Source organism: Chenopodium quinoa, unplaced genomic scaffold, assembly GCF_001683475.1.
Source record: "Chenopodium quinoa cultivar QQ74 unplaced genomic scaffold, ASM168347v1, whole genome shotgun sequence".
Lineage (NCBI taxonomy): Eukaryota > Viridiplantae > Streptophyta > Magnoliopsida > Caryophyllales > Amaranthaceae > Chenopodium > Chenopodium quinoa.
Genome location: NW_018743850.1, coordinates 7,193,845 through 7,306,097, shown reverse-complemented (window position 1 = coordinate 7,306,097; position 112,253 = coordinate 7,193,845). Strand labels below are relative to the sequence as shown.

Sequence of the window (112,253 nt, the reverse complement as noted above, 5' to 3'; positions counted from 1 at the left end):
AGACCTCACGGCCATCATGGATATCCTAAGTCCCTATACGCCTACAACAGGCGGCAGGCGGTATATACTGGTTGCAATTGACTACTTCACCAAATGGGTAGAGGCAGAAGCAGTTAAGGGTATCAAGACCAAGGACGTCATCTCCTTCATATGGAGGAATGTCATCACCTCAATTTGGAGTGCCCATGTCTATGGTTTTTGATAATGGCCCCCAATTTGAGACGTCTGTTCTAAAAAATTGGCTGTGAGACCAGGGCATCTCACACTACTTTGCATCAGTCGGCCGTCCGCAAGCAAACGGCCAGGTGGAAGCTTTCAATAAAATCATCTCAGACGATATCAAAAAGAAGATTGAACGAGCAGGAGAACTATGGGCAGACGAACTACCACATGTTCTCTGGGCCATTAGGACGAATGAGAAAGGGGCGACTGGAGAGACCCCATTCCTCCTAACTTATGGGGCAGAAGCTGTTCTACCAATTCAACACTACGAGCCGACTCTTCGTATAATGCTTTATGACGAAGAAGCAAATTGGGAGGCCATGCTCCTAACATTGGATTCACTCCCAGAACGAAGGGGCAATGCAACCTTGCGCCATGAAATCTACCGCCTGAGAATGACAAGGGCATATAATAAAAGGGTACACAGGCGTCCACTCAAAGTGGGGGACTTTGTACTACGAAAGATGGAAGCAGTCGGTAGGGCTAATGAGTTAGGCAAATTAACTCCCAACTGGGAAGGACCCTACCGAGTCTATGAAGAGGTTCGGGACGGCACCTACCACCTGGAAACACCAGACGGCCAGCCCTTACCTCGAACCTGGAATGTAGATAATTTAAAGAAGTACTATTTTTTAATAATGTAAATAGCCAAGAGCTACTGATAAAACTTGTTGTTTTGCTTCATTTATATTGTAAATAGAGGGGCATGCCTCCTGTAACATTAGCAGACGGCTACTCTCTATCTTTCTTTAATATGTACTGAATACAGAGGGGCATGGACAAACCATCGGCTACTCTCCATTTTCTTTACTTTGTACTGTTTCAAAGGGGCATGCCGCCTGTAACTTTACATTCGGCTACTCTCCTATACTTCTTCACCATGAACTAAACAAGGCCTATGGCCGGATGGTCAGGCGCCTAGCCAACTGATCCTCTCTTTTAAACTAATACGACCTGTCCCAACATCATAGCAGGCGTCCGGCGACATCCCTCTGGATGAGATTCGTCGCAGAGAGCAGCTCTCTTTTGGGTGGAATAATGCTCTATAAACTAAGTACACGGCACCTAAACGATTGTCCCCAAGGACAAACCACGTAGCCGTTTTGAGACAAGGATAACTCTAAACACTAACCAAACAAGTGTTAGCAGTTGACATCCGAGTTGGATAACCGCCTGTATCACTTGGGATAAGTACAGGAGGTACTTCTTGAGTTAATAGCCAACAAAAATTGGCGAATCAAGGGGATCAGCCGGCCTCTTCCGCCTGGTACCTCTACTACTCAAGCAAGAGGTAACGATTGGGTAATCTCAAAGATTACTCATAGTCACTCCCACATACTTGGTGTGGATCCAAAAAGCAACAATGAGTCCGCCTGGCTAATGGCAAGCAAGGACTCTATTTCTACTTAAACGAACAGGCGGCCCGACTACAAGCGCCTTGTTCCTTCTAACTTGAAAAGTTAAGCAGACCTAACGTGTTTCCTAAAATGTGTTGGGAAACCGACTAGATACATGGCCGACTGGTCGCCAATCTAGAGCCAAGACAACAAGTCGTCCAAGGGCATAGGGAGTCGGTACTTGATAAACTTTGCTTGCAAAAATTCCTAAGAAAAATTTTAAGCAAAATTCTAAAAAACGTACAAAACCGAAACAGTCGGTATAGCATTCAAGCACATGTCAAGGACCCTCTATACTTGGCAAAAATAAAGCATAAACAAGATTCTGTGATCAAAGGCGACCAAATCGCCGCCCAAATTAGTATTAACAGTCGGCCATAAAGACCGGCAAAATATTCATAAACCCCGACCCCCTGGCCGGGTAAAGTGGATACAAGAACAAACAGCACGCAGGCTGGAGAAAAGTTTGAAAAATAAAAGCTTTAAACATTGGGAGGAGCTTGAGTCTCAACTTCCGGCTGATTGAGTGCATCCCCTTTTGTTGACTCGTCTTCAAGGGCAAGAGTTTTAGGCACATCCTCCTGAATTGGTTGTAAGGCCACCACCTCTTCTTCCTCCTCGGAGCTCGAGCCGGCCCCTTCCTCTTTCTTCTCGTCCTCATCAGCCGCCTGCTGCATGATTCTTCGGTTGTACTCTTCAGTACAAGAGTTGAATTTCTTGTCCCATGCAGCATAGCTAGCTTTTGGGAAGAGGGACGACTAAGTCATCTTCATGATATTGGCCGAGTCCTCCATCATGGCCTGGGCTAGAGCCAACTTCTCGGTCTCGGCCTTCGCATTAAGATCGTTGGTGATGGCCGCCTCCTGCTTCTCCAGGCGCTCCTTGAGTGTTTTCAGAGACGTCTGCAGACCTTCAGCCTTATGGGCGATGTTTTTAAGTGGCCGCAGCTCGTCTTTGAGGCTCTTGACCGCCTGTTCCAGCTCTTGGTTCTTTTTGTTGGCCGCCTCCAACTTGTCTTTAATCTCCAAAGTGGCCTGAGCCTGATAATAAAGAATATCAGTTGTCAAAATTTCATTTTGGGCAATTTGAAACATTGCCTTGTCAAAGTCAGAGGCGGCCATGGCTTTGGCAGCTTTTACCTCTTTATTTTTGGCGCTGATCGGCCTACGGAGGTCGTGTACACGGATCATGGTCTGAAAAAGGAGCACCATACGTCAAAATTTGCAAAAACAGGCGGCAGGCAAAGTCAATCAACATTTTACCAAAAAAAAAAAATAAAAATAATTCTAAGTATACCTCGGAGAGGAGACCCATGATGCCGTCTAGGTAAAGGGTGACGACTCCCTTGACCGCATTCCCTCTCCTCTAGAGGAATGGACTTAACCATAGACTTGGCCATTTGAACCAAGTCCAATTCTTAAGGGTCGCCTGCATTCAGAAAAGAAAGCATCAGAGCATGAGGAAAGTATTAAAGAAAAGTTAAAGGTAAGTCTAGTAGAGTCGGATTGTACCTCTTGGAGGCCGACTGTCCCTTGGGACTTGTACTTCTTGGGGGTTTGCAGATGCTTCTCATCAGCCTGTTTCCTAGAAGAGCCAGGCATACTCCCAGTGGCCAGTTTGCGCGCTTTCGCGGCCGGCTGCTGGGAGGAAGAGGGTTTGGTACTGGCAAAGAAAAGCTTTCAAAGGAAAAATCTTGAAGGTTTGGAACTTACTATGGGCGTCTCCTTGGCAGGAGAGTCAACAGAGGTCCGCCTCTGGCTCATGATCGAGGCTCGCAGCAAAACAGCCGCCTTCTTGGAAGCAGAAATTTGGTTCATAGCTTCGGCTAAAAGAAAACACCACAAAGAGTGAGAAAAATGCAAAAATAAATCAAGTAATACATGTAGAGGCACGAGAGGCCGGCTACCTCTGGAGGTCCGACTGCTAAGGCCACAATCGGCCAAAAAGTACTCATCATACAGCCACTGAAATCTGGGAACACAGTTTAAAGGCACCTGCTCCCGTACCCCAGTAGTAGAGTTTACCCTTATCTCTACTTTGAAGAGTCCGTGGTTAAGGATCTCCTCCTTGGCCCGCCGAGGAACAGGCGGCATACTACATCCGCCTGCAAGAAGAAGCGGATCCCTGTTCCACCTATTATACCGCTTGTTTAGGAGTTTATCAGGGCTGGAGACTAGGAGGAAAGTGTTTCTCCAATCATTCCACTTGTTTTCCTTTCCCCTAGTCATCAGATAACCTTTGTGGCTCATTATCTGGTACCTGCCGGTACCGCTTGCCTTGGGGGTTCGGCTTAAATAATTCATATGGGCGAACGCCTCAAAATTCGGCTCCACCCCATGCATTTCACATCCGGCCACATAGCCAAGGATGTTAAACCAGGAATTAGGGGCTAACTGTCATAGCCCCACCTCGTACCCATCGAGGATTTGTTGAACGGTCGGATGCAAGGGAAATCGAAGGCCAGCCTTAATGGCCGCCTCGTAGCATCCAAAACGGGAGTCCCCGTAGCTAGACCCCTCGGGCCAGACGACTGCATCTTTAGCATCCGGCACGAATAATTGAAAATTCGGCCCCATCACATGGTCCGACAAAAAAGTCTCTATTCGTTCTTTCATGGTCTTGATTCGGCCCTTTGGGACGTGCCAGTAATAGGGGTGTTTAACTCCCTATGGGAGGAAGATGGTTTTGACCAATCGACCCCTTTTTCGACTGAATGAGTTAGTCTTGCCTCATTAAGGCGAGAATGCCTTTCTTCTGAGCTAAGGGAGAGGCGGCTTGAAGAGCTGGCTTCGGACTCACTATCAGAGGAGTCCGACTCCCCTCTCCCTGAGGGGGCCGACCCCTCTTCTTCAAAAGGAGCCGACTGTTGACCAGCTAAGTCAATTGTAAAATGGGAAGGGTCCACCTTGGTCCCCTCCTCAGAGCTCTCGGCAGCAGAGCCACCTCGGGTCCCGACAGTATCAGGCATCTGGTCCGATAGCTCACTAACTTGAACCCGGAATGAAGATCCATCAGAGTTTTCAATCCTCTTTGTTCTTTTGGTACTTGCCATACTGTCCTACATAGATACAAAGACAGTTGGATTTCGGGACTTGCGCAAAGTTTGAAGTTCCGCTGGGCAGTCAGCACCTCTAGTCCTAGACTCAGCCGTCCCCGGTGACTGGCTGATTGCTAACCTAGGCCGTGCCGAATGCTTTTGAGGCCTCATTTTCAAAAAGAAAGAAAAAATGCAAAAGCAAATCAGAAAAGGATAAAGGAACAGACGGTTACCTGAAACTTAAGTTCTGAAAGAAAGCTTGATCGAACAAGCGTCTAATAAAAGCAGGCGGTTGGTAAAATCAATCGTCCAGAAAATCAGAGCTCAAGTTCAGGGGTCCGAGATTTCTCTTGCAAAAGTTTGCAAAATGTGAACAAAAGACTTGGTCAACATACCCATATATAGGGTAAAATGAGAATACAAAGGGTCACTTTCAAATTCAAAAAATAAGCAGGAAAAAACGTTCGGCCAATCGCAGGATGACACCTGTAGCAGGCCGTCGCCTGTTACAGGCCGACACCTGTCACAGGTGACATGTGCCCAGTCACGTGCCACCTGTGAGGGGCAAATGATTAGGGGGTATTTCCCCGCCCAATCAGTGTACGCCATGTGGACCAATCAGGTCCTGCCAAGTGTCCTCCATTTGGACCACTCAGGGCCTGCCACGTGGCAGGTGGCCATTTGTCCACCATGGACCAGTCAAGCCATGCCATGTGGCCTATTGATAGCTAGCTTGGAAAGAGAAGCCCAGTCAGATCTAGGGTTTACCAAAAACCCTAGAATTAGGCACGCTTCCCAATGCTATAAATACATTAATTAATCCTCATTAAAGGGAATTCAACAATTAATTACTCTCACCTAGAGAAGCCAAAACACATTGATCACTCCTCACCTTGAGGGACCAGATCTCCTACTTTTACTTTTCCGCACTTGACCGTCGGAGGCGGAGCTTCCACCACAAGGAGTCTCCATTGTTTTGCAGGTACAGGCACAAGGATACCAGTCCCGCAATTGTAACTCTCCCGTAGGACATAAAAAAACCCCGAAATAGGTGTCTTAGATGACTTTCCCTAATATATCCCTAAAATGTTATATCTGGTACGTTTAATTGTTAGTGGATACCTTCTCAAGATCTTTTTATTATTCTTTGTAGGTTTTCCCTATAGCTTCAAACCCCAAAAAAGATTTCACTTAGCTTATCATAAATTGATATTATTTGTTAGTGCTTCTCTTAATTCTTTTGGGATTAACCCTTACTTGCCCTTTCTAGTTTCTACCCATTAGTAAGACTAAGTTAGGTTTTTATCTTTGATAAGCTCAACGACATTTCATGGTAGCATTTCCACTCACAATGGTTGCATGGTTTTTTTTTTTCCATAATTTCTCTATTACTTGCAAAAGATAGTGCATTAATAAAACAGTTTCATCTCATGCAAATTATTTTCATTTTTCTCCATCTTGTTTGTTGCGGCATTGCCACCAACACTATCTCATCAATATCGGGTGAAGCAGAGGACATAGGAGATGGAGGGATGGTTAGTCCCTCCATCTCTCCAACCTCCCCCCCCCCCCCCTCATCAAGTAGTTGATCATCCCCCCATTCCTGTGATAGGGTGGAAGACCCCCCGTATCTTACCATATAAAAAAAATATTGGGTAGGTGATGGTAATGTGATATTATTCATATATATATATATACGTAATTGAAAGTTCAAAAACTGCATATTTAATTCTTCTTGCTGTGAAATTTTATTTCTTATTCTTATTACTTTTAATTCGTAGTATTTTTAAAATAGTTAGAATCAGTTAATAGTACAAATGTACAATTGGTCCTTCACAACCTCTTAAATAGACCTAGTTCATACTAATTTATTGTGGACGACTAACATTAAAGACACACTGATTGTTTTGTTAACTATATTAAAATAAAGGTTATTATGTTGAAATATAAGTCATTTTGGTATTATAAAGGCTATAAGATTTTTTTTTTATTTTTTTATACGTAGTGTATAAAACTTTTTATATAATAGTCAATATGAATAATAAAAGTCACTATGTTCAACATAACGTCGTATTTCAGGTTCACAATAATATTAAAGGCCACACGCGTATTAATAATGGTTACTATGCTAAAAATATAGTTACGATGTTAAAATTAGGGGTCACTATTTTCAATATAATGTCAGTTGCGTACGTATAAGCCTTAGGTCCACAATAATATTGTCCATGCAAGATTTTATTTATTTTACGTATAAGATTTTATTTTGTTCCTTATCCTTAAATTCCCCAACTCATTTATTTACTTTATTGTCTTAATTGAGTCTTAGTAAGTATTTTAAAACTTTATTGTTAGTTACAAACACATTCTTCGTAGAATCAACCCCAACCTCTATACTAGTTACGTAGTTACAAATTAGTCTTTTTAGGGTAGTTATTATTAATTTGTGTGTGTTTCAAGACTTTCAACACTGCATTAAGTGGCCTAATTTAGGCGTAATTATATTGATTCACTACACAATACGTGCATACAACAACGTGTCGATTCTAATCCATGTATGTATCACGCTATGCAATCTTTATTATTCCAATGGTTTTACAAATTAAGTAACTTTATTTGACTTGGAATTACATTATGCAATAACTATTAATGAAGAGGCATTTGACTATTGTTATTTTGGTTTCCCACTTGCCTGTAATCTCATACTTGTATACGGTTTTTCCAAATTTACCGACAATCTTGAGAATACTTTCCTAATTAATGTAAATGAGATTTGATATCTTAAAACCCAAATATGTTGGCATCATTTGACATCTAGACTATTTCAAACAAGGTCTTCATCAACCAGGTCATACTAAAAATCAATGCTAGAGTTTCCGTATGCTACTTTTTAGCTTCTCCATCATGTCCAATTTTTCGATTTACTTATTCCTTGTTTTCTTTTATCCAAATATTTGTTTAACTTACTTTCTCCATTTCTTTATAGTTAATATATTCTGACTTTGAGGATTATTCACATATAAGTTACTCTGACTTTCTTTTTGTAATTTGATAAATAATAGTCATGTAATTCAATTCGTCTCATTGTCTATTCTCCAAACATTAAACTTTCATAATTGAAGAAATTTATATTTGAATGAAAATCATGCATTATCAAATGTCTTAATGAAACGGAGAAACTGTATTTGAAATTATTCACATAAGTAACATTATTATTATTATTTTTTTCAATTGGATGGAGTATTACATACATTTGCTATATATACAGTATTGTAGGGACTTGAACGATCCACACTCCCTTGCAATCCCTTATCTAGTGTGGATCTACTGTTCTAAACTTCCTATGTTTTTGTTTGTTTCGGAAACTAAAATAGCTTTTGATAAGGCCGCTCAAAAGTTAGATTGCTTAAGACCTTCCTATGTTTTTGGTTTTGACTCGGTTGGTACTAGTGGAGGTCTTTTAGTTTTAAGTTGGTCAAATGATGTAGTTGATTGTTTGTACTCTTCTAAGAACTTCATCTTTTGTAAAATTTCTAAGATGAATGGAAACACTAAGTATGTACTTTTCTTTTATGGTGAGCCTCTTGTGGAGAATCGAAGAGTAATATGGGAACTCCTTCAACTATTTTTGGATGATTACAAAAATGTGCTTGTGATTGGCGACTTCAACCAAATTGAGAGTGGGAATGATAAAATTGGAGGGTCGAATTTTATTAGAGGGAGTGATGCTTTCCTTGATTGGAGATTGAGTAGCGATGTCACTGAAGTTCCGTTCTCAGGGCCGCGGTTTACTTGGAGTAATAAAAGAATGGGTCAAGAGCTTATTCTCGAAAGGCTTGACCAAGCCTACATTACAGGAGAATGGTTCAATCACACTCCAGATGGGAGAGTGGTTCATGAGCCGATCATAGCTTCTGATCATGCGGCGATCACTTATTAATCCAATCCTCCTTCTAAAAGATCTAATAGGCCGTACCAACTTGAAAATTGGTGCCTCGATTTCCCCGAGGTTAAAACAATCGTCAAGGATGGTTGGAAGTTAGAAGTGCAAGGATCTTGTATGTTTCAGTTGGAAAAGAAGTTAGGCAATCTGAGAGCTTCGCTTCAAAGCTGGTGTTTAAAAAACAAAAAGATTTGGGGGATTAACTGGAGGGGTGTCTCTTCGAATTTGTGTACGGTGGGTGATAACATTAACTCCCTCCAGGAAGGGGAGTACTACATCAACCAAATAAATTCCCGAATCCCAGAGTGCAAGCTTAGTTTCGAGTACTGGAAGCAGAGAATGAAATCAAATTAGATCAAATTTGGTGATTGCCCACCCAATTAATGTATAGAATGGCGTAACAGAAACAACAATTCAAGGACATCCTATCTTTACGGACTGATGAAGAGATCTGGGTTGAAGGACAAGATAAGGTTGAGGAGGTGGTGGTGAAGTCGGTAATGACCATCTTTAATCCAACAATAGGGGAACCCATGAGGAAGATATTGATCTACTGCTTCGACAATTGCATATTCAACCCATGAGCAGGGAGGATAGAGAATGGCTTGATAGACCTTTTTCTACTCAGGAAATTAGGAAGGCTATGTTTGATATGAATGGCTCGAAATCTCCGGGACCGGATGGGTTTACTACGGATTTTTTCCATCTCTTTTGGAAGGAAGTAGGACAACTTGTTGTTGACAGTGTCCAACAGTTTCTGAGGACTGGTAATATGCTTAAAGAATGGAACCAATCGCTGCTTGTCCTTATCCCGAAAGTAAAGGTTCCAGAAATTGCTAATCACTTCAAACCGATTAGTCTCTGCAACACAGTCTACAAATGTATCTCTAAATGTCTAGTCAACCGTTTGAAATTGATGCTCCCAGAATTATCTCCGACTACCAGCACGCCTTTGTTCAAGGTAGATATATGGAAGATAATATCCTTATGAGCCACGAGCTCATGCACCTCATAAACTCTAAAAGAAGATCGAATCTGGCAGCAGTTAAGATAGACATGTCTAAAGCTTACGACAGGGTAAGCTAGATTTTCCTAACAAAGGTTCTTCACTTGCACGGGTTTTCCAACCATTGGATTAGGATGATTTCTCAATGTGTCTCTACGGTGAGTTACAGAACAGTCATCAACAGGCACACCTCGAATCCTTTTTCTCCTAAGTGTGGGTTAAGACAAGGGGACCCCCTGTCTCCTTACCTGTTTCTCTTCTGTATGGATATCTTATCTAGAATGCTATCACTGGCGGAAGACATAAACCAGATAAAGGGTCTGAAGGTTTCGAGGAGATCACCACCTATCTCCCACTTGTTCTTTGCTGATGATGTTATGCTCTTCTTCAAGGCTACCGAGGATTCTTGTTTGTGTGTGAATGATATTCTTCAGAGATTTGGCAATGCTTTGGGACAGAGGCTAAACCTGCAAAATTCTTTTGTTAAGTTCTCTCCTAGTACTACAGAAGGGGTTAGGTGCTCTTTTATCCATGTCTGAGACGACTAATGTGGGGATGCACTTAGGGGCACCGATCGATATCCAAGGTAAGAAAAGACTATCCTTTCAATACCTTGTTGACAGGGTGAAGGAAAAAATTGTGTCTTGGGCATCGTTGCACTTATCCCAAGCAGCAAAATTAATCCTCATCAACACAGTCCTGATTAGTATTTCAGCTCATGTCATGAAATGTTTTAAGCTTCCCCAGAGTGTCGCGAACAAAATTGATTCGTTAATCACCAATTCTGGTGGACGAACAATAGCACTAATGGTATGCATTGGGTTCGGCGTGAGGTTATCCAACTTCCAAAGAGTATGGGAGGTCTAGGCATTTGAAACATCTCGAAACTTAATGAGGCTTTGCTTTTCAAACAAGCCTCCCGAGTACAACTCAATCCACAGCTTCTTATTTCTAGAATTCATTCTAGTTTTCGTAGTAAGACGGGTAACCTCTCTATGGGGAGGTCAGGGCTACAAAAAGTGGTTTTTTCTTTCAAAGAGGGCTTTGCTTGGAAAGTTGGAAATGGGGAAATTATAAAGGCCATTAGCATGCCTTGGGTGATAGGTAAAACCCCTATTGCAAACTTGAACCAAACTCTTGGGGCTTCTATGAGATGGAGGGTAAGCGACTTCATAAATAGGGAAAATGTCTCTTGGGATCCTAGCAAGGTTAGACAGTGTTTTGATTGGAATAGCTCCAAAGCCATTCTAGCTATGGAGCTTCCGTCAGAATCAAAGGATGATTATCTATACTGGAAGCATCATCAGTCAGGGAGGTATAGTGTTAAAACCGGGTATTACTTTCTTTGTAAGGATCAGGTGATCGACACCTTCCCTTTTTCCACAAAAGATGAAGATTTTGCTAAGCTTATCTGGAGCTTGAATGTCTTGCCAAAATGGAAGATCTTTCTTTGGAACCTCCTTCATAAAGGTTTAGCGGTAAAGGTTAACCTTACTAACACATGAATAGCAATCAATGCAATGTGTGATTTTTGTGATTTGGATGTGGAAGATAGCCAACATCTGTTCCGATTTTGTTCTCTGGCAAAAGCAGTCCGGGATAGCAACCCTATGACCTTTTGCCATGATATTACTGGATTCTCTTCTCTTCGGAGTTGGATCCAACACTTTATCCCGCTCTTCTATAGCGAGGATGGTAAGCATAGTGCCCGTATCACCAGGTTTATTGCAATTATGTGGGGTCTATGGATTGCAAGAAATACAAGAGTATTTAAGGGGCTGAGGTTACAACAGCGACGACTATAGAACTGGTTAATATAGCTCTCAAGGAACACGAGGTGTTCTCTAAAAGGATCAGGGTTCTGGATCAAAATGCGACTGACGGGTTTTCAGACCCCATTCTACCGCCGGGTTTTAATTATGTCCATTTAGGAGTACAGAAAACTAGTTTTGCTAACTTCATTGTGCAGGTTGATGGCTCCTGGGATAAGTCCTCCACTAGGGCGGGTATTGGCTGGGCTATCACAGGGCTGACCAATCTTACGTCTTTGATGGTGGAGGCAGATATGGCACGGCTTCCTCGGCTTTACAATGTGAGACATGGGCAAGTCTAGAAGCGATAAAATGGGCAATTAATCAAGGGAAAGAGGAAGTTCTCATTCTTTTTGACTCTGCCTTACTGCTAGAAAACTTAAGAGGTACACGAGGAAATGATATCTCGATTGCGTGGATGATTGAAGAAATTAGGATTGTTGCAGTCAGTTTGAGGATATGCTCTATTAGTAAGGTAAAACGGGAACAGGTGCAACGGGCTAATGATATTGCAAAAAAGTGCCGTTGTACCCTCTCTAATTTAGTGATTTAGTGGTATCGTCTTGTAATTTGCAAAAAAAAAAAAAAAAAAAAAAAAAAAATTCTTCAACTATATATAAACAACAATAATTACATCATCGAGTTTTAGAAAAAACCTCTAGCAATTTAATTTTCACATTGTTGATGGCAAAGTGCTTAAATTTTATTGTGTTAGATATCAATCAGACTTCACAATAAGTCAAAAAGGTAAGTAGTTCTACTTTTACAGCACTTGCACTTTACAGGTACGTTAGAGTTGCAAAACACTTTCTTGCTTGTTATAACCCCATAAATAAAACAAAAGGACAAACTTTGTTTAAGCGTCTTAATGTTGGTAATCAATCAACGTTCCAAATGATTTCCCTATTTCCTTATTTCATCGCATTTACCAGGACATTTCCTTAATCCACATGTAACAAAGTGTACCGATAAGGGCCTAATCAAATTGCTTTTAAACATTTAATTACAAAGCTAGTAGGCTCCGCAAGCAAATTCTGTTTTGATAGGTAAGATTTATCGAGTACTCCGAATGATTTAGTAGACCCGATTCAATGACTTATCATGGGTTAAGAGTGAGAGAAAAGAATAAGGAAAAATAACATACTAATCCGTAATAAGAATCATAATTAACTAATAGAATAAAACTTGTAAACTCATAGTCAAGAGGTAAAAAAAAAAAAAAAAAAAAACTAATTGTCTATACGAAATAAAATAAATTGACCCCAACCCTTAAGCGACTTGAAAGACTTATCTATTAGAAACGCATTCCATATATAGATCTTATGATAGTATTTACTTATTTAGGTAAATAATACGAAGTATATTTAAGTGATATTCTAAGATAGAATTATGTTATCTATTGATATTAAAACAATATCTTATTAATTAGGAAAGTTCAAGGTGTTAGAATATCTTGTTTTCTAGGCCTAGTAGGATTACGTTGTTGTTATTGTATAAATATCCATAATAAGGAGAAGCCAGACTATTTAACACTCTTTTAACTTAAACTCATCACATACTTTATTTCCTTATATATAGTTATATATTACAACATATATATGATGATCGAAAAGAGCACATTATTTGATTAAAAAAAACATATCATACAAATTGTGAGAGTAAATTTTCTACAATGGAAGAAGCTGTTGCCGGAGGAGAACAACATAAGCATCTAAACAAATTTGCTTGTGCTGCTGCTATCCTTGCCTCTACAATTTCTATCATATTTGGCTATGGTAACTCCTCCACCACTTTCGCGATTTTGAATTTTAAGCATATTAATTACGTACTCGTAAATGTAACTTATTATTTTTCATATTTAATTTTCATTGAATATCTAAATATACATATTTCATTACTTACTTGCCTTTAAAAATTGTGCATGATAAGTGTAAAAGTCAAAATGATGCATGTATTGATCAAGATTAAAAGAAAATATTTTAATTGCATTGAATAAACTTAATTTAAACCAATTAACATGTTCTCTTTTGATTTTTTTTTTCCTCAGATACTGGAGTTATGAGTGGAGCAATGATTTTCATCAAAGAAGACCTCAAAATCAATGACACCCAAATAGAAGTACTAGCAGGGATACTTAACTTGTGTGCATTGGTTGGCTCTCTAATAGCCGGGAGGACTTCCGACTACATCGGTCGACGCTACACAATCGTCGTAGCATCCACCCTCTTCTTGTTAGGCTCCATCTTGATGGGTTATGGCATGAACTTCGCGGTCTTAATGACCGGGAGGTGCATTGCTGGATTCGGCGTAGGCTTTGCCCTTATGATCGCGCCAATATATACAGCCGAGATTTCTTCAGCTACACATAGAGGAAAACTATCATCATTACCCGAGTTTTGCATTAGTCTTGGTATTTTATTAGGATATGTCTCAAATTACATGTTTGGAAAACTAACGTTGAAGTTAGGTTGGAGGCTAATGCTCGGCGTGGCAGCCATACCGTCTCTTGGTTTGATCTTTGGGGTCCTTAAAATGCCCGAGTCTCCACGGTGGCTCGTCATGAAAGGCCGCACAGAGGACGCTAAAAGAGTCCTTAAGTTGGTGTCTAACTCGAAACACGAGGCCGAGATTAGGCTTGAAGATATAATAACAACCGTAGAGTCTTCAAAAATGCTAGATAAAAAGTCCCAAACCGAGTTTTCCTTATGGAAGGAGCTCCTCTTTAAGCCCACCTTAGCGGTTCGTTGGACTTTATTTGCTGCCATAGGCATCCATTTCTTCGAACACGCAACCGGCATAGAAGCTGTCATACTATATAGCCCTAGGATCTTTAAGGCGGTCGGCATCACTAGCAAGAACAAGCTCTTGCTAGCAAATGTTGGCCTAGGGGTGGTCAAGACACTTTTCATTTTAGTAGCCACTTTTTTATTAGACAAAGTTGGTCGACGTCCATTGCTATTGACAAGCACAGCTGGGGTAATACTCGCCCTTATAGCACTTGGGGTCGGGCTAACTTTCACCAGCTGTTATCCTCATGGTAACACCACATCAGCAATGTTGCCTATACAGGAAAAATTTTGTAGGCTACCTATTGTTGCAAACTCAAAAAACCATGCATCATGGGCTTTAGCACTATCTATATGTGCCACATACATTTATATGGCCTTCTTCTCAATTGGGATATCTCCCATCACTTGGGTTTATACATCTGAGATATTTCCGCTTAAGTTTCGAGCCGTCGGCGCAGGACTTGCTGTGGCTGTGAATAGGTTTATGAATGCTGCTGTATCAATGAGTTTCATATCAATGTATAAGGCTATTACAATTGGTGGGACTTTCTTCTTGTTTGGTGGGCTTGCGATGATGGCTTGGTTATTTTTCTACTTCTTTTTGCCTGAGACAAAAGGAAAATCTTTGGAAGAAATTGAGATGATGTTTAGCAAGAAAACTCAAGCAATAAATGAGGATCATTTTGTGAACAAAAAGTAATGGATCATAGGAATTAGGAATAAAATAGGAGGGAAATGTAATTTGTAATTTGTTGAATGTTAGAAGATTATTTTAAATGATAAATTGATTAAATTTTCAAAATTTGATTATTGATAGATAATTTGTACCAGTATCTTTTTTTCAAGTTTCAAATCAATTCAGTTATCACCAGGAGAATCCAAGAAGTTTAAATTTGTAGTCTTCATTTGCTGCTCTCTTTCATTTTTAACCTAAATGTATCGAAACAGCAGAAGGCATTCATTGCTCTAATGCAAATTTGATGCTGCTGCACAACTAGGCGGCGTGGTTACAGCAGGGGCACATACTCTGTTTATTGGCATTCCTTTTTAATCACTTAAACAAAAATACTCCAAGATCACAAAGGTACAAAATTGAACAAAAGTGCGAGATTTGATAGAACCATTTCATTTCTATTACTCGTATAATAAGAGGGTCTTACACCCAGCTCAAGAGCTCAGTATGAAAATATACAATATAAACTAGTTTGGCAAATTCGACATATATTACAGTCTTTCCTGCTTCCAGGCAATAGAAAATTGAAGCCTGAATTACCACAAGTACAACACCTAACTACTACGTAATTATACATCAATTTCAGACTGAGGATCTACTTTTCTTGATTCGATTCCTCAGACATATGCAGATGCAAATGAGAGCAAGGTCTTTCAGGCTCCCCTCTCGTCCATAAAACCTTGAGAGTGCCTCTTTTTTTCCCCAGCATCAATAATGTTCCTGGCATTCACACATGTCATTTTTTATTAAACGAGCTCCTAGATGCATCAATGAAGATGGTTTATGTGTAGAGTACATGTACTGTAATGACAATCTCTTTACAATTACAAGGATAATACGGCATGAATTTGATCTGCCATACATATATATCGGTGAGAGCATCACACACTAGGCTTATGTTAGGTTATAGCATCAGGTAAACTCACAGTTGACTAAAATGGAGTTTTGGACCATGTATGGAGTATAAATCAAGAATGTGAAATTGTTTGAAGCATTAATTGCAATCCCGAATTGCGTGAAGTGTTTTAGGAAGTAGAAAGCCCTTGAAGGTGCATCAGAAAACATACCTAAAGTAAAAGGGACAATGTAAAGCAAAGCAGGTTGGCCATGTCCGTCCATTAAGTTTAGAGCGACATAAGTAATGAGAAGACCTGCCAATAACATTCAAAAATTTGAATAAGATAGTCAGCAACTCGGGGAGCTTCCAGATGCAAAATTGTCACATAAACAATGCGGAGCTGAACTTATGCACCCTGCTTCAACTACCACAAAATAGGAAGATGAAAGAATAATTAGGAACAACTTTGTTTACCTAATCCGTAGGCGATCATAGTCCACAAGAAGTACCCAGCTCGAAGATTCTTCTTTGCCAACCAATCATACCTGTCGAACATACATGAACATAAAACATCATTTTTACAATAGCAACACCTTGTTATCTACATATTGCAAGAGAACTTAGGGGAGGGAATGGGTAGAGGCATATCAAGAGCTTAAAAATATCGCAATATTATTCCTACCTGAGAGAAAACGCTATTAGTAACCCTGGCAAAAGGATGTCACCAAAACCAATGATGCTATAGCCACCCCATGGGTCAAACATGCGTGGAATCTTAAGCAACATAGGAATACCATCCTCCCCACTTTTATCACCACGGGCTACCTAAAAAAGAAAGGAATTCATTGTTACAAACGAACATAGCATTACAATTAATCAATTAGCAAAGTGAGTGGTAGATATGGCTAACTTACTACAATCATAACACTCTCATGGAATAACTTCTTTGAGATAAAGACCCAAAATATGTCATACAAGAAGGCACAAGAGAGAAGAACTGTTCCCACCTGATTCACATAGCAAAAAGTAAGATATATACAATCATGAATCTCACCAGAGAATATCAATAACACTAACAAACCAATTGATCATAATAATCAAAGCACTCCAAGTGTGAAAATCAGACAACTACCAAAGGTAAAGTGCAACTAGCATTCAAGCAAAGTGCTATCAGATTATAACAAAACTGATAACTAACGGCTTATGATTCCAAGCAAAAATAGCCTATACGGCTATTCCTTAGACTGCAAAGTGAGGAAGAAAACAAAGAATTTCAGGCATTTGTAATTACCACTGAAATCTTATAGAGCCAAATAAAGGTGAACATATTCATCAAATGATTTTGCAGTATCTTTCGCATACATTTCAAAACAACTAAGCAGATTTCCAAATCATTTCTTTCTTTTATAAAATATTTGAAAGGTTTTGTAGGGGAGAGGGGAAGTGGGGAGGGGATGGATTCATTACCTTGAGATTTGGAATCCGAACAATTTGAATAACAGTAATTATCAAAGCAATTCCCTGAGTCATCATAAAAGGATACGCATGTGATTATTAGTAATATATAATTACAAATGGCAGAAGAATGTAGCACATTTATATACAGTACAATATATATTTGATAATATTTTATCCTTACAAGCACATCTTGACCAATCCAGGCAAAATGAAGATCTCGATAAACTCCCCAAAGGACTGCAAATGTGATGCAGAATGGTGAAACAGCTAAAGTAAGGTATGAAACAGCTCCAAGAAGAGGTACTTTCACATATGAGCGTGCGAACAAATTAAACCACCTGCAACTTAGAAGTGTTAATGCAGTTTAAGTGGTAAGACGGGACTCAAATTATATGAGTCTGAGATATTATATCTTTTTTAACAAGTCACTACAAATCGGTAATTATAATATAAGTAGAGCATCAAAGTATAACAGATAGGTATATATCAGCAAGATTACCACAAGCTTTAGAGTATAGATATAATGATCTACAGCAGATGCAATAAACGGTTCTCAACATTGTTAAATTCGTGGATATCAGAAATTAGTTAAACATTTGATGATAATTGTCACTAAACCCTCCCACGTCCTAAGTAAATTCAGCAAGGAAAGGTGGTTACTGTTTACATAAACTGTCAAAGAGTTCCTACACTCAGAAAATTTGGTGACATTCAGTTATTATCTCTCTTGAAGGATTAGAAGCAAATAGGGCATAGATACCTTGAAAGTAAAGCAACCAAGCATGTTTGTAACCCCTGCAAAACATAAACGAAGAAAATAAGGCTACAATAAATTAAGAACTAAGGTTAAAGTATGAATTATAAGACAATCACTAGAAAATTAATAATCCTTTCATCTTTCATTCACATATAGACTAATCCAACAACATTTTATACGATAACAGTTTACACATGGTCAAGTTAGTATGTTAACAGCATAAATATTTAACAACTGCAATTTCAAGGAAACAGAGGAAGTAATTAGATTACTGTTCTTCCCAGAAAATTGGGATGTTTTTATTTTTTAGAACAAATATAGAGTTCTTTACTATCCCACTCTCATGAAGTCATGAGAAAACCAAAATGGAAGTAACTGGCAAGAGAAGCAGCTGAATCTACTTCAGCATGTTCTTATTTCCTTCTATTACTCGATTCAGAGACAACCTTGTTTAAAACAAATCTAAGTTTGAGCACAGAGATGGCTGGTTTGCTTCTAAGTTTTTTGAAAACAAACTTCAGAAACTATCTTTTAACAGATCTACTGCTAAAACAGTAGCACTAGAGCCAAAAGCTTTAAAAGGTAGTTCGTTTCTATTGGGTATAATAGGAGGAACATATTTCATATAACATTCATCCAGAGGAAAGCAGAAGATGCTGATAAAAAAGATAAGAAAAGAATTGATCTAACCTCTGCACCGCCAATGCAAAAAAGCACCACCAAAAGCTCAATGAGCCAAGATGACATCAATTTGTAAAGGACAACAAGAAAGCTTGAAGCTACAACAACAAACAATAGGGCCGATTTTGTGCTGATGTTCACCACACCACCATAGCTCACATTTGAGAGTTCTTCTGAAGCATCCTGTGGAGAATAAATCACAACAAACAGTCAACAACCAATCAAATCAAAAGGAGGTTCCTTAAGACTGATAGATCTATAATAATTGCCTACCCAAACTACTCATGCACAAGAAAACAACAATACATAATGTAATGGGAGAACAAACTATAAAAGAGACTTACTTCCAATAGCTTTTCATGCTCAGCAACCGCTTCTCTGGCGCTCCAAGCTGACCAATATGATGCACATAGAACGGTGCCAACTGCCATAAGCCATAAAAAAACTTCGGCAATGTCCACCACTGGTCTTCGAGGAGAGTATAGCTGCACAGATACTGAACAAAGGAGACAACTTTAAAAAAACAAGCTGTAGATTGATCAGACTGTGTCTTTTATTTAAGTAAACACTGCAATGCACAGATAAACTTGATGCAGGAGAGCAATTTTGGATTGAGAAAGTTAACCTGAAGAACTATTTGACAACATCTTTTCCAACGTTATACCAGCATCTTGAGGGAGCATAACCGTAGGGATATGAATATCAAGATCAGTCTCATCCGGTTCACAGACCATCTTGTAAAGCTCTACAAGAAATAAAATTGCTCATCAACTAACTTGATAATTGGAACTATAAAATTTCATATTTTGTTTATACTTATCAAGGTGTATGTACATGTACATACATGCGTGGCTGTATGTGTGAACATATGCAAATATGTATATAGAAATTTCAAGGTGAATTATAACAACAGTTAGTCTTGCACATATTACAGTGAAACTAAGTCTGCAAAGTCAAGTGAAAATATTATAATTTTCTTAAGCCTCTCTTGAAATACAGAAGATTAACTGGAAGTGGCTTGAATAACGTAAATGGTGGTGTTCTGAACCTGTCCAAGATGCATGGTGTCATACTTTCATGGCTTTCAAAACTAGTGTCCTTTTGGGGCATGTATTGCACTATATACATCAATATTACTTCCTTTATTTTATTAATGAGAAGTAACTAAACTCATACTACAATGAGACACGTAGTACAGCTAATGACTTCTAGGCTGATACTAAGATTGTCATAACATAAATAAGCAACTTAAATTCTGCAATGTACAGATCTTCTTTCCTTTCTTAGTCCAATTCTCTTGCTTTGAATAACAATTAATACAACGTCTCCTGCTTATTTTCAAATTCATGCCTAACTCTGCCAGTGGGTTTCCCACTGCCAGTCCCATACATCTCAAAAGAATATAGCAGAAAGTTTGATGAATATAGCAGAAAGAGTACATTTTGCCAATTATATGAGCCATCCCATCATCTACACTTTTCAAACATGTACTGCTACCTATCATTAAGATTCTACAACATAATTTCAATTGACAGAGCGCCTTGAAGCTCCTCAATTTTCGGTATGTCATGCAGATTAAAACAAGTATATAACAGGTAGAAATCTATCTATTGCTAGGTCTTAGTTGCTAAAGAATCTCCTTAATTCAATGTGGTGACACTGTGACACTATGAAGCAGAAACACTTCAGCCAAAATTCTTTCCCTAATACTTTGAGAGGGTGCCACCACAAAGTACTCCATAAGTCCCAACAATGTTGTAAGTCACAACTTCCAAAACTCGCAAACAATGTGAGACAGAGGGCATTGTAAATTGTTCATGAATTTGCTTGCTATCTGGAATTATATATGCAAGTAGCCAAGTAACCAGAAACACCCATACTCCACATATCTACCTTTAATAGTAGATTAAACAAACAATTGTACTGGCAATCAGCAAATTAAACATGAATGAGACTAAGATGAACTCTTAACACCTCCAGGCATGAATTGATGCTTTATCTGGATCCACATCAGCAAATTACTAACTGCAAATAAATACCATGGAGTTTCATCTATGATTGCCCCTCAGTGAGCTTGCTGGTGTATTATTAGAGGGTCTTCAACAGCTTTTAAGATTTATTTATGACACCCAAGGAAAGTGCAAATCATTAAATAAATCTTAAAAGCCTGTAATCGTTTACCATTCAAATTTTACACAACTAATGCAACAAAGACAAAAGCCTTCAAGTAATTACCATTTGCATCATTTATAATGAGAACTGCTGAAGCACCAGCAGCTTCTGCAACATTTGCTTTGGTTGTGAATCTGCAGTGGCCTCGATGTACCATAATGATATCTCCGGCAAGCTAACACAGAGTTCATCACATGAGCTAAAAAAGAAGAGCATAATCACCAAGTTTGACATAGATAGAGTATAGATGGCAACCTTGTTTCTTGGCTGACTGCAACAATCTTTAGGGTCTGAAAGAGTAAGGCGAGAGTGGTTCGCATTCTTCTCTTTTGAGACAATCCTAGTACCAAATCTCGCACCAACACCAACGAATTCTACATCTTCTTTTTCCCCAATCCATGTTTGCACTTTCACCTAACCAAGGAGAGAACACCACAAATGAAAAAAAAAAAAAAAAAAAAAAACAAGCCACTAGCTTAAGAGTTATAACTTACTCCTAGTATAATTATCATTCTTGTTATAGCCCCAAGGAGGTATATATACAATGATCAAGAATCAAATTTGGGTTGTTAACTAACTTGGTTAAAGTCTTAGGAGTGACCCCCGACAGTCTGACACCCAAGACCTTGATCAAGTCTCGTCTACATCACTGCCCTTTGCAGCTCCCCCCTAACGGAAAAATAATTGCATTCCTCCCAAGTTTAAAATGATAAAACATATAGTTTAAAACAATAAACCTGGGAAAAGAGCCTAAAATGCAACAATAATAATATATTAAAGAAACTAATAAGCTTTTATCATAACAAAGCAAATATAGAAAAAATTGTTCTACCACTTCTTCACTTCAAAGTCATACATACAATAATCTTATCACCATATTAAACTATTATTAATACCTATTTCTAATGAAAAGTAATTACATAATCAAAAAATAGAATTTCGTAAAATTAAAGACACCCAGAAGAAAAATCAACAAAAATAGAAAGTGGGTAGAAATTTAAATTGCAAAATTCAAACTCACCAGGATGAAATCATTCTCACACCCAGGTTTTTGTGGAGCTTTATCATCATGGTGAATTATATCCCCAGCTCTAACACTTATTACAAGAACACAAAGAGAGATAAACAAGCTCAATCTTTGCAGATCCATCACTAGAGAATTCTATGATTTCTTCTGCATCAGAAATTGAGGAATTTCTAAGCTTTTCAGGGGTGAAAGAAGAGAGAAGAAATATTCAGTTGTGACCTTTCTGACTACTGCCTAAGGTTGGACTTGAAATGGCAAGTTGGCAACTGAAGCAAAAGCAAAGATATCCTCTTTCTTTTTTTTTTTAATCGGGAATTGAAATCTCTAAGTTCTGATAATGGGGAAAATAGAGCATAAATTGAAATCTCTAAAACCGGACCGGACCGAAAACCGAAAAATTGAATTTCAAGAATCAAAGATCGGATCAATTAAGTTAGGACCGAACTTGGATTGGACCGAAAAAAATCGGTCCAAAACCCGGACCGAACCGGTTTGGACCGATTTTAGAATTTTTATAAAAAAAATTCCTAAATTTTAAATAATTTATGGAAAATTCAAAAAAAAAAAAAAAAACAATATTTTAACGTCTTTTCTTGTATCTTTAGTACAAAAAGGCTCATATGATAAAGTTTTTCAAACTTGTTAAGGATAATTTTAATCATTATTAAAGGTTTTATGTATAATTTTAAGCAGAAAACCGGTCCGGTTCAAGAGCGATTTCTATAGGGTTTTGGACTGGACCGGACCAAAAACAAAAAAGTTCTCGACCCAGAGACCGGACCGATTAATTTGGTCCGAACCGACCCCGGATCGGACCGGTCCTGTCCTTTTTTTTTTGTCCGGGCCAATTTTTGAACATCCCTAGACACATGTACAATATGAAATAAATGATGTCAGCTGTTGTTATTTTAATATTAGTTATAGCTTTTGGTTTTTGTCATATCAAATTTGTGACAGTGATTTCCCCAATTTTAAGCTAAAAAGATGCTCACAGTCAAAATTACTATGTTCTGTTATTCTGTTAAGGCTTTAAGTAGGTAAATAATTGTAAATTAAATTAGTATATAGCTTATATGGCATGGGATGTTTAAGTTTTTTTTTTTTTTTTTTTTCTTCTAAAAACTATACAATATTATAAAAACATTATGGGAAACAACAGACAAGATATGCTAGTTACAGAGCATCATGTTACCCGTATTTAACTTGTAAGCATTAAATTATAAGGTGTGTCAAATTGATAATTGGCAGGACCTCATTCTCAAACAGAAAAGGAAGGGGACAGAACTTTATATTCTATAAACACCGTATTTATATAAGAAATAGGATAAGTTAGTAACAATAAAGACATAAATACAAGATTTTGCAATTGGTGGAATAAAACCTTTTCTTATTTTTATTTTTTTTTAGTGAAAGTCATAAAATACAATAATGTTTATATGATTCGATTTGATGTCTTGATTACCGCCCAAAACTTAACCAACTAATCTAATTTAAACTGTTGTATGTTTTATCATTGTTCTCTACAAATCTCCTTGAATTAAGGCTATAGGAGCATGTAATTATATTATGAATCAAGTATTTCCAAAGAAAATAATTATTAATGCGAAATAAAAGCGAGCCTTGGTGCAACTCAAGTTACTCAAGGTTCCCTCATTGCACCTTGTAAAGTTGTAACTGAAACATAAAGATTAAATGTTTCCACACGGATTGTCACGTGGTGTTACCGTTTTTTAATTTTTCTACTTGTAATAAAATAAAATACAGTACACTTTATTGAATATCTCCCTTCAAACCAAACACTGTCCACTGGTATGCATTTCTACTGCTGACTTATTCCCTTAATTATTTTATGGAAGACTTATTGATTGGTTACATTATCCTGGTTGAATGCTCCCCTTCTAATATCTGGACACTGTAATGCCATGACTCCGCTTTGCTGAAAGTTAAATCTCAGAGGCTGATTCAGAACACCATATTTTTCCATATAAGCATGATTTCCATTAGAAAATAAAGAAGGCTCCCCAAACATTCCTGACATCCTATTGCTCTGACTGAGATATTGTTGCCCAAATTGGTTAGGGACATTTGGCAATCCGATACCACAATTCGACCCTTGAGGAGCAAGTGGAAAAGGAAACCCGTTTCCATTCCCGTTACCCATAGTTGGGCATGAGTTCTGTCCAAAATCGCTCACGTTCCTCAGACCACCTTGAGCGAAGATTCCATCTTTCTGCTGGGCTCTTGGATCAAAATTCAGACATTGAGAGCTCAAATTGACTCCGGGATTCAGCACATTTCTATTCACAGCATCTCTATCATTCCCATCTTCTAAGGGAATTCTCTCACAGTTTGTAACTTGATTTTGAGGCAGAACAGAAGGCAATGCCACACAAATATCAGCAGCAGCTGTAATAGTCTGCTCAACAGCTTCGGTGCCATCAGTTTTTCGCTTCTTGGTAGATGACCTTGAAGTCTTTCCCTTTTGTTTCTGAGCAGGTTTAGCTTCAGTTTTTTCAACAGGTTTAGCTTCAGTCTTTTCAACAGATTTAGCTTCAGTCTTTTCAACAGATTTAGCATCAACGATAACATTTTCTCCCTCCTTTGATAGCACCACAACTTCCTCATTGGTTTTATTTTGAGTACTTGTTCCTGGTCTTTTCCTACCCTTGTTCGGATTATTTCTCGGAGTTTTGCTTCTCTTCGTGTTTTGTTTTTGGCCTTTCTTTGGCCCACTAGGCTTAGAGGAAATGACATCATCTTTGGAGGATGATGTTAATTCGTTGCTCATCCATGCAAGCAAGTCCACTCTAGCGGTTTTTATTTCTTCAACCAATGATTCCATATACCCGCTCAAATTGATCAACGTAGCATCTGAAGGCTCGTAGTTTAAGGTAGTTCTCTTAGTTTTCTTTGATCTAGCCTTTCTCTCACATGTCTTGCCAGGCTGGTTCAGCTTTCTGTTAGGTTCTTCAAAATTCAATTGATTTTCATTTTCTCCACTTGGAATCGATGTAGGGTTATGCATGGTTTGCTGGGCATTTTCCTCAGAAAATTGACTAGTGACCAGCTTATGCTTCGTAGGCTCACTAGAAGAACTGGGTCTCGAGTGATCATCATCACTTGAATCAAAATCATTTTCAGTCCTTCTGAAATTCCACCTGTGCTGCAATTGCTGATCCTGATCACTCATTCTATATTAAAATTTCCTGGTCCACCTCACCTCAATAGGAGGCCTGATCAGCAAAGATTTCTGGTTAGTAACTGGGTTATTCTGTCTTATGAATTCTTCTAACTTGAGTCAAGTGACTTGACACAACATTACAACAATACATGGAGATTCAACATATATTTACATATGTAAAAACTTAACAGAAAAGAAAAGGTTTTTGATGGAAAGTACTAAATTCTAAAACTGAAAACATTTCCCTTGTTATCACTACATGGCTACACCCAACAGATGGGAGAACAGAGTAAAGAATCATGAATTTATATTTACCAAACATCTGTGACTATATGTTACACATTCAAATCATATCATATTTAACTTTCATAGACTCAGTATTTTAACCTACAGAGCCATAATTGACAAAGATACCTCAAAAGTAGTACAGAAGCTTCAAATCCGCCAAAAACTCGTGGGCTGGAGAGCTTATTCTGACCTAGGGTACATCTGTTGCAAACAACCAAAAATGAATCATGACCTATGTCAATGGTGATTGTGCATCTTAATACACTTAAACACATAAATGATTGTTAGAAAACCTGAGTCTGATAACATACATCGCCGAGAGGAAAGATGATACAGAAACACAATAAAATATTGTGGTGATGTATATTGCTTAACTTACCAGTACAGTTGATGAAAAAATCCAATGCAAGACATTCCTCACCAGTAACTGGACAAATCTGTCTTTCTTCCTGCATTTTATCTTATTCTTCATGTAGCCTCCACACATTAAGGAAAGACAGGATTACAGCCATTTATGGTTACTGGAAATTATTACTATTTAGATATTGCTTATTTGAACTTTAGGAGGCTTGTAGTTCACAGCTTTAAAATTAATAAATGGAAGAAAATAAATGAGCTGTTGAATTTTGAAACAAAAGAAGAAACAATAACAATAAGGAATCAAAATAAATGCTTGATTATAACAATAAGGAAACAAAATAAATGCTAGATTACAAAAAGACTAATTGTGTTTACAATAAACACAGCTCATTCATATTTTTTATCCGGACATTTATTATATGATAATGAAGAAAATATCAAGTTTTCATTCATAATCTTCATGATTAACTCTGATCATAAAGATTTGAATCTGATACTAACTTGAACCAGATGATAAAAACGGGTGGACAGGTTGACACTTAAATGCACTAACTTTATGAAAGTATATATCCTGCAACTTATAGATCAGAAAATCAAAACAGTCATGAGTCAGCTGTCACCACAAAATTAAAATTCGGTCATTTTTGCCAATAGATGATTAGTTTCTGTCTATGAACTCACTGGCCTGACTGATAATGTGATTGATCAAGTTTCTTTATTTGATCTTATCGCATCAGCTATCATATCTCATATTAACTGCAGGAGATACTATTATAGTAAATTAGTAGCAAAGGAAAAGGCAAATGTCAAATTTGGAGCAACTATATCAGGCAATTGAACACATACTTTCACTTTGAGACATTTGGGATTACAGCAAATAACTAACAGCAAAGGAAGGCAAAAATTACAATCTGTGCTTTGTACAAACTACAGACACCTATATAGTCATCCAGTTTCAAAATTGGTATTTCCATATCACTGCCTAAGTACTAGAGGGCAAAATGCCTTACAGTTACTGTTGGGCAGAGTGCATTACAGTAATCTCAGGTATACACAAATCCTGCGGCCTGCATATGGATGAAAGTGAAAATAAGGACAAAGGTATAAAATGAGGATAATTGCAAATAAGGGAAACTGTTGAGTTAAATATCATGTGATCTCCAAGACTCCAACATCATACAGGCACTGCATACTAGTTCCATTTAGTTACAATACACGACTACATTTACCCCTATTTTTACTATGAATAAACTGGGCTCATGTAAAAGGCTAGTGTTTTTATTTTCATCTTTTGCTTTTATTTCCATGCATGCCAAAAAAAATACTCAGTAGTCTGTTGACTCTGTTCTTAATAAATAAACACTTCGTAACTGTGCATGGACTCAAAAGTCTTTTAACATTAAGACACAAGAGTCTGTGCACAATCCATGGCTTATTACTCCTTCGATTGTAGTGCCCTCTACAATCCATATCCACTGCCCTCAATTCTCCAAAAGAGAAACTAATTTAGTTAGATTAAGTGACCTAAAAGAGTATGGACCACTAATCGCAAAAAAAACTAATGTCATTTGCTCCTGACCTTCGAAGTTCTCATTCCCTACCAGCAATTCTGATCCCATTCCAATCATAAAAGGAAAGGAGTAAAGGTCTGATAGCTATCCCCTCAGATAAGGATTTTTCTCCACATCACCAATATCAGAGATGTAAATTTTCAATTGAGGGCAAGCCATGGATATATAAGACAATAGAGTTAATATAATACAGAAAAGAAGCTTCCAGCCACCTTATAGTTGATCAAATATAATGGATCAAAAGATGACCTAGGACATAATTGATGGGGGGAGCTGGAAATTCAACTATATGATGTATAGAGAAGATACCCTATGTAGATCCACACAAGGGTTTGATTAGCTCCAAAAAGATCTGATAGTGATGAGGAAATAAATCATTGACGATATTAGCCCAATTGATCCAAGGGTAGCTCTCTTCCAAGCACCATCAACAAACCCAAAAGGAATTCTGATTTTTCTCTACCGGATTTTGTATCACACTAGTAAACTAATGGCTCTCAGGTAACCTGCAATAGATGGATAGAGAGTCAGTTCATTGTCTTCGGCGTACTACGTGCCATTGTTAAGACAGTAAATTTTTATATTACTAGTGTGTATGGGAAAGAATATAGACGACAATGAAAACCATACCGCCATGGAAATTCACTTGTGTCTATTCCAGCTTGATGAAGCTCATCAACGTACTGTAGTGCTTCCCTGCACTCCTCCCTATCATCGAAGAATTCCTTTTTGTCACCTTCAATTTGATATGCTTCATGGCCCTTACCAGCAACTACCTGCAACAGCACAACCAATTACTTGAGAAATAACAGAAAAACTAAAAAAAAGATCATGCCTACAAAGGAAAATCCGACCACAAAAACCTCCTGGTATCCAACTATATTGGACAATCCCGTCTTTGTTTAAGAGCACATATGAACAATACATCTTAAAACGTGGCAACGGAATGAGCATATTTATACCGAGAAGCCATCTCAATTCTCAACAACTTAGACACAATGTTACTATGACAACCTAGATCAGAGATAAACTTTCAGGTGCGAAGAAAGAAAAAATCATAGATTCCTGAACTTACCACCATATCACCTTCCTCCCCCATCGCAACTGCACAACGTACGGCTACACGCCTAATATCATGCAGGAAGAGCCTGTGACCATTTGGTAGAGGAGGATAATAATCATTCTCCCCATATTTCAAGTAATCTTGCATTGTCCATCCAACTCCAACCAACATGTCGTCCAATATATCCACTAAACAAAGGAAAACGTGTGCACATTAATGTTAGATGCATCACCATATAACACAATGCTCTCCACACAATCAGTCAGTACAGTTATCTACACAACTGTCCTGTATGCATTCCAGAAGCAGCATTTAGTGAGTTACCCCCTCCCCATCTTCAACTGAACTAGTAAGATTCCATCCAACAGGACTGAGAATTATAGCATGTTTCATCTAGCTATTTTGTTAGGAAAAGATGTACTTAGTGTAATACTTCGTATAATCTCTTTATCAAGTTAAATAATTAGGTCTACTAAATACTCACATGGATCTTCGCTTCCTGGATTGTCTGATGTCAGCATAGTCACATCACTTTTATCAGTTGCTATCTTAGTCAGCAAGGGTCTCTTTCCCCTCTCTTTCTCACCACAAGAGCCAATAACTGCTCATACACGAATAGAAGCGAATCAGAAGATGAAAAAATAGTTCACATTTAAAAACTTAATGTAAAATAAATGAGCATATACATATATAATAATATAAACATCCATCTGAAATATCTTGATATGCATGTATCACAAGTGAAATTGAGGCTATTGAGCCGCGGACACTGGTAAATACTAAGATCCCCTTAGGTTAATATGTTCTTGTAGAGAACTCTGTTGATCAATGGTTCCTTATCTCCATTTCAGGGATATGGGAGAGTGAGACTACAAATATAGGAGCAAAAAGATGCCTGAGATAAATGATTTACGCTTCTTCATCACCTTTGCCATAATGGCACGGAGCATGCCATTAATGTTAGCTTATCAAGCAACAAGGTGACATCCTTAGTGTGATTTGATATATAATTGGAGTAACGGAAAGAAAAGAACCTTACCAGTAATTATCCTCCTTGGTTTGAGCTCCCTAACCGAATCCAGAAGTCTAGACAAGGCAGGTGGAGTACAGGCATGATCCACAATCACCCCAAACGCCTGTTCTTCATCTATCACCTCACATCTCCCAGGAACCGCGTCAACTTCTTCAATACCCCTCACAATGTCTTCCAACAGGGCCCCAACTGCAATCCCTACAGTAACTGCTGCAAGGATACTATAAATGTTATGCCTCCCAAGCAATCCTGATGATATCTCCAAAATACCCTGAGGAGTATTAACCAAAACAGTGGTCTCAAACAGAGAGAGTTCAAATTTCAAAGGATGAACGTCTGCATCCTTATTATCAATTGCGAAAGTTAAAACAGGGACATTTGGGTTCCCTTGTGCAATATAGAACGATGCATTTGGGTCATCTACATTGACAATCTTCCTGTGTCTGTCTGGATCAACCATCCTAGAAAATAATTTAGCCTGAGCAAGCCTATATTCTTCTTCCGTCCCTTGAAAATCCGAATGTTCCCTTGACAAATTAGTGAAAACCGCAATATCAAAATCAACCTCCTCACAACGACCACGAGCCAGCTCATTAAATGAGGCCTCCATCACAACTGCTTCAGTCCCATTGTGAAGCATCTTAGCCATCAACTTCTGCACCAAAATAGCATCTGGGTTTGCTTCTGGGGACTCCAACTTGTTATCACCATGTACATAATACGCAACCGAGCTCATCATCCCAGTTCTCAATCCCATGGCTTCATACATTGTCTTTATCAAAAAAGCAGTCGCGGTTTTCTCATGAGTACCCGTAATCCCTATCACCGACATATGCTTAGTCGGGCACCTAAAAAACGCTGCAGCTAATGCAGGAAGAGCAGCATCAGTATCCTCCACAATCACCAATGCCTTACAACCAAAACTCTCCTCAATATCAATCTCCTTGCTAGCAACAACAGCAACAGCACCCCTTTTATCAGCCTCACTCAAACACAAATGCCCATCAACTTCAGTAACACTCCCAACACAACACACATACAAATCCCCAGCATTAACCAACCTCGAATCGTGCTCGATCCCTGTAATTTCAACCTCTAGATTTCCATAAACAGAAATAGGCACTACTTTACACTCATCTAAAAGTTCAGCTAATGTCATTTTAAACCTAGGTTCCACAATATTAACCTTACCATTATCACTAAAACCATCAAAATCAATATCAAATGAAGAATCAAACAAACTAGAACCATTCTTACCCAATTCACTTACCTCAACATCACCATCAACATCATCTTCATCAGTAAACTCTCCCTCCTTTTCGCCTTCGTCGACAACCCTTAATCCTTGCAATTCATCAATCTCCTCCAAATCAACAACCTCTTCTTCCTCCAATTCATCATCAACAACCACTTCTTCAACTTCTTTCTTCTTAGGTGGATTAGGCTCCAACAGCCCTTTCTTCACAAACTCCTTCCTCTTCTGGGCAATTGCCTTATCGATTTCGCCAAACAAATCATCCCCAGAACCACTGTTTCCAGCAGAATACTCCTCATTCTCAGGAGCATCTTCAACATCTTTAATGGCGTCGAGAAAAACAGAACGATTCTTCTCGAAATCCTCCTCCTCTAACTTCCGAGCTCGGGCAGCTTGGCGCTGAATTTGACTGAATTTGGAGACACCATGAGCAGTATCTTCGGGTGCTTCAGGTGGGTCATCGGAAGCCGGGTCCGGGTATGAATTTCCGGGTCCGGGTCCGGCGGCGGAGATGGGTTTACGGCGGAGGAGAGAGATTGAAGGGCGGAGGAAAAGGGGTTTTGAGAAATGCGGAGAAGAAGAAGAAGAAGAAGAAGAAATGGTGGGTGAAGAGAGAGAAAGAGGAGACAGAGTGGAAGGAGGAGTGAGAAAAGCTTGAAGAAACATTGGAGGGAAACCCAGAAATTTCAGTGGAAGATAAGGTAAAAGTACAAATTAAAACATTGATTTTTCAGAGAGTTGCTTCTAAATTCTAAAACCCAAAACCCTTAATTTTACTCAAAAATGGCAAAATTCTAAGATTTTGATTGAAATTTTTTCTGGGTTTTGCTAAATTTGAGTTGAGTGTGTGAGATTATTTTGGATTGAAAGGAAGTAGTAGTGGACAGAGGATTGAGGTGAGAGTTGGTTATGGCAGTAGAGCTGCTGAGGAGTGAGTTGCTGAGGTGATAACTGAAATGAAGCAGAGAGAAAGGTTGAGGTGATTATGGCGGTAAGTGGTAGTTTGGTAAGTTAGACATTAGAGGTAAACTACCATATAATATGGTCGTTTTTTTACTCCATAGTTATTTTCTTTTACAAAGAGAGTCGTGAATGAGTTTAAGGATAAATGATAAAGTAGTTGATCAAGTTTTGAGTGTCCCCACTCTATAGTACTAAATTAGTTGGTCGCATTCTTAAAATGTTTGTTTAGTTGATTATAGGTAGATATGTATCTAATTATGATTCACTGTAATTAAGATATAAGATTACTCAATTATGAAGTTATAGATTAGAGTAGTAATCAAATACATTTGATTTTGTTCAACTAAATTTGAGTACTCATTACGTCCCTTAATGAATGTCTTATTTCATGGGTAAGTCTCGTTTTAAAGCTATAAATTTGAGAAAATAATATCCTATATTAACAAAGTTTATTTATATTAGGGTATAAATGTCATTTACACAAACTATTAAGGGATAGTGTTGTAAATTCCCCAACATTAAATCTTCAACCTTCTACTACAATGGAGGTGACTGTGAGTATCCACCGGTACACCCACCACCACACCCACAACCCTTTATCAAGATTCCGGTCGAACCACCTAAAAGGATGCGATTGTACCTTCTTCAAACATGTTCTGAGCAATTTCATCAACAATCGAACCCACCACGAAGCTCTTCAAGCTCAATTTTTGTCAAATCGAAAATCAACAAAGCTCCATTGTTATAGTCCAAGTACCGTGGGAATATACCTACCATTTTGGGTTAACCATTCCCTTAATTTATGTATTAATTGTTAGGGTTTTCTTTAAATTTGGAGGCGAAGCCGCCGTCTTGCCGATATTCATGGAAGAAGAGGATCGTTGGTGGCATTCATGGAGGTGTGTTGATGGTGTTTACATTATTCATGTAAGTGTGGTGTTGGTGGTGTACTGGTTTGCTACTGTGTTGCCGTTGCGCTGAGAGGAAGAAGATGAAATTATAAAAAATAAAAAAATCTTTTTATTGTTGATATTAATATAAGTTGTTAATATAGGATAATAATCGGGTCTAGCTCTTAAAAATTCATTTTCTTTCCATGCTTTTTTTTTATTATTTATCTTCAATTAATCAAATGAGGCTGCCCCAAATGATCTGTTAGATCAACAGAGCATGTCAATCAAATGGCGGAATCGTAATTATGAAGAACAGTGTACAATCGCCAACTCATATTTATGCCATTTCACATGCTCTGTCAGACTGTCACCCACATTCCCACAAGTACTACTCCTATCATTTCAATTTGATCTTTTAACATTTGTTTTGCCATTAACGTTGAGTTAGTAATTGCGGGGAAGGTAGTTGGGAGTAACATTGGGGTATTGGTTTGTACTTCATACTATTTTTGTTAAACTTTGAATAACTCCACTTTATAACTAACTAAAATAGTACAAAGTACAAACCAGTACTCCGCAATTACTCCCAACAACCTTTCCTGGCCCGCAATTACTAACTCAACGTTAATAACATAGCAAACATCAAGTTATGCCGTAAATCTATGTGGCAACATTTAACACGTCATTTCGCAGCTATTACATCAATATTCTAGATTTAATTATTAGAAAGACGATAATACCCTTATGATTGACAAATTTCATTGATCTAATAGATCAACTTGTATTTGCTCTTAATCAAATTCCTCTATTATATAACTTAAATTTATTCGATCAAAATCATTTTTTATTCACCTTTACTTAACCAAATCCTTTTTATTAATTATTTTTTACTCTCACATCTAACTAAAAGTAGAGGTGTTTAAAAATCAGTCCAGATCAAAAAAAACCAATTTGAATTATACATTATAAAAAGAACACAATATGGTCTATAATTTCTAATACGAGCTTTTAAAATCAATCTTGAATCAAACTAATGTTTCGTTTTAAATTACGCATAACAAACCTTTTAAAATTCTGATTCTAATCTTTAGTATTCAACCAATTTTATCAAATCAGTTGAGGTCTAAGTCTAATACTAACATAGCCAATTCAATCTTCAAATTACCTTTTAATTTTTATACTCATAATGTCTAGTCCGGTTTTAGACCGATAAATAGCCCTTTTATGAGAATCCAAAAATTGATTATCATGAATCATGGTAAAAGTATACTATTAATAATCAAAAGTTCCCAACTTCTTTGCATTTGATTATTTGTAAGTAAACTTTATCCATATTGACCATATATCCCATTATCTCCATCCCCATGGCCGGCAAAGCTACCTACTGCCGGCCATATGAAGCCGGAGCAAAAACAAAACTTCTCATGACTCATGCATTCATAACCATGATTACCCTCATTTATATGCATTTAACTTATAATAAGCCCACCAATTTCAGCCATTTTAATACATTTCTACATGATAAACAAAATCGTTTCAGTCGTGGGTTGCGCACCAACTGTTTGACAAAATGGCAAGCTGAAATTTTGCCCATGAAAAATTTCTACAAATAAGGGGAGCCTTTCACTGGTTGACTATCCCCCATCCACCACCCACATTTCAATCTAAATGGTGGGATTTTTTTTCTTTTTTTTCTCTCTTTTTTTGCTCCAAATTCATACCCAGTTTGTTTCTTCTTATGACATGAAAATGATCATGTCCCAAATTTGAATAAGTATTTTGAGAATTTTAATGTGCACCCCAATTCCTGATTTTCTTATTTTAGCAAGTTTTTTTTTATTACTGGTTCAAAATCTAGCCTTTTGATCAACATACATGCACATTGGTGAAACAGGAGTTTCTTTTCTTTGTCATTGATTTTTTTTTTTTTTTTTTTTTTTTTGTTCTCTTGGGTGGTCTGAATGAGGAAATTGTGTCCGAATTTGGATAAGGAAGATGCTCTCGAGACAATCCTCGAGGTGCCTATACCGGAGGAAATGTTTAACAGCATGGGAAACAATGTTGCATTGCGTTGTCAAAATATGCAGCAATGGATGAAGGCTCAGACCTCGGATAAATGGTCATCGCCTGTGATTTTAGGCCGGATTAATGAACTAAGGTTCATTCTTTATCATATTGGTGCCCCCCTTATTCCTCTTCAGGTTCATATTGACAAGATTAGTCGCCCCGTTAGAGATAATTCCATTGTGAGTTTATCCACCTTCAATCCCCTTTCGAATGCTAATACATTTTTCTGACTTTGCAGTGTTATATCTCTTATGTCAGTATGTCTTCTGGCCTAATACTATTGATATCTTAAGCTTGTTAGCTAAACTTTGATATATAAGCAAGCAGACTCTTGTCTAATACTTAGTTTGATGCATCTTATGTTATAAGTGGCTTAAAAAGAGTTTTTACAATTGCCAATTAGGCTCCGTTTGGTAGGGTGTAAAACATTTTCAATGTAAAATAGTTTTTCATGAAAACCATTTTACAATGAAAATCTCAATTTCAAAAAAGTTTTCCGTTGTTTGGTTGAATGGAAAATGATTTTCCATTTTAAGCATTTTCCATTGTTTAGTTGAACTTAAAATTCAATTGTGAGGGAAAATGTTTTCCCTCCACTTGTGATGGAAAATGTTTTCCTTCTAAATTGGGGGGAAAATGTTTTCAATAAGGTGGAAAATGATTTTCCACCCCAAGTTTTACATTTTAATGTTTTACACCAAACCAAACAATGTAAAATGGGAAAACACTTTTCAGTGAAAATGTTTTACGCCCTACCAAACGGAGCCTTAAACACAAACCCCAAAATAACGGGGGAAAAAAGTTAGAAATTTTTATATATATAGCATTCACGTTGACAAAATGATATCAATGCTTCTTATACTATAATTGGAAAAATGTGCAGGTCCAATAGTATGACTTTTTGATTTCAATGCTTCATGTTCATTAAACACAATCTGTTGCGATTGTGTTTACAATAACTTTTTGCTTTTTTGCCTTCTTTCATTTTGGCAACTCCACTTAACTACCTTTTCAAAATTTTAGCTTTGGCTGTATATATGTTTTTACCAGCTGAAGTAGGATGTATAAGTGAAAACTCCTAGAAACTTAATTGTTTGGCTAGAATTTGGATGAACTTATAGGAGATTGTGGAATATGTGGATACAAAGATTTAGAAACAATTGGTGCTTTGTGTGGAAGATTAGGAAACCATAGTTGCTAGTTGTTAGATTATACAATGACTTCTACCCAACCAAAGACATTGACTAGCTACCATATTTAAAAGGCAATCCTGTGGGGTGACTGTAGCTCTGTACATGGAGATTTGAACTCCGTATGCGGAATTATTAACAGGCCTTTCAGTGTGTATCATGTTAGCAAGCTTTCCTCTTAATTTAGGGGGATTTGTGATTATACCTTATACTTTTGTGATGTGCAGTTTGATCTTCCTAAGTTGACTAGAGTTTTACAGACTTGGATATTGACTAAAATTTTCTTGGAAGCCTAAAGAGATGTGTTGAATCTTCTGCATTTGCTTCAATGAGGCTGTGTTTCATTTTCTTCATTTCTCTGAGGACTTAGCACTGTTTTAAATGAACAGAAATGACAGATTACCAGGTGACAAATTAGTGGGCTGATTTATAGATCTTTTAGTCTTAAGTTTGAAGTAACCTTGAGATAATGGTGCTCATAAATTCTTATTTGTCAGAAATTATGTTTTACTCGATATGTGCTTGAAGTCTTGAACTTGCTTAACCGGTCATACACTTTGGCCTTTGCCCAGGCCGCGGTTTGATATTGCACTCATTTGATCCCTGCTAGCTTGATCACCAACTTGTATGACTCATTTATGCTCTTTTCGGTTACATTTCCTTTTGATTTAGGATTACTGATTTTTGAGACATATAATGGGGAATGAAGAATATTTGGTTACGTACTGCCCCTGAAAACTCATTGTGATGTTTAATAATTCACTGGTTTGCTTTTTTGGTGTTACTTAGCATTTCTTTGTTTCTCTAAGTGTCTTTTCCTAAGAAATTTTTTCTATCCGGCTGTTCTGATAATTAAATTTGCTGTTTGCCTGGTTGGTCATTCTTGCTCCCATATGATTCCAAGGACTCTTTCTTCACTTTTCTATATTTCTATCTCCCTTTTTGTTGGGTTCCCATGTGATTGGGTTTATGATTTCAATTGCAGCAAACATCAACTGCAAAGTATATCTTACAGCAGTATATTGCAGCAACAGGAGGGCAAACAGCCATAAGCTCCATACAGAGCATGTGTGTTATAGGACATGCTAGGATTGGCGCTACTGTGTTTCATCTAGGTGATCAAACTGTGAAGGGAAAAAACACTGATGAAGCCGGGGGATTTGTATTGTGGCAAAAGAATCCAGACCTGTGGTGTTTAGAATTTGTGGTGTCTGGCTGCAAAGTCTTCTCCGGAAGCAATGGTAAGGTTTCATGGAGGCAATCATCAAATCAACCTTCTGTCACAACTGGTTCTCCCAGACCCTTGCGTCGGTTTCTACAGGTAATTTAGTTTATTTATTCCTGAGTCCTGAGTGAAAAATAGTGTGTGTATATTACGATAGTTCTAGAGTGCTCCATTACTGAAAAAGAGCTAGTCCCTCATGTATGTGCATTTCATATTCGTAGAAGAGCTTATGAGGATATGATAACACAAAATCAACTACACTGAATTAGACATACTCAACTCAAGCTGAATCTGGCATGTAAACGTCGTGGTATATTTATGTTTACAAACTTGGGCTTACTATAATTTTCTACCATGGACCTAGTTCATTTTTTAGTTTTTGTTGTTCTATGTAGAACCCCCTTCATGATCAGAAGTCTAGCTATTTTGTGCTATGTATCTTGGACAGCAGAAACATAACTAATATCGGTTGTGAACCACATAAATCTGTATCATTCTTGATTATTTGTTCTTGAATTCCTGCATCTGTTAACCTTATACTTGTAAGGTGTGGATTGGAGTTCTTCATATAGCATTGACTATGTACCTAGTTTCCTTCACATTTCAACATAAGGTCACTTCCCTAATCGATCCTTGATTTTTTTTTCAGGGCTTGGACCCAAGGGCTACAGCCAATTTGTTCATAGATGCAGTATGTATCGGGGAGAAGGTCATCAACCACGAGGATTGCTTCATCCTCAAGCTTGAGACAAGCCAGAAAACACTGGATGCACAAAGTGATCCAAAGTATGAGATCATCCACCACACCTTATGGGGTTACTTCAGCCAAAGATCTGGTCTCCTCCTCCAGTTTGAGGACTCAAGGATGTTGCGTTTGAAGAACAATGTTGACAACGATGATGGAGATGGAGTGTTTTGGGAGACAAGTGCAGAGTCATTCATTGAAGACTATAGGTATGTTGATGGGATTAATATAGCCCACAGTGGAAAAACCTCTGTTAGAGTGTTTAGGTATGGTGAGCAGTCAGCTAATCACCAAAGAGAGATTGAAGAAACATGGAAAATCGATGAAGTTGGTTTTAACATTTGGGGTTTGGATACTGACTTCTTTACACCACCAAAAGAGGAAGTAGAGACTTTAGAATATTGATCGTTGATTAAATGTTTTTTTTCTTTTTTTCTTTTTCATTTGGAGGGAAGGTTCATAGAGAACTATATACGTAATGATATAGACAAAATTCGATCTCAAGGTTAGGAATATTGCCATTGCCAACTAAGTTAGTTAACATTCACTGGTTTTGTACTTGATGAGAGACTGTGTATAATTTTGGTCTCCAAAGTTGTATATATTTGCATGTTTGATTAAATTCTCAATTTTGACTACAACTTTGGTTCTATATGGAAGATTCATATTTCATATTAAGACTTTTAAGGTATAAGAAAATTTTAATTGTTCTTGTTCATCCATTTGCCTACTTAAGTTATTAATCTCTGTATTTGATGATGATGATGATGAATTGAGTCGCGTTATAACTCTATGTCAAATAGACTTCACCTCTGATCGAGATCAAGCCAAGTCAAATTAAAGTAGTCAAATTTTAAATAAATTTTTGTTAAAGTTTGGATTTTGTTTCAATCAATGATAGTCAATAGAGTTTTGTGTTTAGTGTTAGTTGAAAAATTATAATATTGACTAAATTAACTACGTTTCTAAACATTAATACTCCCGAGCTCTCACTATTGTCACCCTAATGGCATTGGATAGGCCACATAGTATTGGATCGTGTCTTGCCACTTAATGAAAAAACACAAAGGGCACAAACTATACGTCATGAGTCACTCACGACTTGTGCTGTGGGGCAACCTCTTGACTCGAGGCCACAGTGCTGTGTTGTGGGTTGTGCCGATGCCATCTTTAAAGTTTATAAACAAAGTTACAGGTTTAGGGGTTATCTAGAACATGGAGATTTCTTGAGTGAAAGTTCCACATGGTGTACTGTATTCTGTATATGAGTAGTGCTTGAATAATACCGGAGTATATTAGTATCTTTTCTCAGAAAAGATATATATTAATATCTAAACTTTAGCAGATAATCTTAAATATGGACAAGAAAAACATAGATTTTCTATTTCATTTATACTTAACTGATCATACATACATTCATAAATATATACAGTTAGCCAAAACATTGGTCTCCTGGTAAGGGCCCAGGAATAGAACCATTCTGCGCAAACTGTAATCCGAACACAAGAAGAATGGCTAGCAAGCTCAAGTATGACAAGCCTTCAACAGCACCCAGCAAACCGAAAGGCCCGTTGGGAAGACCCGAACCTGTCTTTGTCTTAGTGTACAAAGACCAGCCGATTATTCCCAACACAACCAAGTAGCTAACCCCCTCCAAAGCCCCTATTGATCCACCAGGACCAGGAGGAAGCCCACAGCCTGTTGTCTTAAGGGTGTAGAGTGACCATCCGATCACCGGAGACGAAATCAATCCTCCGGCTATAGCTAGTTTCTCGACTATCCCACCGTCTTCAGTCTCATTGCTGGTACCCTTCGCCATGGCTACCACCTTGATCATCGTCAAACATTGTGAAGGATTCCTTGTGTACACGCTGTTGTGAGCTTTAAGTGGCCTGATGACTGTGGTGAATGACGGAGATAGCAACATAGTATGCAGTTAGCAGGAAAAACTCAAGAAAGAGGGAAAGGAAAAGAAGAGAGAGGAACTATGACTTCGTAACATAAACACTTTTATTCAATTTTACTAAACCACAAATTTTGGTTCGTTGCTAAAACCTTATCCTATATGCACATGACCACATGAAAGTATTATTGATTCCCTGCCAACAAATAGGAGTATTTATTACATTAATCACAGTATAACAAGACTTGTAATTAGCCCAAAAGATGGCCCAATTGAGTACAATTATAAAGTCCACACACGAGCCCAGCCCAAAGAATATACCAGACTTTCTTCATGTGGTAGAGGCACACATGAATGACATGATTACTGTGATTAATTATATGATGATATAATACCTGTAAAATAAGTGGGGCAAAAGTTAAAAACACTCCAAGATTGCCACTTAAACAGGGAATATAAAACACATAATTAAAAGAGCAAGGGTATGATCGAAGAGAGAGAATGTGAAAAGACGGAAATGCCCATAGAGAGAGTGAACATTAACAACAAAGGGAGAAAGAAAGCATCTTAAAAGAAGGAAGCCTTTTTATATCTCCAATTGAAAATTTGCTTCAACAAGCAATAAGGCGGGTAGTAACAAAGACTGTTGGAGTTCCTACTATAATTTCCCCCTTTTTTAACTTGAATATTTATATATACTGAAGATTTTGGGGGGAAAACACAAGGACAATGAACCCTTATCATTTAACTGTCATTCAAATAACCCAAACTAACGGCTATTTTCATAGAAGAGGGGAGCCAAAACCATAACTAACCACTTTTTGAACAAGATTTTATAAAAAAAAAAAAAAAAAAAGAAAGAAAAGAAAAGAAACCCATCATATCTGGGATAGTTTTCCCTCCTAAATACTCTGTCCAAGGAAAACAGTCTAAAACCTCGTAAAACTGAACTGCTGCCTACCAATGAGATATACACTTTGAGGTTCTCCATCTCTGTTCACTAGACACACACCATGAAAGAACCTACCAGCAAAATCTTCTTCACTGACGCTTCTTTGAGGATCGCCTCTCTGCATCATCAGAATCTTCTTCATCATCGTTGTCGACAACAGCATCATCATCTCTCTTCCTTTTTGATTCAGAAGAAGATGGCGCCATCACCTGCCCTTCCCCTAGATCATCCTCATCATCTTCAACTTCCTCACCATCCACGGCATCTTCAACTTCCTCACCATCCACAGCATCTTCTACCTCATTTACAGCTTCCATGTCACTATCTTCTGCAACCTCTGTTGACTGTCTAACCCGCTGTACCAAGTAGCCCTCTTCACCATCTTCTTCCTGCCATTGAAAGCAACACAGTTCATGAGCAAACTCAAGCAAAAAATTACCCAAGATTCAGCATGAACATTAGATTTATAAATACTTAATAGGACGATATCATCACAGATAAAATGTATTTCCTGGAAAACACATTAGAAATCTCCAGCAAAAAATCAAATGCAAACCAGCACCCGCACACAGCATACAAGTTAAATGACAAAGCAGCCCAGAAAAGGCCTTGACGACTAATACAAGAGGTAATCACAGATCATGAAACATATACTGAGAAGTGAAGAGGCATCGTACAGGCGCACACCAAATCAAAACAACTAGACAGAAGTGAATTTTCTTTCCAAAAAAAGAAAAAATTAACACACTTTTTAAAAGAAAAGGCACTCCCAAAAACCACCTTAGAACATTCAAGTAGAGTTTCAAAAAGCAGTAAATTCACCAACTCTTTATTCCCTGCTAAGACCCTTAAAGTCATAAACCCAAAAATAAAAGGAAAAAAATAGACACACAGAAGAAAAAAGATCAAAAGATGCAATGAAGAACTAAAACTAACCCAAGCATAAAAGGATCACCCCAAGCAACCTTTGATATCAAACCATTTATCAGTCCCCAATTTTAGATCGTTCAAACAACACTCAAGAATACAAACAAGATTAGAGCTCTCAAGAAATATGAAACATCAACAACGAATAACTCAACACCGCACCAGATGATTATAGAGCCAGTTAAACGAAAGACAGAAAAACCAACAGAAATCACATCTCTCAAAAAACATCCAACTTAGACTTCCAATAATTTTTGAAGTTAACATCCTTTCTCAAGTTCAAAGCTGCATGTAGCACAACGTATTATACAAGAAAAGGTTAAATTTTTTAATCACCAATAGGTAAATTGGTATAACCAACAGAAATCTCCCTAGTCATACTATAGCCATTTTTCTTTCTTTTCTTCCTCGGATTAACTAGCAAAATATAACACACACATAACTAACAGAAAGTAAAACACACAGAGGCCTGAAGCCACATGAACAACTACAGCTTCTACAAAATTTTGGAAACGATCGCAAGCACTATAAACAGAGGTTAGCATCACCACAACTACAGATTACAGCATGCATCACCCCCTTAACGGAAAAAATAGCAACCTTAGCTAACATACAGACAACAAAGACTCAGCTACACATCTCACTAAGTACCTAAAACGCGCACTGCATATATCAGAGGAAATCGAGCAAATAATAAGCAAAAAACAGCATACACAGGCACTTAAACCAAAGGTCAGTGAGTTATACCTCATCCTCACCCTCGTCATCATCCGATTCTCCCTCATCTTCAACATCAAGCTCCTCCTCTCCAGTCTCCCCATTATCATCTTCATCATCCTCATCCTCCCCTTGTTCATGTCCATCAATCTCTCCATCAGTACTAGTCAATCTACTAACACTCTCTGGCTCCGCAGCCTCAACCTCATCATTATCAACCTCCTCAACCTCATCCTCCTCCTCCTCATCATCATCATCATCATCCTCGTCAAACTCCTCATCCCCATCATCATCATCATCACTATCTACAATATCATGAACCTCAACCACATCCTCCTCTTCCTCCCCATCATCCTCATCAATCTCCTCAACATCCTCCTCCTCCTCGCCGTCATCCTCCTCATCCTCATCCTCCCCATCCACCTCCCCAGCCGCCTCTACTCTAAACCCGTTCTCCCTCCCATTATGCAACCCCCCACCATTCTCCCTCCTCCTCGAAAACCTCCATCTCCGCCTCCTCCTCATCGGCATCACTCTCCTCATCCTCATCCACATCAACAATCCCATCCCCGGCACCGCCCCCACTATGCCCATTCGTCATCCTATAACCCCTCTCCTCCCCATCTCCATCCCCAATCAACCTCCCCACTCCCGGATCATCCTCCTCCTCCTGCTCCTCCTCCTCATCATCCTCCTCCTCCTCGTCATCGCTTTCGAGCCTCTCATTCTCCTCAGCATCCATCTTATCCAAATACTTCAACGACTTAATCAACCCAAACACCCTCGCCCTATAATCCTTAATCCTAGTAACAGGACACTCATACAAATCAAGCGAAACAAGCTTCAACCCAGCTAATGGCGCAAGATCCTCAATATACTGAATCCTATTATTCGACAAATCAAGGTCTCTCAACGAATCAAGACCCGCTTCAACAAGATACTCTAAACCCGAAGAAATCCTATTATCTGAAAGTATAAGTTTCTGCAAACTACCCAACCTAGGAAACTGCTCAAGCGATGATACTCCAATACTAGCAAGCGAAAGATGCTGAAGATTCTGGAACTTCTCCAATTACTGATGGTGCTGGTAAACGCCCGTGCAAAACACTTAACGGCTCCGTCTAGGGTTAAGCTTTTCGTTGCACCGTAATCCGTTTGCCCGTCTAACGCCGTTACCACCGCCCTCTCCCAGATCTCGTCCATCCAACAACTATCAACTATTTTTCCAATTTTTTATAAATTATCTCTCATAAAAATAAAATTAGGGATTTTAAATATGAAAACTCCAATTTTTTCAAAGAAACGTTTTTTTTTTAATTTTATTTTTGCAATTAGGAAGTTGAAAACCCTAATTCTGGGTACAGTGTGATTCGTTTAAAAACCCTAAATTTCAGGTTTTTTAGCAGAGGGAAGAAAGAAGATGATGTTCTATGAAATTAATTTTTTTCTCTCTCTAAAAAATGGTGAGTTTTTGTTTTGTATGAAAAGTTTCTCTCTCTAGAACTCTCTCTCTAGGAGATAAACCCCAACGGGAGGGAGATGGAGGAATGTGGCGGGCCGGGTTAGGGTTTGGGTAGAGGGTATTGTGGCCGTTGGATTGAGGAGGAGTGGATCGGTGACATGGAGGAATGAGTGGTGACGATTGAGAGTGGGTGTGTTTGTTTCTTGATTAAGAAGGAGTTTGATTGGTATACGCGTCTTTGTGCGGTGTAAATGGTTGGAAATTGGTGAAATATCGGGGTGGTTTGGGAATTGACCTTGTTGTTTGTTGGAATTACGGGAATGCCACTCTTTTTTTCTCATAAATTCACCGCCAAAGTGTTGAATTGTCCCACCACTGTTGGCTTCTTGGCTTTTTGAATAAAAAGAAGTCAAGTCCACTATTAGGCATTAGCAATTTAGCAAATGTGCAATACTATAGAGGTTGAAAAAACACATACTTTTCTGGTTTTTTTTTTTATATTAGTAGCAAAAATTTTCTTTTCACATTTGCTGATGAATGTTTTTAATCGTTAATATCTTTAATTATCACTATGTAAATGTATAAATATTTGGTATTAAAATTATATAAATCGAGACGAATATAATAAGATTTCACATGACTATATTTTTATTTAAGTACAAACCATTAAAGCTAGTCAAAGAGAAACACATGAATAATGTAAAAGTTGAAACTATTGCAATTATAAAAAAAACGGAGGAAGTACATATGATTAATGGAATGCTAAACGTCGTCCTCGAATCTCTAACTAACGCCCGCAATATAACCTAAAATGACGTACGTAGCCTTGTTATAAAAATATTATGAAATAGTTATTTTTACATAAACTTAACACTTTTACCCTACATATAATTTTTTACCGTTCTCCCTAGTGCTCACACCGGCCACCAACAATCACGTTGAACCACCAACCACTGTAATTTTCAAAATCAAACAAATAATTTAAATTTTGCAAAACCTAATTCGTTGGATCCCATGGAAGACAACGAAAGGCCGGAAACACCACCCACGTTGGTTGCCGGAGGCTCGTCGGACTGTACGGAATCGGTACGATTATTTAATTTTTTTTTTTTTCGAAATTCCGAATATATAATTTTCAGTTTATGAAATTTCCAGGCAAACGCCCAAAAAAATCGAATAACCTAGGTTGAAACGCCTAGTTTTTTTCGAACACCCTAGGATATTCCGAAAAAAACTAGGCGTTTTCTTTTTTTTTGAATTTCCGAATATTTAATTTTCTGTTTAGGAAATTTCAAGGCAAACGCCCAGAAATTTCGAAAAACCTAGGCTGAAACGCCTAGTTTTTTTGGAATATCCTAGGGTGTTCGAAAAAACTAGGCGTTTCAGCCTAGGTTTTTCGAAAATTTTGGGCGTTTGCCTGGAAATTTCGAATTTTTTATTAATTTTGAAGTATTATTATAATTAATTGTTATTATAATTAGTTGTGTATTGTTAGAAGTATTATTATTAGTTGTTATTATTATTAGTTGTGTTTTTGTTGTTTGTCAACTTTTATTAATTTTGTTTTTATTGTTATTATTATTATTATAGGATTCTGAGTCCGAGGATGGTGATGGTGTGGATTATAGCATACATTTTTTGACAGACACTGTGTTTCCGAGTTTTGAGGATGCCGTTCTGTGGGCACAAAATGTTTGTCGCCCGCTCGGATTTATGTTAGTGAAGGCTTCTTACAAGACCGATCGGAGTGGTCGGTCGTATCGATATGTGAGTTGTGATCGTGGAAAAAAGAGCATGATAAGAGACATGATGAACACGATACGCAAAGACACGAAAAGCAAGGCAAACAGTTGTCCCTTCAGACTCAAGGTTGAGTATGTCAGAGTAGTAAGTGGTTGGAAGCTCAATTGCTTGAACGACACTCACAATCATTCTTTGGTTGTGTATCCTGAGGGACATCGACAAATCAGCGGTCTTAGTCTTGCTGCTAAGCAGGTAGTTCGTGACATGACTCAGGCACAGGTTCCACCTCGGCATATCATGATAACTCTTGTAGAAAAGTTTCCCGGAGACCATCCAAACATCAGGCATGTCTACAACTGCAGAAGTAATATCAGAATGGAGCGATTCGAGGGAAGAGAGGTGGTTCACCAGGTGCTTCATTTGGCCAGACAGAGAAAATACCTTACTTGGGTTATGACTGATTCCAACAATGTGTTGCAATATGCTTTCATGGCACACCCGATCATGACAAATTTGTTGCGCACATACCCGTACGTGATAGGTATGGATTCCACTTACAAGAAGAACCGATACGGCATGCCATTCTTTGAGATTGTTGGGGTCACACCGACAAATCAGAACTTTCTTGTTACATACGCATTCATGAGGTCGGAGTCCGAAGAAAGTTATCGGTGGGTGCTTCAGTGCTTGAGGTTGTTGATTGGTCATCATAGAGAGCCGTCGGTACTACTGACAGATAGGGAGCTTGGTCTTTGTGCAGCGTTGAAGAGCGTGTTTCCAAATACAAGACACATGTTGTGTGTGTGGCATATTAACAAAGATGTTGAGGCGAAGTTTACTTCCATGTTTGAAAAAAAGAAGGAGATTGGTGCCAAGTTCAAAAATGGGAGGTGGAGGCATGTGATTAATGCTACATCTGAAGAGGCATATGAAAGAGAGCTTGTAGAGCTGAAAACCAAGTGGAGTCGATGGCCGAAAGTGATTAACTATGTTGTGGACACTTGGCTCATACACAAGGAGAAGTTTGTGATGTTTTGGACAAATCAGGTACTGCACTTCGGCAATGTTAACAACTGCAGGGTTGAGAGCCAGCATTCGGCATTGAAATGTTGGATTAACAGTTCTACAGGTTCTTTAGACACAGTTTGGTCTTAGGTGCACTGCTCGATTGAAAACCAGATCATAGCCATTCGTAATGGGTTAGAGGCATGTAGAGCAACTCATGGTCAAAAGTACAAGCATAAGCCTTTGCATCAGCTGAACGGAAAGGTATCCCACTATTGTCTGTCTATTCTTCTTGGTGAGACGAACATGATGCGAGGGTTGAGTACGGATGTCCATCGACGTTGTGGGTGTGCTCTACGTACTACCCACGGGTTACCTTGTGCGTGCCAAATATATGACTCGATTACTGCAGGGAAGGGGTTGTATACGAAGGACATTCATCCATATTGGAGGACCCTTGTCATTGGAGCGGGTGTTGACATTCCTGATATAGTTGATGAAAATGATGAGGATCGAGCTCATTTCCGCACCCTTATTGATCAGGTTATTGCCAGCGACCCTGTGATGCTTAGGCACGTGTCTCGAGTGATTGAGGGTGAGACGGATCCTAACTACGATGACCTTCAGGAGCCTCAAGTCAATCCTCGAGTAAGGGGACGACCTCCCAAGAGAAGGAACAGGCGAGATCGTTCGTTTTTTGAGCATGTTCAGCGTAATGGGCGAGATAATCGATCTAGAAGTAGACCACCCCCATTTGATATAGATGATTATCGATATAATTATATAATGTTTTCATACATCGTATATTTTAATTTATTTTGTGTAATAACTTAATTATATGTCATATTATGTTTTTTATTTTGTAGGTACCGGGTTCGACATGCGACAATGTAGATACAGCTACGCGATTCCCAACATCATGTGGCCTTACGTCGTAGGTGTTAAGGACATAAGTGGAGATGGGAATTGCGAATTTCGTTGCGTAGCAGATTTTTGTTACGGAGATCAGGAGGAATTGCGGTTGGTTCGACATCATATCGCAAATGAGGTTGGTTCTCATCCTTGGTTGTACAGCATGATTTACTACGACATATGGGGTCAACAGTTTGGTTCAGGACTGCAGAGGGAGGTAGACCGGATCAGATGGGATGGTGATGCGTGTGGACAGGAGCATTGGATGGTAGCACAGCAGGATTTGTTTGCTATTGCCACAATATGGAATGTCATGTATCATCAGGCCTAATCATGTCACAGGGAATCTCCTGTATAAACCCCAACTGTCGAACAACTCGATCGGGCATATATGGTTCTATGATGCCTCGATAGCGAATACATCCAGTAAACATAGTCCTAGGCACCTGTTGTGCAGGAAAAGCACCGTATGGCAACCAACATACCTGCAAATTAGTTATATCTGTAAATCAACTGTAAATAAAATCAATATAAGACAAATAGTAATTACGTATCTACTTATACCTCATAGTCACCCAGCTGGTCAAGTCGAGTACAGAAGTGTTTCGGGGTTTTTTGATGTGTCCTGCGGGAGAGTTACAATTCCAAGAATGCCCTTCGACGCCTGTGCCTGCAAAATCACGAAGTCTCCTGGGGGTAGGAGCTCCGCCTCCGACGATCAAGTTAGTAAAGATACGGGAGGTAGAATGCACGTAATGTGGAAGTTACTTCTCGCGTAATGGGAGAATTCTGCAATTAATATTGCTCGGGGTAAATGTTTTTCTTTTTGAGGAGTATTCAATGTGAACAACAAATGTTCCAGCCCCCCATTAATGAGGGTCCTTCCACTATTTATAGTGGGGAAGGGATGGTTTCCCTTTTAGGGTTTAGAGGACACGTGTCAGCAGAGGATTGGAGCACTGCTGACCAACGGCTGGATGCCACGTGTCACTAGGCCATTGGGCCACGTGTTTAGGGTATTTTTACCCCAAACATTTGCCCCTCACTGGTGCTGACGTGGCAGGGTGCCACGTGGCGCCGGTGAAAGGTTTTTTTTTTTTTTTTTTTTTGAAGGATGGAAAAGCAGAAGGCGAAGAGTCACGACTTTTCACCTTCTGGGACAAATTCTATAAATAGGAGAAGATGTCCCCCGAGCTCTCATTTACAAACTTTGCCAAATTTCTGAAAATTTGAGAGCAGCCGGCAATTTGAGAGTTGAGAGCATTCGGAGTTGAGATTCGTTGGGAGCAACCGGTCTACAGACCGTCTGGGTCGTTGCAAGCTAGCCAGAGGTTTTCGAGAGGGTAATCATAGAAACCCAGCCGGATTTTGAACCGCCTGCGTCTTCGCAAGCATCCCAAAGAATTTCCAGATTTTCTTCTAGGTACCGTCTCTATTCTTTCTAGCTTTTTCATGTATTTCCGTTTGAGTCTTTTACTCGCATTTTTGTTCATTGGTCCCATAAGTAGATGGACCCCTTATACCCATACCCGGAACCTAGCTGTGAACTCAGCCGGTTTATTAGTACGGCTGAGTCTGGAACTGGGTCTGCCGCCTCTGTTCTTTGGGACAACCCTTTTTCAACACCCATATCGACCGACTCTGTGTCTGTGCAGGACACAATGGCCAGAATCCGGTCTACTGCCAGAGATCCCAACTACAGAAGTGGGAGCTCAGATGAGCAGCCGCCTGAGGTCCCAGCTTCAGGCGGTGAAGTAGAGCAAGGAGAGGTAGAGCAGAGAGGCTCACCCGGGGGTGCTCCTAGCACCCCGGGTGATAGCATTTTAAACGAAGAGAGTGCTCCCCTCCAGGAGACCAGAGAGCAGGTAGGCTCTGATGAGGAGGTCTCCAACTCCCCAGCCGGCTCTGATGCCGGTCACGTTCAAAGTAGCAGTAGCAGCTACTTAACCGAATCTGAGGATAGCGAGGAGGCGGAGAGGCCTTCTTGGGACAATAGGAACGATCCTCTCATGATCGCCGTCTCCTCTAAGGACCGCGAGCTCATGCGGGCTGCGCTGCCAGATTTTATCAAACGGCGGCCGCTGGGGGGTGACTATTCAATAAAAATCCCGGCTGCTCTGGGAACAATATGGTGGGAGGATGGACAACCGAACGCGAACGCTTGGTTTGGGTGCTACGAGGCGGCCTTCGTGGCCGGAGTCCGCTTCCCTCTCCACGACACAATAAAAGCCATACTTAGGAGGTATGGCCTAGGTCTCTGGCAATTAACCCCCAACTCATGGGTAAATATTTTAGGGTATATCGCCGCCTGCGAGATGCAGGGCCTCAACCCCGGCTGGGAGGCGTTTGCCCACATGCATTACTTGAGTAGGAGCCCAGGCGGCTGGAGAGCCTGGTATACCTTGACCACCCAGCCCAAATACCTTATGACCTTGGACAAGCCATCCAAATGGTCGGACTGGAAGCACCGGTTCTACTTGGTTAAGGCCCCAACTACGGCAGAGAACAGAGAATTCCGGATCTACAACCGGAAACCAGAACTCTTGGGGACCAAGTGCTGCCTGCCCCCTGTCCCGGAGGATGATAGAGAGACCATCCTTGACTCCGGGTTTTTTGAGTTAGTTCCTGACACCCTCTCATCCGGAGAGATAGTAAGGGTACCTAGAAACTGGGTGCCCAAACATGAATTTTTTAGGGACGAATGCTTCTTGTCCGCTTGTGGTCTAAGCAGCATGTTTAAAAAACGTATGTATTCGGAACTCAGCCGGTTTCTTTCGAACCGGATGCTTTTATTTCCTTGCTTATTTATTATTCTAACCGTGTGCCTTCCTCTGCAGAAGAAGCCAAGAAAATGCTGCCCACCGAGAAGACACCGGCTAGGTCGGCTGCCGACATCCGGAAAGCCAATCTCGAGAAAAAACTTGCTGCCCAGGCGGCGAAGAAGGTATAACCGTCTGATCCTTCTCGTTTATTTCAATCCTTTTATCCCATAACTTATATTTTTCTCGTTTACAGGACGGGAAGCAGATGCCCCGGTCCCTTCAAAAACAGGTCAGGCCTCCGCCGACCCAACAAGAGTCTGCATCCAAGGTGCAGAAGACAGCCGACCGGCAAACTACCGGCGGCAAATCAATAAAGGTCCCAGGCGGGCCTGGATCTGCGGATGTGCTTTCTGCCATCCCATTGAGGACCGCAACCGGTCCCTCTGAAGGCCGTTCGGGCCGCCAAGGTAACTTCGACCTTACACTGCTTGATCTGCCCATGCGGGTCAAGTCTAATTCACAGTCTCGATCGCAGCCGGGGGATTCTCCAATCAGCCGGCAATCTATAGGCAGAGCATATGCGAGTTTCTCACCGTCTGTTTCTGGTGCAGATAATTCTCCCCGCTGGCCGGACGGGGCACAATATGCCCGGGCCATGCTGAAAGCCGTCCCCAGGGACGAGAAGGAGGCGATCCCTGGGATCAACTCCTTTAATGCCGACCGGGTGCTGGTCGACCTGGCCGACGTATGCTCCAACAACCATGCGGTAATTTTCTTGACGTGCATTTTTAAATATGCAGTATTAACCGGCTGTATTTTTGCAGGCTATGCTGCGCGTAGAGGGGCTCAAACGAGCTTATACCCGCAAGTCTGAGGAGGTAAGGAGAAGCAAACGGGCTGTTGATGACGCCCATAATGTTGCTGACTACTCTTTGTACATGCATGGCTTAGAATCTAAATCTATACGCATGGAACAGGCGGAGAAGACCAAGGCCCTCCAACAGCAGATTGATCAGCTGAAAAACCAAGTTGACCAACTGCAGGCGTCCCTGGATGATGCCAATAAAAAGTTGGAGGAACAGACAGAGCCCCTCCAACGGCTGAGCAAGGCGGAGACTGAAAATGGCCGCCTTGCCAAAGAGAATGAGCGCCTGCGCAAAGAGGCGACTGCTGCCAATGAGAACTTCAAGGCCACCTTGGAGTCGGAGCAAGAGAGGCTCATTGAAGAGAATGAGCATGAGTGTGCAAACCGGATGCAACGGGCGTTTTCCCTCATCCACCCGGAGGCGGACTTCACCGTCTGGGAACTCGCCTTCAAATATTCTGATCTTGCCATTTTGGCCGAGGAGGCGAATGAGCCGGGGCCCGGACCCTATGACGCTTGGGTTAGGGAGGAGATTGCGCGACGGCAGGCGGAGGCTGCTGAAGAGGAGGAAGTCGTTCCTGAAGCCGACGCAGCCGCTCACCCTGATCCAACCCAGAACCAACCGGAATAGGACCGGTTCACTGTTCGCCTGGAGTAGCAACTACTTCCCGGCCTGCGCGCCTTGTATTATCTTATAATAGCACCGGATGAGATGGGCTAAGCTGTAATAATTTTTATTTTGAATATTAACATTTTCACCGGCTGAGCCGGCTTTTGAATGCTTTTTATGTTTCTGCACTTCAATACTAGAATTCTTGTTATTTTTTTTTGTACATATTTCTGCGAGGATAACCAAAAGAACCCCGCCGGTAACACTACCGCTTGGGTCTTCTCCAACTAGGCGAAGAAATTTACTAGGGTTGCCAAGAAGACCCCACCGGGAACACTGCCGTCTGGGTCTTCGCAAACTAGGCGAAGAAATTTGCAAGGGTTGCCAAGAAGACCCCACCGGTAACACTGCCGTCTGGGTCTTCGCAAACTAGGCGAAGAAATTTGCAAGGGTTGCCAAGAAGACCCCACCGATAACACTGCCGTCTGGGTCTTCGCAAACTAGGCGAAGAAATTTGCAAGGGTTGCCAAGAAGACCCCACCGGTAACACTGCCGTCTGGGTCTTCGCAAACTAGGCGAAGAAATTTGCAAGGGTTGCCAAGAAGACCCCACCGGTAACACTGCCGTCTGGGTCTTCGCAAACTAGGCGAAGAAATTTGCAAGGGTTGCCAAGAAGACCCCACCGGTAACACTGCCGTCTGGGTCTTCGCAAACTAGGCGAAGGAATTTGCAAGGGTTGCCAAGAAGACCCCACCGGTAACACTGCCGTCTGGGTCTTCGCAAACTAGGCGAAGAAATTTGCAAGGGTTGCCAAGAAGACCCCACCGGTAACACTGCCGTCTAGGTCTTCGCAAACTAGGCGAAGAAATTTGCAAGGGTTTCCAAGAAGACCCCACCGGTAACACTGCCGTCTGGGTCTTCGCAAACTAGGCGAAGAAATTTGCAAGGGTTGCCAAGAAGACCCCACCGGTAACACTGCCGTCTGGGTCTTCGCAAACTAGGCGAAGAAATTTGCAAGGGTTGCCAAGAAGACCCCACCGGTAACACTGCCGTCTGGGTCTTCGCAAACTAGGCGAAGAAATTTGCAAGGGTTGCCAAGAAGACCCCACCGGTAACACTGCCGTCTGGGTCTTCGCAAACTAGGCGAAGAAATTTGCAAGGGTTGCCAAGAAGACCCACCGGTAACACTGCCGTCTGGGTCTTCGCAAACTAGGCGAAGGAATTTGCAAGGGTTGCCAAGAAGACCCCACCGGTAACACTGCCGTCTGGGTCTTCGCAAACTAGGCGAAGGAATTTGCAAGGGTTGCCAAGAAGACCCCACCGGTAACACTGCCGTCTGGGTCTTCGCAAACTAGGCGAAGAAATTTGCAAGGGTTTCCAAGAAGACCCCACCGGTAACACTGCCGTCTGGGTCTTTGCAAACTAGGCGAAGAAATTTGCAAGGGTTGCCAAGAAGACCCCACCGGTAACACTGCCGTCTGGGTCTTCGCAAACTAGGCGAAGAAATTTGCAAGGGTTGCCAAGAAGACCCCACCGGTAACACTGCCGTCTGGGTCTTCGCAAACTAGGCGAAGAAATTTGCAAGGGTTGCCAAGAAGACCCCACCGGTAACACTGTCGTCTGGGTCTTCGCAAACTAGGCGAAGAAATTTCGACCCAAAACCAAACCGGATGGCGTCTGGGTAATTGACCCTGGATAGCGGTCTGGGTCTTTGCAAGCCAGGCGACTATCCATATGATATAGCTCGAATATACACTAAGTGCCAACATTAGATTCGGGAGCCAGTCGGTTTATACTGAATTACCGGTCGGGACTTCGCAAAAGAATCACGCTAGATTAGGATGTCCATTCACCGGTTGGGCTTTTGCAAGCATACCCCTGAATAAATTATGGCCTAGACCAAATGTTTAGGCCTGCTCTTAGAGAGTCAGGCGGCGGTACTGAGTACCGACTGTCCTTCCAAAAAGTGAGCCGGCTGCAAGTTTGGGGTTGCTAGCCTGCCCCTTTTTTTTTTTGGTGCGAAGGATCTTCAGGCGGATTTGACCGCCTGTGTGATCGCTTAGAACAATTTACCACCCAAATGGGAGATGTTCTCTTCGATGAATTCACCCGTATGGGTGTCACCGGATGAAAAAAAAAAAATTTAGGCCTGCTCTTAGAGAGTCAGGCGGCGGTATTGAGTACCGGCTGTCCTTCCAAAAAGTGAGCCGGCTGCAAGTTTGGGGTTGCTAGCCTGGCCTTTTTTTGGTGCGAAGGATCGTCAGGCGGATTTGTCCGCCTGTGTGATCGCTTAGAACAATTTACCACCCAAATGGGAGATGTTCTCTTCGATGAATTCACCCGTGTGGGTGTCACCGGATGAAAAAATTAGTTACTGGTGCCGCTTGTGGTAGGCACAAGACATGGCGGCTGTATACAAAATTGAATGTAATTCTCATTAATCATTTCAAAATTTTCAAAAGATGTACAATACTTAGAAGTAGTATTTTTTGAGGTTATCTACATTCCAAGTTCTAGGCAACTTTCTTCCGTCTGGAGTTTCCAGGCGGTAAGTGCCGTCTCGTACTTCTTCAAAGATCCGGTAGGGTCCCTCCCAATTTGGGGTTAATTTGCCTTGTTCATTGGCCCTACCGGTTGCCTCCATTTTGCGAAGCACAAAATCTCCTTCTTTCAAAGGTCTTTTACGAACCCGCTTGTTGTAGGCTCTAGTCATACGCAGACGGTAGATCTCATGACGCAAGGCAGCATTCCCCCTTCGCTCTGGAAGAGCGTCTAATGCCAACCGCATGGCTTCCCAGTTAGCCTCCTCATCATATAACATAATGCGTAGAGTAGGCTCATAATGTTCAATGGGAAGAACTGCTTCAGTGCCGTATGTCATGAGAAATGGGGTCTCACCGGTTTCCCCCTTTTCGGTTGTCCGGATAGCCCAAAGGACATGAGGTAATTCCTCTGCCCATAGTCCACCGGCTCTTTCTACTTTCTTCTTTATCCCGTCTGAGATCAACTTGTTAAAAGCCTCAACTTGACCGTTTGCCTGAGGACGACCAACGGATGCAAAACAATGGGAAATTCCTTGGTCTCCCAACCAGGTCTTCAGGACAGGCGTTTCGAACTGCGGTCCGTTGTCGAAAACCATGGACATTGGAACCCCGAACCGGGTGATGACGTTTCTCCAGATGAAAGAAATCACGTCTTTCGTTTTAATCCCTTTTACCGCCTCTGCCTTAACCCATTTGGTGAAGTAGTCTACTGCTACAAGAATGTAGCGGCGGCCGCCTGACGCAGGCGTATAAGGTCCCAAAATGTCCATGCCCCATTTAGCAAACGGAACCGGACTATGGATTGCCGTGAGTTCTGTTGCCGGTTGATGTATCAACTTAGCGAATTTTTGGCACTTGTCGCATCTCTTTACTAGATCCATGGCATCCGCTTCAAGAGTGGGCCAGAAGTACCCTTGCCGTCTGGTTCTTCTGGCCAGGGACCTGCCGCCAATATGCGAGGCACAAAACCCCGCGTGCAGATCTTCCAAAACTTCTCTCCCCTTATCCGGGGTTACACATTTCAAAAACGGCTGCAGGTATCCCTTCCGGAGGAGTTCCCCTTGATGCATAACAAAACTTGAAGCACGCTTCTTGAGCGCTGATGCTTCTGAAGGGTCATCCGGCAAGGTACCATCCGTCAAAAAGGACCGGATGGGATCCATCCAGGTAGCAGTTCTGTCCAAGACTCCAATGGGATCATTCTGAATACTTCGTTTTTCAATGACTTCCCAAAAGACCGTCCTAGGAGCATCACCGGAGGCTGATGATGCCAACTTTGAGAGGGCATCCGCCTGATTGTTTTCAGACCGGGGCACCTGTCGCAGATGAAATTCATCGAAGGACCCAGCCTCCTCTTTGACCGCCTGCAAATATTTGATCATAGCCGGATGGGTGGCTTCGTAGTCACCAAGGTATTGGCTAACGATCAGCTGTGAATCTGAGCAGGCGTCGACCTTTCTTGCACCGGCTGCCTTACACATGCGCAATCCGGCTAGCAGGGCTTCATACTCTGCCTCATTGTTGGAGGCTTGGAACTTAAACCGTAGTGCATATTCAAACTTATCCCCTTCCGGGGAATGACAGATAACACCTGCACCACAGCCGTTCATCGTAGAGCTGCCGTCTACAAATAACTTCCAGACCTGATCAGGGTTTTCCGGGTGCACCGGCCTAGTCATCTCGACAATAAAGTCGGCAAACGCCTGACCTTTCACTGCCCGCCTGGGTTCAAAAGTTATCTCAAGGCCTTGTATTTCAACAGCCCACTTGATCATTCTACCGGATGACTCTATAGCAGTCATCGTACGCTTGAGCGGCTGATCTGTGTATACCACAACCGGATGTGCCAAAAAATAAGGCTTCAACCGCTTGACTGCTACGAATAAGGCCAACCCAAATTTTTCGATCATGGGGTACCGGAGCTCAGCATTTTTTAAGACATGGCTGATGAAGTACACCGGCAGCTGAATGCCGTCTCTCTCAGCGAGGAGAACGGCACTAAGGGCGTGATCAGAGACGGCTAGGTACATGTACAGAACCTCCCGGGGTAGGGGGCTCACTAGCCTTGGCAAAGAATGCAAGTGCTGCTTAAGCCTCTGCTTCTTCACCCCATTCAAACCTTGACCTCTTCCTGATTGCCTGAAAGAAATAGAGGCACTTGTCACCTGACCGGCTGAGGAACCTCCCCAATGCCGCCAGACAACCGGTCAACTTCTGGACTTCTTTTACAGTGCGGGGAGACTTCATGTCAATTACCGCCTGTATTTTTTCCGGATTAGCTTCGATGCCTCTTTGGTCAATCAAGAATCCGAGAAACTTCCCAGACTCAACACCAAATACGCATTTCTTTGGGTTAAGCATGACCCGGTGCCGCCTGAGTGTGGTGAAGGTTTCTCGCAGGTCTGCTAGGTGATCCGTCTGTAGCTTGGATTTGACTATCATGTCATCGATATACGCCTCTAAATTCCTGCCAATCTGGTTGATAAAAACGGTGTTTATCATGCGCTGGAATGTAGCCGGTGCATTCTTCAACCCAAACGGCATCACCGTATAGCAGAATAACCCCTGATCAGTGACAAAAGCCGTCTTCTCCTGATCTTTCTTCCAGAGAGGTATTTGATGGAAGCCGGAATAAGCATCCATAAAGCTCATTAACGCATGGCCGGCTGTTGAGTCGACTAGGCTGTCAATCTTTGGAAGCGGGTAGCTATCTTTTGGGCATGCTTTGTTCAGATCTATGTAATCCACACACATCCGCCAAGTACCGTTCGACTTCTTTACTAGAACGACATTTGCCACCCAATCCGGGTAATAGCATTGCCTAATAAATCCAGCATCCAACAGCTTTTTGACCTCAGCCGCTGCCGCTTGAGATCTTTCTCCACCATGATCCCTCTTTTTCTGCCTAACCGGCTGCTTTTTGGGATCTACGGCTAGCTTGTGGACAGCAAGATCCGGGCTGACGCCTGGCATCTCTTCCACTTCAAAGGCAAAGATGTCTTTGAATTCCTTCAGCAGCTGGAGCAAACCTTCTCCCAACCGTTCGAAGGCTACCGTCCCGACCTTGACTGTTCTTTCAGGACGGCTGTCATCTAGGATGACATCAAGGCAGTCACCAGCCGGCTGAGGTCGTTGGTCATCTGACCTTTCCCCGGCTAGTGATTGCTATTTCTCCTTTTTGACGGGTGCCAGTTGGTCCGCCTTTCTTTTCATACCGGCTGCCCTTGGAGCCGGGACTGCTGGGTCGCAGTTATCAATATCTATGGGCTCGCCCTGGCCGGCTGCACCCATAGTTGTCTTGACGTCAGAGAGATAGCACTCTCTTGCCGTCTTCTGGTCCCCGCTTAGGGCACCGACTGTACCATCATCCTTTTGAAATTTGACCAACATGAGGGACGGGATGATGACAACCTTAGATGCGTTGAGGGTAGGACGGCCAAATATCATGTTGTAGGCGGACAACTCCTCCACAACTAAAAACTTGACTATCATGTGGCGTCCTTACCCCTTTTCACCCAGCCGGATCGGAAGATCTATGCTTCCGACCGGATGCACTACTCCACCCCCAAAACCGACTAGTGGGTGAGGAGCCTGGTGCATGTTACCGGATGTGTACTTGAGCTTGGTCAAGCACTGATAACTGATTAGGTCAGACGAGCTCCCGGTGTCTATTAGGATCCGGCCAACCTTCTGGTTGGCAACCTTGCATTCGATGACGATGGGGTCATCATGAGGCCGCCTGACCTTGCCCCGGTCCTTTTCAGAAATAAGGGCCTCAGGGAAGATGTCTTTCGACGCCTGGCCCTCATCCACTGAGTTGACCAGCTTTCTGATGTTGTCTTTGGTGCCTCGGATGGTGGGACCCCCTCCGGCAAAACCGCCTGCTATGGTGAAGATGGTCTCTTCATCCGTCTCGGAGTTTACTGGGCCGGTTTTTGCCGCCTGCCCTTTCTTGGCCTAGGTATTACCCTTAGCCTTGGGTAGATAGGATTTTAGGGCCCCCTCATCTGCCAGACGGTCCAATAGCCGCCTGAGGCTATAACAGCCATTGGTGTCGTGGCCAACATCCTCGTGGTATTGGCAATACTTGCTCTTGTCCCGTTTATTCACGGGGCTTTTCATTTCAGCCGGTTTGTCGAGAGACATCCGGTCTTTGATTTCCAGGAGGATGGTGGAGCAATCTTTTGTGAACTCGTATTTGGGGACATATGGTTCTGACTTCCGCCTGATCTTCTGGGCCGGCTGTCCTGATCGGTCAGCTGCCCAGACCCCTTTTCTCTTTTCTTCCTTTCTTGTCGGCTGATGCTGTTGCCGGCTCTCTTTTTTGTCAGACTTTTTATAATCTGACGGCTGCTTGACAGCACAAAGCTCCGTCGCCTGTATATAGGCTTCAGCTTCAATTAACGCCTCTTGGAGGGTAGCAACCCTCTTCCGGACGAGGTCAAACTTAAAGGTCGACCCATCCTTCAGACCTCGAAAGAAGTCTGTATAGACCACTTCGTCTGATAGTCCTGGAATCTGAATTCTCATCAGATTGAACCGTCTGACGTACGACCGGAGGCCCTCCCGGTCGCCCTGCTGTATTGCCCCTAGGTCGAGGCTAGTCTTTTTGGCAGGAATATTCATTGAGAAATTTGACGTAAACAAGTACGCCAAAGTTCGAAAGCTGTTGATGCAACCGGCTGGTAGGTTACCAAACCACCGCTGGGCTATGCCCTTGAGGGTAGCCGGGAAGCATCGACACCAGACGACATCATCTAACCCCTGGAGGTACATGAGGTTAGAGTAGGCCATTAGATGGTCTTCTGGGTTGGTGGTGCCATCATAGGCCCCCACCAAAACATTCTTGATCTTAGGCGGCTGTGCCGCCTGGGTTATCTCTGGTGAGAACGCCGTTGGCTGTTCCCCCAAATTTAGCAGGCGCAGCTGCCAGTCCGTGGGTTGGAACGGCTGCTGCGCTTGCCCACCGAAAAGACCCGGTGACATGAAAGGGGATCCACCCAACCCATTCGGTGTGCCGAATAGGCCAGGCTGGATCACTTTGGGTCCAGACCGGGCAGAAGCTTCGCCCGTCTGGCTCCTAAGGTTCGTTCCCGTACGCCTGTGTGAGACGTCATGGAAACTGTCCGGGAAGGTCGACGTTGAGGTCGACGCAGACGCCTGACCTCGCTTCTCTTGGAGAAATGTGCGGGCGTCTGAGAATGTTTTCTTGGAGCCATCCGGCTGTACGTGCCGGATGGCCTTTCGCAGCTCCCCTTGAGGAAAACGGAGTCTGCTTGGATCAAACCTTAAGCCCTCCCCGTCCTTTGGCTTGGGATGAGGGGTAGGAACTCGTTCTTTGACCGCCTTCTTTCCAGAAGGCTTCTTGGCCGGCTGACCCTTCTTTGGAGTAGTTGACCGGATGAGGCTCTTGATCTCACCCTTGAAACTATTCATGAAAGACATGAGTTCGTTTCTTGTAACGGGGGCTGAGCCCTCCACCGTTTGGGCAATTCCAGCCGGTTGCCCGGCTGGGTTGTTGGGAGCAGCTTGGCTGATTTCCCGTTCTCTTCTATCTTTAGCATGAGGGTGCTTCGTTCTGAAAGACCCATCCGGGGCCACATATGTTTCAATTTCGTCGCCACTTTCATGGTCCGTCTGGACCTCAGGCTCGACCACAGGCCGTTTGCCCTGATTCGGTGACACAGTATCAGAAGTCATCTTAGAAGTACTCTCCCCACAGACGGCGCCAAATGTTTCGGGGTTTTTTGATGTGTCCTGCGGGAGAGTTACAATTCCAAGAATGCCCTTCGACGCCTGTGCCTGCAAAATCACGAAGTCTCCTGGGGGTAGGAGCTCCGCCTCCGACGATCAAGTTAGTAAAGATACGGGAGGTAGAATGCACGTAATGTGGAAGTTACTTCTCGCGTAATGGGAGAATTCTGCAATTAATATTGCTCGGGGTAAATGTTTTTCTTTTTGAGGAGTATTCAATGTGAACAACAAATGTTCCAGCCCCCCATTAATGAGGGTCCTTCCACTATTTATAGTGGGGAAGGGATGGTTTCCCTTTTAGGGTTTAGAGGACACGTGTCAGCAGAGGATTGGAGCACTGCTGACCAACGGCTGGATGCCACGTGTCACTAGGCCATTGGGCCACTTGTTTAGGGTATTTTTACCCCAAACAGAAAGGACACGAGACGCTGCTGATGCTTCCGCGTCATACCAACATCCCATAACCCTGCACGAGCATGAGGGACGTCCCATGTCAACATACCCTAGTGAGGCCGAAAACATGGAAAGTACTCGTATATCCAAGCTTGTAGAAGAGTCAAACAACCCGCGATAGACTCACATCCATTTCGGGTGGCATGCCCGAGCTGACGATACAAGTACGCTAGTGTGGCTGAACCCCAGGAGTATCTCGCCAACCTCTCCAGGTTATCCTCGATACACAACTCACTGAGAAAAGAAGGGTGAGTACGGGTACCGCTCTTGTCAGTAAAGAGCGTGTTACCCAAAAGGACCCACATGTAACCAATAGCCTGAACCGCCTCCAGCTGCTCCTCACTACGACACCTAGCAATAATCTGGTCAGTATGGACACCACCGTTCCTATAGATGCCATTCTGAGTCTTGACCTGTAGCTCCTCCGGAGTCAACTGTAACAACCCACCTACCAATGTCCTATACTGGTTACTAGGGAGATCATCGACAACCATATCCCCATCAACCAGAATACCAAGTATGTGGTGTACGTCGTGCAACATGATGGTCATCTCACCAAAAGGTAGGTGGAATGTGTTCGTGTCTGGCTGCCATCTCTCAACAAAGGCAGAAATCAGTGGAAAATCAAGGTGGTCGTGCATAATGCTAGGCAGGTGCGACAGCCCAGTCTGTCGTATCCGCGTAGTGGTGGTAGGCGTAAATCACTCTAGCCAATCAGTCAAATCTCTACACACACTAGCTCTAGTATGACACCGCAAAAAACGTTGATATTCCCCATCCCAAATATACCGAGCAACATGGGCCCCGAAACTAGGAATAACGCTCCCATCCTCGGGCCCACCGTCCATCGGCCCCTGAACAAGCCAAGTCGCTGCAGATCGAGGTGGTCGGGAACTCGTAAATCTCCCATCAGGATCTCTCGTCACGACAGGCGGCTGCTCCTCAGCATCATCCTCACCCTCATCTACATCATCCTCAGGTCCATCATCCTCGTACCTCGAACTCGAACCCGAACCCGGAGTCCCATAATCATCCACTATTCTGTCGCGCTCTGGTGCTGAACTACCTTCCCGTATACTAATCCCCCTATCTCTCCTAATTGACGCGTTAATACCGCGTGATCTAGCATGTCGTGGACCAAAACCCTCAACTACATCCTAAATTTAAAATAAATTATAATATTAAATAAAAAAATTAGGTGATGCAAACAAAAGAAAACCAATAATGTGTTCTATGTATCATTTTAATAAAATCATTAGGAGTATTAAACAATAATAATAAACAACAATAATACCTATCTTTTTATACTTAGAAAAACCAAAGGAGTACTACTAATTATATTTTACTCGTAATATTTTATTATAACATTAGACACAGATTTTTTACACAAACTCAACAATAATATCTCAGATCATTCCTCACCACCACCTTTAATTTATCAGTAATTCTTAGATTGAGCACAAAAGCCCAAAATTACACTTAGCTACACATTTGAGTACGGCAGTGTACTCAAATCCCACTAATTGACACTACAATACTTGATTAGCCTAAAGGGGAGTGAAATTCAAGTATGCCTCTTTTCTACCATAGAGCTTATGCCGAGCTACTGAGATTCAAGTATAAATACTAATTTTCTCTCAAACTCAAACTCAATCTCAATCTCAATCTACCAAGCTTTAATTTTTCTGATTGTAGGAAAATTATATGCCCATATAATACTTAATCATACCACGAATAAATTCATCATTACCATATAATATAGATAAAAAATACTTAAATTCACCATCAATTCCAACAACAAATTGAAACAAATAGCAACATCATACGAAAAACAGGCCATAGTCTCAACGACAACAATTAAACAACAACAACAACAATAATAAACAACAGCAACATCATACGAAAAACAGGCATAAACGCCCAATTTTTTCGTCGGATCCAGGCTGAAACGCCTAGATTTTTTGTATAACCGTATGGATGAACGAAAATTCTAGGCGTTTTAGCCCAGATCTAGCGAAAAAATTAGGCGTTTCTGCCAATTCCAGAAAAAAAATAAAAAAAAATATACTCACCTTGTCTCCGGCGACTCCTTCGACGATGGCCTTTCCCTTGTCCTTCCTCGTCATTTTCGCGCCTTTCCCTTGTACGTGGTGATGGGTGGGACGTGGTGGTGGTAGTGGTGGGTGGTTAAAGGGCGTGGTGGTATGTGGTTAAAAAAGGAGGCGATGGTGGGTGATTTAAAGAGGAGTTGGTGGTGGGTGGTTCAAAGAGGAGGTGGTGGTAGTGGTGGGTGGTAAAAGAATGTGGTGGTGGTGGTGGTGTAGAGATATAATTTTTTTACAGAGGGAGAAGAGGGAGTGAGGGTTTTGGGAGGTAAGTAGTGTTTGGGAGGTAAATTCTTTATTTTATATAAGGGTAAATTTGTACAATAAATTTTATTTACGGGCGTTAGTCGGAAATTCGAGGGTGATATTTAACAACCCCCTATGATTATTGTACAATTTTTATATTTATTTTTATTGAGGAGGGTTTTTTTTTCTGTGAGAGATTATATAGCAGTACTAGATTAGTACCCGCGCATTGCACGGTGGTTATAAGCAATTTTTTCATATTTTTTTTATATCTTTTATTGTTGATAACTTTTTAACATGACTTAGCTCGCTTTTTATTTAGTAAAAATAAAGTTTGTTACTCTATAAATATTTAAAAAAATTAAAAAATAAATAAAAAATAAAAAAAAAGACATGTACATCATCCTTTTTTTTTTTTAATGAGTATAATTTAATGCTACATCATAATATTATACTAAAATGATGGTTAGAAAAAATATACTTCATATAAAATATTGCATTATCTAATGAGCTTATAAATTTAGAGTGGAAGCACAACAATATTGATGTCAAAGTCAGGTTCGGATTTTTAGTTTCATACCTACTTGGTTCTAGTTTCTAGCAAATAAAATGAAAAGGCAAAAAAAAAAAAAAAAATGATGACATCATATGTAAATTTGGAGGGAAAATTTTTAATGAGAGCTTGACACATAAGACATTTTAGGAATTAATGACATCAGCATGTTTTGTTTTAGTAATAGTTAATAGATTTAGATATGGAAAAAGTGAAACCGAATCTCTCACTGATCAACTCGAACTAAATTATGACTTCACGAGCAAGACTCCTTTAAGGTAGGGATAATGTGTAAGAAACAAATTTATGGAGTACAGTACATTACAACGTGTTTCGAGGTTTTTGGGAGTCCCTCGAGAGAGTTACAATTCCAATACTGGATGCCGACCGTATGTACCTGCAAAACAACGGACTCCGGTTGTGTGCAGTTCCGCCTCCGACGATCAAGTTAGTATGTGTACGGACGGAGTTAAGAGTGCGGAAAGTAAAGAGTCTTCTCGGATTCCGAGAGAGAATATCTACAATTAATATTGCTCTTGTTGGTGGGTATTTCCGAATGAATGCATTTAACGGGGATATCTCCCTATTTATAGGGTCTGGAAAGCAGCTCCCATACTCTGGGCTATAGATCCCAAAAGGTTGGTGGACTGTCTCATGAATTGGGCCAAGAAGGCCATCTCCCTCTTCATGACTTGGGCTGCCACGTGTCAGTAGAGGATTGGTTCGTTTAGAACCTCTCTGAGGGCGGCACGTGTCATCATGCAATTGGTCCACGTGGACCTGGGTATTTTTACCCTGAACACAATGTTCGATTCACCTAAAATTATATATGTTCAAAGTATGAATTTATAATAGTAGATTTGATTGAAATGTAATCAATGTAATCTATTCAAAATTTATAAGATTTGATTGAACTCACGGAGTCTGTTTAATAGTTATGAATTACTCGCTTTAATTTTTTTTTTCTTAGCTGGTATCTTGACACTTTTCATAAGTTCAAAAAATCTTCTAAATTAAACTCAAAACAGTATGTAAAATAAAAACATATACATGTTTGGGATTTATGTGATTCGTTTCAATGGTTAGCTTGTTAAGATTCAATTATTACTCTTACTCCCTTCGTTTTTAAATAATTGCCATAGTCAAATATGACACATAATTGTTACTCATTCGGGTTAGGTTCGGGTCATTTAGGTTTCAAGTATGTTTCGGGTCGGCTTCAGGTTAAGTCTATTTTGGGTCATGTATGTTCGGTTCAGGTCATTTTTAGGCCAGGTTTAGGTCGTTACATCTTATGTCGATATTGTGGATCAAGCTCAAATTGATAATTTATTCGGTTTGTGAGTTTAATTACGTCTGGGATGAAAATGTTTGAGTTATTTTTGCCACCAGACAATTTTTGTTCAGGTATAAAGTAATTTAGTTCGAGACATTTTGAGTATCAGGTTTGTTCGGGTCAAGCAATTCAGGTTCAAATTAGATTGGGTCAACTTCTGCTCGAGTCATTTTGGGTATCACGTCAACTTTGGATCGGGTACATTCGAGTTAGATCGTTTCAAGTATCGGGTCAAGATCGGGTCAACTCCACTTCAAATCAGATAGATTTTGGGTTTCAAGTCATTGTGTTTCAGGTAAATTTTTGCGTTAAGATTGTCAGGTCTACACAAATCCTTGGTTTAGCTACTATGACAATCTAATTTGCAGTCAATATTTTTTTTTTTGATGTATTAAATATTATTATTAATCTCTTGAAATTTTTAACCTGATTGTAATAACTTTTTTAAACACAATTTCCATTTGAAGTCAATTTTCATGGAATTATATGCCACGAAGTGGAAAAAAAATTAATTTGAGCTAGAATATTAAGAAATTTGTTACGAATTATAGTTTTACAAACAAGCTACTTTTAAGTTAAAGGAACCGGTTCACAAAAATAATTTTCTTTTTTCTTTTTTCTTTTTTGGTTGGAAACACAGAGCAATTTTACTTAAATTATTTTGGTGTCGAAAAAAAAAAAAAAAAAAAAAACCAATGTCTTGAATATCACCTCTCAAACTTTAAAACATCCAAGTAATCTCCTCTACTCTAGTTTGCGTTAAAAATCCATTTCCACTACATTAACTGATTAGTGCTCGATAAGGATAAAGCATTACAAAAATCATTAATTACAGTCGTTGTAGTATAGTGGTAAGTATTCCCGCCTGTCACGCGGGTGACCCGGGTTCGATCCCCGGCAACGGCGTGGTAATTTTTTGAATCTTTTTTTTGGTGTACTTCATATTCCCAAATCCTTCAAAGTTTTTTCCAATATACTGTATTTCATTAGACTAGAATCCATATACATGACTCATTTAAGATATACAACTGGCAACTGAGTGTATAAATTGTTTCTTAAGAATCAACAAATCAGCTACTCTGACATTGAAATTAAAAACAATAAACTCTGTTCTATCCATAACACATCATCATATTATACACGATGAAGAAACCTTCAAGACTAGTAAATACCTAAAGACCCAAGAGCTACACTACAGCTAATCATCTTCCGCCAGCTGTATCAGAACCCTTGCCTTGATTATGTCTACTGGGTTCCTTGAGGTCCGACGAACCTGCTGTTTGGTATTGTCCTGGTTGTGAGTTTTGATTACTAGGTCGCGATGTGGAAGTTGCTCCAAATACCTGAGCGGCAACAAATGGATTAGGCCTCATAGACCCAATGACTTTTTGCTCTGCTTGCATACTCGAATTAAACTTCAATCCAATCCCTTGATTGATCTCACCACTGTTCTTCCCAGCACTAGAACCAGTTTGAGCCCCAGGTTTCCAAGAAGTGGATGACTTATTCGTATTAGGGGCATTGCCATCATTCTCCCCCTTGACCTTGTCCAGATGAGTTGTCTCTGAAGCCTGATTCGTTTTGGGCTGCTTGCTCTCAGGTTGCTTTTCTCGATCGAAAGTAGTAATTTCTGGTGGTTCGGCTCTTGGGGTTGCAGAACGGCCAGATGCAATAGTAGTAGTTGGAAATGCTTTTTCAGGAGGGACAACAGGAGTATAATTAGACGGGAGTAAATCATCCCAGTTCTCAAGCAGCTCTTTGTAGACTTTTCTGAGTGTGACCTCAGTGAGACCTGTTACCTTACATATCTCTGCCTGGGTCTTGCGTCTATCTTCTAGTTGACAGGCCAGATATATAGCAGCAGCTGATATGCTTATAGGGTTCCTACGAGTGCAGAAACATTTGTTCATCACAACTTCTCCAATGTGGGTTGCAAGTTCCTATAAATTTCCAAAATGGTATAAATTATGAGTAAACATTTCTTTGAAATAGAACCTTTATGATATTCTCTTCCAAAGCCACCAAATTAATGAAGAAATGCAATACAGGAGGACACCATCAGAGTAATTTTGACAAACAACAAGAATTTTCCAATTCTAATTCTGGTGCAATAGCCAACTGATGACTAGCAACATAAGATATACTTCGTATATTTATTCAACTAGCATCAATGTTAAAAATAGCTTCATTAATAATCTGCAAAAACAGGAAAGCAGCAAAATTTACAATATATGGCTTCCCTTGAGATGAATAGGAGGGGCAACGTAATGGGTTAAAAATTCTAGAGATTTTGATAGGGTTGAATGACGGAGATAGTTAAATGAAGTAACTTACTACCCTAAAAAATGAGAGCAACAATTACCCAACCCTCTTTCCCTTGGTTACTTTTCCATCCTTTATCTAGACCTCTGTTCACCTCAATTCTTCTAGTCCCATTTCTTCAATTTTCATGACAGCCATAAATCTCTTGCTACCTAAGCGTTCAAGCCACTTTTGATGGCAGTCGACTGTGTTGTGTGGGGAACTAGAATGAAGGGAGGAGAGAGAGATAGAGAGAGTAGGGTTGGAGAAAAGGATTTCAATTATTGAAAAAGGAATTGTTACTAGATTCCCAAACTTGTAAAAAAGAAATTTTCAACTCTTAATGAATCCCCTTGGAACTATTTCCTCTTTAAAAGTTTATACCCCTACTTATCACTCAAATTCCAAGCACGGCCATAAATGACAGTATCTCAGAAGCTTTCCAATTCTCCATTAGTTACCTCTTATAGGCATATCACTGGGTGACATCGAAAAGTACATACTATATCACCCAACGATGCATATGAGCAGACATTACCAGGAATTTCTAATTACCTGAGCGGATTTATTAAGCTGGAGAAGATTGCAAAATCTGGGCATATGTACAGCTATGGAATTGCTATTAATTGGTTGACTGAGTTGTAGAGCTTCTCCCAAGATCTTGATATACTTTCCAATCTCTTTCTGAGGAAGGTTTGCTGCAATTGAGATTTCCTGTTACATGAAATAAGAGACCCAATTACAAATGCCCTTAAAATTAAGTGCCCTTTCTTATCACATTGGCAACTTCTCTTAGATCTTTTCCACTCATATATTATTGCAAATAAAAAGAGCACAATGATTTCTTCAAACTTGTAATATTTATTATTTTACAGTACCCCACAAGCTTCAGCATGGGGCGGGAAATGAACCACTTGCACATAACTTTGCAAACACAGCAATCAGATTTCATAAATGGCTCAGCATCCAAAACTTAATCTAAGGAAAACAAGAACAGAGAAAAGGGACTGCATAATGTTCACTACAAAACTGTACCAAGTCCAAGACTCTCAAATCCTGACCAATCGTCGAAAACATCAAATACATTCGAAATTCAGAATGCATCTAACAAATTTGTACAATGAGCCTCTTAAAATTATCAATGTACCCAATTGAAAAGTTCAACCAGAAACTACTCCTATAGAATTAAAGCAAGAGATAGGCAGCTTCAAATTGAAGAACTTAAATTCATGCACTCCTGCACAAACACCATTTCTAAAACACAAAATGGACAAATTCATTCAAAAACACTAGCATCATTCTAAAACTCCAATTCCTAGAAAAATCCCTGAATTCACAAAGCTCAATCATGAAAGGGTTTGGTTTATAAACCCCAAATAATCCAATAAACAAACAATCACCCTAATTTCTCAAACAAGTAGCAGAAGAGCAATCCCGTCTACATCAATAATGAAAATTTGAACAAAACCCCATTTATTCAACAAAGAAACAATAACCAAATAGATAAAATAACAACAAATTTGCAGAAAATGGAGAGAGGAGAGAGAAACCTGAAGAGTACGAGGCTCCTGAGCTTCACGAATAGCTTGAACAAGACAAGCAGTAGCAAGAGCTTCAACACTACGATTCCTCAAACAAGTAGCAGAAGAACAATCCCTAAACAACTGAAAAGCATGATCAGAAATATCATGGTCCAACCCAAGAATGGAAGCAACATCAACAATCTGAAGATAAGCCCTCAAATTATCAACAACAACCCCAGAAGAAGAAGAAGAATTAACAGAAGTGCCCTCGAGAGCACGCTCAAGCTCAGCGAGGTGGCCAGAGAAGGAGAGAGAAGAAGCGGCGAAAAGCGGGGAGTGGCGGAGAGACCAGGTAGAGAAGGCGGTGAGAAACCCGGTAGGGTCAAACGGGTCATCCGGGTCGGGTAAGGCGGGCTGAGGAGGAGAGAGAGGGAGGTCGGAGGTGGAGAGGAAAAGAGGGGAGTCTTGAGCTTGAAGATGGAAGATGTGGTGGGTTTGAGTTTGGCGTTCTTCGATGACACGGCCGCAAGATGTGCACTCTGTTATGTAACGCCCTGTTGGGGTGGTTGTGCACCGCCCGTGCGATGGTGGTGCTGAACAATATGGACACTTCATTTGGGTTTTTCCTTTTTTTTTTCCCTCTCTATCTCACTGTTTTTCAGCTCTTTCTGGGTATGTTCCACTTTTTTGTAGCTTGATTTGGATGATTCAGGACAATGTGTGTGTGACAGTTTGAGCCGTATAGCGTTAGAGGTGTCAAAACTTCACCCGACCTAACTCGAAAATATAAGATTCAAATTTCGACTGATCATAACTTAAGTTTAAACCTAGACCCGACCTGAACTCACCGAATCTGATCCGAACACCCAAATTGACATCACCATGTGAGAGTGCAAATAAATTTGGCCATTCAAAATTTTTACAGTGTAAATTGTGTTTATTACATCTACAAGACTACGACAATTAAAATTATTACTCCCCCATTAAAAGATTTTTTTTTAATAATATAGTCGTTCCAAAATAACAGACATAAAACTTTGTGTTCCTTCTATTTCGGAATAACAGACACAATTTTCTTTTTTGGCCATTAAAGATAATTGACACACTACCATAAATAACAAGGGTCATTTAATTATCAGGATATGGAGTAATATGTTTAGTAGTTTATACTCCCTCTGTCCCTTATTTTTTGCCTCAATTGACTTTTCACGGTCTTCAAGACGCGTGTTCAGACGTATATATCTTAATTTCTATACGCATAAAAATTATAAAAGTTTGATATTAATAAAATATACAATGAGATGATTCTAACAAGACCCCACATGAATATATTATCACTTACAGATTATCGGGAATTTATGGTCAAAATTTTATAAGTTTGACCTATAAAATTGCAATGGAGCAAAAAATAAGGGACGGAGGGAGTACAAGATTTAAGTGTTCAAATCAATTGGTAAGGGTTGTTCCACCTTAATCAAAAAGTCGGTATAAAACCTGATAAAGAGTTCATAGCCAATTTATCCATAGCACAGTACTAGTGGTACTACTCTCACCATGTTGTACGGAGCCCAAATATGCATCTAATAATTTCTTATCTTTGATATAGAATTCACTATCTTTAGTTTACAAAGTTCTTATATTCTTACAGTAATGAAGAATCAATATAGTGGGAGCAAAGTTTCCTTTCAATAAAATTTATATAGCGACATTTGTTATAATGAAATTCCAGCTTCAGTACATATTGTGCATGTAAACAAGATCAGCTGACTACAAGTGAGTTGTAAGCTCTGGCAGAAGTTTGCATCTTAAAAGCAAAACTCAATGAACGCCAATCACGTGTAATGAAGTGTAGCTTCATAGGCCGCATAAGCATCCATTATCAACTATTCCCAGATGCAGTTGCTGTCTTTCTAATTTCTGCATGCTTAAGACTCAATGCTCGAGCACCCTGTTAACATAGCAGCAAAAAACAGAAATGAGTTTGACTCCACAAGCATTTTATTGTCAATGACAAATTGCTTTCCCACCAACTTTTGAGGTGGGATTGTGGGAAGGGAAGTGGAGGTGAGGGTCAAGTTCCAATATCCCTAGATAGTGAATGATTAAATCGGCTCTCCGCATCCATTGCTATAACTTTTATAAATACTAGGCCACTTTGTCTCTCAACTTGCAGAAGATGCCAACCGCAACCCCCCACCCCTCTCTTTATACCAGGCCACTTTGTCTCTCAGTTTGCATCTTAAAAAAAAAAAAAAAAAAAAAAAAAGAAGCTTAAAAATTTGTTAAGAAGAGGGGGTGGGGGTGGGGGTGGGGGGAATAAAAGATTATCAAACTTATTACCATGCTAAAATTGTCCAGTCTCATAAAAGTTAGATACTGCCATGTTTCACCATGCATTACAAGTCTTTCACGATAATTCTCACAATTTACGTTTGGAATGAGGAGAATGAAATAAGGGGTAAAGCAAATGAATATGATGCTAAAATAGGGGATACATGAATGGGTGGGTGTCTTGGTGGTTGTTGGCTGGTTGGGGTGAGCAGTTATTACTCTAGGTAGGAGAAGTGGAGAACTTATCACCTCCATTTGGAAATCATACTTTTAAACCCCCAACTATATATACTAGTATACTACAGCTTATCCTCCCACAAAAGATATTACAGTACTCACTAATTAATTAATTCCCCTCATTACAACATAGCCTTAAGGTTGTTTCAAAGTAAATCCAACAGCTTATCAACAATATCTTTACTGGCCAAGGATATTGCCCTGTACCAATTAAAAGTGAAAATCATCTAGCACAGATATCCTTGGAGCCAAAGTTGTATAGTTTTTATTTTCCTCTCATGAAAATTCAACTTATTAGCTGATCAGTTCACTCACTCTCGGGCCAAGTATCATTACTGTCATTCTGCTATAGTTACCAGATAATGGTAAAATTATGATACAGAATAAAATCTGTTCAGCAACACAATGGTAAACCCTGCTCTTTAAGCCTCTCTTATAACGTTGATATGGGCTTAAATGATTACAAATCCATACTTCTTATCTGATCAGTAAATTGGTGAGGTATAATCCAACTAGGCACACACAAGAAAAATCCAGGAATGGGTTAGCAAAACTGAAAATGTAAGGCAAATTTCTCTAATTCCTCATCTCATGGAATCACATACATAGAAGGAACAACCCATCACAGCCACAAGGGGCCACAACACCCTCAAATACCCACCCACTGAGGATGCCCTTTCCTGACAACCCACTATTTCCTATGAAGACCAATGTATAAAAAAAACTTAGGAGCATTGATGTACAACAGAAAGATTGCATTTAGGGTGTGCCTCTTTGAATGCATTTTGGCTATCTTAAAAAAACGTTGCACCCTTTTGTCTAGTGCATAGGTACACTATTTTATACACTGATAAGGACCAGATGAGGTGCTGAGAAAGAGAAGGGAATGAATCAAAGGGGAAGGAAGTTTATTATCCAAAGAGCCAAACACTCGTTTGTAATTTCATGCATGGGTTCTCACAAATCATCCATTTTGGGCATATAACCCCTCACAAGTCCCAAGAATTTAAAAGAGGTGGAGATTTTAAAAAAAAAAAAAAAAGGAAAAATCCCACAAATCACACAATTTTCATGAACCCTGCCAATCTGTATGCCAATGACTCTATTTTGCACAGCTAAGGATTTATCTATTTCATCCATTGATGATATATGCAATATTACACAAAAGAAACAAGCCTAGAAACCAATTAAAAGTTCATTGAGCAGATTTCTGTTTGAAGTCATTAGGCATGTTATCCATAATGGGAGCTAAATCCAGGAAAACACAATTCTGTTTGAAAAATTCAGGTCCTTATAACCTCAATAATCTCGCGCCCCAAACCAATTTGTTCCTGCATGCTTAGTCAAAACATGTCATTCTGGGGTGTACGTACTGGTGACTGGTGAGGACTGGCAGCAAAACCCATTTCCAGATAAAAGGAGATGAAAGAAAGGAATATCAATAGATCTCAAAGGTAATGTTAAAATTCAAGTTATCATGATAGCTCATCCTAGCTTGTAGCACTGATAGTTTGAAGCTTTGATCACATTTCACAGTAATTGGCTAAACCAAGTGAATATAAAGCATGACTGAGTCCTTCCTCTAGTCCCAAATAGAAAGTTGCTAGAAGCCATGACACGCTTAAAGCCAACAGCCACAATTCTGTAAGTATTGGTGTGTTACCAAAAGATAATTACTGGCTGATTCAAAACAAAAAGGCCGATGACAATACATTTTCAAATTTGAAAACAAAAAAAAACAACCCTCTTTTAGACCAACATTGTACCCAAGAGTTGGCATCGATAAGTACTATAACACTCAAGTATCCCAATGAACTAGTCCCAAATCAAGCTTCAAGACAGACCAGAAATTAGGCTTCCTTAAATTAGACTCATTGTACACAGCAAACTCTTCTTTATGCCACAAGTACTTGATTCTCATTAAGAACTTTCCATCCAGACTCCAATTGGCACCAGACTCCAATTGGCATACTACTTTTCACGCCACAAGTACTTATAATACCCTGAGCTGTATGTCACCAAACCCATAAGCCTAATAAAATTATTATTCTCAAAAAACCTATGGTTAGGGAATAATACAAAAGTGAGACTTTAGCAAGTTCTGCCATTTGCTATTCATGTTTTCCTCTCTGTTTTAACTTCTAAGTAAACCATTCCCAGCTTGAAGCAAAGGAAGAAACATGGAAATAGTTCAGCTAAAAGTTCTAACTTTTTTTTTTGCAACATTGTCAAACTAACCCAGTAGAGGAAACGACTTAAGAACAAGAAGGTCAAAGGTCGAATCAAAAAGTATTTCTGATCATCTGATCGGCTGATCCCCAACTTCAAAGATTTGCTATTCACTTTTCAGAATTTCTTGGAACAATAATACTGTAATCGGCTTATAGATTGCAATAAGCTAATACCTAATACACTTGCCACCCACATACCAACCTCACTAAGAAGTCACACTAGTTAGGAGGTGTGCTGAAGCAATGTATATAATGGCCGCTGACAATCACATTAAAGACTTAGGAACGAGGTCAAAGGGAAAATCAAAAAGTATTTCTGATCTGATCCCCAACTTCAAGTTTAGTTATTCACTTTTCAATTTTTCTTGGGACATTAATGTAATCCCCTTACAATCAAACTGCAATAAGCTAATACCTTATGCACTGGCCACCCACACACCAACCTCTTGTAATCCAATGCTCTGAATGATATGAAACAGCAGGAAATATCTCACTAAGAGTTCACACTAATTATGAGGCAAGTTGAAGTATTTTATAGAACGGTCACTGACAGTCGCATTAAATATGGGTCAGCCAATAGGTATGATACGCTTATTTAGTTATTGCTTTCCATGACTCAACAGACAACAGGGATATGACAAATAATTAGAAAGAAAAAGGAGAAGACTATGTGCTGCCACACTGACGTGGCAGCAGACTTGCAGACACCAAGGATTCTACCTTCTCGTGTTCTATAAACCTCAATCACCCATAATTTAACAAGAATAACCTATGTAAAACTAATGAAGTAATTATCTAATAATTTGAGCCAGAAATTGACCCAATTTCATAAGAGGTTCATAATAGCTACTCAACAATCTGATCAAATTTGCCTTATGGCAAACATCTTCGAGCAAGTTACTTCCACTCCCAGTTCCATGTAAACATCAAAAACACAAATATGTACAATCTTAAAATCTGAAAGCCACAGAAATGTCAATTAATTAACCAAACCGCGTTACCACACACCACCATCCAAAATTCCAATTCACTCAAAGTCACAGCAACCCAAACATGAGCAAAAATATACCTCAAATAATTCACAAATTCTACAAAATTCCTATTAAAGGTTTCTCAAAATTCCCTCACTCCAATTTCAGTAAAAAAACAAAAAAAAAAGAAAAAAAAAAAAGTCACCCCTCCGTTACTATACATCCATCCTTTAAAAAACTCTACTGCAAAAAACTTATATACATCAACCTATATTCCTAATACCTTAATCACCAAATCATATCTGTCACTAAAGATGCATAAGCAACATCAAATATAAGACCAACAAGCACTTTAGCACCAGGGATGCAAGCACACACAATAATGTAGCCTAGTTGCTTAAAGTTTTAGGGGATCGTGCTCAAGTTATTATATTGAATCTCATCTAAATCAATCCAAAAATGCACAATACAACAGCTTAAACAATACTGACTGCCAATTAGATAGGAGACAGATCAAGATCACCTCTCATTCTAAATTCAGTTAAAAAAAATATCACCCATCGGCCCTCACTCTATCTTCAATAAAATAATAGCACCCCTCTCCTTATTGTACACCCATCCTACAGTAAACTACTGCAAACAACTGATATTTATCAACCTATATTCCTATCACCCAAATTATATCCAACGGCAATGATCCAAAAAGCAACATCAACTCAATCAAACCATATACCAGTAAGCATAATAACACAATGGAGTCATGAAATCGCACACATTAAAGTTTCTTTGTCTTCCTCAAAAAAAACCAAAAAAAAAAAAAAGTTTATTTGTCGGGTAAAAATCTTGGGGGTCAATTACTAGTCCACAAGGCCTAAGACCTGAGATCAAATCCCATCTACATAACTAACTTTTGCGACTTCATATACACAAAATGCACACAATTCAGAAGCAAGAAACAACACTGACCGTCATCTGAATTGGAGGCGGATCAAGATCAATGGAACGAATAGACATCTTAGCAATCTCAGTAATAGCAGCTTCACGAACACCGGGCACATCACTAGTCATATCTTTATACGCCGCTTCAAACGCCTGTTGCCAAAACCTCGGCAATCTCATCCGCCGACTATTCGTATATACATCCCACATATACTTCACCACTTTCTCTCTCTCCTCCATTTCCTACAAAAACAATCAAACCCCACAAAAATTAACACCAACCCAGATTCAAAAATCAAAGAAATAGATAATAATACTCACCAAAACATCAAGATCGTTTCTCAGAGGAGTGTCGAGGTCTTCGGAGAGACGGTTGAGGTTTCCGGCGGACCACCGTAGAGTGACGGTGCCGGTGAACATGGACCAGAAAGCTAGCAGTAAAATGGCGGCTAATGCCCAGAATTTGTACCGCCCTTTACCGAAAACACTCACATCGGAGGTTTCTTTCTTGGTTGATGAAGCTGTTGATGAGGTTGAATTTGATGTTGTTAATGGGAGAGAATCATCATCTTTCATCTTTGATTATTGTTTTTTTCTGGGAATTTTTTCTGGGGTTGGGATTTGCAGGAAATTTGGTGGGAAATTGAAATGATTTTTACTAGTTGGGTTAGATTTTGATGTGGATTTTTGATGAGGAATATACTCGTAAAAAAAAGGTTTTGTTGGACGAATTGAGCAAGAAGAAGTGAGCTTCCTTTTATGGGTCGATCACTCGATCTGAATAGCATGAGTGTTATGGGGGACTGCCTGGATGAGGAAGGGGTAGATTTTCCCGTGACGCTATGCAAATTGTAAAGTTACACCAATCGACTAGTGATTTTGTCATACATTTCTAATTTAAGTAATACTACATCTTGTTATTCATAATTTTAGATTTTTTTTATATCTTACCGATAATACCCAAAGTGTAGATAACAATTAACGGAGGTTGTGTATTAATTAATTAATTATCTAACTCTCTAGGGTGCTTATTAGCAAGATCATTTTTTTAATTGCATTACTTCATATAATCGGGGGAGGGGGGTTTTGGCAACACTTTCTTAAATGGAAATACATCACACTATTTTATTATATCACTCAGCTCACATAGTTATCACGCTTACTTTTATTTCAAATTGAATGATTGACCGTAAAAGGAAGCTCACTTCTTCTTGCTCAATTCGTCCAACAAAACCTTTTTATAAGACGGAATTAAAGGAAAATATTGCGATTATTATGAAATGGAATATATATTTTAGGGTAATGATATATGTAGCCCTTAGGGTTATGTATAAGCATTAAATATACTTCCTAAAAATGGAATTAAGTTGGGAATCTATAACAAAATCACGCGCAGATCGGTGTAATTAATGTTAATCTATTCTCACTATTTCCTTTTTTAGCTTCTTATACATAACCCTTAGGGCTATATTTATCATTTTCCTATATTTTAATGAGGAAGATTTGTCAAAACATATATTTTAAAAACAAGTATAACACAAACTTTTACAAAAAAAAAAAAAAAAAAAAAGGGTGCATAATAAATATTGTACATTTGTTGTAAAGTTGCCCTAAAATTATCAAAAGTTGTACATAAATATACATCGTGTATTAATATTACCCTTATATAATTAAATGTTACCCTGATATGGAGTATAATGTTGTTGCTATCAATAATCAATCAATCAATAATATAACAATATACTAAAAAAACACACCAACAATGACACTTGTCATCTCCTTGTATGTCCTTAGTTTTTTTTATTATTATTATTATTTATTTTTTTATTGCTGAATAAAAGTCTATTATAGAAACAGATCTTGTACAAAAACAATTCCTTAATCTTATACAATAATATAATTACTTAAAATAAAAAAAAGAATTGATATATCTTTAACGCAAATATATATAGCCATAAAAAAAATTCTTCACATAAATTTGATTATTTTTTACATCATTTTATATCTAACATATCTTTCTTAATCTTTTTTTTTTATCAAAATTTGTCAACTATATTTTTAGATTTCATTTTGTTTATAAAAAAATTAATTATAATGATAGTTTAATAATGGTTATTGAAAATTACCGTGCATGGCACGGGAACTAACCTAGTTATATGTCGGGGGCGCTTGGTTCGCATAGCGGTATTAGTTTGAAATCAGGAATGGGGTTAAGGTGGTATCGGGTTGGAATAGAATCTCTCACTATTCATTCCTTTTATTTGATACCTAAGAGAACGGAATGAGCCAAACCCACCTCTCCCAAGGTTTCTAAACCTCATACCTCATGAGTTTAAGGTATGGGTTTAAAATTCATACTTTTGACAACCAAACATATGGTATAGGTTTTAGTCATTCTAAACTCATACCTCACTTATATTCCGCGAACCAAACTCCACCTAAAAGGTTTCTATGCTTTATTGATAAAGTTACTTTTGTGAAAAAAAAACCTAGCTGATGCGATCCGTAACTCGAAACAATTGACAACTACTACCCTCCGTATTTTTTTAAGTAAATGAAATGTTTTTCATAGATACGTATACCAGTGCAAAATTTTGACCAATAATATCTTTAATTATCAATAAGTAAAAACTATAGCAATTGAATACTACTAATCTACTCATTAAGACGACTTTAACAAGTAAAAACAAGACTATAGTTTTGATATGTATAATTGTATAAATAACTAACACTATCAAAGTGGATTGGATGAATACTACAAAACAAAGTCAAAACATTTTAGAGCTTTACATTATATTTCCTCCGTTCTGTAATAATCTCAACAGTTTGACCAACACATGTGTCAATGCACAACTTTAACCTTTAATATTTATAATTATATATTATTAACAAATATAAAAGGTTGATATAGTGAAAATGTATTTACTAGTAAAGACTAATCAAAAAATATATATTACATGATAACATATGTTTTTATATATAAATAGAAAATATAGTCAAAGTAAGATTTATAACGGATGCAAGAAAAAACAAATATTAAATGTAAAATTAACAAGAAAAACACATATAGAATTTTGTGGTTCACCAACAAATGTGTTGCTACGTTTGCATAAATAAAAATGTGTTGCTACGTCCACAAGCAGGCGAGAGTAATAGTTTTATTGATCACAAAAAATGAATTGATTGTCTTTCAATATTTTAATGTTATCTCTCTCACAACTTACAGACGAGAAATACAAAATAAACATAAACATAAACAAAAAAAAAAAAAAAAAAAACAACTCTCTAATTTTTAATTGTCACTCAATAAGTCGACAAGGAGTAACCCTAAAGGGTATATATAAAACTCTCCGAAACAAAAACTAAATTGGGCTAAAGCCCAAAAGATAACCACATACCAAATCAGCGCCCACAGCTACGCGGCTATGTACCTTGAACCATATGGTTGTGTGACATATCTTGTAGTAGCACAACTACACGTCCTTGTACCATGAACCACATGGCCGTTAGACCTGATCAAGTATGGCCCGGCCTGATTTTTTTTTGGGATTTGTTAAACATCGCCCACAAATCTCTACATAAAGCCCACAATTATCTTTCCTTTGACTCTTTTGCCCTTTTTCTAATTTTTACCGAAACCGTAATTCTCTCTCACGAAGAATTTGGAGCTAGAGTGGATTGCCGAGGGACACCGGAAAGCCGTCATCGTCGCCGGAAAGCGAGATAATCCGGGGAAAAAATTACGAAAAGTAGGGGTGGCGTCTGGTCGGGACGCCGCAACCGTGGCAGTGGCGCCTGGCAAGGACACCGCCACCACGGTTGTTGCGTCCTGGCTAGACACTGCCACCATGGTTGTGGCTTCCTAGCCAGACGCCGCCACCATGGCTGTGGCGTCCTGGCCAGACGCCACCCCTACTTTTTGAATTTTTTTTTTTTTTTTTTTTGTAATTTCTTATTTTTTTTTTCCTTTTTTTTTGTAATTTTATTTAAACTTTTTGTAATTTTTTTTAATTTTATTTAAAGTTTTTGTTTTTTTGATTTTTTTTTGTGGTTTTTAAACTTTGATAAATTTGAAATTAAATATGTGTTAATAAGTTCAAAAAAAAATTTGTTTTAATTTGAAATTATGTTCTAAATATGTGTTAATAAAATTATGTTTAATTTTGTATGTGTAAATTATATATAGAAATGAAATTTACAAATAAATTTTTTACATAATGTATAAAATTTAAACACTATTTATTAACACAAAAAATTACCACATACAAAAAATTTAACACATATGAAAAATTAACACATAAAACAAAAAAAATTAAACATTAACACAAAAAATTCTGATTTTCAAAAAAAATAAATATATATATTAGAAATAAAAACATTAACACATAAAACAAAAATATTAAACATTAACAAAAGAATTCTGATTTTCCAAAAAAAAAAAATATTAGACAAAAAAAAACAGAAGTGGTGGGGCGCCTGGCCAGGACGCCCAGCCCCTGGTGGTGGCGTCTGCTCCGGCCGCCGGAACCAGGGGGCTGGCGTCTGACCTGGACGCCCAGCCACGGCGGTGGCGCCTCTGGAAAACGCCACAACCGTGGCTAGGCGTCCAGGTCAGACGCCAGCCCCCTGGTCCCGGCGGGCGGAGCAGACGTCACCACCAGGGGCTGGGCGTCCTGGCCAGGCGCCCCACCACTTTTGTTTTTTGTTTTATTTTTTTTTTTTTTTTTAAAAAAAAAAAAAACCCTGCCACCGTGAGCCGTCCTTCCCTCCGCCACTGTGGCTGCCAAGTCCTTACCTTGCCGCCTCGACATTGCCGTATTTTCGGGTGATTAGAGTGTGGGTATGGGTTAGATTTTTTTATTTTAGGTTTAGGGCAATAAGGTAAATTCAATATAGATTTGTGGGCTTTATGTGGAGATTTGCGGGCGATGTTTAGCAATCCACTTTTTTTTTGGGCGGGTTTGGGAATGCGTTTTTATGCATATTTAGTTAATTTTTTAAGCCCGAATCGAAAAGCCCGCACGGCCCAACCATTTTGGGCGGGTTTGGGCACAAAAATTCCACCCCGAAGCTTGGACCGGCCCGGCCCGCCCAATGATCACCTCTAATATTGGCCATGTATATTGAAGTGTAATTGGTGATATGGACTACACGATCGTGTACTATGGACTACACAACCGTGCATGTACTCGGTCACCGATTCAAGACATATTTCTTACAGTAAGTTTATGAATAGTGCAAAAGTCAAATTGTTGCGATTATTATAAAACGGATTTACTCCGTACTCTTTATTTAGGTGGACTTCCCCCACACAAAAAATAAAAAAAATAGTAAAAAATTCCGCAATTTCTATTTTAATCCTGGAGTACCATGCACAAGGTATATATATACTACCTCCGTTAATTATTATGTGCAACAAAGGAGTATTATTTGTGAAACATAAAATATTCCTTTGTTTTCGTAATAATTAACAGAGGTAGTATAGATTAAACTCGTGCGTTATGCGATTTGAATAATTTTATTCTTTTGCATAAAAAATAGTTTTTTTTTCCATTTGTATATAAATAGAGTGACAATTATTTTTTGTTTGAAAAAATAGTATAGAGTTTTATTTATTTTTGTTTGAAAAATATATAGTGTAGATTAAAAAAATTAATAATTGATGACATCACATAGAAATGGAGGGAAAATTTTTAATGTGAGAATAACACGTAGGATAGCTTAAGGATTGATGATGTCAGTTTTGTCTTTAGTAATAGTTAATTGATATAGAAATAAGATCATTTGAGAACCAAGGTGAATAATAGGAACTAGAAACTGATATGAGCCGTCCATCGCATTTCACCTAACGGTCTACACTTCTCCCGCTTCATTAAGGGTAGAAATGTAATTTCTGCAAATTGAATGACTACCCAGAATTTCCGCTACTTCTTTTTTTCACTTTCTCTCTCTTCTTGCCAACTCTCCATCTGCAATTTTTTTTTCTCCTGTTTTTCGCCAAAGTCCTTCAGTTTATTCTTGGATCTTTGTTGCTTGTTATTTTTTATCAAGTTATTTATCTGATTTTTTTTTTCTTGTTCTTTTTATTCAATTAGGTTTTTCTTTTTAATTTCGTTTATTTCAAGTTTGAAATTAGGGTTTTTGCGTTTCAGTTTGATTAATTGTGCTTTTGCGTTTTATTAATTAGATAGTGATTACGCATTTTTTTTGTCTTGTTCATATTTTGTTTCATTTTTTTTTATTCAAATATGTGGTTGTTTTATGGATTTAATGTGATTGTTGAATAATTTGTACTTGTTTTTGATGTTTATCGAGATGTATTGGTTTTTTTGGAAATAGTTTAATGGTGAATATGATGATTAGAGTCTAGATTTGGGTGTTTAATTTTGGGTTTTGTGATAGGTGAATTACTAGAAGTTGGTGAACATACTTAGCGTTTAATTTTGGGTATGTATGTATCTAGATACTAATTCGATTATAGTTGGTCTAAATTTGAGAATGGAGCTTAGAGTTGCTTTGTGGGGTGTGGGATTTAGTAATTTACAACCCACAAGATTACCATTTTCTTGCTGACAAACGTTGGTTATCTAGCTCAAAGTTGTACAAAACAAGGTAGTCAATTAAAGTTGGTTAGTGAATTATGAAGATCAGTGAGGTGATTATTAAGTTTCCATTGCTGCATATTTTCTTTGTTACAAACATGTTTCCTGTCCTGCATAGCTTTGTGATAACTTTGTAGATTAGGCATAATTTGATTAGTGATTCTTGTGTTTCGCATAATTTGCATAAATACAAACATGTTTGATATACCTCTTAAGATGACAATTTATTGGGTTTGCTGGCTCTAGTTGCTGTTTGGTTAGGATTGAGCATAGCAGGAAGTGTAATTGTTGGAGTGGGATATGGATTTTTCACTGCTTGGGTTTTAACTTTTGTGGCCTTCAAACAAGAGACCGAGTCCAATAAATATTTGCACTGCATTGTGGTAAGTTTTCTGAAATTTTAGTCAGATGATATTAAACCAAATTTGAAACTGCATGCTCACATTTTGTTAATGTATTGTTTATGAACATACTATAAAGGTCTATTTTGGAATTTTAGTTATTGATTTTCATTTTAAGAGCCCAAACTTTGAGACCTATGTATATTTAAGATCGAAGGCTTGGCTCTTAGCTGCTAACTCAAGCTTCCAGCAGTTCAGTTTCTTGATATGTCACTAATGATAGTCAATTCATATTCCTCAGCTACTACTTTTTGTACTGCAGCTCAAGAGGCAAATGAAGATATTGATGAAAAAGGTGGAGCCTCAAGACATTGATTTGGAATATGACTCAGGCTCATGTCAATGGCATCGTTGGTACAAATATTTTACACTTTTAAGATGTTATACTTATTGCATCCTTTTTTAGTCTTAAACTGTACATGCAGTATGGTTGTTCACGAGGCATCTTTGAAATTGTACTCCGGCTTTCTTTGTTAATGGTTTTCCTTTGCCTGACTTAATATTGGATAGAGGAAGATCATTTTAATCGTTTTTGTGTACCTTATTCATCCTCCAAGTCTGGGGTAGCTCACTAGTACTCTCCCAGAACCCTGATTGTACATGTAGTTTATTTACTCTTAAGATCTTTTGATTTACTTGTAAGTAATTATTCTTTACTACTAATGTTTAATATACTAGCTCAAATCATTATGCTGCCTTACTTTGCATGAGTCATTTTCTTTGTTAGAATTGGTACTACTTATACACTTTGATAACACTAATTTACTAGCTCAATTGGTAGAGCATTGTGCAAATACACAAAGGATGTGGGTTCGAATCCCACCTAGGTTTAATTGTAAGCTGAAACTATATATCTTTTTATTTATTTTAAAATCAGACCCCCTTTGTAGTTTTTTTTTTGTAGACTTATTATGATATGATTTACCTTTTGCATCTATATACGTTTCATTTGAAAGCCTTTACTTTAACTTATATACTTGTTAATTGATACATGAAATAATTTGATATTTACTTTTTAGCTATTTGGTTTACTTTTGAGGAATTTTGAATAACTTAGAGTGTTTTATAAGTTCTTTTAGAGATAACATACGTAGGAATATTCAAACCTACATCTCTATGTATTCGCATAGTGCTTGAGCTAATAAGTTTACTATTATGGAGATTTAATTTACTTTAACACATATTTAGTTTACCGATTAAAGATTATCTTTAAATCATCAAACAATAAATGAGAACTGACAATTGATAAAGCTACAAACGAACAATGGAAGTAGACATTGAAACACCCAATAAAACAATCCTCAACCATAACCTCTTTGTTTATCTGCTTAGGGAGCAGTTTAGTCTACTTTAAAGCATATCTAATTTACTTTAAGAGGAATTTAGTTTACCTATTCAAGGCCATTTTAAATTTGCTACTACTACATAGAATTCAAACAGAATTAAGCACAAAATTCAAAAAAAATAAAGTAAAATATCAATTTCTCTAAACAAACCATGCCACTCGAAATTTTATAAGATTCAAAAATAAAAATTCATCCCACACAACACTTCACACTATCCTCTCCTCAATCTTGTTGCCATCTTTTCCTACATCTTAACCCCAACACTAACCTACACCACACGACGACACCAACACACAGCAGTCCACAAGCATCTATTTTCCTCCCTCCTATAAACCTCATAACCCCCAACGATTAATAGCATCGCAAAAACCACCACAACAGAACATTACTGCTAGCAGCACCTCCTACTTTCCCCTCTTCCAAACTACAACATAATTTAAGTTCCTCCTATTTTTGATATTGTTTTATTTACTTTTAATTTCAAAACTTTTACTTTGAGTTCAACATATTTTTTCTTATAACTTGACTCATCTTGTAAGGATACGAAAGCCAATAACTCGTAATTGCAATTTACATAGTCACTAATAGCCAATTAATTGTTTTTATACCTTAGAGCTAATTTGATTTACTTTTAATCATTTTTATTTACTTTTGAAATATGTAATTTGAATAGCTTCAGAGTGTTGTTTTATATTTTCCAGAGATGTGAAAGACAATGACTCGACCTTTGTGTTATAGCAAAGCAAAGCTTCCTTAGTCATTTATCATTTCAAGCTAATGTATTGTTAGTATACTTTAGAGCTAATTTGATTTACGTTTTAGTAATTTTGATTTACTATAATTCATTTTGAATAAATTTATAGTGATTGTATATTTACTTTCAGTGAACCTATGTAGGAATCGAACCTACACCTCTATGCATCCGCTTAGTGCTCTACCATTTGAGCTAACAGGTTTAAATTAGCAGCACACTTGATAACAAAATATAAGTTTAACTGTAAAAAATTACATACCAGATTCGTAGATATGAACCGACTCTGCCTTCTTCACTGAACCATACCCATAACAATAGACATAACGCTAACAAATGATTATAATTGATTTACTTTTATCATATTTCTATCTACCATAAACTATTTGATTATCTATTTTGGGAGCAGTTTAGTCTACTTTTATTGATCTCTAGTTTACTTTAACTGGAATTATGTTCAAGCCACTTAAAAATTATAAAGATTCTAGAATAAAAATTCATCAAACACAACACTTTACACTCTCGTTAATCTTGCTGCAAACTTATTCTACATCCCAACCCTAATTCCCTTTTATATATATTGTTATAATAGGGTTGTGATAAGTCTAATTTATATATATTGTTATTCCCCAACCCACGATCATATTTGTGCTTATTTGAGCTCTACGGAGCCATTTTTATTACTAATATACGTTTCCTAGTGTTTTTGTAGAGTTGCTATTATTTTGCAGGAAATTGCTGATTTATGATGATTCTCGAGCTTATTGAGCCACTACAAAATATTAGAGTCGGATCGTATTTTATGACCGAATATTTAAATCTGAAGGGCGTACTAAATAAATTTAGTTCGGTGAATAAGGGCTTTACAAGCTAGTATTACGGACCAAGTAATGAGGCCACAAATCATAAAACAACAAAGATTAAGTTAGAGGCCCAAGTGAAAAACAAGGCCCACAATCGGATCTGCTGGACGTGAAACAATGGGCGGCCCAATGACTACCCTTGATTTCGCTAATTTGATGTCGGTTGACGGGGAATTATAAATACCCAATTAGTGGGTTGTGACAGGGGTTATGTAAGTTTTTCATTAGTTTTAGTTTAAGAGGGATTTCATGATTTATCAGTTTTAGTTGACTTTAATATTACTTTTTGCTGAACTTTTCGTTAGTTTTAGTTTTACTTCCTTGATTATTATTTATAAGTTATTAGGGTACTGTAGTTCTTAGTTTTACACGCTAATTAGGAATTTGTAGGTTTTTGTTTTCATCACGTTTCGTCTATTTCGTCTTTGCACTAATTACTATTGCTTTTTGTTTGTTTAATGATTATTATTGTTTTACTTTTTTTTTATTATTATTGTTGATTTTACTTTGGTTATTTGCTTTACTATTGGTTTTTATAATTATTGTTTTTATTATGTTTAATTTAATTGCTTTGATTAGTTTAGTTTTAATTATGTACGAGTAGTTTATTTCTAGGGTTCTTGGGGATCCATAAATAATATGAATGGATGGTTTATTATTGTTGATAGTCAATGCTTGATTAATTTTCTATTGATTGATTTAATGCTATGCAATTAAATTAGGTCTGGTTTAATTGTATGATTTATGCAATATTGATTCGAGATTCGGTAGAAGAGAATTGATGTTTAGGCTTAGTTTCAACTGGTAGGTTAATTTATAAATGGTTAAGTTAAGATTCGAGAGATGCGATTTAACACTGCTAATTTAATTCTGTGATTGTAATACGTAGCGAAAGCCCTTTATAGTCTTGTTGTCTATCATCCCGGAATTTTATTTATTGGTGAACCTATGCCCTAAGCCTTTATTTTATTGATATTCTTTTAGTCTTATTTGCTTAGTTTAATTATTCCCCTTAGTTTAAGTCACATAAATTCATACTTGTTACTTGATAATTTAGATTATAATAATTTATTAGGAATAAAAGAACATTGTTTTCCTATGGATTCGACTTTACTTCCCTATCTATTTTAGTTAGTGGTCTTAGGAATTACTTTTGATTAGGTGATACGATTTTAGTCTGTCGGGTTGTGATCCAATGAGAAGGATTTTAAATAAGAAGTATGAGAAGGAATCCTAACCGTGCAAAGTATTTCATCCAATGTATCATACAAAAGTTATAATAAACCCCAGAAAAAAAAAATTAAAAAACTAGATAAAAAGATATTGAACCCTATGTCTGATACAAACTCCGTATTATATATTGGAAATTTTCTGTTTTTGCAAATTTTGGGAAGAAAAAACAAGACCCTAGTTTTTTCAATTTTACCCCCAAATCAGATCGTTACAATGCAGTGGCTTCTTCTATTTGTCGTCTTCTTCTCCGCGGCATTAATCTTGATTATTTATCTCCTTGCCTTTAATCCTTCCCTCCAGTAGAAGCACTTTGGTCATCTTCGCCATTTTAGATCATCGATTTTCATTTTGAAGCTCTCAGCAACGCCAATGAAAGTTGCTCCACAACTCATTAATGGAAACAAAGGATGAGCGAGGGAAAAAGAGAAGCAGGCTCTTTTTTTTTTTTATTTTTACAACTACTTAACCGCAGGAAAACTAAGCAATTAAATTAAATCTGTCCAAAGAATAACCTAGAGTGTCTACTTGAATTGACAATGTCGTGCCCTCTCTGCCCAAATCCCTGTTTTCAGGTGGTGAATGAATAAGAGGAGTAAACAATATGCACATTTAGAAGTAAAATTATGCACATTTTGTTCAAAATTTATGCACATCGAATTTAAGCCAAATAATATTTGCACATTCAGTTTGAAAAATATGCGCATTTAGTACAAAAATTTTGCACAATAAATCCTTCTCATTTAAAGGAACTTCTCATTTGACCCTATATATATATATTGTATTCAACGTCGATCATTTCACTATACTCCAGGTTTATAAAATTCATGTTATTTTGATATGAACTTCTTATTATTTCAATTTATATATATGTTATTTTTAAATAAATACATGTTATTTTATACATGCATGTTTTTTTTATACATGTTGTTGAAGTAAATAAGTAAATAACATACTCCCTCCGCCCCTTATCTACATGCCTATTTCCCATTTTACACGGAAATAATGGAACTTAGTGGTTCTTTTAAATCCATGATTGTGGAGTACAAATGTGCATGTGGGGTCAGAGAAAGATTGAGAGAAAAAAAGGTAGTTGGTAATTATTAAAGAGATAGAGATAGAAAGTGTTGGAAAATGATGTCAAAAGTACGTAAAAAATAAATAAAATTGATGACAACTCATCAAAAAGAAGAATATTGTCGAAAAGTAAATTATTTAAATAGAATTATGCATGTAGTTTTGAAACTCCAAGAAAGGAAAGTAGGCATGTAGATAAGTGATTGAGGGAGTATTATTTTAGCAAAATAGCACAAGATTTAAGTAAAATAACGTAAGATTTAGGCAAAATAACTCAAACATATTTAGTATGGAGTACCATCCAGAAGTATATACAGTAGACAAATATTTAATTAAGGCGGGTGTACAATAACTTAGTGAATGGTGAAAAGAAAGAGGAAATAAAGTGGTTTACCACACGTGCCACGTGAGACATTTACCCACCCAATGCAAATTCATTTCATTACCTTTCTCTCTCCTCATTCATTTGTTTCTTTCTTCCTGAAAACTTTATCTCTCTTCTTCAATTTTTTCTTCTCTGTTGTCCAAGTTTTCTCTCTCTCTCTCTCTCTCTTTTTTTTCCCTCTTGTTTCTTTGGTGATTCACTGCAAATATGCAATGACGAAGACGAAGACGAAGGAGTACTATGTTTTTTTTGACCCTTTTTTTTTTTTTTTTTTTTTTTTGAAATTTGTTGCTAGAGATTGTTGATCTTCTTAAATTTGTATTTTTTGGTGTTATGGTTTTGATAAAGTGTTGTTTTAATTTTTAATTTAAGGGTAACTTTTGTAAATTTTAAGGGTAACTTTTGTATATTTAAGGATAACTTTTTGTGAGATTAATGGTAATTTTGATTTAGATGTTTGTTCTAATCAATCAATACTAATATTTTAAAATAGGAAGTTGGAAGGACACTTGTCCACTTCCTATTTTTCTGATTTTTTATCTTGATTTATCCTAAATTTTCCAACTTCTTGTTTTCCTGATTTTTTTTTTCTTGATTTATCCAAAAAAATTCCACACAGCACCTTTTTTTTTTTTGAAACAATTTCCACACAACGCTTCAGTTTCATTCTCTGTTTAGTTTTTTTTTTTTTTTAATTTATCTATTTATTTTTATTTAAGTCTTTAGGATTCTAAAACAACGCTATTCCCTCTCAGTTTCTCCATTCAATATTCATAAATAAAATCTGAAGAGCCACATTAATTTTCCAAAAAAAAAAAAAATAACACTTCATTCAATTTCTTCTTCTTCTCACATTATTCTCCTTAAGTTCCTCCATCCTAAATTGATTCCAAATTCTTCACTGCTTTCCTAAAAAAATAAAATTCATCACTGCTGCCCTATCAATCCTCTTTCTATCTCCTAACAATAGTTGTAATTTTTCTTCCTCTTTATTCCTCAAAATTTGTCGATTTTTGTGTTTTAATTTTGTCCGAACATTTCAATTCCTTTTCTAATAATGGTGTGGAATGTTGATGGTGTTGATGACAATTCTTAAAATGATGTTTTTGGGTGTAGGGCTATGATACATGGATTTTGCCTTGCAAAGTTTCTGCTTTTATTAATTGGTAATGAATTTATTTTTCTTCCCCAATTCAATTTTAGGGTTTTTTTTTTCAAATCTTTATTCCCTGCTTACTACCCTTAATTAAATATGTGTAAGATTAATATTTCTCTTGCCTTCTTTCTCTTTCCCGGTTTGGGATTCAATCAATTATTTTATTTGTAAAGGTATTCCATTATTTTGATTCAACTGCTGTTTTTTTTTTAAATTTATTTTTTAAAAAATACTTAACATATTTATGAGAACATATTTTCTTGGATGTTTCTTTTCAATTCCTATATTGCTTGATTTCTTCGAAGTGTTGCATATATATATGTGATTAAGGTTGAATTTCTTCCGATCATATGTGTATTTTTTTTTTAAAAAAAAATCATTTTATCTTTAGAGTATTAAAAGGATTAAACATATGTGGTTAGTAAATGTTTATAAAGCTTGGTTGCTATCCAAATTTATTTAGTTGTAGGGATGATGGAAAGTTTTAGTTCATTTGATATCTTCCATAATTTAATTGGCTTGATGCATGAATAATGTTGTTCGTTCTCTTGATTTTGTTCTTTGATTTAAACCTTTTTTTTTTTTTTTTTTTTTGTGGGTGAAATAAAGAATAATATTATTTGATGGTTTTATTTTTTAAGAAATACTTTAATGAATATCTCTATTACAATCATTTTGTAAGGAAATATTATTAGATGGTTTTATTTTTTAAGAAATACTTTAATGAATATCTCTATTACAATCATTTTGTAAAAAAAATTTTTAATGAATGAGATGAAAAATTGGTCAGCTTATTTGGTTTGTATTCATTTCTCTTGTGCACTTAATATTTTGTATTTTTGGATATGGACATGCTAAACGTTTAGTAGATTATGTTAATAATTGTTTAGGATGTCAACATCTTCAACATGTAAGTTTTAAAAATATGATGATATGAATTTAATCAATTTACAGAATATTTAGTTTACTCATCATATGAAACTTTTATATGCATAGTCATATTGCCTCATTCGTGTATTGGATAAGTATTTGCTAGCTTTTGTTTCAGAAAACTGTTGATAAGTCTTTCTTGGACAATCTGGAAGATTTACGGGACAAGAAAGTCGCTGTCGTGGTGAGTTTATGACTTTTAGTTTTAATCTTATACTCCAGATTTTGACGTTTAAGTTCGATGAAGAGAATGTAACTAATTGGTCGTGTAGATTACAAGTAATTGAATTATGATGTAAAGGTTATAATGAGAATAATCACAAGGAGAAATTATGTTGAAAGTATGCATGTTTTATATAGTTTTACGATCATTAATAATTTGCTAGTGAATTTTGTTGGAACAACAAGTGTGTAGTGTGTGAATTTTGTGAAAAAACTCAAAGTCCCACATTGGTGGGAAATGAGAGTTTTACTCTCTTTATAATATAGAGAGTGGGCTAAAGGGGTGTGGCCCTTGGGCTACCCACATTTTGTGGAGAGGGAGGACCTATATGGTAAACCATCTATCACACACACGGGCGCCGAACCGAACCGAGCCGGGCCGGGCCGGGCCGGGTTGGGTTGGGTTGGGTCGGGTCGGGTCGGGTTTATTAAATAAACTTATTTTTTGGACAAGGCTAATTGCGTGATTAGTTCCTTGATTTTTGCTAAACGTTTTTGACTGATTACATTTGACCGTTTTTTCAAAACTGATTAATGGAGCGTTAATCATGCAAACGTTTTCACTGATTTTTTGCTAAACGTTTTGCCACGCATTAATCTTCTGTAACCGTTTTGAACGTTCAACTTATGACCGTTTTAATTGTGTGATTAGTGCCTAATTAAACAGCAGCAGTTACGTTGCAATTTTTCCTATAAAAGGCGTGTTGATTTCCTGTTTTTCATACACAAAAAATACAGAAAGCAATCTTCTTCTCCTCTCTATTTTTTCCTCACAAAAACAAAACCCTCGAGCAGTTTCTTTTCTTTTTTTGGTGTTTAGTTGCCCGGTGGTTTTGTGCAGTTCCACCGGTATAATTACAATAGAGGAAGGCTGTTTTTTCCTGGGGAACATCCGGTTGTTGTACGAGCTGCTTGCACAAATTAAAGGGCAGTACCGTGAATGTTCTAAAGAGAGCGACATAGTCCGCGACTCAGTCTATTTCCCGGTAACTTTGTTCTGTTTTTATTGTTTACAGCAGTTCGGTTTATAACAATTTTAGAACACTCTTTTCTGCCTTTATAATCATCATGTCTACCGAGGAAATAACTATGTCCAATGACCTTAACAAGCCCTTCCGTTTTGAAGGCGCTCATTTTAAAAGATGGAAACAGAAAATGCAGTTTTTCTTAACTGTTAAAAAAGTTCATTCTGTATTGACTGTCCCTAGGCCTGTTATTCCTGATAATGCTGAACAAGATGATCTAGTGTATTGGAATTCTGAAATTGAAACTTGGAATGAAACCGATTTCATGTGCAAAAACTATATTCTTAATGGTCTGTCTGATAACCTGTATGACTATTATCATCTGGAAAACACCGCTAAGGATTTGTGGGATGCCCTGCAAAAGAAATATGACACCGAAGAAGCCGGTGCCAAAAAGTATGCTGTTAGCAGGTACCTGAAATTCCAGATTACTGATGGTAAGTCCGTGGAAGTGCAGTCCCACGAACTTCAGAAAATTGCCCATGAGATAATTTCCGAAGGTATGGCTCTTGATGAACAATTTCAGATTGCTGTTATAATTGACAAGTTGCCTCCTTCTTGGAAAGATTTCAAAAACAGTCTCAGGCACAAGACTAAGGAATTTTCCTTAGAGAGTTTGATTACTCGGCTCCGTATAGAGGAAGAATCCAGAAAACAGGACCAGAAAGAAGAAGTCTTACAGCTCTCTGCAAACAATGCTCCTAAGCGTTCTGCTGCAGTTCTCAAGCCCGCTGGTAAGAACTTCAAGCCTCAGAACCGGAAGAATAACTTCAAAAAAAATAAACAGAATGTTCAAAAGAACGATGGAAAGCAACAAATTCAACCCCCTAAGAATGGTACTGGTCAATTCCTATGTTATAGGTGTGGAAAACCAGGCCATATGGCACGAAAGTGCAGGAACATGCCTAACCCTGTACCACAGGCTAGCATGATAGAAGAGCCACTTGTGGCTATGATTACTGAGATCAACCTTATTGGTGGATCAGAAGGGTGGTGGGTAGACACTGGCGCTACACGCCATGTCTGCTATGATCGTCGGATGTTTAAAACTTATTCTGAAAACACCGATGATAAGAAAGTGCTGTTGGGTGATTCCCATTCCACTAATGTTGCTGGTATTGGTAATGTTGAGTTGAAGTTTACTTCTGGCAGGACTCTCATTCTGAAGGATGTACTGCACACTCCGGAAATGAGAAAGAACTTAGTTTCTGGTTTTCTTCTTAATAAGGCTGGTTTTACACAAACCATAGGTTCCGATTTATTTACTTTAACTAAGAATGGAATGTTTGTAGGGAAAGGTTATGCTACTGATGGCATGTTTAAACTGAATGTTGAGATTAATAAAATTTCTGATTCTGCTTATATGTTGTCTTCTTCTGTTAATATTTGGCATGCTAGACTCTGTCATGTGAACAAAAGACTCATAAAAAATATGAGCAATTTAGGCCTTATCCCCTAATGTTTCCCTCAATGACTTTGATAAATGTGATTTTTGTAGTCAGGCTAAGATTACAAAAACACCTCATAAGTCTGTTGTTAGAAACTCAGAACCGTTAGATTTAATTCATTCTGATATTTGTGAATATAATGGAACGCTGACCAGAAATGGACAACGATATTTCATCACCTTTATTGATGATTGTTCTGATTATACTCGTGTTTATTTGATGAAAAATAAGAGTGATGCTTTTGATATGTTTAAGTTGTTTGTGACAGAGTTTGAGAATCAGTTCAACAAGCAAATAAAAAGGTTGCGTAGTGATCGTGGAACTGAGTATGATACTGATGCTTTTGTAGAGTTTTATAACTCACATGGTATCATACATGAAAGGTCAGCTCCTTATTCTCCAGAAATGAATGGTAAGGCTGAAAGGAAAAATAGAACCTTTACTGAGTTAGTAGTTGCTATTTCCTTAAATTCTGGTGCTGCTGATCATTGGTGGGGAGAAATTCTTCTCACTGTTTGTTATGTCTTGAACCGTATTCCAAAGACTAAGAGTAAGATTTCTCCTTATGAATTACTTCGTAACAAACAACCTAACATTTCTTATTTCAGAACTTGGGGTTGTCTGGCATATGTTAGGATTCCTGATCCTAAAAGAGTTAAGTTAGCTAGTAGAGCTTATGAATGTGTATTCATTGGCTATGCTGTTAATAGTAAAGCATATAGATTCTTTGATTTAAGTGCACGAGTAATTATTGAATCTAATGATGTTGATTTTTATGAGGACAGGTTTCCTTTTAAATCTAGAAATAGTGGGGGCTCGTCCTCCTCTATTATTCCTAAAGACAGGTCTAACTCACAAGACTTGGATGCTGAACCCGAACTAAGAAAGAGCAAGCGGGCTAGAGTAGCTAAAGACTTCGGCCCAGACTTTGTAGTTCTGAATGTAGAGGAGGATCCTTCTACCCTCCAAGAAGCTCTAACCTCAGTGGATGCAGATTTATGGCAAGAAGCCGTGAACGACGAAATGGACTCACTTGAGTCTAATCGAACTTGGCATCTAACTGAGTTGCCACCAGGCTGCAAGTCAATTGGTTGCAAATGGGTCCTAAAAAGAAAGCTGAAAGTTGATGGGACCATTGATAAGTTCAAAGCCCGTTTGGTAGCTAAAGGCTACAGACAAAGGGAGAATGTTGATTTCTTTGATACCTATTCACCTGTAACTAGAGTAACATCTATTAGAGTATTAATATCTCTTGCTTCTGTTTTTAATCTTGTAGTACATCAAATGGATGTGAAGACTGCATTCTTGAACGGTGAATTGGAAGAAGAAATCTACATGGATCAACCGGAAGGATTCATTGTTCAAGGAAAAGAGCATCTGGTATGTAAGCTAGATAAATCTCTTTATGGTCTCAAACAAGCACCTAAACAATGGCATGAAAAATTTGATAACTTAGTCATCTCACATGGTTTTAAGATAAATGGTAGTGACAAATGCATATATGTAAAATTTGAGAAGGACATATGCACTATAATTTGTCTATATGTGGATGACTTGTTAATTTTTGGCTCGAACATTCATGCTGTGAATGATGTAAAGCTATTGTTGAATGCTGAGTTTGATATGAAAGACCTAGGAGAGGCTAATGTAATCCTTGGAATTAAGATTACTAGGACAGAAAATGGAGTTTCTTTGGATCAATCTCATTACATTGAGAAGATCCTAAAGAAATATAGTTACTTTGACTGTAAACCTGCTAGTACACCTTATGATCCCAGTGTTAAATTATTTAAGAACACTGGTGATGCCGTAAGGCAATCTGATTATGCGAGCATCATTGGCAGCCTTCGGTATGCCACTGATTGTACTAGACCCGACATTGCCTATGTCGTGGGATTGTTAGGCAGGTTTACTAGTTGTCCTGGTAATGAGCATTGGCATGCTATTGAAAGGGTCATGAGATACCTTAAGAGGACCATGAACCTAGGGTTGCATTATGAAAGGTTTCCAGCTGTACTAGAAGGCTATAGTGATGCTGACTGGAACACCTTATCAGATGACTCTAAGGCTACTAGTGGATATATTTTTTCTATAGCCGGTGGAGCTGTATCTTGGAAGTCTAAGAAACAGACTATTTTGGCTCAGTCCACCATGGAGTCAGAAATGATAGCACTAGCTACGGCTAGTGAAGAAGCAGGTTGGTTAAGAGGCCTGCTAGGTGAAATTCCCCTATGGGAAAAGCCATTACCGGCTGTCTTGATCCATTGCGATAGTACCGCGGCTATTGCAAAAGTTCAGAACCGTTATTACAACGGTAAGAGACGACAAATACGTCGTAAGCACAGCACTGTGAGAGAATATCTCTCTATCGGAGCTGTTAGAGTGGATCACGTACGCACTGAGAATAACTTGGCTGATCCTTTGACGAAAGGATTAGCTAGGGAGAAAGTCCATTTTTCCTCTAAGAAAATGGGACTATTGCCATTGAAATGAACCACACATAATGGTAACCCAACCTATGAACTGGAGATCCCAAGAAATAGGTTCAAAGGGTAATAACAAGTTATGGTGTGTTATGAGTTGAATATGTTCAAAAGACATAATTTCCTGAAGCGATCAAGGATGAGTTAATAGGAACTCTTAATGAAATCTATACTCCAATTTGGAGTGGAGTACCAAGCTACAGGAGTACTCTTGATAGATTCACCTATGTGAATGTGGAAGTTAGGCCGCTTCCTATGAAATGTGTGGCAGCATTTCTAGAGCATTCACTACACTGGGATAGACGTGCATGGCCGAAATAGCACGGGTCTAGAACAACACCAAGAGTAGGTTGTATGTGGTACGTTGTCAGAGATAGGGTTCAAAACTTCGAGTCACCCTTGTTGAATCTGAATCGTACTCACTACGTCGAAGTTCAAGTTGAAAAACACTTCTGTTTATGCGCAACCTATATATGTATGGATTCTGCTCGAAAATGTTTTCAAAAAATTCAAGTGGGGGATTGTTGGAACAACAAGTGTGTAGTGTGTGAATTTTGTGAAAAAACTCAAAGTCCCACATTGGTGGGAAATGAGAGTTTTACTCTCTTTATAATATAGAGAGTGGGCTAAAGGGGTGTGGCCCTTGGGCTACCCACATTTTGTGGAGAGGGAGGACCTATATGGTAAACCATCTATCACACACACGCGCGCCGAACCGAACCGAGCCGGGCCGGGTTGGGTTGGGTTGGGTCGGGTCGGGTTTATTAAATAAACTTATTTTTTGGACAAGGCTAATTGCGTGATTAGTTCCTTGATTTTTGCTAAACGTTTTTGACTGATTACATTTGACCGTTTTTTCAAAACTGATTAATGGAGCGTTAATCATGCAAACGTTTTCACTGATTTTTTGCTAAACGTTTTGCCACGCATTAATCTTCTGTAACCGTTTTGAACGTTCAACTGATGACCGTTTTAATTGCGTGATTAGTGCCTAATTAAACAGCAGCAGTTACGTTGCAATTTTTCCTATAAAAGGCGTGTTGATTTCCTGTTTTTCATACACAAAAAATACAGAAAGCAATCTTCTTCTCCTCTCTATTTTTTCCTCACAAAAACAAAACCCTCGAGCAGTTTCTTTTCTTTTTTTGGTGTTTAGTTGCCCGGTGGTTTTGTGCAGTTCCACCGGTATAATTACAATAGAGGAAGGCTGTTTTATCCTGGGGAACATCCGGTTGTTGTACGAGCTGCTTGCACAAATTAAAGGGCAGTACCGTGAATGTTCTAAAGAGAGCGACATAGTCCGCGACTCAGTCTATTTCCCGGTAACTTTGTTCTGTTTTTATTGTTTACAGCAGTTCGGTTTATAACAAATTTTAGTTGCAGAAAGTTAGAGATGAATTGCAAAAGGTTTGGAGAATCCTGATCATGGAATAGTTTGGGAAGATGATCGAGAATATTGTCATTCTCAGTCCTATAGCTTGTACATGTAAACCTATTGAATTTTATATATTTGTATATAAATTTGAAAAATAATTTTATTCAACCTACAGGCATAAATATTTCAAGTCCTTTTATATCATACAAGTTTTAATCTTTAAGTTTAATCACTACACTTGGCATAATCAAATTGATATAGTACATGAGCTAAGATTGGTTCTTCAACAGCAAATGTATGTATTGAATTTGTATGTATAGTACATTAGTATATTGTTACTCGGGAGAGCATGGGACGGGTACCTGTACCGATAATGTTATCGGTTCGGGTACCCGATAACCAATAAGGACAAAACCAATAACCGAAACCGATCCGATAAGGGACGGGTACCCATAAATTCGGATACCCGAAAATACGGGTACTCGAACCCAAATAACCGAACTGAACCAATAAGCTTCTTTTTTTTTTTTTTTTTTTCCCTTTAAAATACGGGAAGCAGGAAGAGAGAAGATGGTCACTGGTGATGATTTGCGGGCGGTGGAGGTGGTGGTTCATGGAGTTTTTCGGCGGAAGATGGTCGTTGCGGGCGGAGGAGCAGGAGTTGCAGGTAGTGAAGTAGAGACGGAGGCGTTCTGAGGTGATGTCCATGTTGGGTAAGTCGCGAGCTTCGTGGATTGTGAGGTCAAGATCTCCGTAGAGGTACACCATTTTTTTCTTCTGCCATTATTGAGAGCTTGGAGATAGCCACAATGCCCACAAAAGAAGGGAGGGGGAGGAGGAGGAGAGAGAAAGTGGGATGGAGGTGAGTGAGAAATCAGAAATGAGGAAAAAACGAGAATTAGGTTATTTATTTTTATTTTTTTTTAAAACAAAACACGGGACTTTCATTTAGCATTTTTAAATTTTCGGGTATTTCGGGTACCCGAAACTGTCTTAACGGGTACCCAATACCCGTCTCGTTAATTTCTTATTGGTTCGGTTACCCGTCCAAAATTATTTAGATGGTTCGGGTACCCAATTATTCGGAACGGTTACGGTTCGGGATTTCGGGTTTTTGGATATTTTTGCTCAGCCCTACATCACTAGGTTATTGATTTTTTTTTTGTTTACAGGTCATTTAATGTTGTAGAATGAAATAAGTTGTGCATAGATATGCAACTTTAAATTCACAATTTGTGCTTAACTTTTGTATTAACTTCTATCACTATAATTTGGTGTTGTAATATTATCACATTTCGCTCTTTTAATAATAATTCAATACAAGTTTAGCCCGTGTATCGCACAGGCTGAATACTAGTTTTCTTCTAATATATGAGGAACAACTTGATTTCTAGATTTTCAATTACTACATAATGATTTTAAACAATTATTCAAAATTTAAACAAACAAATATCAAAATAAAAAAACTGAATACATCCCGTGATAACTTCCTAATATTTATATTTCTCCAAATTGAGAGTTTGAAATGCTATTTCCATCATCAATTGAATTTATTTCATATCCAACATAATTGCAAAATTTAGGTTGATTTTAATAGAAAATTTTGAGTTCTTCATATTATTCATCAATGGAGTTTGAATACGCCTCCATCATCAATTGAATACGCCTCTAGGATTAGGTCTTTCTCTTTTTTCTAATAGCGAAATTTTCTTTTCCTACTGCATAGTTTCACTTTCTCTCTCCTCTGGCAGAGTAGCAGCGTACATCAATTGAGAGGAAATTAATTTGGCATGTGCGAACTACCCGATCTACATTAACATACTGTAAACCGGGGGCAGGAAAAATCCTTACAATACAGTAATACCAACTCAAAAAGTTTAAAATAAAAGAACAAACACTGATTGGGGGATGGAAAACCGATTTTCCTCCGTCAAACAAAGGTCATAACGACTGTGTTAAAAAAAAAAAAAAAAAAAAAAAAGGTCATAACGACTCTAGCTTCCAGTCAAAATCCCTAACGCCTTTCATAAATCAGGACACAATTTTTGGTATTTTCACACACACTCTTAATCAGGTAACTCTTCCTTCCTCTTTAATCCCGATCCTTCTTCAATCTTAATAGTATTTTTCTTCATGCTTTAATCTGCATTTCCATTTTATTTCAATTTTGTTTTGATTGTTAATCATTATATTATTTAAACCCCATTTTGCTATTTTCCAGAAATCTATTTAATGTAATGTATAATTATTAATTCTCATTATTTAAACCCCATTTTCCCTTTGCTGTTTTCTTGATTGTTTCTTGGGACGAGAGAATTGGGCTAGCTTTGTTTATTTCTAAATTCTAATACGAGGTCAATTTTTGGTTAGTTTTTATTTTTATTTTCTTCTGTTTTTTTAGCTAATTAGAGCTGATTTTAATGTTGGGAATAGATTATGATTCTGTAAATTCTCTTTAAAGTACAATTTTTTTTTCTTTAAAAATTATCAAGATTTGAATGATTTATGCTGTTATATGCTAATGTAATGTTACCACCGGACTGAAGATGAACAAAATGTTTATGGGTTCTAGTGTTGCTATAATGTCCTGTAATTTGTGCAGTTGTTATGGGTAGATATTAAGTTTACATAATTTATGCTATTTATTTTATTCGTGATCCCATGAAAGTGAATTTGCATAAACTGTGTGGGTTTATTTTCGAGCATTGTGGGTGTGAATGTGTGATAACATAATGAGTATGTACTTGTTTCTTAGACTTTGGGTATGGGTGGGTATGAATTATGATGTTGAGACGAGATTATGTGTCATTGTATGGCTGCCATGATATGCAAATAATAAGTTAATTACGGATTGTGTTGGTTTGATTATGCTTCTTTTCCAATTGATTGTAGATCTTATTAAGATTTGGGGTTGTGATATGACTAGGATGGACAAAGGAAAGAAGCTGGGTAATTCTAATGTGGTGGCCAAGCCGGACAAGATCTATATGGATCTCAGAGAAATAATCCAAGAGCACGCTATCCGTTACCTTCCTGCTAAATCTCTTTGCAGGTTCAAAGCCGTGTGCAAAGGCTGGAAACTACAGATATCAAGTCCATTCTTTGAACACAGCCAATCGTTTGCTTTTCGTTCTTTGTCCGGCTTCTTTTGTCAGTCTTCTGATGGCTCTATCTCCTTTATATCCCTTGATCCAGTGGCATATGGAATCCCAGACCCAAATTTGAAGTTCTTGCCTGAGCCTGTTGATTTGCTTGCATCATCTCATGGCTTACTCTGCTGTCGAGGTCGCACTAATGAAAAGGCATATTATATTTGCAATCCTGTCAACCAGTGCTGGAAGAAACTTCCTAACCCTGAAGCTAACCATGGACAGAACACAACTGTGGTACTTGTATTTGAGCCATCACTGCTAAACTTTGTGGCTGATTATAAACTGATTTGTGCTTTTCCCTCCACTGATTTTGATGGTGCTTATGAGTTTGAAATCTATTCATCACTTGAGAACTCGTGGAAGATTTCCTCTGAGATTTACTTTGGCGAAAAGGGAAGGATATTGAAGGGAGGTGGCTTTCATCTGAACGGGTTTGTGTACTGGTTGGCAAATAATCATGTGATTGGTTTTGATCTAAAGAAAAATCGTGTGAAAGTGATCCCATGCTATGGAATGTATGGAACGCGTACCTTGGGCAATGTGGACAGAAAACTTTGTGTATCACACAGGAAAGGTTGTGAACTAAGCATATTGGTGTTGTCCAATGAGTATGCAAATACCATGCATATGGGAGCTGAATGCAAGACATGGGAACTGAAAAAATTTATGCTATATAATAATGCAGGTACTGGCGATAATGCAGCAAATGATTGTGAAGTAAATCTTTTGTCTGTGGGAAGCGATGTGATTGTGTATCCAAAAGGCAAAAAATTCTTGTCCTATGGTCTTAGTACTAAAGAAACTACAAATGTGAGTACTAAGGAAGAATTTAACAGAAGCAGTGTTTATGTTCCTTATGTTAACAGCCTAGTGTGCCTTTAGTGACTGATGCATCAGACGGCCCAGGGATCAACTTTGAGTTTTATACCGGTGTTTGATGAACAGGATTATTACTTATGTATATACTCAAACTTCTGGCACTTGCTGTGTAATTGTCTGTTAGACTACAAAGGTGACCGCTAAGGAAGAATTTTAACAGAAGCAGTGTTTTTGTTCCTTATGTAACAGCCTGGTGTGCCTTTAGTGACTAATGCATTAGACAGCCCAGGGATCACTTTGAGTTTTATACTGGAAATTGGTGAACAGGATGATTCCGTATTACAGTATTATCTTGCCTAATATGATCAGTAAAATTCTTGGTTTCAGAGTATTATTCCTATGTATAGTATATGTATCTAAATACATGTTGAATTTAGTTAAGCTATATGATGTATCTAAATTTTCTGACATAAATGTTGTATCTCCATATTTTACATCTGTGACAGTGAATGACCCTTATTAAAGATTTACCCAGCTTTGGAGCAATCCTGTATCACAAATTATACGAAGTAGCCAATTCGATATGATAGTACAATAGAACTGTCGTGTCTTGTCTAAGGCTAGTGTAATTGTAGATAATGAAATTTGAATGTCTTAGGAGTTAGGATCAACGTTGATGGGTATAGACGTTAGTGGCATTGGTATGACCTTGTTTGATGGCCATGATGGGTCTCATTCTAAGCATATCAAATGCCAGGTAAAATTTTTATACTTTGTGAAATTATTTTCCTTAAGCTTATTGGCTTGGGGTGTATGTCAGTCGACAGTCGAGACAACCCAAATGTTATTATTCTTATTGTTAGAGATGAAGAATGTTAAAGGGATTTAAATGTTAGAGATGAATGAGAACGATAGAGTGTTAAGGCAAAAGGAATTATAAAAGTTCTCTCATGAAAAAATTATAATAAAATAAATTCAAATGGTGATGGAGAGGAGGACATGATAGTTTGTGTTTTTTGTAATAGGTATATAAGTACAGAGGAAGCAGATAATTAATTTAATTCAAGGTCTCCATTATTCAACATAAAACGGTTGTTATTTATGCACTATTTGATTGAAAATTTAGTTTTTACTTTTTATAAATCACGTGTCGTCATTCCTATATTTGTTTTAGTGTATAGCTTTTTTTATTTTTATTTTTTATTATTATTTTAAAAATATCTTAACTTATATAGGAGATATGTATATTATGGCTAAGATGATAAAAATTTTTATATTCTTTCCATTTTTAAAAAATGCAAAAGGCGTTGACTTAATGTATATTGAAAATTGTACAATGTTCATTTTATTTTTTACTAACTTAAATTTACCAAAATCAATTTTGATTTGGTAAATATATTGTGAATCTTGTGTAGTCAATGTTTAAATAGTAAATGTCATGTAAAATGAAAAAAAAAAAGAAAAAAAAATCAAATTGTGATTTTAGTATTAAGCTAGATTAGTGCTCGTACAATGCACGGTAGTAATAATATTTTTCCCATAATGAATTTTGATATAATATAAAAATGAGGCAACTCATATGGAATAAACAAATGCATTGCATATAGAAATATAAAATAATAAGGCAAAATTCATTAAAACTACAATTGAGAAAGAAAAAAACTTATTGTTGATTAGTTGAGTTGAAAATATTTAATATAGTATGTTACATTTATAATGCATATTATTCCCAATAAAACTATAGAATCTAGTGACTATATGACTAAAGACTTATTTATAAATGCCTTTTAATAATCATCAAAACATTAATCAAACAACAAACTAAAATCTACGGTAAAACTATTGTCACAACATACATGTAAATATATAAATTACAAATTAAAGAATTTATCATCTATATATCCAATAAAATAATTTCAATGGAAATAAATACTACTTAGATCATTTAAAGCAATAACAGTCAATAATTAGGCAACACTAACCTATATTATAAGTAGTACATTTTCTGTTTATGGATTGATGTTGTACATTATATCGTTGCTCTTTGTTATTATATAAAAATGTGTTTGAAAGCTATCCAATAATTCTAGTTTGATCATTGTTTGTTTATTGCCTTAAAATTTTATTTGTCGATGATAGCTATTTATCCAAAAAAAAAAAGAAACACAAGAATATGTCACTATATCTGCCGTGTTTTTTAAAATGCAACTTATTTATGAATGTCGAATGTGATAAATTATTATCTCAATAAAGTGTTTCAGCAAAAGATAATAACTTTTTTGTATTTACTAAGATATTAACTTTTTTTTTAATAATGTAATAACAAAAAATTGATTGATATTTTATATTTTTGAATCAGACATATAATACAGTTGTCGAACACAACATTTATTTTATGGTCATATCTAATGCTCTCCATTAGTCTAATAAACAAATTAAAAAGGAATTTGAAAAATAAAAAATTAAAGTGATGTTTTAAAGTAATTTATTTAATATCAATTACTTCGATATGAATCAATTTTATTATTACTTTTTCGGTAAAACATAATAATACTCGTTTAAAAGATAATTACAAAAGAGTTGGAAAACGTAAATGTGCATGGAAAATTTTAGAACACAATAAAAAGGAATACATTTTATATAGAGATAATATATAAGTTATGAATAATATTATTATAGTTTTTTTATAAAATATTCCAAATAAAAAAAAAATTCCTGAAAGGGGAGGAGGAGTTTTGAAGGAAAAACCGCACCAGGACGTGACACATGTTACTTCCGGTGTCTGTTTTAGTATTAAGTTATTATTGATTGATTTATTTATTTATATTAAAAAAAAAACCACCTATTAAAGACAAAGTCAATATCGGAAACTTTGTCAATAATCACCCCTTTGTTAAACTAACCACATTTTATTTATTTATTTTTTAAAAAACCACCTATTAAAGACAAAGTCAATAGGTTATCAGTAAATCACTACCCTTCCATTGTGAGTTTGTGACCAGTTTTCCGACATACAAGTAGGTTTCTACTCTATAATATATATATATATATATATATATATATATATATATATATATATATATATATATATATATATATATATATATATATATATATATATATATATATATATTATTACTTGTTTATTCATCAAACTCTCTCTTTTATCGGAGACTCGACACTCTTGGGAAAGGACTTCAATTTGAAGGCAAAATATAGGCAGGAAGATAATTTCGGCCAAGGTATACGAATGTCCTAATTTCTGTTTACTTTTGCTTCATTGAAATTACTGAATTCTTTTCTACATTTTTTTTTTCTTTGCCCTTTCGAATATGATTAAATTGGGTCTTGATTAATGCTCGTAGTGTGTATGATCTCGAAAGATCAAATTTTTTTGATACAATTTTGGTAAAATTCAACTAAAGAGCAAATTACTAGAAATTTTATTTAAATTACAGAATTATACTTTGAATATTGTTGTTTATTTGTCGAATTATTCTGTAACATTAAAGGGTTTTACTAATACACTATACGGTACTCTGTATGTTATTAACTTTTCGTAATCTTATAATTTTATTTATAAACCCTAATTAGTTTAATTGCAACCAATTGTTGTTAGATGAGAAAATGGTTTTTTACACGCCAAGAATTGATTTTGGTGCACCCTTTAGTGAAAACACAGTTTTCTGTGCTCTTCTTGTAAAGAGGTGTGCCAAAATCAATTAGAGGTTAGAGGTAGAGGTTTGCCAAAATCAATTTCGTTGTTCTACTTTATGTACTGTACATTGTGAATTGCGTCTCTCATTGATGATTTGTGGATTTTAATTGTATGATTGCTTGATTAGAATTAGATTATTAATTATAGAGTATATTTTGAAGGCAATGGTTAGTTGATGAGTTTAAAAAATTGGGAAATAACTCTTAGCAATAATGATTAAGGGTAATGTGATGATCGATCAATGTCACGTATTTAGGTAAAATATCTTTATGCTGATGGAAAATCAGGTAGGATCGCGAAAGAAAGAAATTTGTTAAAATTAAAATTGAAGGTGTGGTTTTTGTTTGACTTTTTGTTGTTGTTGTTGTTGTTGTTGTTGCTGCGGCTGCTGCTGTTGTTGTTGTTGTTGCTGTTGTTGTTGTTGAAATTGCATACTTTGTATTAAACTTCAATTCTGTATTGGAGAGTAAATGAAAAGTAGATGTGGTGGATTAGGAATGTAATCACACTTGTACTAGGCAATAATTGGGATAAAGGGCAAATGTGTAAATCTTGTTATATGAGCATCGACTCTCAAGGAAGTTGACGAACTTTGGATTGTGGGATTGAGCCTATAGCGTATAAAATGTATGAAGAGTGAGATGATATCTATTGCAGCTTCCTCGAGAGATCTTTGAGGGCTTTGATTAACCTGTATTTTCTTTGACATTGATCAGGATGGATAGATTAATGAAGAAACCTTTTGGGGACGTGAGTAAGTCCCAAAGGATTTACATGGACCTCGGAGAGATTCTCAGAGAGCATGCCCTTCGCTATCTCCCAGCAAAAGCCCTTCAAAGGTTTCGTGCAGTGTGTAGGGATTGGAAGCTTCTAATCTCGTCTCCCTTCTTCATCCATAATCAGTCGATTGCATTCTCCTCAATCTCGGGTTTTTTTTTACAGTCACCAGGAAAACCTCCCTTCTTCATTTCCCCTGACCGAATGGCTCATGGTGTGCCTGACCAAGAACTGAAGTTTTTGCCCGAGGCAGTTGATGTGAAGGCCTCCTCTAATGGCCTGCTTTGCTGCCAAGGCCGCTCTGGGGATAAGCCATACTATGTCTGCAATCCTGCTAATAAGCAGTGGAAGAAACTTCCTAAGCCTACTGCCAATCATGGATCTGATCCTACAATTGCTTTTGAGTTTGAACCATCACTGCTGAATTTCTTGCCTGATTATAAGGTGGTATGCATCTTTGCTTCTACTGACATTGAGGAAGCGTATGAATTTGAGATCTACCTATCGCTGCAAGATTCTTGGAAAGTTGCGTCAGAGATGTTCTTTAGCAGTAGAAGACTTACGTTTTTAAAAGGAATTACTGTGAATGGAGTTACCTATTGGCCTACAACTTGTGGGAAGCTTTTGATCTTTGACTTGAAAAAAGAAAAGGCAACGGAACCTTCTGCTTATGGGGCATTTGTCATCAACAGACAGCCATATGCCAATACATCCCTTGGGATGATGGATGGGAAGCTCTGCAGGACGTCTTCAACTGGTTTTTCCATTAAGGTGAATGTGTTGAGAAACATACATAGCAATACAATGCCAACGAAATTTAAGGCTGGTGGCCCTTGGATGATGAAGCATGATGTTCAGTTGAAATCTGCAGACATGGGACTTGGGAAAAATAATCAGCTACGAGTTTTGCTCACATGGGATGGTATGCTTGTACTCGAAGCTGATGGCAAGGTCTTTATTCATGATATGAGAACCCTAACTACAACACTGTGCAATATATCACCTTCTGATTCTCGGTATGAAGTTTTTCCATATATTAACAGCCTTGTCTCCCTTGTATGATCGACTTTGTTCCTGCCTAAGATTGGGATTGTCTTTGGTTTAGCTCATTTGATTTGTAGTGCTAATTAGACTGATTTGCAATTTTTTTGTGTTACTTTTGTCATATCACCTCTTTAGTGTATAACATTGCTGGTTAAAGCACTGTATTCAGATTTCATAGAACTATTTCAGTTTCTTTTATGAGCAACGATGCAACTTGCACAATTATTATGAATGCTCTACTCCTAATAGTTCAATGCATCGCCATTAAAATACAAGTTCCTGAATCTTTACTAGGCATTGATTAACGCGTAACAACAATGATAAATTTGGGTAGGGGAAAAGGGAAAGGGTGCCTCTTCAGCATCTCCTACCCCCTCTTGGTTGCATTTTGGGAACATGCCGCCAACTTAACAAATGTACTTTGTCATGAGAATCATGTTTCGGGGAGATGGGATACAATTATTATACAAGTTTTAAGTTTTGACTTACGGCATTAAAAAAATTAAAACTCTTATGATCATATTGATCTTTATTATTATTCATAATGATCAGTATGTTAAAACTTTCATTAAAAAAAATTAACACATTGACTTTTATTTTGACATAATAACCTTTGTTTCATAGGGCTGGTCATTTCGAATATCCGAAAATTTTAGATCTAGAAAATTACGTGTCGTATCTGATCCGATAAAAATCGGATATCCGATTTCAGATCGGATCACAGGATATCCGATCCGTATAGTAATATTGAATTTTTTTTTTTTTTTTTTGGTAAAATGCCCCTATTTGAGTTGTTTAAAATCTTATATTTTATGAACTTTCATAATAATTTTTAAAAAAAATAAATAAACGCTACAAATTCAAGCACAATGATGCAATAAGGTTCACTTGATTATTAAGGCAACGGAAAAATACTTGTAAAAAAAAAATCACTTGACTAAAAATCCAAGATTACAAATACATTATTACATTTTACTTAGAGCTAATATTAAAAGTGGAACTTTGTTGCAAAATTAGTTAATTTTTTTATATTAAAAAATCGGATCGGATCGAATATCCGATTTTTCTTAATTCGTGATCCGAAAAGTTTTTGATATCTGAAATTAAAAAAATTGGAGCGGATATCCAACTTTTCGGATTGGATCAACCGGATCACAGATCGTTTGGATCGGATTTTTTGCCCACCCCTATTGTTTCATCATAGTGACTTATTATTAATTAATGTTCATAGTCTCTCTAATATAAGTGGTGCACAATAAATTAATATGAACCAAGTCTATTTATTTTTAACTCGATTAAAGTATAGGTTATAAAAGATTCAATAAGATTACACCCATTTTTTCTCTCTCCTCGGTAGATGAACAGGTATGTGACTCTTTTGAGTTTCCTACATTCGTCATAGCCAACCATGGAGAGAAATAAAGAATTTTGAGATGAATCATATACGACTCAAAACCCTTAAACAAGGGTCGTCAATTTGCATATTTGATTACCAAAAAAAACAAAAAACCTTGATTTCGAAATCACCCAATATAATAGATCAAAATAAAAAATGAGTCGAATTTGATGTTGACTGAAGGATGCAATGGAGTTGTTTAACACTTAATATTACCCTTTTTTTTTTTTAGGGAATTGCTAATTGATACACTTCTGATTTTGTCTTTTATCTTTGACACACTCCATTAAATTTTGATTATCAAAATCTAGGGCTTCTCATTTCACAACAAGTGTCTTAAAGACAATGTGTGGTGAAATGGGAGATGAGGGTAACTTCTCACTCCCATAACCTACTTTTTCAGGTTGTTTGCCCTTTTTTAACCTTAGCACTTGTCCCTACAATTGCTTTACTATTAGTCAAGTTATGTTAAGTCAATATTGATGATATTATTAACGTTTACTTAATGCTCTGATAGCTGTAGTTAATTAGGATTAAGTTTGGATGTAATATTAGTAATCAAAATTTAATGAAGTGTATCATCAAAGATAAAAATCAAAACTAGCAGTTTACTACATATTTTTCTTACTCCGTATTGGACTCGTCCCATTTATTTATTGGACGCTTGACCCATTTAAAGCTGTGGCGGGTTAGGGTCGCAAATTTATATATATATCTGAACATTTGATTTTTTGCATATGAAAATTTATTTTGTTTTCGATTTATGTATTTTAAAAACCTTTTTAAGTTTTGTAATTATGAACATATTATGTTAGATATCTGAACATGTATATGTTTTTTATGAACATTTGAGTTAGATCGATATATGAACATTAATTAATTTGGGTTAAGGAATTATGAACCTTAATTGGGATTTAATAAATAAAATGAATATTAGTATATTTCAAATGAACATTTAGTACATTATATAATGAACATAAAAGAATTTATAATGAATTAATATAATCTATTTTTCGTTAACAATTATATAAATAAAGTTTATAACTATAACTTCTGAAAAAGAACATATAAAATATGAATATGACACTGTTAGAATTTGAACATATAATTTTTGAAAATAAACATTGAAATTTTCAAATATAATCATTACACTATTTTATAATGAGCAGTAATATATATGAATATGATACTACTCGAATTTGAACATTTATTATTTGAAAATGAATATTGAAATTTAAATATGAACATAACACTATTTTATAATGAACAACAATTTTTTGAAAGAAGTTTATTGGCTCGAGATAATTCAATAGTTTTGTAATATAACTGAACATTTATTGCATATAAATTGAACATTACGTTATAAAATATGAACATATAAAACTGGATGTTCATGTTCAAATTTTGTGACTAAAAATGTTCAGATTTTTTTTACAAAATGTTCATTTTAAAAAAGTGTTCAGATTTTTTTACCAAATGTTCATATTATACTGGTGTGCACGGCCGGGGCAGCCCGCGGGCAGCGCGGCAGGACCTGGAGGACAGTGGGGCACGGCACGGTGGTCGGAAGACGGGTCGTGGGCTGTGCCACGTTCAGAGGTTGGTGATTTCCAGCACGGCACGGCACGAGCCCGCCATCAAGCCCGCATGCCAGCCCGTGTTTGGTCCGCGTGCCAGCTGTCTTTATGACCGTTGAAGCACAACGTCTCTAATGGAGTCGACCGTTGCTCAACGACTTCTTCCTCCATTGTTTCCAACGTTCTTCTTCCCCTAAATTTCTATAAATAGCTCCATCTTCTTCATTCCAAATCACAAATTCACAATCTCTTCTCTTAATCTCTTATATACTCTAATAATTCTCTTAATCTCTTATATTCTCTAATAATTCTCTTAATATCTTAAATTCTCTAATTATTAATTTATTATCTTTTAATATTGAAAAAATTAAAAGTTCGTAATCGTGATTAGTGGAAAGCGTTGAAGCACGGTTGTAAGATCTAAACTAATCTTTAATTTATTATTGTTGTTATTATTATTGTTATAATTATTTTTATTAATTATAATTATTGTTATTATAATTGTTATAATTGTTGTTATTAATTATTATTATTATTATTATTATTGTTAAAATTGTTGTTATTCATTATAATTTTTGTTAATTAGTTATTATTCAAATTGTTAATTTGTTAATTATGGCATCACCAAAAATGAACCAATCATCCTCTAGAAAAGCCCAATTTGTCCGTGGTGATAATTCTAGGGAATCACCTAATCCAATGAGCCCCCAAATTCCGAGTCCGTCCATTCCAACCAATGACCCGATAACGTCTCCCTAGGCTTTGAACAATTTAGGCACGATGGTACTTTCGGTTTTCAACCCTATCACATGAATAATATGAATTATACCCGGATTTCCACAAAATCAATTTCCACAATTCGGTCAATTCCCACCTAATTTCTTTGACCCACAAAATTTTTATACTAGCCAAGGTAGCGAATAAGATACCCTAAATGCCTCCGGTTCTACTACTAACCAACAAACCCCCGAATCTACAAACACCCAATTCCCAAACACACAAGAGCAGTGGTTAACCGAAAGTGACATGGTAAATATCAAAAGCCGCAAAAGTGATGTATGGAATTATTTTGTAACGTACTAAATAAAGCCCAAACAAGAGCAAAATGTAAAACATGTGGTAAAATATACCCAGCAGAATCCAAGTTCGGGACAGGATACTTAAGTAGACACTTTAGAACATGTGCACAACCAACTAGTGATCCAACCCAGCCAAAAATTTCCCAATTCCATCCACACGGCTTTACCTACAACTATGAGAGGTATAGAAATGAACTAGGGAAAATGATAGTACACGCCGAAAAACCTTTTCTTTTCTCCGAAAGTGACCCATTTAACACTTACATTAATAAAGCATTACAACCCTAACATAAAAGAATCTCTAGGAAAACCGTTCGTTCCGCCACCATGAAAAACTTCCTAGAGTACAAAATGCGGTTACAAGACGAATTGAGTAAACTTAATTGTAGAGTGTCTTTGACTGCCGATTCTTGGGATAGTGGTTATAAATATCACTATTTATGTGTGACTTTCCATTGGGTAGATGATCAATGGCTGTTACAAAACGAATAATCCATTTCAAAATGCTAGAATACCCCCACACCGGTATTAACATTGCTCACCATTTAATGGAAGCTATAACTGAATACAACCTTAGAGAAAAAATCATGTCTATGACATTTGACAATGCAACCTCAATGACATATACTGCTAATTATGTGAAACAAAATTAACCGATGTAATATTAGATGGAGACGCACTTCATACTAGATGTGTTTGCCATGTTCTTAACTTATGTGTACAAGATGGAATTAGAGCAATTGGTCCATACTATAACAACATTAGAGAAACTATTATATCTATTAATAGCTCAAACATGAGATACCAAGAATGGAAACGTTTTCTAAGACAACAAAAGATAAGAGCAATAAAAATCAAAATTGATTGTCCAACTAGGTGGAATTCCACCTATGACATGTTAACCAAGGCAATTGAATATAAGAATCCTTTAACAATTTTTTACAACGGAAAATTTCCAAACAACGCTATATATGAGGATGATTGGGATAAATGTGAAAGATATATGCAATTTTTACAATTATTATATAACATGACCTTTTGTTTTTCTTCTGTTTATAATCCTTATGCTCAAAATTTTCTTTCAAATGCATGTTTACTCGCTCAGCTTTTCGCTGATAATCGCAACCAAAGAGATTATGATCAATATCTTCCAGGAATGGAAACAAAGTGGCGCAAATATTATACTGAAATTCCTTTAATTTATATTTTTGCTTCCATATTAGATCCTAGGCAAAAGTATGAAAATACATTTATGTTAGTTAACATTTATTTTCAATGCATGCTTATTGACGATAATGTAGAAACCTATAAGAGTAATGTGAAGGATCAATTTTTTGCTTTATATAGAGTTAATGAAATCAAATATGGCACCGTTCCTCGCTCTGGCCCTTCCCAACCATCCAAAAACGTAAGTAAAAAGGCCAAACATTTATTTTCACAAGCTACTAACTTGATTTTAAGGTTTTCAGGTGATTCGTCAATAAGGAGAACGCTTTGCGATGTCTCGGAGTTGCAAATGTACTTGAGTTACGACTTCACCAAGGACATGGACGACGATGAGATAAACAGCCTCGACCTCCTTGCATGATGGAAACAACAAAGCTCGAAGCATCCAACTTTGGCGGCAATGGCACGAGACATTCTCGGTATCCAAGTCTCAGCTCCTCCGTTGCCTCCGAACGTGCTTTCAGCGCATCGGGAGGGTTTTAGACGATAGAAGAACAAGTCTAAAATCCGAAACACTTGAAATGTGCGTGTGTTTCAAAGATTGGTTGGATGCTGAAAATCGCTCACAAGACCGTACTTACGACGACAACAACAACGATAAGGAACCTCTGCTTCCGACCGTTCGGGTTCGGCTAGTTCCCAATCTATTCAACTAGTCGACGACCTTGAAGGCAAAGACGAAGAAGAAGAAGAAGAAGAAGAAGAAGAAGAAGAAGAAGAAGAAGAATAGACAATTTTTGTATATTGTACGATTTTGATCATTATCAATATTATCATTGTACGATTTTTGTCATTATCCAATTTTTGTTTAATATCCTTGTACGATTTTTATCATTATTATTATCATTGTACAATTTTTTCAAGTAATAATAATATGAAGTATGCATTATTCACATCCAAAGTCCTATTTGCCTTTTTTTCCCGTTAAGCTATAATTTGTTAATTAATATAACAAAAAAAAATTATAATAATTAATAATTAATAATTAATAATACAAAAATAAATATAATAAATTATAAACATTAAACTATAAAGTAGTAGTATAAACTAAATATAAATATAAATATTAAATATAATAAATAATAAA

At 37.8% G+C, this 112,253-nt stretch overlaps 11 protein-coding genes, 1 long non-coding RNA gene, 1 other non-coding gene and 1 pseudogene across 14 annotated transcripts; 8 read left to right on the top strand and 6 right to left on the bottom strand.

Annotated features, from left to right (window-relative positions):
* The first annotated feature begins 12,045 nt into the window (after window positions 1-12,045).
* Window positions 12,046-15,104, top strand: LOC110686189 (probable polyol transporter 3). Its single transcript, XM_021862782.1, has 2 exons — window positions 12,046-13,188; window positions 13,461-15,104. The coding sequence occupies exons 1-2, from the start codon at window positions 13,086-13,088 to the stop codon at window positions 14,900-14,902; spliced, it is 1,545 nt and encodes a 514-aa protein (XP_021718474.1). The 5' UTR covers window positions 12,046-13,085; the 3' UTR covers window positions 14,903-15,104.
* Window positions 15,105-15,312: 208 nt separating this feature from the next.
* On the bottom strand, window positions 15,313-22,188 carry LOC110686188 (signal peptide peptidase-like 2). Of its 2 annotated transcripts, XM_021862780.1 has the most exons (14): window positions 21,863-22,188; window positions 21,097-21,255; window positions 20,905-21,016; window positions 19,295-19,414; window positions 19,014-19,165; window positions 18,679-18,852; window positions 17,992-18,026; window positions 17,413-17,569; window positions 17,241-17,294; window positions 16,688-16,780; window positions 16,456-16,598; window positions 16,248-16,318; window positions 16,003-16,086; window positions 15,313-15,655 (listed from the first exon to the last, which is right to left on the bottom strand). In XM_021862780.1, exons 1-14 carry the CDS (start codon window positions 21,989-21,991, stop codon window positions 15,531-15,533), a joined length of 1,608 nt encoding a protein of 535 aa, XP_021718472.1. In that variant the 5' UTR covers window positions 21,992-22,188; the 3' UTR covers window positions 15,313-15,530. The 2 variants fall into 2 exon arrangements, with proteins under 2 accessions (XP_021718472.1, XP_021718473.1); XM_021862781.1 differs by lacking the exon at window positions 16,688-16,780.
* Window positions 22,189-26,523: 4,335 nt separating this feature from the next.
* LOC110686187 (UDP-N-acetylmuramoyl-L-alanyl-D-glutamate--2,6-diaminopimelate ligase-like) lies at window positions 26,524-31,706 on the bottom strand. Its single transcript, XM_021862779.1, has 6 exons — window positions 29,371-31,706; window positions 28,816-28,932; window positions 28,344-28,519; window positions 27,899-28,044; window positions 27,578-27,774; window positions 26,524-26,764 (listed from the first exon to the last, which is right to left on the bottom strand). Exons 1-5 carry the CDS (start codon window positions 31,283-31,285, stop codon window positions 27,756-27,758), a joined length of 2,373 nt encoding a protein of 790 aa, XP_021718471.1. The 5' UTR covers window positions 31,286-31,706; the 3' UTR covers window positions 26,524-26,764; window positions 27,578-27,755.
* A 1,971-nt stretch (window positions 31,707-33,677) lies between these two features.
* LOC110686186 lies at window positions 33,678-38,528 on the top strand. The gene is made up of 3 exons (XM_021862777.1): window positions 33,678-34,721; window positions 36,718-37,053; window positions 37,607-38,528. The coding sequence occupies exons 1-3, from the start codon at window positions 34,437-34,439 to the stop codon at window positions 38,105-38,107; spliced, it is 1,122 nt and encodes a 373-aa protein (XP_021718469.1). The 5' UTR covers window positions 33,678-34,436; the 3' UTR covers window positions 38,108-38,528.
* A 532-nt stretch (window positions 38,529-39,060) lies between these two features.
* LOC110686185 lies at window positions 39,061-39,920 on the bottom strand. Its single transcript, XM_021862776.1, has one exon. It carries the CDS (start codon window positions 39,627-39,629, stop codon window positions 39,135-39,137), a length of 495 nt encoding a protein of 164 aa, XP_021718468.1. The 5' UTR covers window positions 39,630-39,920; the 3' UTR covers window positions 39,061-39,134.
* A 410-nt stretch (window positions 39,921-40,330) lies between these two features.
* Window positions 40,331-43,714, bottom strand: LOC110686184 (annotated as a pseudogene).
* Window positions 43,715-44,677: 963 nt separating this feature from the next.
* Window positions 44,678-47,654, top strand: LOC110685733 (PKS-NRPS hybrid synthetase CHGG_01239-like). Its single transcript, XM_021862255.1, has 4 exons — window positions 44,678-44,749; window positions 45,254-46,453; window positions 46,562-47,150; window positions 47,278-47,654. Exons 1-4 carry the CDS (start codon window positions 44,678-44,680, stop codon window positions 47,652-47,654), a joined length of 2,238 nt encoding a protein of 745 aa, XP_021717947.1.
* Window positions 47,655-50,912: 3,258 nt separating this feature from the next.
* LOC110685732 (tropomyosin-2-like) lies at window positions 50,913-51,581 on the top strand. The gene has a single exon (XM_021862254.1). It carries the CDS (start codon window positions 50,913-50,915, stop codon window positions 51,579-51,581), a length of 669 nt encoding a protein of 222 aa, XP_021717946.1.
* Window positions 51,582-65,384: 13,803 nt separating this feature from the next.
* On the top strand, window positions 65,385-65,456 carry TRNAD-GUC. Its single transcript has one exon. It is a non-coding gene; the product is annotated as a tRNA-Asp (tRNA).
* Window positions 65,457-65,512: 56 nt separating this feature from the next.
* LOC110686182 (plant-specific TFIIB-related protein 1-like) lies at window positions 65,513-69,205 on the bottom strand. Its single transcript, XM_021862775.1, has 3 exons — window positions 68,402-69,205; window positions 67,407-67,565; window positions 65,513-66,490 (listed from the first exon to the last, which is right to left on the bottom strand). The coding sequence occupies exons 1-3, from the start codon at window positions 68,987-68,989 to the stop codon at window positions 65,753-65,755; spliced, it is 1,485 nt and encodes a 494-aa protein (XP_021718467.1). The 5' UTR covers window positions 68,990-69,205; the 3' UTR covers window positions 65,513-65,752.
* An 847-nt stretch (window positions 69,206-70,052) lies between these two features.
* Window positions 70,053-75,908, bottom strand: LOC110686181. Its single transcript, XM_021862774.1, has 3 exons — window positions 75,405-75,908; window positions 75,111-75,326; window positions 70,053-70,322 (listed from the first exon to the last, which is right to left on the bottom strand). The coding sequence occupies exons 1-3, from the start codon at window positions 75,657-75,659 to the stop codon at window positions 70,254-70,256; spliced, it is 540 nt and encodes a 179-aa protein (XP_021718466.1). The 5' UTR covers window positions 75,660-75,908; the 3' UTR covers window positions 70,053-70,253.
* Window positions 75,909-80,776: 4,868 nt separating this feature from the next.
* On the top strand, window positions 80,777-82,763 carry LOC110686180. The gene is made up of 2 exons (XR_002504160.1): window positions 80,777-82,068; window positions 82,349-82,763. It is a non-coding gene; the product is annotated as an uncharacterized LOC110686180 (long non-coding RNA).
* Window positions 82,764-96,721: 13,958 nt separating this feature from the next.
* On the top strand, window positions 96,722-100,885 carry LOC110686179 (F-box protein At5g49610-like). The gene is made up of 2 exons (XM_021862773.1): window positions 96,722-98,451; window positions 99,304-100,885. Exon 2 carries the CDS (start codon window positions 99,305-99,307, stop codon window positions 100,409-100,411), a length of 1,107 nt encoding a protein of 368 aa, XP_021718465.1. The 5' UTR covers window positions 96,722-98,451; window position 99,304; the 3' UTR covers window positions 100,412-100,885.
* A 2,618-nt stretch (window positions 100,886-103,503) lies between these two features.
* LOC110686178 (putative F-box protein At3g23950) lies at window positions 103,504-106,102 on the top strand. The gene is made up of 2 exons (XM_021862772.1): window positions 103,504-103,590; window positions 104,783-106,102. The coding sequence occupies exon 2, from the start codon at window positions 104,784-104,786 to the stop codon at window positions 105,903-105,905; it is 1,122 nt and encodes a 373-aa protein (XP_021718464.1). The 5' UTR covers window positions 103,504-103,590; window position 104,783; the 3' UTR covers window positions 105,906-106,102.
* Window positions 106,103-112,253: the final 6,151 nt, after the last annotated feature.

Coding starts and splice junctions, on each gene's coding strand:
- LOC110686189 (XM_021862782.1), top strand. CDS start 13,086: ATGGAAGAAGCTGTTGCCGGAGGAGAACAACATAAGCATCTAAACAAA. Junction 13,189..13,460: donor TTCTATCATATTTGGCTATG/GTAACTCCTCCA, acceptor TTTTTTCCTCAG/ATACTGGAGTTATGAGTGGA.
- LOC110686188 (XM_021862780.1), bottom strand. CDS start 21,991: ATGGATCTGCAAAGATTGAGCTTGTTTATCTCTCTTTGTGTTCTTGTA. Junction 19,415..20,904: donor CATTATAAATGATGCAAATG/GTAATTACTTGA, acceptor TATTTCTTGTAG/AGCTTTACAAGATGGTCTGT. Junction 17,570..17,991: donor TTGGTTGCTTTACTTTCAAG/GTATCTATGCCC, acceptor TCTAAGTTGCAG/GTGGTTTAATTTGTTCGCAC.
- LOC110686187 (XM_021862779.1), bottom strand. CDS start 31,285: ATGTTTCTTCAAGCTTTTCTCACTCCTCCTTCCACTCTGTCTCCTCTT. Junction 28,933..29,370: donor ACCAAGGAGGATAATTACTG/GTAAGGTTCTTT, acceptor GTGTATGAGCAG/TTATTGGCTCTTGTGGTGAG. Junction 28,045..28,343: donor GGGAGGAAGGTGATATGGTG/GTAAGTTCAGGA, acceptor GTGCTGTTGCAG/GTAGTTGCTGGTAAGGGCCA.
- LOC110686186 (XM_021862777.1), top strand. CDS start 34,437: ATGAGGAAATTGTGTCCGAATTTGGATAAGGAAGATGCTCTCGAGACA. Junction 34,722..36,717: donor CCGTTAGAGATAATTCCATT/GTGAGTTTATCC, acceptor TTTCAATTGCAG/CAAACATCAACTGCAAAGTA. Junction 37,054..37,606: donor CCTTGCGTCGGTTTCTACAG/GTAATTTAGTTT, acceptor TTTTTTTTTCAG/GGCTTGGACCCAAGGGCTAC.
- LOC110686185 (XM_021862776.1), bottom strand. CDS start 39,629: ATGTTGCTATCTCCGTCATTCACCACAGTCATCAGGCCACTTAAAGCT.
- LOC110685733 (XM_021862255.1), top strand. CDS start 44,678: ATGGAAGACAACGAAAGGCCGGAAACACCACCCACGTTGGTTGCCGGA. Junction 46,454..46,561: donor TGATGTTTTGGACAAATCAG/GTACTGCACTTC, acceptor GTTTGGTCTTAG/GTGCACTGCTCGATTGAAAA. Junction 47,151..47,277: donor GCGAGATAATCGATCTAGAA/GTAGACCACCCC, acceptor TTTATTTTGTAG/GTACCGGGTTCGACATGCGA.
- LOC110685732 (XM_021862254.1), top strand. CDS start 50,913: ATGCTGCGCGTAGAGGGGCTCAAACGAGCTTATACCCGCAAGTCTGAG.
- LOC110686182 (XM_021862775.1), bottom strand. CDS start 68,989: ATGAAGTGTCCATATTGTTCAGCACCACCATCGCACGGGCGGTGCACA. Junction 67,566..68,401: donor AGGAGCCTCGTACTCTTCAG/GTTTCTCTCTCC, acceptor TTCATGTAACAG/GAAATCTCAATTGCAGCAAA. Junction 66,491..67,406: donor AGCTTAATAAATCCGCTCAG/GTAATTAGAAAT, acceptor GGAAATTTATAG/GAACTTGCAACCCACATTGG.
- LOC110686181 (XM_021862774.1), bottom strand. CDS start 75,659: ATGAAAGATGATGATTCTCTCCCATTAACAACATCAAATTCAACCTCA. Junction 75,327..75,404: donor GAAACGATCTTGATGTTTTG/GTGAGTATTATT, acceptor TTGTTTTTGTAG/GAAATGGAGGAGAGAGAGAA. Junction 70,323..75,110: donor CGCCTCCAATTCAGATGACG/GTCAGTGTTGTT, acceptor CTATGTTAACAG/GGTGCTCGAGCATTGAGTCT.
- LOC110686179 (XM_021862773.1), top strand. CDS start 99,305: ATGGACAAAGGAAAGAAGCTGGGTAATTCTAATGTGGTGGCCAAGCCG.
- LOC110686178 (XM_021862772.1), top strand. CDS start 104,784: ATGGATAGATTAATGAAGAAACCTTTTGGGGACGTGAGTAAGTCCCAA.